The 120,343-nt window shown below is 40.7% G+C and overlaps 3 protein-coding genes and 1 non-coding gene across 24 annotated transcripts; 2 read left to right on the top strand and 2 right to left on the bottom strand.

The window, feature by feature from the left end:
* Positions 1 to 1,640: 1,640 nt before the first annotated feature.
* SUV39H2 (SUV39H2 histone lysine methyltransferase) lies at positions 1,641 to 24,778 on the bottom strand. Of its 4 annotated transcripts, none has more exons than XM_069547552.1 (6): positions 24,581 to 24,748; positions 21,748 to 21,893; positions 7,968 to 8,639; positions 5,937 to 6,083; positions 4,139 to 4,268; positions 1,641 to 3,309 (listed from the first exon to the last, which is right to left on the bottom strand). In XM_069547552.1, the coding sequence occupies exons 1-6, from the start codon at positions 24,609 to 24,611 to the stop codon at positions 3,203 to 3,205; spliced, it is 1,233 nt and encodes a 410-aa protein (XP_069403653.1). In that variant the 5' UTR covers positions 24,612 to 24,748; the 3' UTR covers positions 1,641 to 3,202. The 4 variants fall into 4 exon arrangements, with proteins under 4 accessions (XP_069403653.1, XP_069403652.1, XP_069403654.1 ...); XM_069547551.1 differs by having other exon boundaries at positions 24,194 to 24,697; XM_069547553.1 differs by lacking the exon at positions 21,748 to 21,893 and having other exon boundaries at positions 24,581 to 24,778.
* Positions 24,779 to 34,599: 9,821 nt separating this feature from the next.
* On the bottom strand, positions 34,600 to 60,885 carry LOC138417425 (heat shock 70 kDa protein 14). 18 transcript variants are annotated; one of them, XR_011248125.1, is made up of 17 exons: positions 60,367 to 60,575; positions 59,196 to 59,276; positions 59,041 to 59,123; positions 56,862 to 56,971; positions 56,247 to 56,732; positions 54,846 to 55,761; positions 50,561 to 50,609; positions 50,327 to 50,432; positions 49,311 to 49,401; positions 48,241 to 48,345; positions 47,034 to 47,195; positions 45,279 to 45,434; positions 43,378 to 43,480; positions 38,303 to 38,515; positions 37,727 to 37,900; positions 35,674 to 35,744; positions 34,600 to 34,814 (listed from the first exon to the last, which is right to left on the bottom strand). XR_011248125.1 is itself a non-coding variant. In XM_069547534.1 (17 exons), exons 5-17 carry the CDS (start codon positions 56,803 to 56,805, stop codon positions 34,736 to 34,738), a joined length of 2,367 nt encoding a protein of 788 aa, XP_069403635.1. In that variant the 5' UTR covers positions 56,806 to 57,046; positions 57,146 to 57,223; positions 59,041 to 59,123; positions 59,196 to 59,276; positions 60,367 to 60,823; the 3' UTR covers positions 34,600 to 34,735. The 18 variants fall into 18 exon arrangements, 15 of the variants coding, with proteins under 15 accessions (XP_069403635.1, XP_069403639.1, XP_069403640.1 ...); XM_069547534.1 differs by adding an exon at positions 57,146 to 57,223 and having other exon boundaries at positions 55,263 to 55,761; positions 56,247 to 57,046; positions 60,367 to 60,823; XM_069547538.1 differs by having other exon boundaries at positions 55,263 to 55,761.
* On the top strand, positions 37,276 to 37,399 carry LOC138417987 (small nucleolar RNA SNORD22). The gene has a single exon (XR_011248394.1). It is a non-coding gene; the product is annotated as a small nucleolar RNA SNORD22 (small nucleolar RNA).
* Positions 60,759 to 83,127, top strand: CDNF (cerebral dopamine neurotrophic factor). The gene is made up of 4 exons (XM_069547548.1): positions 60,759 to 61,003; positions 73,067 to 73,194; positions 74,281 to 74,422; positions 79,466 to 83,127. Exons 1-4 carry the CDS (start codon positions 60,889 to 60,891, stop codon positions 79,642 to 79,644), a joined length of 564 nt encoding a protein of 187 aa, XP_069403649.1. The 5' UTR covers positions 60,759 to 60,888; the 3' UTR covers positions 79,645 to 83,127.
* The last annotated feature ends 37,216 nt before the right edge of the window (positions 83,128 to 120,343 follow it).

Here is a 120,343-nt window from a genome sequence, read left to right as displayed (position 1 = left end):
TGATCAAAAACCTTGCAGTGATCACCGAATATTTTACAGTATAGAATAATTACAGCTAATACTGATAAATGGTACTTCCTCTGTAACAAGGCGTAATTCTTTCACATACTCTTTACTCCTCACAACCACCCTATGAGGTAGGCACACTTACCATCTGCATTCACAAAGGAGGAGGCTAAGGCAGAGGGGTTAGTTCATTAGTAAGACGTGAAGCCAGAACTCAAACAAGACACTCAGGCACCCCAGGCCATGCTCTTAACCACTGTGCACTAAAGCCTCTCAAAAGAGCATAAAAGTGGATAGGATTAATTACCTGGCTATTTGAGTTTTACTTCAAGAATTGTGATGTATAAGTGAAAAAAGTTTCAAAGTGCCAAGCTATATTATCACAAAAAAACCCCATGGCTAACCATATTTCCTTAGAGAGGAATCCAGGACTTTTCAGTTTTTTTAAACTAACAGTAGAAACTGATTTTTTAAAAAAAATCTGCCTGAAGTTGGTCAAATACGTTAAAAGCAGTCAAGTGTAGTTTCTGACTGTGGGGATGCTAATATTAACTGCGGCAGTCTAAGCCCATTTCTTCAGTGTGTTTAGGGAAGACAGCACCAACCTCCTCGACTCATGAGAAGCACAGGAGGACATACACAGGGCCTAAGACTTGCTCAAAGGTTATCAGCTCTAATTCTAAAATTCCTCTGCACTTCCAGGCAGAACTTAGCAAAACTGTTTAAGTACTTGTGACTAATGCTCAAAAAATTTAAGCATCCATCTACCTTATGCTAAGTAGAAAATGGTACTTTAATATTCAAATACATGAGCCATGACAATAATAAAACTTTCTTAAAAGTAATATTTAAAAGAATGGTATAAACCTTTGGTTAATCTCAGTAACAGGTAGTCAGGAATGCATCAATAATTTTCTGCCCCTTTAGCTTTACTGAAAATGACAGTAAAATATTCAGAAATGCAGCTAAGGCATAATAAAAGAAAACCAAATGCTAAACTAAGTTTATTTTGCTAAGAGAAACTGCTTAACTATAAGTAAGTGCAGTCTAGATTTTGCGCATATGTGGGGAAAAAACCCTGAGCTTACCGTGTGTCAGAATCCTTTTCTGTAGATACGGAAAACAGTGCTTGCTATCAATACAACTTGAACAGTGGATTAATTTACAGCTTTAACTTGATCTAAATATTGTAAACTTGATCTAAATATTTCCCTTGCATATTTGCTTGATATTGAGAGAACAAATTCTGACAACTTAGGAAACAAGAAGCTAGATGTTGACTTAAAATAGTTAAAGCTCCCAACAGCTTCATTTAGTTTCCATTATTTTACTGCTTAAGTTCAGCTTTTTTAACGACTCACGGTTAGTGCGGGTATTTAAAATGTCAGAAGCTCATTACATTTCTATTATAATAAGGACCAAGTGCGAGTTTACCGAAAATAGTTATTTTTCCCTTTGTTCTCCAGCTTTACATTTCTTTAACACAGAGTAGACAAGATCAAATAACTAGACAGTAAAACACTGACCATGTTACATCTTGAACCTGTGAGAATTATAATTCAAAGTAAGTCTGGCCCCTGGGAGCAGCTGTAAATTTGTGACTTAAAAAAAAAAAAAAAATCACTGACACCTTGTGACTTTTTTTTTTTTAATCAAGAACAAGAAATGGCACTAAAAAAATATTTTTTTTCTTTGGCGCCTCCAAATTTTGGTAAGCAGACCTACTCTGAGGCTCCAAACATGTAAACAATTCACCCTGTACTATGAAAAAGCAAAGTCCTGTGACAGCAATATTAACAAAGTGCAGCTTCTCCCAAGAAGAGAGGTTAAGGATTAAGATGTGAAATGCTGCATTCCTGAAGTCAGTTCAGTTTTACCCAAGGGTTCTGTGGGTCAGGAATAGCAAAAGCCAGACTTAGCTGCTGCTGCCACTGTCCTGTTGGACACCACGTCCCGGGATCTGAAGGAGATGAAAATAGTTTTTTCCCCAACTTAGGTTTCACTATGTAGGAAAAAAACAAAACAACCCTCTTGCCCCAAACAATATAGTCACTTCAGTCTTCAGAGTTCAAGTAATAAATGGTCTCATAATTCAGACACATACTTTGGCCAAGCCAATTTTAGCTTTATCACATTAAAAAAATTCACGTATAAAATAAGTATCTGTTCAAAATATAGATCACTTCTTAAGAAAGGCATGCAGGCCCTTTATTAATTATAAAAATAATTAAATTTAGTGGCAAGGAAATGTTAAAACTACTTGAAATTCAGAAGATGCAATGTTAATTATTGTGTGGAACACTATCATTACATACAGCTGTTCTAAAAGGATAATCTTTTTACTGTGGAGACCAGAGGTATTCAGCAGAGATCGCCTGATTCATATTATCAAGAGGGTCCCATAAAGTGCTCCATCTCCCCTGCTTGGCACTCCAAAAGACCCTCATGGCCCCATGCCCCGTCCTTTCTAAGAAGTGCATCAGCCAGCCATTCTAGAATTTTAGGGAAACTTCAGATACCTTTCTTCTATAAGATTAAAAAATCTTTTACTGGTTCAGATATCCACTCCTCCTACTGGTCTAGACTGCTTCAAAATATTAAATCAAGCTGTAATTAAATTTTTTTACATTTAATTTTAGACCTTAAATTTCTATATCATTAAGATACCAATGTTTTAATGAAAGTAGAAAATAGAGTATAATTCAGTATCACCTATTTGTCTCAAATACAAATACAAAGAATTGTAAGTAGGTAAACAGGAATGACAGTAACAAAAATAGAACTTGTGTATTTGTCCAATATGAACTAACTCTATTTCTCTAAATTCAAGGTGTATGGCAAATTGAATGTTCAATCTTAGCAACTGTTACATCATCAGTTTAACACTTAAACACTGAAGGAGGCGTTTCTCTATATTCACATAGACTTCCTCTTAAGTATATAGCTGTTGATTTACAAATAGTTTTCCTTTCATGTTTGGTATCTAACCACTAAATATGTATATTTAGAATTAGTCTATGTGACCCTATGTTCCTCTCTTCAAAAGTATCAGTAATGCATTTGGTCAATAGGCTGAAAGGTGAATTGTAAATCATCGTAGTGTATAATCTTGATAATATGAAGAGTCCAAAATACTTTTAAAATGTTAACATTAGAAAAAACACTATAATCGTCATAAGTTCTATTTCCTGAAAATTCAGTTGAGGTAACCTCTGCAAGTCACAGCTCCACATTTGCACACAGTTCTGGCCCTCTTTTTGGCTGGGCTGTGGTCAATAGAATCTGAAGATACATCTCCAGAACCTGGATACATAGAAAAAGAAATACAAGAGAAAGACTTAAGAATTCATAATGAGTTTCAAATTTTGTATCAGTTACAAGTATAAGTGTGAATATTCAGAGACAAATTAATATGAAATGTCATGAAAGGATGGTATAGGCTAGTCAGAGGTAAAGTGTTTGTTATTACCCGATATTTACGAGGATGGATTTGTGAAATGATGAAACTTACTAGTAAAATTCAATATACAAGCATTCATTTCATAAATTTCTTAAGAGCCATAAAGCAAGGTCAAATAGTCACAATATGTAAAGGGCATCATACTTAGAAAAACAGTATGTGTTTTCTTTCCTAAGCAGAGAAAATATAGTAAAGCACATAAAATTAAGTGTTCACAGTAAAGCAAAGAGAATTCAATGTTCTTTTTAAAAGCCAGATTCAAGTAGGAATGGAATAAGCTCATATATGATTTACATCATATTTTCAATCTTTTGAATATACATCTTAGTAAACATTCAGAAATGTAACGCTAAAATTTTTTAAATACAAGTAATACTGCAAAAAGATCTTATAATAAATAAGCTTCTATGTGGAAGTTCTGAAAAAAGCAGGCAGCAACGTGATGTAAAGAAACAGCATTACTCAGCCCCCAAGGTCAGGCAGACCTGAATTCTAGCACTAGCTCTATCAGATTAGCTTTGTGCCCTTGATTGAAAAGACAAACTCTTATAGCCTTTTTTGCCCCTTTCTATTTAGTTAGTATTTAGTTTGGTTCAGATGTTCTAAGGTCTTCTATTCTAATTAGATTTTTCACACTGAAGTTCCATCAAAGAAACTATTTGAAAATCATACCTTTCATTTGATAATCAAAAGTGAGCTCTTCTCCAGCATTGATAGTTCTCGTGGAAAATAATGCTATTCGGGGAAGACGGGTATCGAGGTTATCAATGAAAACATTGAACACCTGAAGGTTTGGGTCACACTAAAAAGGAACATGAGATCTCACTTAAGTAAAAATGACATGAATAAGCTCTTCTATATGCTATGTAAAATCATTAATTTCCCAGAGTATTAGTGTTAAATTCTATGAGAAATTAAGTGGCTTACTGTTTAGAGGGTTTTGAGGCATGCACACTGAAAAAGTGTTCCCGTACAGAAAATTTCAGACATAAACCTAGAGAAAGTAAGTTCACATACATCCACTATGCAGCTTCAAGGATGATTAACATTTCTGTCATTCTTGTTTCATCTAACCCCAACTTCTTAATTGTTTCTGGAGAATTTTAATACAAGTGTTAGATAATATCATTTCACCTGTAAATATTTTAGTAAGGCATATATATATTTTCTGCTTGTTTCTAAAATTTTTAATTTAATATTTTTGGAGAATGTTTGACAGCAGTAACTAAAATCATGGGAAGTGAAACTGCAGATAAGCAGGGACTACTGCATCAAAAGTTTATTGAAAAGCCTAGAAACAGTCAAAAAAGGCCCACGCAGAACATCCAGAAATAGAAATAGATTATTAAAAGTAAAAGATGGTCTAGTAAGGCTTAAAGAACTGCAGTAACTGTTCTTAAAAAATCATATCATGCAATTTCATATTGCATGAAGTTTCATTTCTTAAAACTTTTGATTGGAATTATTCATCATTTTGAGAACTCTACACTAAATTCTAGAATATGCAAGGAAGATCCAGTCAATCATACTAAGAAATAAAAATGACTGTTAAATTGTCCTTGAATAGAGTTATCTATTTTGAAAGCATTTTGATTTTATCATTAAGGAAAAATTAAATGTTTAAGTAAACCAGTAAACTAAGATGTCAGAAGGTCTCTGATATTTCATTACTCATCATAAACTAGTTTCTTGGTATAAAACCCATCAAAAGATTATCATGGGGCTACCTTCCTTCTGTGGCCAACTATAAGACTTACTCTGTGAGATACATTTTCCTTATATCTATAAAATGGAGACAATGTCAATCTCACAAGCCTAAAACTTTGTTATCCATTGAGCACTAAATAGGTGTCTAGTAACTCCTAACCTCCCTTATAGTTTTTATAGAGTGTAGCATTTTAGAGTGTAAGTTTCTGGAGTTAAGGTTCTAACTGTATTAAATTTGTTCTAAATTTAAACTGTTCTAAATTTGTTTCAAATAGGAATTAAGAATACTAATTCATAATTTGGAAAAGTAGCCCTAAATACTTCAGTACTCTAGAAATCCTAACATTTTAGAGAACACAGCAATCTTTCTTTAGTCATACATCCTAAATTTAGCTGTGTTAACTTCTGTAACCCATATAGCTGTGTTAATTTTTCAACATTTTACCTCTTAACTCCTCTGGTGATTAATTTCCTTCTCTATATGAGGATAATACCTATCTTATAAAGTTGTTGGAAAGTTTAAATGAAGTAATACATGTGAAGATTCTTAAAATGGATAGTATTTGGTAGACACCTTGATGAATTTTCCTAAAAGAACAGTAATACCAGGAATTAACAGAAAAGGCCCTTGTATTAAAATACTTTGGAAATAATGAAAAAGTATATAATTATCCCTCAAGTACAGAAAATCCTTTAAAACAGTACTAATTAGTCCTGTCTATCGTAAGTGGCCCTAGTCCTGTCTATAATAAGTATCTCTTACACTGTGATTCACAAAATGAGACACATTTCCATATCGAGCTGCATCCACTGTGAATTCGTCAGATTCATAGTCCAGATCAAAGAGATACGTGATTCCTTTGTTGTCATATAACTGCCCACGTCTCTCGGCTTCCTCACTGGTGATTACCTAAAAAGAAAAAACTATATTATATGGCTGTTGCTGAAGGAACATTCATCCATAAATCTATTAATATATTAATGGCCTTCAAGTGCATAAAAATAAATAAAAGTGCCATCAAAATAAACATTTACATAAACTATTCTAGAAAAACTAGATGAAAAGAGGTGGGGAAACGAGAGGAGAAAATGAGGGTGCTAAGTATGACTATTTAAATGAGAATTAGGATAACCCAACAATTATCAAGCTGAAATAGTATACTACTTTGGTTCTGATTTATTGATATGTTCAATATATTAATACAGGAGCTAAACGATAGCTCTCTGTAGAACACACCAGAATGTAAAGAACTAAGTTTACAAGTATCTGTGCTCTATAGCTAATTTTCCTATAATTAATCTGTCTGTAGTTACAAATGGAAATAAGTTGCAAATACAGGAGAGAACGTATGTTAAATCCACAGTTAACTGTATGGCAAGTTTAGTTTTGTAGAACAGGTGGTTTTCATGCAATTCTGCAACTCACGACCATCATCTATAGAGCTCCGCTCTGAAGAACACAGCTTCACCACATGCTCAGATTAAGAAACCAAAAATGTCTCAAGTGATTCATGGTGGCAACCAAATTCAGCGACATTTATTAAACTCAAAAAGAGAATGATTATATGAGATCCAGTCTCCTGAACAGTGATTTATAATAATCTGCCATTGTCTAAAAATTTAAGGATCAAAATAGGGATGCAATTTAACCTGAGAATTCTGGGTGAATGCAGATACTTAAAGGTGATCCAGTTCCAAACAACTTCTAAAATATCTGAGTTGACAACCCCAGATATGCAGTCACACTTGTATTTTTCTAGCCACAGCCTCTCCCACCATTCAGTCTGGGGAAGAATGGTGCAGGGGTCAAGATTCTAGAGCCTTGGTTTTGAATGTTGGTTCTTTGTTACTATTAAGTGTCCCTGGGTGAGTTGCTTTATTTTTCTCTGTGCCTCAGTTTCCTCCTGTATAATAACGGAGAGAATGCTACCATGTCATAGAGTTGCTGACAGAATTCATAAGTTAAAACACAAGGTGCTTAGAATAGTATGCAGTAAATACTATCTTCTGTAGATCTACACTGCATGTATAAAGACAATTTACTTAGTATTTGGTAATTTAGAGAACAGTCTTTGTAACCGAGTTACAAAGGATTTGGACATTCCTTGCTGGCGGATGCAATACCTGTTTTTATGTGTATTTTATAGTACTTGGTCATAAAACGTCCATTTACTCTACAGTCTTTCCTACTGGTACAAAACCGAGTTTTGCCGACTACACATAATCATATTTGGTCAAATGGAGGAAGTGAATTACAATTTAACAGTTTCCGGAGCCCAGCCTGGTACTCTGTGATGACCGAGAGGGGTGGGATGGGGGGAGGGAGCCCTAAGAGGGAGGGGGTAGGGATACATATATATATGACTGATTTTCGTTGTTGTACAGCAGAAACCAACACAACATGGTAAAGCAATTTTCCTCCAATTAAAAAGTAACCATCCCCCCCGCAAAGTTTCCAAGTCAGGATGTATTTATATCTGATTTTCAAAATTGTCTTAGGCCTCTTGTGTAAAAATAGTTGTCATATTTTCAAATTTACAAATGCCAGTTTCAGTGACTATGACTGGGTGTTTGTTGAAAGATGACTACTACATTTGTCATTAATTTTTTGATTCATATTCAAGTTTATATTTTTAATGATACCAGTGAACCCTTCTTTCAAACCTGAAATTTGTACATATTTGCAACAATTATCAAAACATACCAAATGTTTGTCACGGAGGTTAAAAAGGCAACTTTTCAAAAGCATAAACCTTCCTTGTACATTATCTGCTATGAGAGAAGGTGAACGTACCTCTCCAACATATTCCATGACAAAACTCATTCTTTTAATCTTCACAAGGGTTTTTACACCCCAGCCACAGCCATTGCTAGTTCGAAAGATGCACAGTGAATACTGTGTGCCTTTCTGTACGATCCTGTTGGGACAGTCGGGTCCACATTGACACCTTGAGTTGCACTCGTAAATGGGGGTACCAGGTGGGATTTTAATTTGTTGATTTTTATTATAAGCCAAAAGAACTCCAGCTTCAGCAGGACAACATTTTTCAAAGAAGCAATCTGTGCATGAACAACCAAAGGTAGCTTCATTTACTAAGCTGATTCCAGGAGCTGGTTTGTATTCATTAATGTAGTAGAAGTCTGAAGGTGGCCCCTCTAAGTCCACAGTATTTTCAACAAAAATCATTCCTTTGTGAGTCTTCCTTCTGTTGAGTTCATCCTGCCATCTCTGCAGGGCTATCCTTTGTTTAGCCTTCTTCACAATGTATTCAGCAACAGCAGGTTTCAAGGCTCTGTGATTTTCTTTTAGAGTTATTGCTTTGCCTTTCTTTACCTGAGATAAATAATTATGCTTGTCATTAGAGAACTGCTGAAGTAGTAATGGGCACTTCAGATTTTGCAAAGGTTCCCAAGTATTTGTAGAATCTGGCCATCCTTTCCATTTTACAAGATAATATTCCATATCCTTAAAATATAAAAGAAAATGCAAATCAGATTATGACATATCCATTTACCAAAAATAATTTAATATCTTGAAGGGTATTCATTATTATTTTTCTTAATAAAATTCATAATAGTTACAGGTTACTAGCAGATGAAATACAAATCATAAAATAAAGCTGTTTTTCTTTATATTACATAAAATATGTACAGAAAACTTAGATATAGCATAATGTTTGACCACAGGCAAGAGTCACACCTGGAGAAAGATAAAAGTAATGAAATTCATGAATATGTTACCAGTGATCAAGTTAAACAAAACAGTATTTATCTTTATATGGAAATAAGTTGTACCAAAACGAATTTATGACATAGGTCAGTGGCTTGCTTGGCCAGCACAGCCGGAGGCACCACCCTCTAAGGTCTGTAATAACCAATTCAATGGACATGAACTTGGGCGAATTCCAGGAGACAGTGAGGGACAGGGAGGCCTGCAGTGCTGCAGTCCATGGGATCACAAAGAGTTGGACACGACTTGGTGACTGAACAAGGTCTATAATTTAATATTTTACATTGGATATGAGGGTAGTTCCTTTTCATTAATGTCCAGGACACACACAGCTCCCTAGATTTCCCAGAGTGAACTGTCTCCGTCATTCCTGGCTGCATGTCGCTACTGAATGTGGCTGTTCCAAACTGAGATGTGCTCTATGTGTAACACACACTGCCCTTCGAAGACGCAGCACAAAAATAATGTATACTGTTTACTTTAAAAGCACTGATTACATGTGGAAATAATATTTGGGGTTAAATTAAACGTGTTATTAAAAGAAGTTTCACCTTGTTCTTTCCATTTTGTTTAACACAGTTATGAGAAAAATTTTTTTAAGATTATAGTTGTCCTTTGGTATTCACCAGAGGATTGGTTTCAGGACCCCCAAAATCCACTATGCTCAAGTCCCAAATGTAAAATGGCACAGTATTTGCATACAACCTACTTGTATACTTTAAATCATCTCTAGATCTAATATAATGTGAATGCTATATAAACAGTTGTCAGCGCATGGCAAATTCAAGTTTTGCTTTGCAACTTTCTGTTTTTCAGATATTTTCTCTCTCTGAGGTTAGTTGCATCCTATGGTGCAGAACCTGGGCATACAGAGGGCCGACTGTATACACCTGTAGTTTGTATCATATTTCTATTGAACAGCACAATTCCAGAGACACTTGCCTGTGGCTGGATTAGGTGACAGGCCCTCAAAGCACCAAAGATCAAATATTTTGATTTATCTTTCAGACTGCTGTTGGTCACCATGGTACCCAAAATCCTGCTCTCCCACCCCAGGAGTCAGGCTGTGTCTTCTCTCAGTGCTGTATTAAGTTTCTCTTTAAAAAGCTAGTCTAGCGCGCGTGCATGTGTGCTAAGTCGCTTCCACTGTGTCCGACTCTGCAACCGCATGGGCTGCACCCTGCCAGGCTCCTCTGTCCATGGGAGTCGCCAGGCAAGAATACTGGAGTCGGTTGCCATTTCCTCCTCCAGGGGATCTTCCCAACCCAGGGATCGAACCTGGGTCTCTTACATCTGCACTGGCAGGCAGAAGTCTAGTGTACACACTGTACGTAATAAATTGTTCAAGTCTCAATTTTCTTTGTTCTCTGGAATAGCAAACATATACCCATGAGTGCCAGGGTCAAATGTCTTCTGAAATATAAAGTAATTAAACTGCATTCTATGGTTTTTAGTTAGCATTTTAATTCATAGATATTGATAAAAAATTAACTGGGATACATTTGATTTCCCCTGAAATTTTAAATAGAGGTTTTATTATAAAATAAGGGTGTCATACTAGTTCTAGTTTATTATGACCTGGCAGGTCCAGAAAATGTACTGAGGCACAATGGGGTAAGGAGCATTAAGGCAACCTGGCTACTCAAGGAGCTTATCTCCATGTTTTATTATATTCTACTCAATACACAATAATACTTGTTAATGAAAAGAGCTCTGCTTCTCTGTGAAATTGGTAAAAATGTTTAGTCAAAAAAAAGTGATTAAATTATGGCATGAACATGTGCACAAAAACTGTACTTCTATGAAAATATATACCATGATTCCAGGGAAGAAAAAGCCTAGACATATATTGAAGTGTTAGTCAAACTGGCTCACTAAAACATAACATGGGTTTCTCCCTCCTGTCAGGTGACTACAATTTGCAACTGTTGTTAGCACATAAACGCTCAATTACAATGAGGATGGTTTGGCATTGTGTAACATTACCTATTCCCCTTAATTATAAATAAAAGTTACATTTTTCTGATTCCAAAATAAAACAGTGCAACCCTGGTCCTCTTTTTTTTTTCCTGCTACAATTTTTCCTACCATAGCCCTGAGTTATACACCAGAAGTTGCCAGCAAACAATGAAACACTAAAAACACTAAGCCACTGAAGTCAGCTTTCAAAATAATATATTGTTCAATGATGAGTCATTTGCATTTTTAGTGATTATTTTGTATGTTAATTACATTGTACCTACTTAACTTATGGATGGTAAAGGTGCTTCTAAAGTATGAGTGCAATGTAAATATTAGTAACATTTTATTTCTACTTTGTAGATTTCTTCCATTTTATAAGAATGAAAATTTTACTTTTCATATATATGCCTCATTTTACTTTTTATATAAAAAATTTCCCTTTTTAAAAAATAAGATAATTTTATACAGAAATCAGTTTGACTTAAATGCAATGACTTCAATACCCTAAACTCTCAAATAAAAGACAAAACTTTCTTAAGTCTCACAGGATGTCAATATCTTATTCAGACACGCAGTCAACTCTTGATTACCTATAAAAATGGAGTGGAGTCATAAAAATGATCCATTAATCACTCCTGTATAATCTGGAATGCATCATATGAAATTTTTTCTTCAAGACATTTTCCCCCACTATGTTTGGCTTAGGTTAAATTCATTCAAATATTTTAGTGTCTATAATGAGCATATGGAAGTTCAGTCACTAGGGGGCGGGATGAGATGTAAGATAATATTAGCCTTTAAGTGTAAAATCTCACTGGGAAAGGAAGGCAGTAGTATGTAAAATAAAGAGCAATGCAAGGTGGTACAACTTTAAAGGCCAAAAAAAGGAAGACAATAAATACCACTAAAACATAAGGAAATCAATATAGGTCAATGAGAAAAAGGTACAGAGGAAGCAGAACAAACTACGCTGTGAAAGACTGACAGCGTTTGTTGCGCAGGGCACAGGGCAGGCAGGATGAGAAACACAAGCGAAGCTTGGAGCTAAGATTTGCATGAAGTATCCAGAAAGCAGTGAAGAAACAGATTTAGCTAGCTTTGAGGTTGAGAACACTGAAGCAAGAGATTAAACTGCAACAGCAAGAGAAGAGCAAATTTGGGACAGCCTTGAAACCTGACTGCGGCATCTGAGCTTTGTTGTAGGCCAATGGTTTTAACAACTCTTAGAAACCATGGTGTTTCTGTAGGAAGTGTCATTCAAAATAAATACATTTAGTTTTATCTTGTCTATTAAAACATTTTACCAATCTTCCAACTGCCAAGCCAACTCAGTCCTCATCTGGCCATTCCTTAGGCTCTGGTATCATAGTTTTCTCTCCATTTTTGTTCCTTCTCTGCCTTCTTTGCTGAGATCTCTGCTCATCACTTAAAACAATGTAGTCACTCAGGATTCTGTCCTTGGTCCCTTTTCACACTAAACAAGTGTTTGTCTCTTTTGAGAATCTCCAGAGAGCTACAGACTTTCCCCTATCAAAAGTTACATGTATGATACAATGGGTACTTTCAGGATATTTGGATTCTAGCCTAAGAATTCTTCCTCTAAACGTTCTCTCTGCGCAACCTCATTACTCCAATGGTCTTAACTGTACGCTGACACTCCCAGAATTTTAGCGGCAACCCTATGGAGTCAGTGACCTACTGGATGTCCAGTAGGTTCTTAATCTGCCCACAGGGAACTCACCACTGTTCTAAGCAGTTTTCCTCTGTATTCTCATCAAAGCAGCCTTACCCCCATCTGCCTGGTCACACAAGCCGCAAATCAGGAGGTCAATCCCCCATCAGCGAACTTCCTTAGATCCTTTCATCCATCTCTATTAACATAATGCTATTTACTTGAAGCCTTCAGTCTTGCCCAGATTATGGCACTCATCTCCTACTGGTTTCCCTGCCTCTGGACTAACAACAATCCATCTATCCTTCTCTACTAAAGTATAGATTTTTAATAAAAACAAAAAGCAACCCCCCCAGCACACTACCAGTCATTCTGTTATTTTCTTGCTTAAAAATTTTAATGGTTCCCCCACTGCCTAAAGAATTAACTCCAACTTCCAATTATAACAAAGATTATTCTTGATTCGGTCTCTGACTCAGTGTTCCAATACGGCCCCATTCACACACCACCCTCCAGCCACACTGAACTGCTGTCTTCCTACCTTTATGTTGCTCTGCTCACACAGTTATTTCTAGTTAGAATGTCTGCTTCCATTTGTCTACTGAACACCTATTTCAGTCTCATCTTTTCTGTGCAGAAAAACACCCATTTTTAAAACTCAGCTCAAATGTCATCTCTCCTGTGGAGTCTTCCTTGCCACTCTTGACAGAGGAGGACTGATTATTGCCAACTTGTGTTCCCATTTCTAATAGAAACTATTGGGTTAGCCAAAAAGTTCGTTTGGGTTTTCTGTATGATCTGATGGAAGAACCCAAACAAATATTTTGGCCAACTCATTTGCAGGAGGGAAGCAATCTTATTCCTGGTAGCCCTAGCACCAAGCACAATTCCCCACTATATCCTAGGCACTTACTAAACGTTTCTGAATGTGTAACAAAAAATGTGACTACTAATATGTACGCAATATTAAAAAATCACAATAGTAACCATATGAATCCTTAAAAGAAATACAAGCTGTTCAACTTAACCTGAAGATAACAATTCATGGGTTTTTTAAAATATCTGTTAGTATGTGTTACCTCTTGCCTGTAGCCACTAAAGAGGTAGCAAGCACAAACTCTTTAAAATGCATGTATGTGGGAGCACAAAAAAGAAAAACAATTAAAATCTACCTCTCATTAGCTAATTTTCCCCTGCAAGTTTTGAGATCATAATATTCCATATTAATGGTAGAAGAGCATGAATCTGAATATGAAAATCACACTGTTACGTGGGAACACAGTTTGAGAATTATTCTGGTCAATGGAAAGTCACTGGGTTTTCACACCACTGATTGAGAGAGTGTACGTATTGTGAGGATTGGGTTAGAGGCCCAAAACTGACACAAATGAACAACATGATCCTGGAAAAGTCATGGAGCTCTGTTTTCCTGACCTCTAAAATTTAGGTTTTAGTCTAATGATTTCTATTATTCCATTTCTTAACAAACCACCCTAACTGCAGCTGTCTTTAAGGAATGACTATGGTGAAATGTGGATATTTTGTTAGTATGTGTCATTCAGTCTAGTGCTAGTCCTAGAGACAGAGAATGACCTGGAAACTTTAAGAAGTCAAACCTTTAGGTAATATTTATTTAATATTTGATTCCCAAGGACTTCTTCAGTGATGAGCTGAGTTTGTCAATAAAGAGCACTCACAGTTTTTTCACAAACTTTTCTGCATGAAGGGGCAACAATGCCAAACATGTGGCATTAAGGAAAAAAAAAAATCACACAGCACCGAGACTCCAATTCACATCCTTTGAATTCCACTGGACCCCAACAGAAGCCCATCATGGTAACCATCCCATTGTTCCCCCAGTTGGTATTCCTTCCCCATCCTGAGTTGGCTATTCCAGACCTTCTCCATTTTCTTCCAGATCCCTATCCTCTACCTCCCCTATTATTTTTGGGAGGTTATTATTTCTCTACACATAGCCCTGACTTTTGACTTTCCACCCTTCCATGGACGTGGAACTAGAGATGAAGGGGACTGTGGATACAGCAGGAGAGATGCCCTTCCTCCACCAATTCCCTCCCTCTCCTGTCTCTTCAGTTTCTTGCTCTCTCCTGATTTTCACTAGCATCTGACTCTCCCTTAATTTTTTAAAAGCAAAATTAAACTAAACCTCCTTTGAGATATAAATGCTTGAATAAAGAAGGGATCTCTAAAAGATATGATAAATTACTAAAAGTTTAGAGATCAGAGACTAAGGTCACGGGGTGGAAGATTTTTTTTTTTTTTTAGTATAAAATGCTTTATAACATTCAATTTTAAAAATCACATTATCTAGTCAGATATTTTTTTAAATTAAATTAGCAACACTCTTAGACCCTACACATCCCTTCTTGAAAGCAAGAGTTCTTGAAGAGTTGCCCACGCTACTTTACTTTCTCATTTCCAACTTACTCTTTAATTCATTCTATTTTGGCTTCTTCTATCCAAGCCACAGAACTGCTCTAAGGGCATCAGTGACCTGTCCCCTCCTCAGTCCAGAGGGGAGCACTCCACTTCTGCTTTGACCCCGCTCGTCATGACTCTGTCTTACTGACGAGAACCGCTCCTTGGGCTTCCATGGTTTACTCTTCTGATTCTCCTACCTTTCTTGCCAGTTTGTGTCTGTCCTTGGACAGCTCTTCCCTGTGAGCACCCCTTCCTGCTCCTTGATCTTGGCTCGTCTCCCCTTTTTTTGTGTGGATTATTGCAGTGGCCTCTTATCCTTCCAACCCACTCATGGTGCAAGAGCCCCCTTCCTGACCCCTCTCCCCCATGTCACTCCCCTGATCAGAACTTGAAAGTCAAGAGCTCCTCTCTCTGCCTACCAGAAGTGGCACTTTCTGGGCCCCGCCCCATCCTTCCAGCCTCATTCCAATTCTTCTGGCTTATTATGTTCCATCCAACATAATAATATTATGTTCGAAGTCTTTGCAGAAGTCAGGCTCTCTTCCGACTCAGGACCTTTCCCCATTATCTCTACACCCTTTAGTACTAAGTCTGAAATCAGTTCCTCATGGACAACTGCCTCTCTCTCCAGGATAGCTACAGCCTTCTGTTACACTAGCCTCATCTCAACTATTATTAAATTCTTGGTACAGTGATAATTAAGGTTTTTCTACACTCACCAAAAGGCAAATTCCATGACAGCAGGGACCATACTTCTGTGTCATTCACCGCTGAGATCGCTAGTGCCCAGGGTGTGACATGATAGGCAGTAGAAGACTGGAGAAATATCTGTGGGTTAATGAAGGGGTAAGTGTACCCAGTCCCGGCGCTTCAGTCCCCATTCTTCCACCAATCACTTCAAGGGCAATGTCACCAGTCAGTTCTCACTCTTGATTTAAAGCCACATTTCCAACCACCTGTCTTCCTCAAGTTGGCTTAGAGGGTCAAGAGTCTGCCTGCAATGTGGGATACCTGGGTTCGATCCCTGGGCTGGGAAGATCCCCTGGAGAAGGAAATGGCAACCCACTCCAGTACTCTTGCCTGGAAAATCCTGTGGTCGGAGGAGCCTGGTAGGCTACAGTCCATGGGGTCGCAGAGTTGGACACGACTGAGAGACTTCACTTCACTTCACTTCCAACCACCTACTGGTTCAGCTCACTTTTAAATGTTCTCAACCTTCTTCTCCAACCTCAATCTGGCCCCCTATCCTACTCCTCCTTATATTAAGCCTCATCTTCCTGTCTGGGTCTTGGTGAATAGGACTACCACCAACACCACTGCAAGCTTTCCAGTGCTGGATCCCCAACCAACTCCCTGACTGCTAAACTACAGACTGAAATTTTACATCCTTGATAATTAAGCAAATCATCTACTTCTTTTCATCTTGACTGTCACTACTTTAGTTCAGACACAATCACTTCTCGCCTACATTACAACAGCCTTTCAGAACATGTAGGCTGTACATGCGTCATTTTCCTTCCTGCTAATCCGCTCTCTCCCTCACTGAGAAGAGAAAACCCTCGGGATATAGTGTCACACTTTGTAGAACCAGATGATGCTCTCTGCAGTAGGACGGCTGGAGTTCCTTCACTTGTCTCTCACCATCTCCAAATCCCAGATCCTTCCCCTCCATTCTCTGTGCTAAAGCCTTAAGGTGAGACTCCATTCGTCTTATGAGGTCCCAGCTGGATATTATCTTTTCCAGGAAGCCTTCTCAGAGTCAGCCTAGGCCTTCCTCCCACCAATCATGTCAGATGTCTGTCCTAGCGCTTACTAGTCAATACCGCATTGGATGGTTTACTTATCAATCTTGTTCACTGGGCTGTGAGCTCCTTAAGGTTAGGGACCATTTCTCATTAATCTTTATGTTCCCGTTGCCTAATGTAGCACTTGATACAAAGAAGAATCTCAGGTGTTTACTGAGACTACAGAAAGATGAATCAGCAGACATCAGTCAGTAAATTGGTGCTGTCATTTAAGCATGATGCTATGACGACCTGGTCCAACGGTCATTGTGAGGACTGGAGAAACCATTGACATAAAAAACCAATTCATCAACCATGAACTAAATACCCACTGTACACTTCAGTTTATAGTAAGACATAGTCTTGGCCCTCAAATGGTGGATAGTTAAGCAGGGAAGGTATCAAACAAAGCCACAAAATGTGACAAGTTTTAGAATAATGACAAGAACAGTGCTTATCCTGAATATAAAGAAAGTAATTTTGCTGAGGTGAGCAAGGAAGGCGCCTCTGTGGTTGGTGTAACCTTTCAGCTGAACTTTGCAGGCATGCAGGATTTTGCAAAGGAGAGAAGAAAAACAATGTTTCAGAGAGAGAAATGGATGAGAAAAGTCAAAAGGCACGAAGGTGCATGATGTATTCAGGAATTAGAATATAAGCTCTGTCTGTTGTTAAGCTAAATTCTCAATGCTCAGAAGAGTGCTCAGCTCATACTACACATTCAGTAAGCCTTAGCTACATGGAAGAACTTTCTAGCATATCAGTGTGGTTGGGAAGTAGGATATGTTATAGGAGATGAAGCTGGGAAGGGGTTTTGAGGCCCAATGATAGAGAGCATCAGTCCAAAGGGACTCAGTTTAGATTGGCAGACACCAGGGAGCCACTGAAAGGGCTAAAGGAAGGTCCTAGTGCAATCAGAGCTGTGTTTCAGGAACTGTAATGACTCTGAAGAAGATGGTGCTGAGACAATCTCTTTTATGAGCTAAATGGAGGGGAATATGTAAGAAAAGGACAGGGTCATAAGATCTCTCACCTGCCCTGACTGTAAGACAGAGAGAGACAGACAGAAACGGTAGACATACACTGAAGTAATACTGGCTTACAGATTCAATAATCTGTGTTAGACAGGAGAAGTGAGGGATATAAGTGGGTTGTCAAGGACATACGTGCGGGAAGCGTGTTTATTCCAAAGTAAGAAACCAAAAGTAGAAGGCTGAAGGACAGCAAAAGTTACCCAAACTGAACTGTAAGACTAAGAATTCTGAATAAGAAAAAAGATTGGCAGCTCCTTCAATGTAAGCAGATTCCTTGGTAATTAACTCTCTATCAAAGTGGAACAGGAATTAACAGCAAAAGACAGAGGCATATGGTCTCCAAGAGGTAAGACCATATAATGAGATGACCTGTTAGCTTTAGACGGTAGGGAGGAAAGAAGAATTTATAAGGATAGGTCACTGTGAAGATTATAATTTGATGAAGCTAGATAGGGGACACTCAATCAGGATGCAGGTTTGATGGGGAAAATGGGTACAGTTTTTAACATGTTCAATGTGGTTACCCACAGGGTGCCCAGTTTGAAATGAAGCTCAGAAAGAAAACAATGCCTCACAGAGATCTGAGGGTCACTAGCCAAATCAACAGAGAAGGCAATGGCACCCCACTCCAGTACTCTTGCCTGGAGAATCCCATGGACGGAGGAGTCTGGTGGGCTGCAGTCCATGGGGTTGCACAGTCGGACACAACTGAAGCGACTTAGCAGCAGCAGCCAAATCAACGCAAGTAGAGACCACGGAGAAGAGGCCATCCACAGAGCAGCTTCCAGGTGAGAAGAGGGCCGAGAGCGCCTTGGCGAGTACGTATCGACATTTCAGAGGAAGGACAGGCAAGAGACAGCAAAGGAGCTTCCGAAAGAGCATTAAGAGAAACTGGTGGTGGAAAGAGTGGAGACTGAGGTGAGAAACAATGACAGCACATGCTGCTACCACATGACCACCACAGGCCAGTCTGCTAACAGAAACCCCATGAGGTGGTACTGTCCACTCATCTCAGGGAAGAAACTGAAGGAAAGAGAACCAGGTAATGTATTGAAGGTCTTGCAACTAGTACACAGTAGAGCCAGAATCTGAACCCAGGCAGTCTCTCCAGGACAAAAGGTTCAAGGAAGAAAGAGTAGCCAACAGGGTAGGATGTTGCAGAGAAGGAGAACAGATCTGAGGTCCTCAAATGTGGCAATTTAGGAAGTCACTTATAAGGGCATAAATCAAAATGGAGTGGGTTAAAAAGTAAGACGGGAAACTACAAGCAAGCTACAGCACAAACTTTTCTGCAATCTGTGTATCTGATAAGGGACTATCTAGAATATACAAAGAACTAGTACAACTCAGTAAGAAAAAGACAACCCAATTCAAAAAAATAGGTAGGGACTTCCCTGGTGGTACGGTGGTTAAGAATCAGCCTGCCAATGGAGGGAACACAGACTCCATCCCTGGTCCGAGAAGACCCTACATGCACGGGGCAACTAAGCCCGTGCACCGTTAACCCTGAACCTGTGCCCTAGAGCCTGGCTCCGCAACAAGAGAAGCCACCACAGTGAGAAGCCTGCGCGCCACAACTAGAGAAAGCCTACATAGCAATGAAGACTCAGTGCAGCCAAAAAGAAATAATAAATCTTTAAAAACTTTAAAAAATAGGTAAAGGATCTGCATAGATAGTTCTCTAAAGAAGATATACAAATGGCTATAAGCACTGGAGAAGATGTTCAGCATCATTAGCCATCAGGGAAATGCAAATCAAAAGAATGAGATGTTCCACACCCACTAGGACAGCTATAATCAAAAAGTCAGATAACAGTATTGGTGAAGATGTGGAGAAATCAAAACCTTCATACACTGGTGGTGGGAATGTAAAATGGTGACGTCACTTTGGAAAGCAGTTTGGCAGTTCCTCAGATGGTTAAACCACAGAGGTACCATGACCCAACAGCTCATCTCCTCGGTATATATCCAAGAGAAATGAAAACATGTCCATACCAAGACTTGCATGTGAATGTTCATAACATTATCTATAACAGCCCCCAGACAGAAACAACCCAAATGTCCATCAAGTAATGAACAGATGAATCAAATGTGCTATGTCCATATGATGACATTTTTGGCAATAAAAAAGGTACTGATATATGCTACAGTATGAATGAACCTTGAAAATATTATGCTAAGTGCAAGAAGCTAATCATAAAGGACCACATACATACTATATGATTCCATGTAGATGAAATGTCCAAATAGGGACATCTATTGAGACAGAAAGTAGATTAGTGGTTGCTGAAGATTAACGGGAAAAAGATCTGGAGAGGTTTGGGGGGTGATGGCTAAGCAGTATGGGGTTTCTTTTTAGGTTAATGAAAATGTGCAACCACTGCTACAACCAATTTTAGAATAATTCTGTGAGTGTGCAAAAAGCTTTGAATTGTACAGCTTCAATTGGTGAATTGTAGGGCATGTGAATCATGTGTCAATAAAGCTGTATTTAAAAGTTGATGGGAAATGAGGAAGAAGGAAAAGATAGGAAATGCTTGAGTGGGGATGCAAGATCAAAGAAAGATTAGGGAAAATCTGATTTACCAATTAAGATAAACCAGTGGAAAAATAGCACTTGATTAAAAAAAAAAAGACATCAAAGATTAAGCAAAGTTCTAAAGGGGATGGGCAGGGGAAAAAAAAGAAAAATAGGTGCAACCTCTGAACAAAGATACAGATAACTGGTGTGAAGTAAGTTGAGAGTTCATACTTGAAGAATCCAAAGAGGCAGAAGTCTGCAGCTGAGTATGAGAGGGTGAGGGACAGAGTAAGAAATCCAGAAAAGTTATAATTGGGAAAACTGGTGATAAGAATGGAAGAAGCAAGCAAAAGATAAAAAGCCTGTCCTGTGGAACTGAGCAGTGTGAGAATAGAAACAATATGTAATGGAGCCAAGAAGTGTGAGTCTATGACCCCTGCCGCTATACTAGCCAGGCAAGAGTTCATAAACTGAAACGGCAGATGACCGGGCTCTTTGGGGGCTGAAGACTGCAACCTTGAGTACAGAGAGTGCTGACAGTGTAGGTGAAATTTTGCTGCTGTTTAGTTGCTAGGCAGGTAAATGTTTCATCACAACATTCCACTGAGTGAGGAAGCCAGTGAGACCAAAAGAAGATGGATGTTTCAAAGGAAGAATCTGATTTAATGGCAGAATCCATGTGGAAGATGAAAGAGAAGGAAAACAAGGAAAACAGGATTTCTGATTGATTCACCCAGAAGAACTGACAGATGAACAACCAGAGTTCTTACAGAATAGGTAGGCAATGGAGAGATTAATTACTCAAAAGCATCTGGTAAAGTTTAGATTGTAAGAGCTTCTTGAAGAACAACCCTGCCATTTTCAAGAGAAACAGAAATACAGGGAGGCCCAGGGAAGTTAAATGACTTTTCTGGAGTCACAAGGTACTAGACAAAGGCTAGAAATGACTGAACTCCAGGCTGTTCTACTGCACAACAAAACCTCATTGCTATCTGGAGTGACAGGATGGCAGGAAATACAAATGGTGATGCTTCTTGAGATTTGGTAACATTAAAATTGGCTTGAATTTCTAGGTTCATCTCAGGTGACTGATAGTGGGGAAATATGATTCAGGAACAAAACGAATGACAGGAGAAGCCAATCTGAGCTAAAACATTTGCTCTGGTAATCCACATGGAGATAATCAAGAGTTGGATGTAGAATGACATAGGCACCTTGAAATATTTGAATGTAAGAACATTTTATGCTTCAAAATCCTTTCAATGTTAGTTGGCAAACAGATGACAGGACATATAAATTTATCATGGCTAAGAATTGTAACCATTAAGAAGAGCTTTGCTTACTTTTAGGGTTATTTTTATGTTACAGAAATATGAAATACTAAAGGGAGGTCTGATTAGGTCTTTTTTAAGGGTCTAGGTATTTGCCTTACCTTTACTACCTTGTAGTCACACAAGTATTCCACCTCATAATTGTTTAGATTCCTTTTGGTGATTCCAATCGATTTACATGTGAGCTTTTCTTTTCTACATAATTCCTGAAGAGTATCAAGTGAAACTAGGCAAGGCACACACCAAGCTACAATAAGAAAATAGAATTCTTTACTAATGAAATAGCTACTCCATTAAAATAAAATAAAACAAAAAATCTTGACTTCTATATCCCCACCCTTCAACTGGCAATTTTTTATAAGACTAAAAATTCAAGAAACCATTTACATGTCTAAGAAAATTTAACCACTGAAGAACTATTTTGGTAAATATTTCTTCCTGGATTTTCTCACGCGTCTCTGCCCTACTATATCAATTTCCACTAGGCCACCTGAACAAAATGTTTCATGTCTATAAGCTTTCATAAGATTACACACAGATAGGCTGAGATAGTATTTTTAACTTTTTCATTGTATTCTATATAGAATTGCTGTTTTAGTCAAATGTAGACATCAAGCACAAAATTATTAAAGATACATCTTAAATATATTTAAAAATAATCTTACATTGTTAAAAAGTAATTTTCCCTTTCTTTTTGTCCAGCAATAAGAACTGTAATCTAATTCTATAGTTATATATTGGTGACATCATATGATCCACTTTTCCTATTTGGGAAGGTTGTATGAAATTTTAACTTCAATTCTGCCCATGCAGCAATGTAGTTTAGCAAGGTAAATTAACCCAAGAGCTACAATAAAATAATGAAGAGTATACTGAGTTTTGTAATACTCACTTCCTGTATTGTTTTCAAAGCCAAGGATGACAATACAGAGTATTCAATTTACACCAAGCCTGAAGAAAATCAGATACACTCATCATCAACCTTCTAGAAGCCAGTAACAGTGCTGTGGAAGAGTCTACCCTCAAATTCCTGTTAAGAGTATGCCACCACACTGCATTAAAAATAGGTTAACACAGGGTGGTGATAACAGCAGCTAAGACACCAAGCTCCCAATACAGGGGCTCAGATTCAATCCTGGTCAGGGAACTAGATCCCATATGCAGCATCTAAGATAAAAGATATGGTGTACCTCCAACTAAGACCTGGCACAGCCAAATTAAGTAAATAAATATTTTTTTAAAATAGGTTAACACAAACTGACATTTAGAAACATAGAATAAACTTGGCTTTCCGGCTAGTGCCACGAGAAGCACCAGAGAGGATCAAGGGTCCTCTGTTCCAGGCCCCGCGAGGCCCCCTAGCTACATGACTGTAGGGAGGTTTCCATCTTTCTGGGTTTCAGCTTCACTGAAAAAAATGTGAGGGCTGGAGTAAACTGGGAGTAAACCAAACAAAACCCGTCAGTAAACGCACGCTTTACTTGGCAGCTCTCCAAGGTAGTTGTGATAACCTTTTGGGTTTGGAGGTAGTTTTCCAGAAAGAGAGAAGAGCTGTTCCTAGTATACTCGTTCCTCGCCCTCCCAAACTCACCCAGGGGTCTCATGGTCAGAAAACCTGAAATATGATTTCCAGCCGCTCCACCCCCAAAAAAAGAACTCAGTTCTAGATCAAGAAAGTGAAATGTATTTTCCCCTAAAAAATTTGAGGGGTGTTTTGGGGGTAGGGGAGTAGTGGAAATACAAACCACCCCTTATATCCATCCCTTCCATTTAAAAAGCCTCAGGATGTTTTGTGTAGAGTTAACCTCGTTATGCTCATCACCTGGACTTTCTACCGAAGGTGTATCTGTCTGCTGTTCCTACTAATTTCACTTAGTGCAAGTAACAGAAGAATTCAAGACGCAACCCTCCACGGAAATGCTAGTTTTGAGAGTAAAACTTGGAACACACGACACCGCAACCCCCCTGGTAACCAATCTGACTATCTCTAATAAAGTAGAAAGAGAATTCATTGGTAAGAATAAACATTTCATGACCACCACAAAAACTTGACACTAGTTCACACTAACCCCTAGCGGAGGAAAAGTTGGGCGATAATGAGTCCATAATCCATGCGGAGAGGCGCAGTGCTGGAAAACACCTTTCCGTTTCAGAAGGCATTGAAAGTTCCAGTCTTGGAGCGCACGCACAAACACACGTTCAGCACCGAATTCTTTGGCGACCACAGAAACAGCACGCAAGTTCCCTCCCGGCGGGGATGACGATTCCCGTGAGCCAGGGGCTAACGCCTCCAGTACCCACTTAGTGGGACTTCCTCCAAAGGCGAACCGGTCCTCCCCGTGCGTCCCAATCGGGGTACATCCTCACTCATCTATTTTCTTAGCCTTCACACCTCTCTCTTAGCCCCGACCTCTCTCTGCTCCTCCGACACTGAGGTCACACCCACACCACCGGGATCCTCCCGCTCCCAGTTCCAAAGCTAGCCCGACTGCAAACGTCCCGCTCAAACCATCACAAAGGAGTCGCGCCCCCCTCGTGTCCACGGACCTCGAGGCGCGCAAGGATCCGCCGTCGCCACCCGGGTGCCCCCAAACAGCGGTCGGGAGGGGTGGGGTTTCTGGGCCGGCCGGCGGCGGGGGCTGGGCCGCCGGGTCCGTGGGACGGCAGCGGAGGGCGCGGGCCGAGCCTCGCAAGGGCCGGGCGCGGGAAGCGACTGCGGGCAGCGGGCGGGCCGAGCCGCGAGGAGGGTCAGGGGCCGGGGGCAGGGAGGAGCCCGCGGCGCGCGTCTGGGGGCCGCAGTGTCAGTCGCGCGGAAGGCGATGTCTCGCCGCGTCGCTCTGCGGCCGGCCCGCGCGTTCCGGCCCGGCTTCCCGGGCTTCGGGAGTTTGCCCGGCGGACAGGGGACAGTGCGGGGCGCCGCTCTCCAGCCCTCACCTCCTGGCGCCTCGGCCCCGGCCGCCGCCATCTTGAGGAGCTTTCATTCAAACTGGCGCGGTCTGACGGGATAGCTCCGCTGGCCCAACGCCCCGCCTCCGCACAGCCCGCGCGGAACGCGGGAGCCCGGGCGGGGGCCTAGAACCCGCGAGGCGTCCTGACGTCAGCGGCGGCCGTCCCAGCCGCGGCGGCGAATGCGCCTGCGCCTGCGCCCCAAGTCTTTCGCGGGGACCGCGCGGACGGGGGCGGGGCAAGCGGTCGGAATCTGGGAGCGCTCGCTTAGGTGAGCGGCCACCAGCACTGGCTTGGCTGGCTGAGCGCTTAGTTCAGGGAACGGGCATCAGTCAGGCTTTCCTACAGTAATTATGTTTTATGCCTGGGTGCTGGGTGTGCAATGTGCAGAATTCCAAGCGCAGTGTATGTTCCCACCCCCCCTCCGTCATAATTGTTCCTCAGCCACCTGAGCCCGACAAACCCTTGTTTCCTTCTAGACTCTGCCTCTAGATCACACGTTCCCAAAATTGGCTGTACATTGGGACCCCTTGGAGGTTTTGTTTTTGTTTCACTCTCGGAGATTCAATAGGAATGGGGTGTAACGGAAACGTTGGAATTTTTAAAGCTCCCCAGGTGATTCTCAGTGTGCAATTTGAAACCACTGGTCTAGATCAGTGCTTCTCACATCTGAAAGGGCATAGGAGTCATCTGGACATCTTGTTAACATGCAGATTGGAATGGGGGTGGCGGTGCGGCGAGCTGGGCTGAGATCTGGAGTTCTGTGTTTCTGACTAGCTCCCGGACTACGCCCCCACGCCTGGGGGTGGAGCCGCATCCTTGTAGCCAGGCTGCAGGACGCCCAGGTCCTCATACCTGGACCACACAGGTCTCCACTCCCACCCCGTCCCCATCCATCCATCACACCGCATCCATGGTGACTGTTATAAACGATCTGAAGCAGAAATCTTCCAAGAGTAAATCGCAGAAGTTCGGTAGAAAGCCGTTTGACGTCTACCAAGGATTTTTAAAAGAAATTTATGTAAAATACAAAAAGATTTTAAAGCATCCTACGTAAGTTTGCGATGTTGGGAATAAACAGAACATTAAAGGAATTAATTTGTTTGATTACATTATGAAATACTGTCAAGCCATTAAAGACGTTTATGAAGCCTTTGGTGTCATGGAGAAGTGTTTAACAAAACTTCTTAAAATATAAAACAACCAAAAGCTGTAAAATAAAGTTTCAACTATGTTAGGAAATGTATAGGAAGATAGATATAAAGTCTCAGGGAAGTGGTTTCCTTTTTGACTTCTTGTTTTTACGAATTTTCTATAATGAGCATCTTGTAATGGTTTAGTCGCTAAGTTGTGTCCAGCTCTTGTGACCCCATGGACTCTAGCCAGCCAAGCTCTTTTGTCCATAGGATTTCCCAGGCAAAAATACTGGAGTGGCTTGCTATTTACTTCTCCAGGGGATATTCCCAACCCAGGAATTGAACCGGGGTCTCCTGCATTGCAGGTGGACTCTGCAGGCAGACTCCTCCTGCACTGAAGGTGTATACTTGACTGAGCTACAAGGTTATGAGCATCTTATTACCTTGATAATAAGGAATAGAAGGTCCTATCCAACCCTGCTACATGGAGGGCCCTTTGTGATATGGTGGTTCCTGCCCACTTCTCAAGCCTCACTGCTCATTTCCTTCTGTTCTAATTGTAACTTCCTCGAATATTCAATCTCCTGCTCCTTGTCTGCAGGATTTCTGTCAAACCTGTTCCCTCTGCCTAGAAAATGCCAACTCTCCCCCTGCCTATGCTAGGATGATTCCTACAGACCCTTTAAGACCTGGATAGCACCTCACCTACTTCCAAGGGCTACCCCCCTGGGAACCCCCCACCCCCGTATACTCTCTGCTTCTATGTTTTCAGATTACCTTCACTCAATAGCATCCAGCCTCACTCAACTGCCCTCTACTTCCCTCTTGGTTTCCCCCCACCTCACTGGCCACTGTTTAACTCCTATGTTGGCTCCCTTTCCTCTATCCAACCTAAATGCTGGGGTTCAAGATTTGGCCTTGGGGCATTTCTCTTATGCTCTTTTCCTAAGTGACTGCCTCAATTCCTATGGATTTAAATATCTTTTCCAGTTAAGATTCCCAACTTTCTGTCTCTAGTCCTGACCTCTATTCTCAATTCCAGACTTGAATATCCACAGTGCCTAGCTGACATATCCACTTAGGTGTTTAAACCAACATATCAGATTGTATATATCCCCTTATTCGCCTCGAGTATGTTCCAAAACTCCCAGTGGATGCCTGAGACCACAGATAGTACTGAACCCTATAAATACTATGGTTTTCCCTAAACATACTTCTATGATGAAGGTTTAATTTACAAATTAGGCACAGCACCATCACTTCATGGCAAATAGATGGAGAAGCAGTGGAAGCAGTGTCAGACTTTATTTTGGGGGGCTCCAAAATCACCGCAGATGGTGACTGCAGCCATGAAATTAAAAGAAGCTCACTCCTTGGAGGAAAAGTTATGACCAACCTAGACAGCATATTCAAAAGCAGAGACATTACTTTGCCAACAAAGGTCTGTCCAGTCAAAGCTATGATTTTTCCAGTAGTCATGTAAGGATGTGAGAGCTGGACTATAAAGAAAGCTGAGCGCCAAAGAATTGATGCTTTTGAACTGTGGTGTTGGAGAAGACTCTTGAGAGTCCCTTGGACTGCAAGGAGATCCAACCAGTCCATCCTAAATAAAATCAGTCCTGAATATTCATTGGAAAGACTGATTTTGAAGCTGAAACTCCAATACTTTGTCCCCCTGATGTGAAGAACTGACTCATTTGAAAAGACCTTAATGCTGGGACAGATTGAAGGCAGGAGAAGGGGACAGCAGAGGATGAGATGGTTGGATGGCATCACCTACTCAATGGACATAAGTTTGAGTTAACTCCAGGAGTTGGTGATGGACAGGGAGGCCTGGCGTGCTGCAATCCATGGGGTCGCAAAGAGTCAGATGCGACTGAGTGACTGAACTGAACTGAAGGGATTAACAAAAATAAATAATGATGGTTGGACAGTTATATAGTAATGAAAGTTATGTGACTGTGGTCTCTTTCAAAATACCGTGTAGAAATTGGATCTTTTCCATCTTAATGAAGCACTTAATACTTGCTGTGGTGGTAACTTTTTCAGTTTGAGGTGTCACAGCAAAACTTGCACGGATTTTTTTCCTTCTTCACAATTTTATAGAACATTCGTTTTTACCGAAGATCATGGGAATCTCAGCAAATGACTTTTCCCCTTTCCTTACTAAGTCAAGAACTTTCACTCTTTCACTTAAATGAAGTACTTTATGTCTTATCTTTGGCATATCTGAATTGCCACATCACTCCTTGTGTGCTGTGGGGTCATTATTAAGGCTGTTGTTGTTGTTCAGTCACTAAGTCATGTCTGACTGTTTGTGACCCCATGAACCATAGCACACCAGGCTTCCCTGTCCTTCACCATCTCCCTGAGTTTGCTCAAACTCATGTCCATTGAGTCAGTGATGCCATTCAACCATCTCATCTGCTGTCACCGCCTTCTCCTCTTACCCTCAGTCTTTCCCAGAATCAGGGTCTTTTCCAATGAATTGGCTCTTACCATCAGGTGGCCCAAGTATTTGAGCTTCAGCTTTACCATCAGTCTTTCCAATGAACATTCAGGGTTCATTTCCTTTAGGATTGACCAGTTTGATCTCTTTGCTGTCCAAGAGACTCTTAAAAGAGTCTTCTCCAACACCACAGTTTGAAAGCATCAATTCTTTGGTGCTCAGCCTTCTTTATGGCCCAACTCTCACATCTGTACATGAATACTGGAAAAACCATAGCTTTGACTATATGGACCTTTGTCAGCAAAGTAATATCTCTGCTTTTTAATATGCTGTCTAGATTTGTCATAGCTTTTCTTCCAAGGAGCAAGTGTCTTTTATTTTGGTGGCTGCAGTCACCATCTGCAGTGATTTTGGAGCCCCAGAAAATAAAATGTCACGGTTTCCACTTTTTCCTATTTGTCGTGAAGTGACAGAACTAGATACCATGATCTTCATTTTTTGAATGCTGAGTTTTAAGCCAGTTTTTACACTCTCCTCTTTCACCTTCATCAAGAGGTTCTTTAGTTCCTCTTCGCTTTCTGCCATTAAAGTGGTATTATCTGCATATGTGTGGTTGTTGGTATTTCTCCTGACAATCTTGATTCTAGCTTGTGCTTCGTCCAGCCTGGCATTTTGCATGATGTACTCCGCATATAAGTTAAATAAGCAGGGTGATAATATACAGCCTTTCCCAATTTTGAACCAGTCCCTTGTTCTATGTTGGGTTCTGTTACTTCTTGTCCTGCATAAAAGTTCCTCAGGAGGCAGGTAAGGTGGTCTGATATTCCCATCTCTTTAACAGTTTTCCAATTTGTTGTGATCCTGGACAGTCAAAGGCTTTCGCATAGCTGGGTCATAGAAGAAGCAAGGGAATTAAAAAAAAAAAAATCTCCTTTTGCTTCATTGGCTACGCTAAAGCCTTTGACTGTGTGGATCACAAGATAAGGGTGACCTGAACACAAGCACTGTGACACCACGACAGTCAATCTGATGATGACTACCACTAAGTGACTGAGGGGCGAGATAGATACAATGAACAAGGATGAGTCAAGTCCCAGGGCAGCCAAGATGCCACCACACTATGCTGAACAGTGTGCAATTTAAAGCTTATTGCTTATTTCTGGGATTTTCCATTTATGGAATTCAGTGTAGGTGACTGAAACTTTGGAAGGTGAAAGCTTGTGTAAGAGAGGACTGACTGTACTCAGAAAAGTACCCTTGATTTTTGCCTCCCAGCCTGGTCTTCTCCACTGCAGCCCCATGAACTGTCTCATCTCCATATGCTGGACCACCTGCTCAGGTATTTAAGAAGAAATCCCAGCATCATCTTGATTCACCCTATCCTTATTCTCCAAATTAACTCCATCCGCAAGTCATGTTAGTTATAGGTCTAAAATACACCTTGCTTCTGCCTCTCCTCTCCATCACTGTTGCTATTAGTCCAGGCCATCATTTCACAACCAGAGTCTTGCAAAAAGCCTACCTGATGTCACTCCACTATTGCTCCCCTCCAGTCCATCTTCCATACAGCTGAAAATGTGGACTCAAACCTAAGTGGAACGTGGCCTCCTTCTGCTTTAAACATCTCCCAATGTGCCTGGAATACAATCCCAACCTTCTAATAGCCCACACATCTTAGTGGGACTGGAAACCTCTCTTTTGAATATTTGTGTCTCTCTCCTTCTGCTCACTATTCTTTAGGACTTGTTTTACTCATTCAGAAACCTGTCATTATGGAACTCCATTGGTGGTCCAGTGGTTAGGACTCTATGCTTCCAATGTAAGGGGAACAGGTTTGATTCCCGGTCAGGGAACTAAGAGAGTTTTCCAGGTGGCTCAGTGGTAAAGAATCTGCTTGACAAGCAGGAGACGTGGGTTCCATCACTGGATCACGAAGATCCCCTGGAGAAGGAAATGGCAATCCACTCCAGTACTCTTGCCTGGGAAATCCCATGAACAGAGCAGGCTGGTGTGCTACAGGCCATGGGGTTTATAGACAGTCAGATAAGACTTAGCAACTAAATAACAACAGGGAACTGGGATCCCACATGCTGTGTGGTGCCGCCAAAAAAAAAAACCTGTCAATGTGCATATCCTACTTGGCAGGTTCTATATGAGGTGCTGGGAATGTAACAATGGACAAGAAAGAGAAAGACCCTGTCCTCCTTGTGGGAGGAGCAGATAATAAACAAGGAAATAATGTAAGGTAGCCCAAATTACTTCCTAGTGCAGAGGACATGGCCCTCCCACTCTTCACATTGCTGGGTCTCAGCTTAAATGTCACTTCTTCAGAGACCTCTCCTGGTCACCCTGTCTAAAATAGATTCTCTCTCCCTTGCACTCTTTAGTGTACTTACCAAACTGTTATCTTGTCTGTTTTGGGGCTCTTGATCAGTTTCAGTGGCATTTTAGAGAATGTATTGGACTCTTTCATAAATCGTTTCTTTTGTTCCTTTAGTCTTGCTGCTGCTGCTGCTAAGTCGCTTCAGTCGTGTCTGACTGTGTGTGACCCCATAGACGGCAGCCCACCAGGCTCCCCCGTCCCTGGGATTCTCCAGGCAAGAACATTGGAGTGGGTTGCCATTTCCTTCTCCAATGCATGAAAGTGAAAAGTGAAAGTGAAGTCGCTCAGTCATGTCTGAGTCTTAGCGACCCCATGGACCGCAGCCCACCAGGCTCCTCCGTCCATGGAGTTTCCAGGCAAGAGTACTGGAGTGGGGTGCCATTGCCTTCTCTTTAGTCTTGGATCCCATTAATTCCAGGGGACAGATTAGGCCTTTTGTCTTTAACACACATTACTGTGTCTACTGTCTAGAGCAGCAATTCTCAAAGTAAAGTAAAAGGACCTCAAGATCCTTCCAGGGGGTCATAATTTCAAACTACTTCATGATAATACCAAGATGTTATCTGCCTTCTTCACTTTCCTCTGATGAGTATATGACGAAGTTTTCCAGAGGTTACACAACTTGGACCCTGGAACAGACTGAATGAAGGAACAGATAATAAAATAGAGCTATCTTTTTCAGCCAGAAACTAAAAAGATTTCAAAAATATAAACAATACCACTCTTGCCACTAAATTTATTTTCAAAAATGTTACTTGTGCTAATGTTAACTTAATTTACAAATGAATGATTATTTTTAAAATATCTTGGCTTTAATTTCTATATAGTAAATAACACTGTGGAGGAAGTTTGTGTGGCTCAGTGTTAAAGAATTTGCCTGCTAATGCAATCCCTGAGTCGGGAAGATCTCCTAGAGAAGGAAATTGCAACCCACTTCAGTATTCTTGCCAGGATAATCCCATGGACAAAGGAGTCTGATGGGTTACAGTCCAGGGGATCGCAAAGAGTCAGACATGACTTAGCGACTGGCCAATAACAACAAATAACTAGATATATGTATAACAAGTACAAACAAAAGTTCCTTCGGTTTTCAATAATTTCAAAGAGTATAAAGCAATCATGAGACTAAACAGTTTGAGATGTTGGTAAATCCTGGCTGTAGATGAAGAGGGAAATAAAGTCACTAAACTTAGTGACTAAACAACAAACATACACCAGTGTCCTCAAGAAAAATAAATACAGAATTATGCCTCCACCTCCCAATTTTCCTTTATAAAAACCACAGAAAACATACTTTTGAAATCCATGGAATGTCTCCTTTTCCATTTACATAAATTTTCTTCTTTGAGACTTATAGAATATAGCAGAATGGACATCAGAAAATGTGAATTTAAATGAAAAAAAATGCATATAATGTGCTTAGCATAGTAGGCAATCAAGAAAAATTAAGTATACCAAAAAAGCACTTGAACATTAGTTCAAAACCCATTTATTTGCTCTGAGACCTTTGGAAATTATTTAACTTCTCTGAATCTATTTCCACATCTAGAACACAAAAATAATACATGCCATATTACTCTCTATATATTGCAGAGTACTCACATGGTGAGACCACAATTCAAAAAGGAAATAATGAATTAAAGCAAATAAAGAGCAATATTATTATAAATGTTACATGATCACCGTTATTTTAGAAATTCTGGCATTTCCCTCTAGTTTTGTGCTCTGAGACTGTTTTCTCAATTTTTAAAAACTGTGATGAAATAGTTTGTGACTGCCTAAGACCTTCACAGTATTATATATACTGTGAAGAAATATACAATAGTATATATACTGTGAGTGTATTATTAGGTATCATACTGTATACAGGCATTTCTTTTTGTATTTGGCACTGTCCTTTAGACAATGTAAATGTCAGCAGGCAAAATTATAATTTGACATAATCTTCTGCTGATAAAAGTACTCAAGTGTTTTAACATATATGAGACACTGCAAAAATGGTTGGTAAGTGAATGAAAAGATTATCAAGATGTTCGCCAAAAATAACTTAACATTTGTTACTCAAGGTGCTAGAACAGAGGATGTTTTGCTTCTTTAATTTTAATTTATGAGTGTCATTTTATAATCAGAAAAATGTTAAAGGTATTTTCACCTTGAAAAAGTAAAAGAAAAAAAACCCAAAAAACTATGAAGTTTGATTGGCAAATCTTCCAGTTGTGGATGTAAGAAAATTTGGGAGTACAGCAGACTCTTGAGAACATAGTTCAGGGGCTATTCTGGGGGTTGGGATACAATGGTGTCTTAGACTAAGAGTCTCTTGCCCTCACAATGCTTAATAATCCAGTGGGGAAAACAGTCAAATAAGTGAAGTGTTACCTGGATATGGAAGAAAAGTAAACTCTTGGATAAATGCTTATGATATTTTACTCTGTAAATTTCACTAATCTATTTCAGGGGTTGACAAACATTTTCTGTAAAGGGCTAGACAGTAAATATTTAAAGCTTTGTGGGTCATATAGTCCCTGCTATAACTACTCAACGCTCCCATTATAGTGAGAAACGGCCGCAGACAACACGTACACGATTGAGTGGGGCTATGTTCTAATAAAACTGTTATCGACAAAAACCGGTGTAGGGTAGGACAGACTCATTGCCAATAGTTTGCCAACCCCTGGTCTAAACAGCTAATTATAGCTACAAAATAAAATCCTACAGCACTTTTCCAAAGCATAACTGAAAGCAGATGTAGCAGCTGAACTAGTGTAGCTGTTATTTTCCTAAATTCTAGAAACACTTAATAGCTTATATATAATCATTTTATTTCAAAATCTTTTAAAAAGTTTTATTTATTTATTTATGGCTGCACTGAGTCCTCGCTGTTGCTCATGGACTCTAGACTGTGGGCTCACTAGTTGTGATGTATGGGATTAGTTGCTCTGTGGCATGTGGGATCTTCCCAGACCAAGGGTAGAACCCGTGTCCCCTGCATTGACAGGAGGATTCTTAATCCCTGGAAGATCAGGGAAGTCCTTATTTCAAAGTTTTTAAAACCGGGGACAAGATAATAAAAGATAACTAAGTACTTAGCCTTTAATCAAAGGACAGACCTTTGAGGCTGCCTCTTTGTGGACTTATTAGACTCATATCTCAATTTTCCTTGGTGCTTCTGTCTATAATTTGATGCAGAATAATAGATTTAAGTTTAGTTTCTCCATTTAAGAAATAGAAGATTACTGTCATCTGTCTCCATAAAAATCAATGGTAATAATAAATCACATTTCAAAGTCTTGAACAGGTGAAAAAATAGCAGAGTTTTAAAATTTTACTGGGTGAAGATATTTCCCCTTCTCAAGTCCACTGGGAACAAAGGAAAGAAACGAGTGGAAAATCCTCCCTTGGTAATGAATCTAGAGTGTGATGCACATGGCTCACCTTCAAGCTCTCTCTTCAACACAGGCAGATTAGTTGTCTTGTTTTACTAAGAGAAAAAGCTTCTTCCTTAGTATCTGCCAAAGTATTCTCAACACTAGTCAGCATTTTCTGGTGAATAGAAAGTGGCTAGGCTTTTCTTCAAAATCAAAAAAAAAAAACTTTCAACTTCAAATGGAAAACATGCTTGTCAGAGGGAAAAAAACCAACCTTAAGATAATTATGCAAGTGCACCCCATGTAGCTCCCTCCACTGTTAAGAGTCTGGCATTCAGTTGTCCATTCTTCTATCTACATGTGTCACATGTGGATTTATAAACAATTGTGTGTGTTTTTTTTAAGCAAAAATGGTATCTTACTTTGCACATGGCTCTATGGTTTCTTTCATTTAAAGACTTTTAAACTGTTCTTAGCTGATTAATAAGAATTTCTTAAAATTAGAAATTATAAAGACAAAAAACATTTTTAACTGCAACATTAAATTTCTGGTAAAGTTTCCTTCAAGCCACTTGATTTTATTCTAAGTAGGTTCATGATAGAGAAAGTTCCTTGTATTTCCCACTAATAATGGAAATCTTAAGTGGAAAACAACAAAAATAAGTTTGCAACAGTTACCAATATACTATAGTTTAATAGAAACATAGATCATACAGGTAATTTGAAAAGTATTTTAATATAAACATTCTTAAACAAAATGAAATAATGTTGACATTTTAGATTTAAAAAATTCATGGTTCCTCTAAAATACTAAGATGCTACCTCTATAGTAATTGCCTCACATTTTCCAGTTTCTTGATCTGTGCACGTCACGTGTAAAGATCCATCCCTATGCAAACAAAAAATAGTAACACTTCATAAGCTCAATTTATAAAAGCAGAAAGTTCGTAAGAAACTACTTGAGGACTCTGAGTAAATAAGAGATCATTTTACCTTTTGAAAGAAGAGTATTAAGAGATAAATAACTGAAACACAACTTCATGCCTTACATTTAGAATCATATGCCATACTTAGGTAGTTGTTCTTTAAAAATCTCCTTCTGTGTCACTGTGATGAAGGTTGTATTCCTTGAGAACTCATGATGATAAAGACCTTGAGTTAAAAACTTTATGCAAGTTCAAGATACAATGAGTTGTTTTCAGTCCCGGGCCATGATAGATCTACCCTAATGAATTCTACATTCTGGCTAAATATGATTTATGGAATAAACTAACCTTAATGTTGATTTGGAAATGATTTACTTGTAAGACACAGTATTACGGATGGACTATTGTTAAAGAAATGATAACAGCTGAATTTAATTTGTAGTATATGTCCTATAGATTTCCTGTTGAAATACTGAAATAAACTTACCCTTTCATAGGACAAAAATCAATTATGTAAACCTTAGGAAATCATATTTAAAGTCGATAAAAATTATGTCTCAAACTTGCATGGACCAATTTTTTAGGTTGACTACACCCATAATAATAAAAGAAGTCACAAAAAATTCAGAATGATAATGACTTGAGATATACTTTTCTTGGTAAATACAGTTAATTTTACAGGGAAAATCTAAGTTACTGATAAGATCTTTATAAGCTTTTAATAAATGATTTTCTCAAGGGTTACAACAGATGAATCAACTGAAAAAGCGGCAGAATCTCAAAGCAAATTTTCTTAACATCGGAAGTACATTAATTTTTTACCTTTTCATAGTAAGAACAGCTAATATATCACGTAATCCACTTTCTTTTTTATCTAAATCTTGGAGCACAACCTGTTTAGGCAAAAATAATACAAAGATGATTCAGTATTTTGACATTAATAAATTGATGTATCGATTATTCCAATGGACTAAATCTTATTCATTACTGAAAAAACCTTTTAAAACAGGGCTATTTTCAGTTCTTTTACCATTTATCATAATTCAGAGCATAGAATTAAGCTCTCTTAACTGACACATCTCCTCTAAAAGGAGGGCATGGAAGATAACTAATATTATTTGTCCCTCCTAAATGTCATGTCCTAGATTAAAATGATACTGTTTGTCTCAGAAAATAAAGACTGTTTTTCTTTTTGGTGATTACACTATTACAGTAATGCGTACATTACATTTTGGCAAGCCTTTTATATATACTTTAAAAAATTCAAATATTTTAAATGCACTTGAAAAAACCATTTAAAAGAAATACATGTCAAATTCTTTCGTACTACTACTACTATTTTGTACTACTACTATGATTACATTTGTAAGTAAGAATTATTAACGGATTTACTATAAAATTACTCGGTTTCCTAAAGAAAGGCATACCAACAGATCAAGTTTGAAAGTGACTTTTCAGATTTTGCCAACATGAAATTTTACGACCTTAGGTAAACACCAAGTTTACTCATTTGTAAACTGAGGTAGTTAGAAGAGATGGAATCTGTAGAAGATTCTCTTCCAAATTCAGTATTATGTGACTAGTTTTTTCCTTTCCAGCATCTGGTAGCTGCAGAGTCTCCGAGTAGTGTGTCCAGAGAAAATGTGAGAAATGCACTGATTCAAGAGATGAATACTAGACTTCCATCTGAGTTTAGAGCCTGGCGCACAGCAAAGTACTTTTACAGTGATAGACTGCAGAAGCATATGGAGGAGCTTTGAAACCTTTACTAGCTTGAAGGAGCCCAGGCAAGAATACTGGAGTAGGTTGCCATTTCCTACTCCAGGGGATCTTTCCAGGGATTGAACCCAGGTATCTTGTGTCTCTGGCACTGGCAGGCAGATTCTTTACCACTGTGCCACTTGGGAAGTCCATTATTTCTTGGGCATGTTTCTAAGCAAATTACATGGCTCCATATGATACATTTTAAAGGTTGTAGAGGACCATAGCATGTGATCTAAGCATGTGGTATTTGAAAAAGCAAACTTATCCTATGTCAGAGGCAGCATGGTGCAATGGCAAGAGCATGGGCTCAGGAGTAAAACCAACCTGAGGATAAATCTCAGCTCAGTCAAGCACAAGGTATTTACTATTATGAGCCTGTTTCTTAATCACCTATAAAATGCACACAACAATGTCTATCTCATAGCACTTGGGACTATGTTTGTAAATTGCCTGGTAGAGCACACTTGGCATTTAGCAAACAAATAAATGTCATTTCCCCTGCCACTGACCTGATTGTCAAGGAGGGTAGAGAGCACAAAGAGAAGCAGTAGAAACACAACTGTACTTCGTTTTCGTTTTCCTCTTTCAAACTGAAATAGCTTGTTTCTTCTCTTTCCAAAATGAATAAGTACAATTAATCCATTCATAACAATGTGTTAATCCCAGTGAAGAAACATTCATGTCTCATTCCCTGTCCTAGTCCCAAAGCCTGTAAAGGTGAACCCACTGGGGTTGGCTGGGGGAGAAGAGGAAAGCTCATTCCAGAAGCAACTGTCTGAGGGATCCTAAGAATTTCTAAACAAGGCAAAGAGGGGAATAAATGACTGGATGAAAAATAGACTGTATTTTTTTGGGGTCTAAAGAAAGAACAAAGCACACATGATGGAATCCAACATGAAGGAAATAAAAAATGAAAATTTTTTGTACAGATTACCTGTTCAAATTAGCATATAATCATTTCAGCCTGTCTAAATAAGTTTTGTTTTTTAAAAAAAAGTGTTAAATGTCCTATATGCACAGTTTATGAATTAATGTTAAACAGAGCCTAAACCAGAAGGAAAAGCTAAACGGTTTCATGTGATTAATTCATAGTATAATCTGATATATTCACCTGTGCAAACTTGTTTTCTACTTTTGCAGAGTTTTTCCCCTCAGACTCATAGAGTTCAAGACACACTGAGGATATACTTCCAGGAGCCTGTAATGTGTGTTGTCTTCGAGCTGGCAAAGGAGTCCCTGATGGAAACAGTACTTTGAAGCTGTTGGCTCCTGATTCATCAACTCCCTAATAAGCAGGAAAATAATATGCACATCCTTTGAAATCATTGCAATGAGAAAAAAATCACTCCTATTAGAAATGACGATATAGTCCTTGTTGATAATCTCAACACTATAAAGCAGCAAAGAGAAAAAAATGGAACTAATCCTTAATCCCAACCCACTTTAAAAATAAATTGAAACATACACTTCTCAACCTGTATTAGAAGCTTATGATTAAAACGATAATTAAGAAATTAACAGGTTAATATCAACTGAAAGAATATCAGAAACTCATTACAAGTAAAATTATAAACCTAAATTTAAAATTTTTACCAGTACAAGGTTTTATTTTAAAAACCATATGTATGTAAACCTGTGGCAATAACTTTATACTATGTATGGAAAAGTAAAGACAAGCTAAACATACCTTAACTAAAATATCCTTGGCTGAACACTCTATCTGAAGAGCATCTTCCACGGAAAGGCTTTCTTTCCCAATAAGGATTCCTGCTTCTATAGCTGCACCAATAGGGATGACCTCATCAGGAGGAATGGAATTGAGAAGCTCAACAGCAGGGAAAAGATCTCTAATCATTTGCTGTAGCCTTGGGATTCGAGAAGACCCTCCACAAAGGACAACCTAGAAAATAAAAACAATTTTCAGTTTTTTACTTTTAGAACAATAATTGTTTCTCAAAATTAGATGTAACAGGCCATCTTCATCACATGGTAAAATATAAGAAGCCCTATTTTAGCATATTATTTTAAACTTATCATATAAAATATACACATATAAACATGCATTTAGTACACTGTTAATATTTAACATATTCTTTACTTACAATGACAAAGTTTAAAATGACGGAAGAGTAAAGAAAGAGCCTTGGTTATGGAGGCTGAGTATCTGAGTTCCAATCCTGGCTCTATCACTTACATGCCAGCATTACTTGAGGGAAAGTCCTTACCCTCTCTGGAAACCTTTTATTGGGTTGGCCACAATGTTCGTTCGGGTTTTTCCATAACAGCTTATGAAAAGGAACTTCTTGGCCGACCCTACAGTTTCCTCATCTGTAAATGGAGAGCCAATTTCCTGATTTTGCCAGGATTAAATGTTTCAGTGAATATTGCCAGGATTAAATGTTTCAGTGAATATAAAGCCCATCATTTTCTCCCTCTAGCCCTGTAAGAGGATTATACATCCCAACCCACAGCCACTGCCCAGACACTGCAACCTCTCCCTTTTATTTCTCTGCTCCATACTCAGGACTGGCCATGGGTCTAGCTTTGGCCAGGTGAATGTGAATACACTGGAGTATAACATATCTAAGCAGAAGTTTTAAAAGCCCTGCATGTTCTGCCATCTCCTTTCCTCTTTCCCTTCCTCCACGAGAGCTGCTCCTTTAGCCTGGGTTGTGGAATGAGAAGCACACAGAAAAATGCCAAAGCAGTTGACACACGGCCACCTTCAGCTGCTCATGTGGAACACAAGCAAGAAAAAACTGTTCACTACAGAAAACCAGTGAGACTTGGCGGTTGTTCATTACTGTCATAAGGTCAACAAACTACAGAGACAAGACTATATTTTTAAATTCTCAAAAGCTTGTATTTCAGAAGTGTCTAGCGGGAAGCTGCTGCATAGCACAGGGAGCTCAGCTCAGTGCTCAGTCACGTCCTAAAGGGGTGGGGAGGCGATAAATACAGCTAATCCACTTTACTGTACAGCAGAACTAACACAACTTTGTAAAGCAATTATACACCAAAAAAAAAAAAAAAAAAATCCTTAATTCTAAGAATCTACTTGATCTTTAGTCAAGCAATTGAGGATTGTACCATTTGTGATATCTAATGTCAGGGTTGTACGACCAGTTAATGAAGGAAGAGAACTCACATGAACTGATCATCTATGGTACATCACACCCTGTGCCATACATGGTTTTCATTTAATCTTCACAACAACCCTATAAAATAAGTTATAATACTTACCTGAAAGTTAAATATTATCACCCTCCTAGTAAGAAGAGACAAGACAGTAAGGTTCAGGAAATTAAGTGATTGGTCTATTCTGGAACTATTAGTACTGTGAGCTTTCCAATTCAGCTGGATCTGTCTCCAAACTCATTCCCTTCCCACCACTGCCTTGTATCATTTATACCATGCGCTTTCATCTTTATAAGCCACACTTCTACTCACGTACCATAATGCATAGCATATGTATGCGAAAAAAAAAAAACCCAACTGAACTAAAACCTCTACAGACAAAAGAATGCAACTTTCATGTTACAACATACACAAAAATAGTGAAAATATAAAACTTTCAAACTACAGCAAATTAAAAGAAAACAGTAATAAATATTTGTCAAACACTTGAACAAAGATGGAATTGGTAAATTCAGAAGCAGGTGAAGAATTGAGAGTAACAGAACAACAGATTTAAATAGATCAAGAAATGAAACCTCAGTGTGTCAAACACCCATCCTCCCTAATAGAACCAAAATTCAATAGTAAACTGCATGCTTCAAAAGAAGGTTGCAGTAAATAGCAGTTAATTTTCTGATTATACAGAGCATTTACACAAATAAATTTTAAAAATCCATAAGATTTGACTAAACAGACAAAGAATATGAAATATTTACACATAAGGAAATACAAAATTAAACATTTACTAACATTGATAATTCCAATCCCAAAGAAAGGCAATGCAAAAGAATGCTCAAACTCCCACACAATTGCACTCATCTCACATGCTAGTAAAGTAATGCTCAAAATTCTCCAAGCCAGGCTTCAGCAATACGTGAACCGTGAACTTCCTGATGTTCAAGCTGGTTTTAGAAAAGGCAGAGGAACCAGAGATCAAATGGCCAACATCCGCTGGATCACGGAAAAAGCAAGAGAGTTCCAGAAAAACATCTATTTCTGCTTTATTGACTATGTCAAAGCCTTTGACTGTGTGGATCACAATAAACTGAAAAATTCTGAAAGAGATGGGAATACCAGACCTCCTGACCTGCGTCTTGAGAAATCTGTATGCAGGTCAGGAAGCAATAGTTAGAACTGGACATGGAACAACAGACTGGTTCCAAATAGGAAAAGGAGTACATCAAGGCTGTATATTGTCACCCTGCTTATTTAACTTATATGCAGAGTACATCATGAGAAACGCTGGACTGGAAGAAACACAAGCTGGAATCAAGATTGCTGGGAGAAATATCAATAACCTCAGATATGCAGATGACACCACCCTTATGGCAGAAAGTGAAGAGGAACTCAAAAGCCTCTTGCTGAAAGTGAAAGAAGAGAGTGAAAAAGTTGGCTTAAAGCTCAACATTCAGAAAACGAAGATCATAGCATCTGGTCCCATCACTTCATGGGAAATAGATGGGGAAACAGTGTCAGACTATTTTTTTGGGCTCCAAAATCACTGCAGATGGTGACTGCAGCCATGAAATTAAAAGAGGCTTACTCCTTGGAAGAAAAGTTATGACCAACCTAGATAGCATATTCAAAAGCAGAGACATTACTTTGCCGACTAAGGTCTGTCTAGTCAAGGCTATGGTTTTTCCTGTGGTCATGTATGGATGTGAGAGTTGGACTGTGAAGAAGGCTGAGCGCCAAAGAATTGATGCTTTTGAACTGTGGTGTTGGAGAAGACTCTTGAGAGTCCCTTGGACTGCAAGGAGATCCAACCAGTCCATTCTGAAGGAGATCAGCCCTGGGATTTCTTCTGGGATTTCTTTGGAAGGAATGATGCTAAAGCTGAAACTCCAGTACTTTGGCCACTTCATGCAAAGAGTTGACTCATTGGAAAAGACTCTGATGCTGGGAGGGATTGGGGGCAGGAGGAGAAGGGGACGACAGAGGATGAGATGGCTGGATGGCATCACTGACTCGATGGACATAAGTCTGGGTGAGCTCCAGGAGTTGGTGATGGACAGGGAGGCCTGGCGTGCTGAGATTCATGGGGTTGCAAAGAGTCAGACATGACTGAGCGACTGAACTGAACTGAACATTAATAATACGTTTTCAAAGAATCCTATAATAGTCAATAAAATACAGAATAAAAACATATCTCTCTTCAACTACTTAATGGAAAATTTATCTTTAAATGATAAAACTCAGTGTCAGCAATGTTATACTAAAATGTCTGTTCTCATACACTGCTGATGAAAGTATGAGTTAATTCAGCTCTTTTGAAAAGTAACTGAAGGTAAAAATAGGCTTCTGCTATTTATATTCTTTGACTCAATATTTTTATTATAGAAACCTATCCCAAAGAATAATCTTACATATAGGAAGAGATGGGCATCACTTTTCTGGCGAGGGGAAGACCCGATCTAGGAGTTCAAAAGAACAATGAAATAACCTATGGTGCTCTTCCTTTTCTAGGATATTAACAGCCTATTTAAAATTATTTCTTAAATTTTTATTTACTTATTTAGGCTGTGCTGCGTCTTTGCTGCTGCATGCACTTTCCTCTAGTTGCGGACAGCGGGGCTACTCTCTTGTTGTGGAGCACAGGCTCCAGGGTGCACTGGCTACACAGCTGTGATTCCAGGGCTCTAGAGCACAGGCTCAGTAGTTGCGGTGCGCAGGTGTACTTGCTCAGTGGCAGATGGGATCTTCCAACCCAAGGACTGAACACCTGTCTCCTGATTTGGCAGGCAAATTCTTTACCACTGAGCCACTGGGGAAGGCCAAGAGTCTATTTAAAATTGTGTTGATGAAGACTATATAGTAATATGGACAGAGAAATTGGTTATAATATTGTATAAGGAACATAAAATTCAAAATTGTGCAACAAATTTGACAAGTTTATTATAAAGTAAGACACTGGTCCTATTTTCTGAGTTTTCTTATATGAAAATTCCTTTATCAACAACAATGAAAAAATCTATATATATTGTAAAATAGTAGAAATAATCTTGGGAAAAAAACTACAAACCAGCTGGAATATTTCTGAAAGTCTCTAAATCTTTTCTTATGCAAGCAAATATGCAATATTTCTCAGCAAACAGAGAGGAGTCTGTTGTACTGGTTAAAAGCAGAATTGGGAACCACACTGAGTTAAATCCTGGTTCTACCACTAGCCACATGGTAACCATGAAGCTACTTATATCTCTGTACCTCTGTGCCTCCAATTATAAAATGGAGGTAAATAATATCACCTACTTCATAGAGGTCCTAGTTAAGATACAGCAAGTTAATTCATGTAAAACACTTAGAAATAGTGCCTGACACCTAAGAAACACTCTAATATTTCAGTTTTTGCTTATATGCAAAAAATACACTGAAAAGGAATTTTAATCTTTTTTGCTAATAAACACACAGAACTGTGAGTTCATTAGAACCATTAATCAAAATTTTATCAATTTCCTTATTTCCTAATGTAAGGTAAGAAAATATTTACATGTATAAAAATACTCTTTCAATACCAAGGGGCCATTTCTTACATTCCCAGTCAAAAACTATTCCTACCATAAATAAATAAAATACAAAAGTTATTACCTTGTTGATATCATCTGCTGTAAATCCACTTTGTTCTAAGACTTCTCTGATTGCTTCTATACATTTATTAAAAAGTGGAGAACACAGAAGTTCAAATCTTGCTCTGTAAAAACAAATAAACACAGAGGAGACAGCAGAAGTAAGTTAAGCAAGACATCTTTTTCTTGTAAAGGGTAATGTCAAAACCTACTGTGATAGGTCTCTTAAAAGTAGGTTTATGATCAGAACAGGATATTAAACACTCAGCAGAGCAATACCATGGGAGGAAAAAGTCTAGGTTATTCATCTACAAATGTATATAATATTAAATTCACATAGAAAAATTATACCCATAGCCTGCCTATTATAAGCTGTCAAGAAACCTAAAAATAAATTCTCAGTGTATGGGATTTCTACCAATAAATCTATTTTTATGTTTTAAAGTTTTAAAAAACTGTTTCTCACTACTTTTCTTTATGGTCTGAGCCTCTGCTGCATTTAAGTTTGGTTATTTTGCACCCCCTGAGAAGTCTGAATGCTAGCAAATAAAATGACAAATTCTATTTCCTTCTTAATAACTGATACGAATAAGCAAACATTTACTGAGTACTTGGACAAACTTAGCACTAAGTTAAATATTCTGGAAACAGAAAAAATATAAAGACTCTCTTGCCCACAAGAGATTAAAATTCAATGGAACAACTTTCTTTTAGGTTGTAGCTTGAAATCTCTTAAAATATCTAGAGAACTTTCTGGAGCCACTGGCCACTTGAGACTACTGAGCACTTAACTCCGGCTAATGCTACTGAGGAACTGAATTTTTAATGTTATTTACCTATTTAATTTACTAAAAATTTTAAATAGCCACTGGTGGCAGTGCTGACCTGAAATCGAGAAAAACCCAGGGAGAAAGAGGGAGCAAGCTACAAGGGCCAGACAAAGAGAGAATTTAACCAAACAGAGTGAGTAGAAAGCCTAAAAATAATGTAATACTGTATTCTGGATATTCACTATGCTTCTAAGTCACCTGTTAGCTTGTTGGGAGGTTTAAATAGTGCTAACTCATGGTAACTATTAGTATGGTGAGTAATACACAACACACAATGAGAGTACAGCGGCCTCCCCTACCCATTCCTGGGTGGACATGCAATCATTTGTAACCAATGTTTTGGATTATGGAAAAGATGAGCATTAAAAATAATTTTATGCACATTAAACCTGTGTTTACTAAATGTCACAAAAGCTACTAAAATTTAAAATGTTGCCAATGGATGACAAAGCAAATAAAACCAAGACAGAGATCAATCCTCAGAGTAAGGTGATAGGTAATTAGCATGAACTCGGGAGTCAAACTAGCTGGGTTTGCATCCCAGGTCTGTCACTTACTAGCTGGATAACCTTGGACAAGAAATGAAACCTCCTGTGTAAAGTAAGGAAAACAACAGCACTTACCTCATTAGGTTGTTATGAGAATTTGAGAGTTAATACATAAGAAAGAACTTAGAATACAGCCTGCCACACAGGCGTAACAATGCAATAGTAAACAACCACTGATGCACGTGGAAGCCCCACAAAGAACTAGGGACTATACAAGTGGGACTGCTAGTCCAGAAAGGAAACTTACAAATCTCAAACTTTTAAGTCTCCCCTCATCATTCTTTCAAAGGCCTGGGATGCTCCTGTCACACACTGCTCCTGGTAGGTTTAACATAACAGGGCAGTCATCACTGACATGATTGCTTTGGGAACAGTCATTTAGTCTGACAAGAGCTGCAAACCCTGGAAGTAGAGACAGAAAAGCTCTCCTTTTATAGTGGGCTAAAAACCTCAAGTGAGAAAATGAAAAATCTGAAGTGAGAAAATTACACCTAAATGTGAATACATTTGGAACTTTTTGAAGTTTTATCGAAATGCAGTTTTACCTGGACACGTTGCAGTCAAAATCCTGACCTTCATACAATGAGTCAAGGAAGCAATTGGCGCTTCCCAAGGTTGACAAAGAATGTTTTGCAGTGTCAGCACCGTTCATTAGCTTCATCATGGCGCGGGCATTTCCTCTCACATCATGTCTGAAGGATCTAAACAAGAAATACAGTCTTTGAAGTTTAAAAATTACTAGGTCATTTAGAATTTATTGTAACTAAAATCTGGATAATCCCCATTAGGATAATTGTAAGCTCATGAATCAGGGACTTCCCTGGCATCCAGTGGTTAAGACTCTGTGCTTCCACTGCAGGGGGTGCAGGTTCCATCCCTGGTCGGGAAGATCCTAGATGCTATGCCATATGGCCAGTAAAAAAATAAATAAATAAGCTCAAGAATCAATATTAACACCAGATTTTATTTTTTCAGAATATATAAGGAAAGAGAATTTGAAGAGGGGTCTCAGGAAAAATGAATAACCAATATCCTTAAGACTCTGAATTGCTGGATTGTTTAACCACAGTTATGGACTGCTTTGAAGAAGTACAGGAGCCATCATCTTTTTGCAGATGAGACAAAAGGACATTGAAGGAGATTCATGCAACTGGGTCCAGTCTCATACTTCACCCTTTACAACCGTAGCATGATTCTTGTTGAATGGCATAGAATTATCTGTCCAGCATTAAAAAAAAAAAACCAAAAACTAAAAGTGCTCCTTCAAAGAAATTTGAAACATATAAAATATGTAAAATTACAGTTCTTCTACCTCCAGGGTGAGTCAACTATTAAAACTGCTCGCTATGTGGTGACTGATGGCTCTGCTTTTAAACATGTTTAAAACCCATAATAAAATTAACAGTGCCCTTCCTTGAGTGGGAGGGGTTTCCCTTGAGGTTGAGCTGGTAAAGAGTCTGCCTGCAATGCAGCAGACCTGGGTTCGATCCCTGGGTTGGGAAGATCCCCTGGAGAAGTGAAAGGCTACCCACTCCAGTATTCAGGCCTGGAGAATTCCATGGACTGTATAATCCATGGGGTCGCAAAGACTCAAACATGACTGAATGACTTTTACTTTCTTTCACTTTCCTTGATAAAAAGGAAAGTGTTTCCTTTATAACAAAAAGCAGCATAGGTCGTTATTGAACAAATGAGAAATTACCACTTTTTCAGGACTTTTTTTTAACCCAATGTAGTCAAACTGATGAAAACACTACTTTTTAGAGCAGTGATATCCCAAATATAACCTTTATATAGTTGACTCATGATGTGTCAAACAGGATTAGAATTTTGAATGGAATAACTGCATCCAGCAACAAAACCAAAATATTCCTTGTGGTAATAGATACCCCATAAGACTGGTCCACTGAAATCTAACTACAACATAATCTTTTACACCTGTAAAAACTGTTCAGAAGGTAGTGAAGCCTTACTGCCTTTACCCTCCTTTACCCAAACATAAAAGCAACCACTGACAAATTAGGAAGTTGAACTTGAGATCCAAGTTCATGCAGTTCAGTGTCTGGTGGTCCCTTACACTGAGTGAAAACTCTGAGTATACTGCTCTAGGCAGCTGGGTCTCTGCTTTCGCCTGTTTGCCAGGACAGGTTTTATAATTTCAGACATGAACATATCCAGTTCCGTGGAAAAACCATGCCCTCCTTTGAAAGGACAATTTCAAATAAATTGGGTAAAAAAAATTAAACCTGAAGCTAAATTTCAGGTTTATCATCAAACATATCAAGTCCATTAATACTTACCTCTGAAACTCAGAGGCTAGGTACTGTGCTAAGGTTTCTGTGAAGTGGGTACCTCCAATGTTATTATCAGTGTTTGTTGAAAGAACACGATATATTCCACTGTTAACTTCCATGACACTGATAGATAAGGATGTTCCTCCAAGTTTGAACACCAAAATGTTGCTAAAAAAAACCACGAGTAAGTTATGAGAGAATCATAGTATTGTAAAGCCCATTTTGATTTCTTAAACTAAGAAGTCATTTAGTTTAACCCCTGTAAATCACAAATGAGGAAACTGAAGCTCTTATGGGAAAAATTGAGTTGTCCATGGTTACTGCTTAGGCATGAATCGAGTCTAGAAACCGGATCTTCTGATTTTAAGTCAAAGCCCATTTTTATTTAATCCTGCTGGTAAAATTATATTCTTTCTCACTAACTGGAGTTCAAGACACTAACTTTTCACAAAGTAAATAAAAAAGAGATTTGCAATTAAAGTCAGTCTAAGAGCATTAAATATAGAAACTTTGTTAATACTCTTAGTTACTACTGCAATGCCCATGTTCTACAAAAGTTAAAACATATGCAAAACTAGGCATTAATTTCCTATGAATCAAAATCCAAAATTTCTGATATTCTGTATTTTAGATTACTTAAATTCCTAGTGATTTATATTAGTTTCTTTGTGAGATATGAACGAAAAGATACAATTAGGGAAAATTAACACATCTGAATTGACATCCCTAAAGTTGCATAATGTGTCAGATCTATTAGGACCAGTTTCACAATTAAATTAGGAGTACATTTTACTATTTCATTATCAAATGAAATCTTAAATTCCCATGCTGGCTTTTCTGTTATCTCCTGCCATGAAAGTCCTCACTTTTTCTAAGCATGTTTAATATTCGAATTGGTAGTAAACTTAACAGTGCCCTAGAGCTTCAGTTGTAACTTGGCTGGCTTATAAACTGCAAATCTTCCTTCACTAAAGGGACAAAGTGTTAGATGATAAGAGAAGGGCAGAAGGGTGCAACGTTCCCTCCTGTTGTATCTGTTCTCTGCTTTCTAGGACATCTTTCTCATCTATTTGAAAAACTTTGGGTGAGAATTTTGATGTCTTTCCATCTATAAGAGCTTAGAATGACTGCATTATATAACAATCTCTATTCAAATAATTGCTATCATCTAAAATGTTTTCTGCACTGAAAAAGCTGAAAATATGGTTTTTACCTTTTTCCAGTGGGGGAGTCTTGTCCAATTCCATAAGCCAAAAGAGCTGCAGATGGTTCATGGATTAACCGCAAAACATTAAACCCAGCAGCTCGGGCTGCTTCCCTGTGGACAATGTGCTTTTAATAAATTTGGTATCACATGTTCAAGTCTACATTTTTAGAAATGCTCTGCTAAAGATTTTATGCAATAGCAAATAAGATTTCACAAGCAGAACATGAAGGGTAATGATCTTTTAGAAGCAAGATAACAAAACACAATAAATAGACCTAAGTCTTGAAGTGTAGAGATCAATTTCTCTTTAAAATAATAATGTTCAGCGTCTGTTTTCTTGACAAAGAAGATAACATGTGCCCATATTAAGGAAAAGAAAGCTCTCCAAATGCTTGAGCTTAGAAATCTCAGAAAGAGACTAGGACATATTTTATAATTCATTTCAGAGTTAATACAATACATATTTATAATGTAATACATTTCCAATTTCTTTACTTTAGGTTCACAGCTTTAACATTCCACAAGTACAAGTAAACAAAGCAATTCTGTGGCCCAGAAGCAACTCAGATGTTCAGCAAAGCCCTGCAGGGAACTCTATCCACAGAGCAAAAGACTGGGTGCTTGCCAATTACATCTGCATAACAACTTATGAAAACTAGATACAATTTTTTGTTTAGATGTTTATCTAGGTTAAAAAAAACACTCAAATATTTTCTAAAATTGCTTATTTTTATACAATTCCTACATAAGCCTTAATTACAATACACTAAGGCAAAGTGATTCACAAATGTCAACTTAATCTGGTCATCAAATGTTTCCAATCAAAATAGCAAGGAAGATATTAATACATGCAGTTTCAGGTTCTTTTGATACTTCATAAAATATAGAAAATATTAATGATTATTACCATGCTTTTACCACAGGATTTACATATATAAATATATACATGATTTACAAACACAACATTTTGTGTAAGGTATTTTCACATATAATTTTACCTTTTACTATACAGCAATGTTGTGAAATTTATATTTCCTTTAAGCAAGTTAAGAGAAACTTCTTCATATTATACTTACCCAAGAGCACTTTTTTGCTTTTCTCCAAAATCAAATGGAACAGTAATGACTACATCATTGGCATCTGAACCCAAGACAGAATGTGCCGTTTCTGTATATGAAAAAACATTTTTAAGTTCATGACACTTCATGTGGTAATCATGTCATGACATGCGTAAGTCAAATCATTACACTATACCCTAGTCACATAGTGCTGTACGTTAATTATAGCTCAATAAAACTAGAAGAAAAACATAAATTCTGACAATACACAAAAATGTCAAGTGATACTGAGGTTTATTCATTTGTGCCAAAGATCTTTTTATTATAAAGATTTTTCCAATTTGTGAGGCTGTCCCAGCCCACTGATCTCCTTCTCTTGTTCTCTTAAACTGTGCACTGCTTTCTATGGTTTTGGTATAGTTTGTGGACATGAGACTAGGTACTTTCTAAAGCGTGTAGTTCTCAGGCTTCCAAATTTCAACCACCTCCCAAATGAGATGGGCTCCACTGAGAATGGGCTTCTGATGCACAAAGGTGCAAACCAACTACCATAAAAAGCTGCCCTCCATCCCAATTACTTTCATCACAGATTCCAGAGCTGAAGTAAGCCTCATCAACAATCTACTCCAGAAGTCCTCAAGTTGTTGCACAGGAGGCTGCTCAGCTCCAAGCTTTTGCCTGAAGTGATAAAGCCAGACCTACCTAATCTGCTTAAACACTGTGGAGATTGTAGTATCTTGAGGGAGACATAATAATTCACTTTTCACCAGCTTACTGGCCACTTTGTCTTCAGAAGTTTTGAAAAATCTGATTTGGCCCCATCCACTTACATTTCTTCTGGGGAAACCACAGTCAAGGAAAAAAGTCATCTAATCAAGGCCACAGGGCCAGTTAGGAGGCCAGTCAGGTCTAGCATAATTTAGGCCTTCTCACTGCACATCTGCTCAATCACCCTGCTTCGCTCCAGATCAAAAAACACCTCCAGCTTTTTTAAAAGGTCAACTTTTAAAAAGATCTTTTCCTTTGCTCAATACCTTTCATTTTACTAAATATCAGTCTGGCAACATCTTCTGGGCTGACAAATTTCTTTTCTTCTCCAGTATCTATTTCATATCGTAACTTCCCATTTTTTTCAATGACCTATGAAAGAAGTGTGTTAAAATAAGAAATGATTTTAACAAAATACAAAGTTTCAAATCAATATATCTGGGTCACGACCTTGGCAATTACTCTGTGTAACAGGGAAGTAATAATAGAAGCATACTCACTAAACATTTACTTTCCGTGATGTATTTCTGAGACTGAGGATCGTCAGAGCTGTCCATAGAGACAAATATAAATATTTATATCATCATCATTGATATGTAAGTTTTAAAGATTATATTCTTCAAACCAAAAAATATAAAAATATAATTACAGTTAATTCCATGAAAGCATCTTCACATTTGAAAGTAAATAACTCTTACTTGTTCTGAACTTACTATCAATAGATGTTATACATTTGAGAATATTTTCATAGTATCAATTACTTTAAGTCCTATAGTATCATATCTTTGATCATATCTCAGAGCCAAACCACTGAGATTAAAAAGGACAAAAGGAGGTAAAACCTCAAACCAAAATACCTAACACCACCTTTGTTGCTTGGTTTCTGAACATCAATCAATGTCTGAAACCTGAAAGCACTGAGCAAAAGTAAGAATATTATTATATGTAAAAGGACAGAGTACTATAAGTAGATAGATACTGTCCTATACAAAGTAGGTACTCAAGAAATATGTATGGCAAGGAAAAAAACTAAGACAATGGGTGTTACGTTGCTCAAAATGGTAATATGAATGCAGACTATAAAATGTTTCCACTGGATCTTCCCAGCACTTAAGCAGGGTTAGTTTGGCAGGCAGTATTCAGAAGAAACAGATTTATAGACAGTCAACAACTTACAAGCTGATAAGGGGAAGAGTCAGTACTTGATCCCAGGTCTTCTCTACCAGGCTAGGTAGACTGCCTTGCAGTGAAGACAGTGAACAACTAAGGGACTTTTGCGCTGAGCAGGGATAAAAGTCTGATTCTTGGTTTAATTTCATCTAGAAATGAAGATAAGGCCAATCCTTCCACTTAACCCTTCTTGCAAGGGACTGCAGCTATTCTGTCCAGAGACCAGTCTTAAAACTGTTTAGTAGGAGGCGATGAAAATTAACAGTGGCTCTTCACTGAAGGGTTACCGAACATGAGGGCCCTAATCTGTGTAAACAAGGGGGAAATGAAAGGGGCTTAAAATGGGGTTAATTTGGCTTAGAACTTTGTTGGCAATACTTGTAGATTCCTCCTATCACCTCCACTATCACAGGTAAGCAGTTTGTCTGACGTCACCTGGCTAATAAATAGCACAACTGGCTGGAATCCAGATCTTTCATATAAAGTTTAGTATTCTCTCCACTAACTCCTCCCCTCTTGTCTAAACCCAGTATTTATACCGTATCCTAGACAAATATTTTAAGGATAAGAAAAAAAAGACTAAGTGTGCCTATGGTAACTTTTTTCCCCATCAATGCTGTAATGTTGGCCTGACATGTAGTGGTTCAGTTGCTTTTAGAACAGAATTTAAGTCAACCAGGATGATTTCTCTCAGTATGTTATCCATCACTCAGATAATTTGCCAGAAAAGGGTATTTTAATGGCTTTAAATGGAATTTAATGAACTCTTAGAAATGGCAGTTTTGGACCCGATAGGATTAACAGGATTTAAAGAACTTTTAGAAATGGAAAATTCTTTCTCAACTGAGGGTCTCGTTCATTTGAAGACAGAAAGCACATGTAGTTCTGAAGGTCTCAGAGAGGTAAGGTCCTGGAGATTAGCCAGTGGATAAGCAGAAAGCAGAGGATGGAGATGATGGACAAATGTTCACAGCAGCACCAGAAAGTAGTGGACTGACCCACATCTGTGTACAGATAGCAACTTTATTTGTCCACACCAGGATCAAGTCACTTCACAGAGAGACAGAGGATGGTGGAAGGCTGGTATACACAGCACCATTTACTTTGCAGGCTTCAGGAGGCAGAGCATCACTCCTACCAGGGTACCCTGGCCTTCTTCCTCCTCTTTCTTGAAGGGCCCCTTGTAATAGGCAGATCCTCGCCCCACACTAACATGCTACTGGGCTTGTTCCCCCCACCATCCCAGCAAAGAGCCTGTTACAGCCATCTGTCCACTGGGTCCTCATGCAGCTCCTATGAGGTAGCTGGGATGGCCTCCCACTGCAGCGGGGAGGGGCCTGAGGTACAGAACGGTGAAGTGACCTGCTTGTGGACGGATGGGGAGTCCCGGCTGGGCCTAGAGTTCAGGCACAATATCTGGGCCTGTTTTCCTCCAGTCTCCCCTTATTACAACTTCCTCCTCTTAACAGGCTTTGGCCTGTTATTCTGTTGACTTCTTTAAGATCGTTCCCTTCAGTTTTATTTCCACCTTCAAGTTACTTCACCATCAGGTCTGCACACTGCTGCCTCTAAAGTTCAACTTGACCTTCATGCTTTAGCACTTCTCTTATCTCCAATAAATCCCTGCTGGAGTACTTTGCTACCATTAAGTGATTAATAGAGTATGGGCCTAACTCTTTCAAGTACTTCCTTAATTTTTCAGAAAATCTAACTATCTATAGTAGTGTTATCCAGTTGCAACTGAAATGGATCCCTCTATATAAAGGCCTAAAACAACACGGAAGAAAAAAAAAATTATCTCCATTTCCAGGCCTTTTTAAAGCAAGGAATCTATGTCTGGGTGTGGAGTTAATAGAAGTCCACGAGAAGTCATAAAAATCAATACTGTAGAATCTTTCCTTAAAATATAACTGTTAGCAGTGTTTCAAACATACATTAATATGCTGCTGTGACTGGAAACATGACAATCAAAATTGCACTTTGTCTTCTGTTATGCTATTCATCTAATTTTCTGGAAGGTACAAGAAAAGCCATCTGGTACAAACTTCTCTTTAGAGTTGAAGAAACTGAGGCACAAAAAATGACAAGTGATTTGCTCAATGTAACAAAGCGTGACAGCATCAGAACCAGGAGTTCTAACTTGATTCCAGTGTAGTCTACCTCAGGCCTCCTCCATAATCACTCGTTCACCAGAGCAGCTTGCCTGCCTGCCATCTGTTCCTGGTTCCAGGGATGTTCCCACTGTGGTTTGGACCATTTCACCACCTAACAGTATTTCCAGCATTTAGGTAAACAACCGAGCTGCAAAATATAAAACAAAACCTCTCCCAACAGGCCTGTACTTTTTACTTCACTCTCTAGATTACAGGAGGGCTTCCATGGTGGTTCCAGCGATAAAGAAATCTGCCTGCAATGCAGGAGACACAGGTTTGATTCCTGGATCAGGAATATCATTGGAGAAGGAATGGCAACCCACTCCAGTATTCTTGCCTGGATAATCCCATGGAAAGAGGACCCTGGCGGGCTACAGTCCATGGGGTCACAAGAGTCAGACACAAGTCAAGAGACTAAACCACCACCACTAGATTATAGGAAAGCTTTTTAAATTCCAAGTATGCTTTTTCTATTTCCTGAAATAACTCATGTCTCTTACGTCTCCTGCATCAGCAGGCAGGTCCTTTACTACTGAGCCACCTGGGAAGCCCAAATAACCACAAAGAGCTTTAAGTCAGGTTAATGATGGTCAGTTATGGCTTCTCTTCTAAAATAAGTTGGAAGCCTGGCTCAATGCCATCTTATCTCCTCTAGGAAATGTGTGTGTTTCAGAGAGAAAAGAGGATGTACCTGTGAAGGGCTGGTGCTTTTAAAAAGAGCTATCTGTTGCAGGCTGTCCTTATTCCTACCACCCTCAATTGTTACCAAAGCTATTCTCTTCTAATATATGCCATTAACAAGGTGAACTTTTGTCTACACTTTGTGAGAAAAAGTGACTTTGGAGAGTTTCCTAGAAGAAACATTTTCTCAGTCTTGCCTTTTGCAACATTCTAGACAGAAAACAAAGACACAGAGAACAAAATTAGCTACAAGTATTTGGGAAGCTTATTATAATCCAAATTGTTTCCATGATGTCCAAATGACAAACCAAACCTAAATATATATAATTATGAATATAAGGAAACCTAAACATGGAATGCAAAGAATTTACTTATAGGGAGTATTTTATGATCGCCAATTTCTCATCAAAGATTATCAACATGAACCAAAACACACGATTGTGGCTTCCTACCAGTTCTGAATCATATCCATAGAGATAAGAGACTAAGGACAAGTAAAATGGAGGGAAAGATGGTTTGACTATCAAGTGCTTGCTAGTAGTTATGTCACAGACACAGCAAATATAAAAAGGGACCAATACATATTGTGTCTACATTAGCCTAATGAACTACAGAGAGGTTTTAAGAAATGAAGATTGTAAACTCCAGGAAGAAGTCAAGTTAAACTAGTAGAGATTTAAGCAATGAGGTCATGGTGTACAACCCTAATTCTGTATCTTGTCAACTACTGTGCCTCACCCCAGCCTTCTCTCAGCCAAGGTCATATGCTTTAATAACTTACATGTGTATAGTGCTTTAAACCCTTTCACATCTATTTCAGCCATCTGATCCTCACAACAACCCTGTGAGGTAGGCAGGTTTAGCAGCTGAGGAAGCTGGTGTAGAGAGGTAAACTAAAGTATCTCCCATCAGCGACGAAGTCAGGGCTAGCTAGCTCTGTGGACTTGGCTGCATCCTTTTTCTACTGGGCCACCCCTTGCATTTCTAAAGGGTCTTTCAACTAGCGGAGACACCTGGGAGCAGCCATGAGCACATATGTTCCTACCACTCCACATTAACTGTCCATCCACTCTTTTTTGTCTGAGGACATGGAAAAGGAGCCGGGGTATCAGGAGGCATCGGCTGGACCCAGGCTCTGCCAGTGTAGGAAATACACCCTTGCAGGATCGGCTCCTAACTTTTGGTGTTTGAAATTAACCTCTGAAGCAGCTTTTCAAGTCCTAGCTGGAAAGCCCCAGTTGCCTCTTCCACTGCCGTGGCCAAGCGTCTGACCGCGACCACCGCATCCCTGCGGAGCTCGTTGGCAGTGTCCTGCTGAGCGCTGGCCTCCTCGCCAATGGCAATCAGCCGATCCAGTTTTTCTTGCTCCCGCTTTGAAAGTTCTCGTGCCAACCTCCTGTTTTCTGCCAGCTCGGCTGCAATAGTCCTGGCCACTGACCGCCTTCTTCGCCGGGCCCACCTGGGAGGGGGCTCACTGGTCAAAGGTCTATCCCCACCAGAAACAAAAGGAGCCCTGGAGGAGGAGGCTGGAGGCCGCTGTGCGGAGGCCACCCCATGAGTGTTTCGGCTGGAGCTGGAGCAGGGGCTGGGCTCACCGGACACAGCCAGTCTGGTCATGGGGATGCTCTGACAGGGGGCAGCTGCACCTCTGAAAAGGTGATGGGAGCTGCTGTAGCTGGGGGTCCCTTGAGAGCACCCTGAAAAACAAAGCAACAATGTTGCAGAGAGGACATTCCTGCTATGGGAATGCTTGGAGCCAGCCGCAGAGTTGAGAGACAAGGACAAAACCAAGGCATCTCTCTGCAGGGGGTGGGAAAGAATTCATTTTCTCATGTGGATATTCTGGTCTGCTATAATAGTATGTCTAAAACTTCCCCCTCTGCCTTCCATGGTGCTATCCTACATGCTATTTCTACAGCCACAAGTTCCTAAGTCCCCATTATAAATAATGCCCAAACTAGTTTGGTTCTAAAGAGTACTTTGAGGTTTAAAAGAGTTCTAATATCATACATACCTAGGGTTACAGCTTTTAAAAATCTGGAGCCCCTTCTCTCATCATTAGGTTTAAACGAGAGGGCAGGGGCTGAAATAGCGACTATGCTGAAGAGGTCACCATCCAAACACACACTGATGAGAAGCAAGTGACTCTGGGACCCCGACCCTTCACACGCTTGGGGGTTACCTGCACCCGAGGATTCATCCCAGGAGTCCTCGAGGTCACTGGTTTCTGGCATCTGGTCACTGACCCTCAGCTGACAATCATCTGATTCCTTCACTGTTTTCAAAATAGGCTGATGCTCTGCTGCCTGAGTCCTTTTTGCTCCCAGAATGTTGGTCCCCTCCTCCCCTGGCGTGTCAGGGGCCGCTAAATTCAGGTCACTGTGCTTGGCCCAAGCAGCGTCCTCCATTAAGTTGTCTGCATCAGTCACTATCTGATTTCGGAGAAGCTGATCCAAAGTATCATAAAAGGGACAGTGTGGTGGGTCGCCCATACTTGTGGCGTGGGCCACATAGGCCTTTAAATATAATGCCTTCAGGACTTTGAACTTGGAGCGGCACTGACGCTCGGTGCGGCGGAAGCCTTCCTGCTGCATCCGCTTGGACACGGCCTGATAGACATCTGCGTTGTGATGCACGGTCTGCAGGCGCTGAATGTACTCTGCCTCGCCTAGTATGGAGAGAAGCGTTCGTGTCTCTTGTCTGGACCACCGGATGCCCGCACTGCTATTGGAAGTGGCCATGGCGGACTGGGAAAAAAGGCTAGCTGGAGGAGGCTCCTGGGCAGGAGGGTGCCGACCTGAAGGTGTGAGGAGTTTCTGTGTGCTCCAGTCTATCTCCAGGAGCCGGCCGCTTCTTCCCTCTCTGGGCTAATTGCTGAGAAGCCAGGTCGGAGGACCGCATTTCTGGCTGGAAGGCCACAGGGGAATCAAAGTTACAGGAACGGTGTAAGGATAATTGTGGCAGTAAGTTAAGCGGTGCTACCTGTAAGTAGGTTGCAAAGAGAAAGGATGCCAGGGTTGAGAAAAGCCCAACTCTGGGAGTTCGCTCAGGATGGGGACCAAGGGCTACCAAGGGCCTTACTGGCTTGGCAACAAGGGGACTGGCTTCTCCACAAAAGGCAGGATGCTTCCAAGGCTGAGACCTGGAACCACCGTGTATCTGTAAAAATCACCATTGTCTTGTAAGTAGATAGACCAACGGGGGCGGGGATGCCTGGATCCTGAGGCACATCACTCTGGAGAAGGGATAGCAGGACAGTAGTGCAGTACGTGTCTGCTGCGGCTCACTCCTCACTGACCTCGGCCTGGGTGGTACGCTATGCTATCTATGTATTACCCATCTGACTGTCACCACTGCACTCCTTTGTTAAAAGGTAACTTCCAGGGCCAGAAAAGCAGGCTAAAGTTGTTCTCACTAATACAAAGCTTTTTGCATAATATGGCAGAAGACATCCACATCTTTATTTCCACCTCCTGCCCCCAAATATCAAGAAAACCCAAAAAGGGCTCCCAAAGAGATGCACCTATAGAACTATTCTGAATTTTGACAGTGTCAATGCCAGTACCCTGGTTGTGATAGTGTAGTATAGTTTTTTCAAGATGTTTCCAGTTGGGAGAAAATGGTTAATCCAGAAATAGATTGATCTCTCTGTATTATTTCTTGCAACAATGTAAATCTATCATTATCTCAAAATAAAAAAGTTTAATTATAAAAAACATTATTGGCTGCTTACTTCCTGCCCTTTTTTTTTCAGTTTATAATTTGAAAAATTTTGACAGCAACTCAATTTATTTTCAATATGCTCAGTACTAAGTTTAGTCAACAGATAAATGGATATGGGAGTGTATGTATCTTCACAACAATTTGAATTCTCTCCAAAACACTATAGTTTTTTACTTAATCACAGATATTCTAAAGAAAAAAAAAGAGCATCAAGTTCAACTTATCTAAATATAGGTAAGAGATAGTAAAAAAACAAAAAAATTTGTATGTATAAAATATATATATATATATATAAAAATTTAATCCATGACTTCCCAAACCTAAAAACAACACAAGGAAATTTCTACTTAAATTCTCACCTGAATAAGGTAGAAAGGAAAGAACCTGAGGTTAAGAATTAGGTGTCCTGGACCACAGTCCTGTAGAGTTCACCCCACTAAACTAATTTAGGGACACTGTAACTTCTGCGTGCTTTGACTTTCTTATCCAGAAATGAGGAGGTATAAAATCTGCCCTACCAATCTTACAGGGATTTCTTTGGATTAAATAATAGATGTGAAAGCACTTTGAAAATTTAAAAACACTATATTACATATTAAAACTCCAATGAAAACAAAAACCCATAATTTATAATTTGAGGTAATCTATAATTTGAGGAGACAGAAGTCTGGGGAAGCAGGCCTCTTTTATCTTTTAATTAAAGTTATAGCAGATGATTAACCTGATTCTTAAGACATTAATTAAGCTGTTTTCCCTAATGATTAAATGTGTAAGCCAACTGGAAAAGTTAGTTCCTAGAAAGTGTCACAAAGAGATCTGAAGAAGAAAATCAATAGCTTCTACATAAATATTCACCAATTACAATTGACTTCACAAAATTCAACTATAGTGCAAAGAAATCTTCAAATTCCCACTCAATCTCCCAGTTTAAAAAGAGTACTGTAAAAACGTGTTAAGTTCAAACTGCCACCTCTGAATGACACAAATTATCAAAACTAAATGCACACTAGCATCTACCAATACTAACAGACCTGTAAGTGAGAAGCAAATGTCTCCATGAATTCCATCTTTCAGAAAATTCAGCACTAATATCAAAAGATAACAGCCTACTGGGGAATTCTGTGAAATGACTCAGTCATTAAAAACAGCGAAAAACACACTGGTGTTTCTAGTTTCATTTCAAATTATGCTTACATTCAAATTATAAACATGTTTTTTGTTACCATAGGTGAAAGTATTATTTTACTCCATACCTTCTGCCAAGGATCTGCTTGACTTTCATTACTGTGTTTGAAATATTCCTTATTCTACTTTGTTTTGCTGCCAATCCAACAACCTGAAAAAGAGCAATCTATTAAATATGTCATTTTATACTTATTTCAATGTACAAAAATGAGGAGAATGGTACCTCTTCATGTTTTGAGTAAGCAACAATGGCTGGAGTAACTCTGTCGCCTGCATCATTTGCAACCACATCAGCCCGGCCATCCTGGAGGTAAACACACAACTGTATTAGTTACTCTGAAATGAAATACATCGTCTCCTTAGATACATTCAGACATATGTGGAGCCCTGTGACTGACATATACATGGAAACAAAAACTGCTTAACTGTATTTCCTAGATCTTAAGAAGACCAGACTTCTACAACCAGCTGCCTCTTTTCAGTCTGTTCTGCATAGTTGATAACAGAAGAGACGTAATAATAACCTCGCTATATAAAATAACGTGTTAATACATTAACCTTTCTATCCCTTTTCCTTTTCCCTGTAAACGCTCATCCTTCTTCCCTCTTTTTACATATGATGAATTAGCAACAATCCTTCGGCCTTTCCCTACAAATCATTTGACGTTTAACCGTGAGACGAGTATCAGGGCTGTCCCTTATTATTGTTCCTTCCGCCTCCCCACAGACGAGAAGCAGCCCTAAACTCCTAGTCACACACTCATTTCCAGAAAGGACAAGTGAATAGAGCACACACCATCAACTGGCTTCCTACGCTTCTCGGGTCCAGTTCCAGATCGCGGCCACCTTGCTCCTTCTTGGCAAACGTCCAGAAACCTCCGGGTACCAGACGCTCGGGTCCCCCTCCCGGCCTCCTGCGTCCATGAGGTCCCCAGGTCCGCCTTCCTCCTCTAGGCTTCCAGAGCCCAGGACGTGGCCGGGTCCGTCCCCACCCCCGGGGGGGACTCCAGCTCCCAGCGTGTCCCTGGGTCCTCCCCCCAAACTCCCGGGGCCTCCAGCGCCCAGGACGTTCCCGGGTCCGCCCCCGCCCCGGGGCCTCCGGCGCCCAGAAAGTCCCTGGGTCCGCCCCTGGGCTCGGCGGCCTTCGGAACACAGGATGTCGTCGGGTCCTCCTGCGCCCAGGATGTGCTGGGTCCGCAGCTGCCTTTCCTGAGGGCCGCGGGGGAAGAGGCCGAGTCCGCCCAGCCCTTAGCCCCAAGACTTCCTCGCAGAATCGCCTCTTCGTGCGACGTCCCTAGGCCGGCGACACGCCGTTCACAACCCCGCAGACCAAAGGACTTGGCCTCGTACCCAAAGGACGCTGCACCCGCAACCCAGCTCCCCGAGTCCCTCACCTTATAGACGGCCACACAAGCTGATGTGCAGCCCAGGTGAACCCCGATGGCCGCCATGAGGCGGCAGAGACGCCGACAACACTAACGGGTGGTTTCCCAGCAGCAACAGCGCCGGACCGCAGCACAGCCCCATCAGGCACCGCGGAGACTTCACGTTCCCGTCCACCCACTGCGCCCCGGCCCTCGCCGAGGCCGCCCGCGTCGCCGCCAATCAGCGTGAAGGTCCCGCCTTTTCTGTCGCGCAGTCGGCGATTAGCTATTGTGAGTCTCTCCCCGCCGGGGCAGCACCGCTTGAGTGATATTGCGCACGCGCAGGTCGAGGATGGGTAACGAAACGGCTCCTTCGTCCCACCCCTTTTTCCTGAGAGCCAATGGAAACTCACGGTTGAGTTGCGTCATTTGTCCTAGCAACTTCGGATAGATTCATTGTATCCCAGGCTCTGCGCTGCTGCGTACTGCGGGCGGTACCCGCTCGGCTGTTCTTTTCGTAGGTGGCGAGGAGTTTGAAACTGCTGGCTCAGCATGTGGTGCGGCGGCGCAGCCGCAATGGTGGCCTTTTGCGCCGGACTTTGGGTCTCTAACCCGGGGCGGGCGCAGGGCCAGGAGGCCGGGGGAATCCCGGGCGCCGACTGTGAAGGTGAGCGGTGTGAGACCTGCTTGCATGGCGATGTCACCAGGTCACAGCGCAGCTGTTGTTAGCTTTGGCGTCTCCCAGCCTTGGCTATTAATAACATTGCACTCAGGAATACGAGCCCTGGCCCTGGTTTCTGATCGCCTTCGTCCAAGCCTAGGCAAAAGTTCGAGCTGGGCCCAGTGACACCTTCAGACTGCGTTCTTGGTCTTGCTCTATTAAACCGCCGCTGTCAAAGCTGGTGCGTTTAGATTTGGACTCAATTTTGTGCACACACGTCTAGCTGCAGAGGCACGTGCTGTCCTAACCGGCAACACTTGTAGTGCACAGAAGTCTTTCAAGTTCAAATTAGTTTGTAACTCCCAAAAAGACAAAACGTGACAAACTATCTGTAATTGAGGTGAAATGGCTTAAATCAGAGGACAGAATTAACATTTGTTAGGACTTCAAAGGGAAAAGGTGCTTTACAAAGGAGTACTTTAACTGGTTAGAAAAAGGAATACAGAAGAATGAGTCCTTTGCTGTTCACAGAATCTCCTCTGTGGACTTGGAGCTAGAATGTATGGGTCTATGTCCCACTCAGCCTTCTGCTCCAACTGGCACTGTAACTGGTTCTTGAAAAATCAACGTGATAATCCTATCTCAGAGGGCTGTTAACGGGATCAAAGAAGATAATCAGCTGTGCTAGCTCCTCCCTCTCTGGGTTTTCCTTGTGGCTCAGCTGGTAAAGAATCTGCCTGCAATCAGGGAGACCTGGGTTTGATCCCTGGATTGGGAAGATCCCCTGGAGAAGGGAAAGGCTACCCACTCCAGTATTCTCGCCAGGAGAATTCCATGGACTGTATCGTCTATGGGGTCGCAGAGTCGAACACGACTGAGCTACTTTGACTTTAAGCCCCTTCCTCCTGGGCTATTGGAGCACTTACCTCGTGTTTAATTCATTGAAATAATTACCTTAGATGTATATCCTTCACTCAGCCCTAAGCCTGAAAATCTATTCTCACATAACAGAAAATGGTAACCTCACAATACATGTTGAATGAATGGGTAACTACAGACTGTACCATATAAATGAATAAGTCTTCACTATTGGAGTCCAGTTTTCTGTCGGCCCTGCAATAATTAAGCTTTTCTCCAGAAATTTAAAATACCTACATGATGTTATTATCAAACTTTAGATACAGGCAGTTACTCAGCTAAATATCATAATTTTGTTTAAAGGTCCTGTATAACTTGGTCCTACACGTATAAAGCAGAACTTATAAGGGCATAAACAATTGATTGGATTAATCATCAGCAGTTTAGTTTCCAGAGTTTCTACTTACAAACATTTCAGAAGAGCCAGAACATATGGATTAATTAAATCTGAAGCTTCTAACTTGAATTTATTGCAGCATATTGTGATTATTAACCTGCATGTCTGACTAACCTGGGTGTGTTCCCCTTGGTTAACACTGTAGAATCATAGCAAAGGAAATACTGGTTTTAGAACAAAACGAAAAAGTCTAGATCTGGGTCTGTTTCTGCTTATGAGTCTTTATCATTAGCCAATTAACTTCCCATCGTAAGATTAAAATGCTATACTATACATAATGTAGAGCAAATTTCCATTCTTATCATGACTATTTTGTGGCATGGGACACCACTGATTTCTTTTATCAATAAAAAAACTGAAAAAACATCAAAATTAATTGGCTGTATTTTTAAATTGGGAGATGTCATATTTAAAAATTCAGATTCTGACTTATCTTGAAAACCAGGTTACCAGTCAAGACTAGCCCATCTGTCTAATTCCATATAGTGGGAATTAGCTGTGGCTGCTCTTTTCAGAAAGGACAGCCCATTGGTGCTTGGATTGGCTTACCCATTCATTTTATCTGCCTGAGTCCTGAGAATATTTAAGTTTCTGATTGTTTTAGGTCATGTGAAGCTTATTGAAAAAAAAAATATTTCTGAATCTCATTTAAAGGATAGTATTATGGGACTATTAAAATTCTTTTTTACTTTGATAATTATATATTCATATTCACTTAGGGGACTAATTTTAATAAATAAAACCCTACAGCATAAGTAAAAGGAGTATGGTTATCTGGTTAAATACATGCCAGAATCCTTAAACTAATTTGTTAGTTGATTTATAGTGATATTACTGTCTTCATGCAAGCCCAAGGAATCTTTTCCATTCTTACTGTGACTTCTCTTTGCCATGGGACACCACTGACTTTTTCAGAAATTTTCTTCTCTCCCTTTTGGCCATGCCAGGTGGCATGTGGATGTTAGTTCCTCTACCAGGGATGGAACCTGCACCCCCTGCAGTGGAATGGTAGAGTCTTAACCACTGATCACCAGGGAAGTCCTTAAAATTTCTTCTCTTCATGGCTATGATACTGCTTTACCCCTGCTTTTGCTTCCTGTCTCTGTGGTCATTTGTTTGACAGTATCTGAAAGTTTCTAATTCTCTAGACATGGCTTCAGTATAAGAATTTTCCAGAATTTGCCCTCTGCTCTCTTCTCTTCTCAGTCTACACACTCTTCTGTGCAATTGGAATTGACCTACCCATAGTCTGATTAATCCCAAATGTTTATACCCACCCCATCTCCTTTCTGGAGTCCCAGATCTTGCATCCAGTTGACAACTGAACACCTCTATTTAGATATCTTCTACTTCAAACTCAACAGAGTCACAAAGCAAAGTTATTTTCTCCTCTCCTTCTCAGTCCCCCAAGTCTGTTATGCTATGACACCAGTATATAACTATTCCACTAGACTAGACTTCTCTCCCTGATCCCCTAAATGCATCAAACACTGGGGCTATTGACTCTACCTTCTGATTGACTCTGCTCCTTTCTTCTGCCCAGCTCCAATGCCTTGTTACCAACCTTCACCATTTTCAGCTGCCACAATTGCATCCTTCCTCTAGTGTGGTGATCATGTAATTCCCATACATAGTATCTTTAACTGATCTTCCAACTTCCTCCAGGGAGGTGCCGCCCTTTTGCATCTAGTACCTGTCTCATAGTGTTGAGAAATCATTTTGGCTTCCTCCATGTGTGCCTTCCTTGACAGTCAAGACCTTTTCTCTTCCCACATCATCTCCAGCAGCTACCATGGTGCATAGTTCAATTCTGTTGAACATGCATTATATAGTGCTTCAATAACAGGTTATATAGCTTTTAGTGAGTCAAAAGTGTATCATTCAAAGTGTAAGTTAGAATTCCCAACTTCCATCATCTAGGTAATACATTGACAGAGCAACAGTTGAAGTGTGGATATCATCTGAAGGTGTATTTGAGAATAGAGAAGGAGCTTTTAGGCATCACAACACAGGGTTTCTTTTGCAGGAAGAGGGGAATCAGAGGTCACCAGGAAGCTTTAAAGATGGTTTCTGCATTGATCACTACAGCAGGTATCTCCTTTGCATACTTGGTCTATTTGCTAGTTAACCTTAGCAAAATGCATGTTTTCCACATTGTATCAGTAACATTCAACACAACTGATCAGTTAGTCCCTCCCTTTTAACGCTTTCTTCACTGTCTCCTGGGACACACTCATTCTTTGTTCTCATCCTTTGGCTTCTTATTTCAGTCTCTTCTGGTTCTTTACATCTTTTCAACTCCTACACAATGGAGTTAACATCACACTGAGACCTGGGATCTCTCCCTATCCTGTGGTCTCATCCTTTAACACCATTTTGTTCAGTTCAGGCGCTCAGTCGTGTCCAACTCTTTGTGACCCCATGGACTGCAGCACTCCAGGCCTCCCTGTCCATCACCAACTCCTGAAGTTTACTCAGACTCACATCCATTGAGTCAGTGATGCCATCCAACCATCTCATCCTCTGTCGTCCCCTTCTGCTGCCTTCAATCTTTCCCAGCATCAGGGTCTTTCCAGTGACTCAGTTCTTTGCATCAGGTGGCCAAAGTATTGGAGTTTCAGTTTCAGCTTCAGCATCAGTCCTTCCAATGAATATTCAAGACTGATTTCCTTTAGGATTGACCAGTTGGGTCTCCTTGCTGTCCAAAGGACTCTCAAGAGTCTTCTCTAACACCACTGTTCAAAAGCATCAATTCTTTGGCGCTCAGCTTTCTTTATAGTTCAACTCTCACATCCATACATGCCTGCTGAAAAAACCATAGCTTTGACTAGCCAGATCTTTGTTGGCAAAGTAATGTCTCTGCATTTTAATATGCTGTCAATGTTGGTCATAACTTTTCTTCCAAGGAGCATCTTTTAATTTCATGGCTGCAGTCACCATCTGCAGTGATTTTGGAGCCCCCGAAAATAAAGTCTGTCACTGTTTCCACTGTTTGCCCATCTATTTGCCATGAAGTAATAGGACCAGATGCCATGATCTTAGTTTTCTGAATGTTGAGTTTTAAGCCAACTTTTTCACTCTCCTCTTTCACTTTCATCAAGAGGCTCTTTAGTTCTTCGCTTTCTGCCATAAGGGTGATGTCATCTGCATATCTGAGGTTATTGATATTTCTCCTGGCAATCTTGATTCCAGCTTGTGCTTCATCCAGTCAAGTGTTTCTCATGATGTACTCAGCATATAAGTTAAACAAGCAGGGTGACAATATACAGCCTTGACGTACTCCTTTCCCAATTTGGAACCAGTCTGTTGTTCCATGTCCAGTTCTAACTCTTGCTTCTTGACCTGCCTACAGATTTCTCAGGAGGCTGGTAAAGTGGTCTGGTATTCCCATCTCTTTAAGAATTGTCCAGAGTTTGTTGTAATCCACACAGTCAAAGGCTTTGGCATAGTCAATAAAGCTGAAATAGATGTTTTTCTGGAACTCTCTTGCTTTTTCGATGATCCTTTCTGTCCTTTATTGTGCCCATCTTTGCATGAAAGTTTCCCTTGGTATCTCTAATTTTCTTGAAGAGATATCTAGTCTTTCCTATTCTATTGTTTTCCTCTATTTCTTTGCACTGATCACTGAGGAAGGCTTTCTCATCTCTCCTTGCTATTCTTTGGAACTCTGCATTCAAATGGGTATACCTTTCCTCTTCTCCTTTGCCTTTCACTTCTCTTCTTTTCATAGCTATTTGTAAGGGCTTTTTGCCTTTTCAGAAAACCATTTTTCCTTTTTGCATTTCTTTTTCTTTGGAATGGTCTTGCATCACTGCCTCCTGTACAGTGTCATGAACCTCCATCCATAGTTTTTCAGGCACTCTATCAGATCTAATCCCTTGAATCTATTTGTCACTTCCACTGTACAGTCATAAGGGATTTGATTTAGGTCATACCTGAATGGTCTAGTACTTCTCCCTACTTTCTTCAATTTAAGTCTGAATTTGGCAATAAGAAGTTCATGATCTGAGCCACAGTCAGCTCCCAATCTTGTTTTTGCTGACTGTATAGAACTTCTCCATCTTTGGCTGCAAAGAATATAATCATATAACTCCAGATGTACATACCTAGCTGCTCCTTACTGTTTGCGGTGTCAAATAGTGTATTAGTGTTCTCTAGAGAAACAGACCAAGAAGATAGATAGATACATACTTACAGATAGATTTATTATAAGGAATGGCTCTCCTGATTATGGAGACTGAGATATCTAAAGTATGTATTATGGGCCAACAGGCTGGGGGCCCAGAAGAGTTGATAGTGCATAAGGCAGTCTACTGGAGAAATCCCTCATGTTTGGGAAGAGGAATCAATTTTGTTCTATTCAGGCCTTCAGCTGATTGGAAGAGGCTTATCCACATCATGGAGGGCAATCCATTTACCTAGAGTTCATGGATCTAAATGTTAATCTCATTCAAAAACACTCTCCAAGTGGATGCATGTAACATTAATGTCACAGTTGTCTAGAAGTATCTCAAACTTCGCTGAAGTATGTCTAGACTTAATTCCTGGGACTTCCCTGGTGGGTCCAGTGGCTAAGACTCTGCGTTCCCCGTGCAGGAGGCCTAGGTTTGATCCCTGGTCGGGGAACTAGATCCCACATGCTGCAACTAAGCCCCAGTGCAGTCAAATAAATAAAAATACATTTAAAAAAAGACTGAATTCCTGCTGAGCTTCCCAGTTTAGCAAATGGTAAACTCCACTCTTACAGTATCTCAAGCCAAAATCCTTGAAGTCATTCTTGACTTCTGTCTCTGCCCACACCTCTGTGACTCTCTCATGCCACATCTAATCCATTAGTAAATTCTTTTGGCTTTGCCTTCAAAATATATCCAGCATCTCATCACCTCCAAGGCTCCCACCCTGGTCCAAGATAGGCAGCTATTCTAAGAACCTCCAAACTGTTCTGCCTCCTTTCCTCTTGCCCCCCTGCAGAGTATTCTCTGAAGAACCTCCAGAGGCATAATTTAAAAGTCATGTCAGACCACTGCACTCCTCTCAAAACCTATAATGGCATCCCTTGTCAAAGCAGGATTCAGAGTCCCTACCATGGCCCCAAGGCCCTAGGTAACCTGACATGCTGCTGTTTATTTGACCTCACTTTCTACTACCTTCCCTCTTCATCACTCTACTTCCCCAGTATCGGCTCCCTGACTGTTCCTGGTGCTGCCAAGCACACACCTGCCCTATTCTTCCCTCTGCCTGGAGAGTTTCTCCCCAGCAGTCCACTTAATCTGTTTTCCCATTTCCTTAGGTTTTCTGCTCAAACACAACTTTATCTGAGAGACCTTCCCTGACCACCCCATTTAGAATAATACTATTACCCTGTCACCCTCTATCCTCCTGACCAAGTTGATGTTCTTTCATAGCCACAGAGATTTTTATTTATTCACTAGCATGTAATCCTTGAGAGTAGGAACTTTGTTTTTCCAACAGCCTGTAGAATACTGTCAGGCACTTACTAATTGCTCAATAAATGTTTGTTAAAACCACAACATGGCTATTATATTTAGTGTTCTGTTTTTATTAACTAGCATAAAAATCATGTTCTAAAAATGGACATTTCCAGTCCTTCAGCTGAAAACAACTAAAAACACTGGATAAAATGAAAAATATGAAGTGTAAGTTAGGAAGGCCTTGTTGTTTGTGGTTTAGTTGCCAAGTCGCGTCTGACTGTTTTGCAACCCCATGGACTGTAGCCTGGTAGGCTCCTCTGACCATGGTATTTCCCAGGCGAGAATACTGGAATGGATTGCCCTGTCCTTCTCCAGAAGATCTTCCCTACCCGGGGATGGAACCTATGTCTCCTGCATTGACAGGTGAGCTCTTTACCACTAAGCCACCAGGGAAGCCCAGGAAGGCATACTCAGAGGCCAAAAACGATGTGAAAATGGGAACCAAAGGAGGTAAAGGGACCCCTGAGGCTGGGACTTTTCTTGAGAGTATTTGCCACCCAGGTGATTGGAAGTTAGATTTTTCATGGCTATAAAATAAAAAGAATGAATACAATAAAAAAGAAGGATAAAGATATAGTCCAGAACCTTCTCAAGTTAGGCACATAATACCTGGATCCTCCTCCAATTAGTTTGAAACCCTAGAGAGCTAGACCTTCATTATAAAAGGTGACCTGGAAATAACCACAACTCTACCACCATCTCTAGAGACTAAAGGGAATTGTAGTACTTGAAGTTTTTTACTGAATAAAAGGGAAAACAAAAAATACCTCCTAATCAGTCAGAGTCACAAGCTGCCACACATGTGCATTGAAGTCCAAATGTACACAGCCAACCTGGGTGATCCAAAGCATCTCAAACTGAGAATTTAGTTTAAAGGGGTTTCAAGTAGGTATGAGCAAATGTTAATCTCACTGATAGGAATCTACCTTCAACCCAGTCCCACAAAATTCTAATAATTCCAACAAAGTTCTCAGAAAGAAAGCTCACGATTGGAAAAGTCACAAACACATGGGAAGAAGAGCATCCTCAGTGGCAGCCAGTTGAGACAAGAGACAGAGGCAGCATACCTGGAAAGGCTTCAGGGATTAGAATTATCAGGCACAGAATATAAAATATGTTTATTATATGTAAAGAAATGAAGGGATTGAAAGGGCAGGAGACTATTAAAAATATTTCCAACATATGTGGAAAAGAACCAAATAAGCATGCACAAACAGAAATTAGTAGGATTAGGACTTCCCTGGTGGTTCAGTTTTGGAGAGTCCACTTGCCAAAGCAGGGGACATGGGTTTGATCCCCTGGTTTGGAAAGATTCCACTTGCCTCAGAGCAACTGAGCCCGTGTGCCACAACTACTAAGCCCACGAGTGCGACTACTGAGGCCTGGGTGCCTAGAGCCCATGCTCTGCAATAAGAGAAGCCACTGCAATGAGAAGCCTGTGCACTGAAACTAGAGAACACCCACTCGCAGCAGCGAAGACCCGGCTCAGCCAGACAAATACAAATAGATTAAGAAATAAGTGGGATTAATAGTGGGTTAGACAGAGCTGAGAAAAAGACTTAGAGAGTTGAAGACTGAAAAAACTGTCAAGAAGGAATCACTGAGTGATTCCGAGAATAAAAATACAAAACAGAGATAAAGGTACAATGTGGATCAAGAGAAAAATTTCCACGTATGTTAATTGGACTTCCAGAAGGAGAAGAGAGAGGTATGGATGGAGCAAAAGAGATGGTAACTCATTTTTCCAAACTGATGAAAATCACCCATCCACAGATTTTGAAGTCCAGCATATTCCAAACAGTATAAATAAAAATAACTCCACATCTAACCACATAAGAAGGAAACCGAAAAACACAAAAGGAAATCTTAAGCACAGAAAAAGACTGATAAAACTTCAAAGGAGTGGCAATTAGACTGTCAGATGATTCAACGTTGAAAGGCCTGAAGTCACAGCCAATAAATATTAAATAGTAAAGCCAGGATTTGGACCCAGAAAGTTTGGCTTCAGAGCCCAAGCACTGAGTCACTTCTAAATTGCCTCTGAGTATGGAGTTGGGAACTAATTTATTTAAGGCAACAGTAAAAATAAAATTGGAATGACGAAGTTTAGCCTACATTTATTCAAGAACTTCTGGTTATTCTTAAAGTCTCAACGCATTATAACATGTATCTTATTCCTAGGTAGCAATCCCCCCTGGTCCTGACACCAGCAAGACTAATCCGGTGTCTTTTTTACCATCCAAAATAAAGTGGAGCAGATAATGTGGGACCAACTTCAGTTCTAGAAGGTGTGGATGGAACTGCTGGAAACAATGTTTCTAGTTTATAGGTAGTTTAATAATTTCACTAACCTGATTTTAAACTTTATCTTAAAAAAAGTTGTAGCTCTTTTCCTGCAGGTGGCATTATTATATTTTTTAAGTACTAAGTTGTAAATACTCAAGTTAGGAGACAAATACTGTTGCTGTTGTTCAATTGCTAAGTGGTGTCCGACTTTTTTCGAACCCATGAACTGCAGCATGCGGGCTTCCCTGTCCTTACAAAGATTTTAAGGCTACATAAAAATATCCAACCAAACGCTTTTTACAGGAGATGGGTTTAGGCAAAAGAACTAAATCTTTCTTTTCTACAGAAAAACCTATAATAAATATTTAAAACTAAAAATAGGAGAGACTTGGAAACAAGTATAAAATTTATTTTAGAGTGATTTTCTTAAAGAGGAGTGGAGAAATGGGATGGTGTTTGTTGTTGGGGAGGGGTATTGAGGGAGATTTTGTTGCTTTTAAGATGTGAGAATTAACAGCATGTTCATGGGAACAATACAGGAGAGAGGGCAGAGGTGCAGGAGCAGGGAGCTGATAGGATCTACTTAGCAGGTGGAAGAGTTGTCACACTTCATTCATAGAATTAAAGTAGACTCTGTTGTGTAGTAGAGGCGGTGACAGAGGCAAATGAGAGTTCTCTTCTGTTGCTTTTTTTTTGCCCCTCGAAGAAATGGGAAGCAGGATCAACCATGATGATGGGGTGGAGGTGTTAGGCAAGGCTTGCTAGAGAGCTGCTGTGTAGTCATCCTTTTGGGAGTGGGATAGAGTGTGGGTGAGGTCCAAGCAGTGGGATTGTTGGAAGCACTGGGGGCTCATTGAAATCAGCAGTCATGAATTAACAGCGAGACCAGTGAGCCTGGTGGTGCAGTTTCCTCCTGCCATGTTAAGTGAGTGTAGGTGTCAAGTGGGTGGAAAGAGGTTTCAACCAGCGTTAAGATTTTGCTGGGTGAGTCCAACAAAGGAGAGCGATACAAGGGAGTTGAATTTGTGTGAAAAGGAGTGATTATAATGTTGAACCACAGAATGTAAGCTGGGTAAAGAAGCATGGTAGAGAGGTAGCAGAATCAATGTGACCTGGCGGGGTCAGAGAATCGTTAGTGCTGGGATGTTAGAGGATGTGAGCTGGGAAGATGGGAGGTGAAGATTGGACAACGAAATGTTTCCACTGAGAATACAGAGAAGTTACAGTCACTGGTAATGACTGGACCTAAGGGTATGACCACAGCAAAAATGTGTTTGGAATATTAATCCTTTGTCAGTTATATAAGTTGTAAAGACCTTCCTCCAGTTTGTGGCTTGTCTTATCATTTGCTTATGATTTATTTTGCATTTACAAAAGTGGTTAATTTTGATGTAATTAAATATACAGTCTCTGGTTTGGTATCTTCTTTAAGAAATTCTTCCTTATCCTAAAAAAGATGCTTTCCTCTAAAACGTGTTATGTGGCTTTTCTCTTATGTCTTTATTCTCCTGGGATTCACATTTGTGTAGTTTCTGATAAGGATCTAAGTTGAACTTTTCCCAAGGTACATGGTCCGAGTATCATTTACTGACTTGTGCATTTTTTCCCCCACTGATTTTTAACATTGCTTCCATCCTATACCAAGCTCCTCTAGATTTCTGAATTTGTTTCTAGTCTCACTTTTGTTCCAGCAGCTTTTTTTTTCTGCGCCAGTCCCACCATGTTTTAAATGATATAGCTTTAGAATGTCTTGATATCAGTAAGATCTGCTCCCCAAGTTCCTTCTTCAGAAATTTCTTGGCTTTCATTTGCTCTTGTTTTTTCATATGTATTTTTGGATCAGTTCGTCAAATCTGATTTGACAAAACTTTTGGAATTTTTAATGAGCCCTGATGGCTCAACAATAAAGCATCTGCCTGCAATGCAAGAGACGCAGGAGACATGGGTTTGATGGCTGGGTTGGGAAGATCCCTTAGAGAAGGTAATGGCAACCGACTCCAGTATTCTTGCCTGGGAAATCCCATGGAAAGAGGAGCCTGGTGGGCTACAGCTCATAGGGTTGCAAAGAGTTGGACACGACTAAGTGACTAAATAACAACCATAGAATTTGCTGCTCTTCCTTATGATATTCCCCTAGAATTCTCTTTCTAATATTAGGGCTGCTTCGTTCCATCATAAGCTCTGGTCTCCATCTCCCTCTCAGCTTGCTTGGACCACACACCTGCCCCTTTGAGCCAGCAACATGGGAAAGCAGCTCCTCCTGTTGCACAGTAACCTAGTGGATGAGGCTGTGCACCAGAGTGAGACCTCCTGGGATCCACCATTTACTGGGCAAGTTCACTGGCCTCTCTCTGACTCAGCCTCTTCATCTGCAAAATAGGGGTAGAAATGTATCTACATCAGAGCTCAGTTCTGAGACTGGAATGAGTTCATCCACACAAAGTACTCAGAATGGTGCCAACAGCCAGTAACTAGGGTTGTTCTTATTGCCTGTGCCTCTTCTGATCATCATCTCTTCATTGACTTTGGACCCTGGGACTGAATATGATTGTTTAGATAGGGGTTCAAACTGGAACAAAGACACAGAGGCCTACTACCAAGGAGCTTCATTCAAGACACATACTCTGGTTCTTCTCTGTGCTTTACCAAAGCTGTCCCTAGCATCATGTCCCAGAGGAGGCTGGCTATATGTTCCTATAGGGTTAGTGACATTCTCATATTAGGTGGGAAATTCTCATATTTGAGAGTGGAACTTGGTTTCACAGACTGGATTGATCCAACAAACTTATGTTATTCAAGGCCCAATACTAAGCGAATAGGTACAGACCCCAAACCATTCTTACTTATAATATGAATTTGTTGTCACGATGCGTTGAATCATACTTTTTTATTTGGTGGGAGGGACATGTACATAGGTGTGGTAGTGGTGACACTGTACATAAATACACAAATACATAATTTCTTTGTTCCTTATAGTATGTCAAGAATTCTTGAGTCGATTCTACAACTCCTTGATAGCCAGAGGAGTCAACTTTTCCCTGGACACCATAGAAAAGGAATTAATCAACTTTTGCTTGGATGTCAAAGGAAAAGAAAACCGCCTGGTATGGTAAATTTTCACCTTTCATTTCCCTCCTGTTCTGGGAGAAAACTGCTGTTTCATTTCTTATCTTGAGTTTAATGTTCTCCTGTTTGGATGCTTGCCCCAAGCATGTTCCCTGTAGAAGGCCAGCAAAAATTGATCTTTCAGGAAAATGGAGTCAATGTATTTTCACCTACAATATGTCTGGTTTCATCTGGCTTTTTGGAAAACACATAGGCAACCAATTCCATGATTTCTTAAATGAAATTATTTACTATACAATTGAATTCCTAATGAGAATTTATTTAGTGTCCTGAGTTAAGTGTGGGTAGACTTTACATTTCTAGTGAAAACAATTAGTGAAACCTATCAAAATATTTTTACATCATTATTTATGCATAATTAATGAAGTATTTTTATTATCTTGAAATGGTGTTTCCTGGGTAAACACAAATGACTTGTTCCAATATACTGTCTTTATAGCACTAAAGACAATCTTGGGCCAATTTGCTTTGCCTAAAATTGTTGTATTGAATTTGTCAGTTAAATTTGCCTTGTTAACTGCTTACCACTGACACACTATAAAAATCTCAGCATTTGTCTGCACCATTAAGGTTTATATTTTTAAATGTAAAATGTTTTTCAGGTAGCTTGAAAGGCAGTACAACAGGATGGAACAGGGCATGGACCCCAGAGCCAGAAAGCTAGATTTTTGAACTGATTTAGTCTCTTCTACTTGCCGGTTGGGTGACCTCCAGTTGGCTTGGGTGTGAAATAGGGGAAGTTCTAGTACTAATGTCACAGCCTTGGTATGAGAAATAAATACATCAATACCTTTAAAGCCCTGAGAGCAGCATCTGATACAGACAAAACATTTAGCAACTGTTATCTCTCATCATTGGTCTTTAAGTTTAATGTGAATTTCAGGGCTCTTCAAATTAGGCTGATCATGGGAATGGAGTCATTGTTTTCTCACGTCTTAGTGAGTAGGGGTTAAATTTAAGACCTGGCCCGGGAAAACTAGGTTAACCTCTTTCTCACTTCTGGAAATTATACTGCTTGCTTTTTCCAGTGTCTGGGACCCTAAATTCTCTTTGTTCCCCTTCAGTGCTACTATCTAGGAGCAACAAAAGATGCCGCTACTAAGATCCTAAGTGAGGTCACTCGCCCAATGAGTGTGCACATGCCTGCAGTGAAGATTTGTGAGAAGCTGAAGAAGATGGACAGTCAGATCTGTGAGCTGAAATATGGTATAATGGAGTTTAATATCCCCCCCCCCCCCCAATGTCCAATGTATTGCCAGTTCCCTAAGCATGGGGCCAGGTTTCTAAACAGTGTTAGAAGGAAAGGAATTCTACACTTGCTAATAGGATGCTGGGCTACTGGATGGTATCCTGTGTTGTCTGAGCTTCTTTCAGGAAAGAAAAATGAATTCTGGCACAATCAGCATTAGGTGAAACTGCCCACCCAAATGGCAAAATTTAAACTCTTAAATCACCAAGACATTTTCAACTACATATGTCAAGGAAAAGCTCAAAATATCAAGGGAGGGGCTTCTCTGGCGGTCCAATGGTTAAAACTCTGCCCTTTCAATGCAGGGGGCATGGGTTGAATCCCTGATCAGGAAACTAAGATCCCACATGCCATGTGGTATGGCCAATTAAAAAAAAAAAATTCAAGGGAGCAGCTATTCATGGTGAATTAGCTCTTGGTAACCTATTAAGCCCTGGAGAAGGAAATGGCAACCCACTCCAGTACTCTTGCCCAGAAAATTCTATGGATGGAGGAACCTGGTGGGCTACAGTCCATGGGGTCACAAAGAGTCAGACACGACTGAGCGACTTTACGAACCTATCAAGACCAAAGGTGCATCTACTCAAAGGTAATGTAAGGACCCTGAACTTTTAAATGGGGCTCTAACATTCTTCCTAAGTCTATCACTCTGCCAGGTTTAACTTTTAGGAAATAGGTTAATCACATTAAATCAGATTTTGGCTGATGAAATAGACTTATCAAGAGTGCCGAAAATAAACAGCCAGAAAAGGAAGATGTCCTATTTAAAACGTTATCCTTGGCCTTATAAATTTTACATACATATATCTATTCTCATACAGATAATTTGTATCTGGGCCAGCCTTTGGGGTAGATGGATAGGACTTATAGAAGGCTGGGGAATTCCGCCTTTAGCCCATCCTTTAACCCCTCCAGTTCCACCAGGAGAAGTCCATTTCTTTTGTTTATGTCATTGTTTTCACATTACATATGTGGCGTAGTATTTTAAACTACCTAAGTAATTAGTACCCAACTCTGAATCATTAATACTTTAGTCTTATTTTCCAACATAGCTGTGTAATATGCCTGTGCGCCATAGCTACACATCTGGCTTTAAAAAGGTTTAATGTCTGGAAGATATCAAAGACAACCTGTTTCTCAGCTGGGCAAGGGCAAGCCCTAACTTCCAGGGTGGTGATGATGGACTAGCATCTTTTTCTTAGCTTCCAAGTAATGAAGTAGAAGGAGGAATCACTGAGTCCGTAGGAAAATCAGTCCCCAAAGGGACAAAACTGTACTGATTCTTTTGTTTAGCACATTTCTTTGGAATAATTTCTGCTATGAGCAAGGTATCTTACTGGGCTCCTTGAATAATAGAAAAATTCATCAGATAGTATTGAGAAGGAATGAATACTTAACTAATGTTTCAGCAATGCTGGCCACTAGAGGCCCCTGGGGAGCCATGGACTGGATTTACTTTTGGTATCAACCTTTCCCCTGTAGCTTTAGGGTGCCATAGAGAATTTTCTTTTTAAATTGATATCAAATGATAAGTTCTCCAGAATAACCTGAAGAAACTACCAGCACCTAAAAGAAAGTAATTTTCTCCTTCCACTATTTATCTTGAATAGACCACTAGCTCTAAATTTTTCCCAGCTTCCTTTTGGTGAAAAAGTTGATATTGAACAAGGGCCTTTGAGCTGTGGAGTACTAAAATCTGGGCTATAAAAGGTTCTCTTAAAAGGTATTATTCTGTCATATCAACCATGAAATTAAAAAACAAGGTAAGTGTAGATTTGGAATATGTTTTCAATCAGGAAGGTGTTATTTGGTTTTGAACCTGAGAGGATGTTTCTGCTTTCTCTGTTTTTTAAAAGAATAGGAATCATTATTAAAAATTGTAAAGATTCTTGAATTTATGGTTACCAGTGGAGGAAGGGTGGTGGAAAAAGATAGTTAGGGAGGTTGTTATTGAGATTTACACACTGCTATATTTAAAATGGATAACCAACAGGGACCCACTGTATAGCACAGGGAACTCTGCTCAATGTCATGTGGCAGCCTGGATGGGAGGGGAATTTGGGGAGAAATGAATACATGTATATGTATGGCAGAGTCCCTCTCCTATGCACCTGACACTATCACAATATTGTTAATTGGCTACACACCAATTAAAATAAAAAGTTTAAATTCAAAATACACACACACACACGAATGGAAGAATTTTCTGCAGCACAGAGTGTAATGACCCTCCAAATAAAAAAGGCTCTATATACAATTTTGATTTATTTCCAGCTTTACTGAGATATAATTAACATATAAAAGTGTGTAAGTTTAAGGTATAAAATATGTTGATTTGATAAACTTATATAGTGTAATATGCTTACCATGTTAGCTAATATCTCCACCATTATCATGTAATTACCAATTGTGATGGTTAGCAAACAGCTCCATTATATCATCTAATTACCCTTCCTTTTTGTGATGAGACTATTTAAGCTCTACTCTGTTAGCAACTTTCAAATATACAATACAGCATTATTAACTGTCTTCACCATTTTGTTCTTTCTCAGGACTGCTTTGACTATTCGGGGTCCTTCGTGATTCCATACAAATTTTAGGACTTTTTTTTTTTTCTATCTCTGCAAAAGTGCCACTGGCATTTTAGTAGGGATTACATTGGTTTTATAGATAGTTTTGGATAGTATAGACATTTAGTTAAAAAAAAACTTCATGTTATTGATTTTGGGCTGTGCTGTGGGTCTTGCTGCTTTATTCGGACTTTTCTCTAGTTGTAGTGTGCAGGCTTCCCATTGCGGTGGCTTTTCTTGTTGCAGAGGGCTTCCCAGGTGGCGCAGTGGTAAAGAATCCAACTGCCAATGAAGGAGACGCAGGAAACCTGGTTCAGTCCCTGGGTGGGGAAGATCTCCTGGAGTAAGAAATGGCAACCCACTCCAGTATTCTTGCCTGGCAAATCCCGTGGACAGAGGAGCTTGGTGGGCTAGCCTATGGGGTCACAAAGGGTCAGACATGATTAAGCACGCCATACTCAAATGCTGAGCGCCTCCTGTTGCAGAACACAGGCTCCAGGCATGTGGACTTCAGTAATCGCAGTGCACAGGCTTGGTAGTTGCACTTGTGCTCTGGAGCAGAGGCTGAATGGTTGAGGCCCATGGGCTCAGCTGTTCTGTGGCCTGTGGAGTCTTCCTGGATTGAAACTGTGTCCCCTGCATTGGCAGGTGGATTCTTATCCATTGTACCACCAGGGAAGTCCAGTATGGACATTCTGAATTCTTCCAAACCATAAATATGGGATCTCTTTCCATTTGTTCGTGTATTCTTCAATTTCTATCATCCAAGTCTTGTCATTTTCTGTGTACAGATCTTTGACCGCCTTGATTAAGTTTTTTTTCCTAAGTCTAAAATTCAACTTTTAAATTAGGATACACTTATTGGAAAATTTTGATAAGTCACTTGACAGCTATGTTAGGTTATTAAAAGGCTTTTAAATGCCATGTTCTTTCATGTAGGTGTAAAAAGAAGTGCTTCAGAAGATGTCAAACCAAAAAAGTTCTAGGATGCCACTAATTTTTAAAAAATATTTTAGCTACACCATGCAGCATGTGGGATCTTAGTTCCCTGACCCAGGATCAAATCTATGCCTCTTGCAGTGATTAAGATTTTCCTTTCCAATGCAGAGGGTACAAGTTCAATCCTTGGTTGGGGAGCTAAGTGTGTAGTCTCAACCACTGGACAGCCAGAGAAGTCCCAGAACTAATAGTTGAATAAGTCAACTGAAGTGCTGTAGCTATAAGCAAGCATCCACCTAGTGGCTGGGGAGGTGGGGAGGGACACTTTGTTTTGAAAGAGAAAAACTGCCCCTTTCTGATACAGAAATCATAGTCATGAGTATATTATAGATGAGCTTAATTGTTTTTTTCTATTGTTGGGCTTGGCAATAGAGCAGTAGCTGAGTTCTCTGAAGATAATCTGTAAATAGGGAAACAGTAGTCTTGCTAGAGGAGTTAGATGCTGGTGACAGATACTATTGGCAAGAATGTTAGGAACCAGATTGGCTGGTACAGAAGCACCAGCATTAGAGAAGTTGGTATACCCCAAAGGACTATAAATCAACTCTGTGTGGCTTGGTGATCTCAGTAGGGGAGGGGAAATCAGGTGAGTTTAAGCTGAGATCCAGAATAGCTAAGGATTGGTGAGAATGCTCCTAATTTCATTCATGTGTTTGTGTTTCTTTAAATTTGTATTTTAAAACTAGCTTAAATTCTTTATATTGTATTTATATTCTTTAAATTTATATTTTAAAATTGTATTTAGATTCTTTAAATTTGTATAAAAACTAATTTGTATTAGTGCTTTGTGATTTATATGCTCACCCGTTTTACCTCAGACATATCTTTCTATAAAAACTGAACCATGGGATTTCCCTGGCAGCCTAGTGATTAAGATTTCACTTTCCAATGCAGAGGGTACAAGTTCAGTCCTTGGTTGGGGAGCTAAGATACCATATGCTTCACAGCCAAAAAAAAAAAAAAACATGAAACAAGCAATATTTTAACAAATTCAATAATGACTTTAAAAATGGTCCACATTTAAAAAAAAAAAAACTAAAAGAGAAAGTGAACCATACTTTCTAGTAAATTACAATCCATGCTTTCAGTTGGCCACACACAAGGCCATCCCAAGGCACCAGCCTCTTGATTCCCTTCTTTTTGCCTTAAAAGTAGCAATTAGGATGTGGTGCTATTCGTTTTAGGAACACTGCATAGGTCCCCATTTTGCAACAAGTATGATTCCATGGAGAGGAAATCTGATAGATCATGAGTTATCCTAAAATAGCTTTATATATGATACATTTTTCTTAGGTATGTCTTGGTTTCCATAGACCTTGGAATTCTTCCCCACTTTGGATCACAGGTAGACAATACCAAGATAAGTAACACCATTTGCTTTTCTTAGTTTTTTTTTTTTTTTAATGTATCCCTTTCCTTTTTGTCATGAAGAAAAGAAACTGGACTTGGCATCAGTGGACCTGTCCAAGTTGAGAGTAGCAGAGCTGAAGCAGATACTGCATGGCTGGGGAGAAGAGTGCCGGGCCTGTGCAGAAAAAACCGACTACGTGAATCTCATCAAAGAACTGGCACCCAAGTATGCAGCGACGCACCCCCAAACAGAGCTCTGATTCCTGGAAGCCAGCCCACCATTGGCTGTAATTAGAGACAAAATGCCTCTCTAGGATATGGATGCATTGGTTGAGAGGAACCAGGAATTTCAATATATGTGGTCTCAGACTTTTTGTTTGGATATGACACTTAAGAATTGGTTACCTGAGTTTATAAGTAGAACTGTTAGTATTAGTGGTTTCTTAAATCTGCAGTGTACCAAAACCTACAAGTGCCTTTCTCATAATTTTCTTATATGTCAATTACCACTGCCTATCTCTTTAAACTGGGAAAAGGGAACCACTGAAAAATCAGTGGAGTAAATTGATTCTAAGTAGGAAGAGAGTACTCAGAAGCTTTCTGTATGCTGCTGCTGCTGCTGCTAAGTTGCTTCAGTTGTGTCCGACTCTGTGCGACCCTATAGATGGCAGTCGACTAGGCTCCTCTGTCCCTGGGATTCTCCAGGCAAGAACACTGGAGTGGGTTGCCATTTCCTTCTCCGATGTACGAAAGTGGAAGGTGAAAGTGAAGTCGCTCAGTCGCGTCCGACTCTTGGTGACCCCATGGACTATACAGTCCTGAAATTTTCCAGGTCCCCCCCCGCCTTTTTTTTCAGTATTACACATATAAGCAATATTATATGACATTTATATATTGCTTATATGTGGATTATAAAAAAAGGGGCACAAATGAACTTATCTACAAAACAGAGTCACAGATGTAGAAAACAGTCTTATGGTTAGTTACTAAGGGTGGGGGGATGAAGAAGGGATAAACTGGGAGATTAGAATTGATACACACTCCTATATATAAAATAGGTAACTAAGAAGAGCATGCTGTGTAGCACAGGGAACTCTACTCAATTACTCTATAATGGGCTATATGAGAAAAGAATTTTTTAAAAAGTGGATGTATGTATGTGTATAACTAATTGACTTTGCTGTAATACCTGAAACTAACACAACATTGCAAAGCAACCATACTCCAATAAAAAAAAAAATGTTGGATTAGGACAAAAGAAAAGATGTTTAGCTTACCTAATTCCCAACTTCAACTCAAATGATGACCTGGTGAAATCAGAAGTTTTTTAAAAAATAAACTTTGTATTTAGCTGTAAATTACTTTACCATCTGGGGCTTCCCAGGTGACTCAGTGATAAAGAATCCACCTGCCAATACAGGAGACACAGAAGACACAGGTTTGATCCTCGGGTTGGGAAGATCCCCTGAAGTAGGAGATGGCAAACCACTCTAGTAGTCTTGCCTGGAGAATCCCATGGACAGTATTCTTGCTTGGAGAACCCCATGGACAGAGGAGCCTGGAGGGCTATAGTCCATGGGGTCGCAAAGAGTTGAACATGACACACACACACACATACATCTACACTCACACTGTTAATTGAGCTAAGCTCAAGGTCATTTGCCTTTCTTCCTATCACATATTAGAAAAACTTATTTATTTTGGCTGTGCTGGGTCTTCACTGAGGTGTGCAAGCTCTCTAGTTGTAGCATGCAGGCTTAGTTGCCCAGAGGCATGCAGGATCTTAGTTCCCTGACCAGGGATCAATCCCTTGTCCCCTGCATTCGAACATGGATTCTTAACTACTGGACCACCCGGAAAGTCTCTAGACAAGCTTTTGATAGAGGATAGAAGCTTATTAAGACCAGCTACAGGCAACATGGAGCTTTATGGGTCTTAGTGCTATTTTATCAGATTTAAATTGTAAAATCATCTTTGGTTCCATTTTCTGGTCACATAAGAATATAGTACCCATTGTAGATGCAGCTGGCTCTGTGTGGCAGGTGGAAGAGGGAAACGACTGCAGGGCAGTTAAATGGAATGTTCTGGGGTATGGAAATGTCCTATATCTTGATAAGGGTGATGGTTACATGGGTGAAGATGACTGTCCAGTTCATCCAGCAGTATAATTAAGATGTGGGCATTTTATTGTATGTAAATTACACCTAAAAATACTGCTATAGAAAAATTATTTGATGTCCTGGCTATTATAAACAGTGCTGCGATGAACATTGGGGTACATGTGTCTCTTTCAATTCTGGTTTCCTCGGTGTGTATGCCCAGAAGTGGGATTGCTGGGTCATAAGGTAGTTCTATTTGCAATTTTTTAAGGAATCTCCACACTGTTCTCCATAGTGGCTGTACTAGTTTGCATTCCCACCAACAGTGTAGGAGGGTTCCCTTTTCTCCACACCCTCTCCAGCATTTATTGCTTGCAGATTTTTGGATTGCAGCCATTCTGACTGGTGTGAAGTGGTACCTCATTGTGGTTTTGATTTGCATTTCTCTAATAATGAGTGATGTTGAGCATCTTTTCATGTGTTTGTTAGCCATCTGTATGTCTTCTTTGGAGAAATGTCTATTTAGTTCTTTGGCCCATTTTTTGATAGGGTCGTTTATTTTTCTGGAGTTGAGCTGCAGAAGTTGCTTGTATATTTTTGAGATTAGTTGTTTGTCAGTTGCTTCATTAGCTATTATTTTCTCCCATTCAGAAGGCTGTCTTTTCACCTTGCTTATATTTTCCTTTGTTGTGCAGAAGCTTTTAATTTTAATTAGATCCCATTTGTTTATTTTTGCTTTTATTTCCAGCATTCTGGAAGGTGGATCATAGAGGATCCTGCTGTGATTTATGTCTGAGAGTGTTTTGCCTATGTTCTCCTCTAGGAGTTTTATAGTTTCTGATCTTACATTTAGATCTTTAATCCATTTTGAGTTTATTTTTGTGTGCGGTGTTAGAAAGTGATCTAGTTTCATTCTTTTACAAGTGGTTGACCAGTTTTCCCAGCACCACTTGTTAAAGAGATTGTCTTTACTCCATTGTATATTCTTGCCTCCTTTGTCAAAGATAAGGTGTCCATATGTGTGTGGATTTATCTCTGGGCTTTCTATTTTGTTCCATTGATCTATATGTCTGTCATCGCAGCACTGTTTATAATAGCCAGGACATGGAAACAACCTAGATGTCCATCAGCAGATGAATGGATAAGAAAGCTGTGGTACATATACACAATGGAGTATTACTCAGCGGTTAAAAAGAATTCATTTGAATCAATTCTGATGAGATGGATGAAACTGGAGCCGATTATACAGAGTGAAGTAAGCCAGAAAGAAAAACACCAATACAGTATACTAACACATATATATGGAATTTAGGAAGATGGCAATGACGACCCTGTATGCAAGACAGGGAAAGAGACACAGATGTGTATAACGGACTTTTGGACTCAGAGGGAGAGGGAGAGGGTCGGATGATTTGGGAGAATGACATTCTAACATGTATACTATCATGTGAATTGAATCGCCAGTCTATGTCAGACGCAGGATGCAGCATGCTTGGGGCTGGTGCATGGGGATGACCCAGAAAGATGTTCTGGGGAGGGAGGTGGGAGGGGGGTTCATGTTTGGGAATGCATGTAAGAATTAAAGATTTTAAAATGTAAAAAATAAAAAACTAAAACTAAAAAAAAAAAAAAAGAAAAGAAAAATTATTTGAAAATTAATTAAAGTCAATTGATTCAAAACATCTTATTTGTTTAGGAATTGCATTTGCTTAAAGTTGCCAAATGATCCAGCAATCCCTCTCCTGGGCATATATCCAGACAAAACTGTAATTTGAAAAGATACATGTACCCGTGTGTTCATAGTAGCACCACTTGCAAAAGCCAAGACGTGGAGACAACCTAAATGTCAACTGACAGATGACTGAATAAAGAAGTCTGGTATGTATATACAATGGGCTGAATAGCATTCAGCCCTAAAAAAAGAATGACATTCTTTGCCATTAGTAACCACATGGGTATTATGCTCAGTGAAAATGCCAGAGAAAGACCAATACTGTATGCTGTCACTTGTATGTGTAATCTAAGAAATTAAAAAACAACTAGTGAATATAACAAAAAAGAAGCAGACGCACAGATACAAAGAACAAACTAGTAGTTATCATTATTAGCCATGAAAAAGAAAGAAGTAATACCAGGTAAAGCAACATGGATGGACCTAGAGATTATGATACTCAGTAATGTAAGTCAGAAAGAGAAAGACAGGTATCATATGATATTGCTTATACATTGACTCTAAAATATGACACAAATGAACTTATCGAAAAAACAGAAATAGACTCACAGACATAGTAGGCAGACTTGTGGTTGCCAAGGGGGAAGGAGGTTGGTGAAGGAAGGAATGGGAGTTTGGGATTAGCAGATGCAAAGTATTATATATAGAATGGATAAATAAGGTCCTACTGTATAGCACAAGAAACTATATTCAATATCTTGTGACAAACAGTAATGGAAAATAATATGGAAAAGAATATATATATATATTTATGTACAACTGAGTCACAATAGAATGGGAAACACTAGAGATTTCTTCAAGAAAATTAGACATACCAAGGGAACATTTCATGCAAAGATGGGCTCGATAAGGGACAGAAGTGGTAGGGACCTAACAGAAGCAGAAAATATTAAGAAGAGGTGGCAAGAATACACAGAAGAACTGTACAAAAAAGATCTTCACGACCCAGATAATCCCGATGGTGTGATCACTCACCTAGAGCCAGACATCCTGGAATATGAAGTCAAGTGGGTCTTAGGAAGCATCACTACAAACAAAGCTAGTGGAGGTGATGGAATTCCAGTTGAGCTGTTTCAAATCCTGAAAGATGATGCTGTGAAAGTGCTGCACTCAATAGGCCAGCAAATTTGGAAAACTCAGCAGTGGCCACAGGACTGGAAAAAGTCAGTTTTCATTCCAATCCCAAAGAAAGGCAATGGCATAGAATGCTCAAACTACTGCACAATTGCACTCATCTCACATGCTAGTAAAGTAATGCCTAAAATTCTCCAAGCCAGGCTTCAGCAATACATGAACCGTGAACTTTCAGATGTTCAAGCTGGTTTTAGAAAAGGCAGAGGAACCAGAGGTCAAAATGCCAACATCTGCTGGATCATGGAAAAAGCAAGAGAGTTCCAGAAAAACATCTATTTCTGCTTTATTGACTGTGCCAAAGCCTTTGACTCTGTGGTGCACAATAAACTGTGGAAAATTCTGAAAGAGATGGGCATACCAGACCACCTGACCTGCTTCTTGAGAAACTTATATGCAGGTCAAGAAGCAACAGTTAGAACTGAACAAGGAACAACAGACTGGTTCCAAATAGGGAAAAGAGTACGTCAAGGCTGTATATTGTCACCCTGCTTATTTAACTTCTACGCAGAGTACATCATGAGAAATGCTGGGCTAGAGGAAGCACAAGCTGGAATCAAGATTGCTGGGAGAAATCTCAATAACCTCAGATATGCAGATGACACCACCCTTGTGGCAGAAACTGAAGCAGAACTAAAGAGCCTCTTGATGAAAGTGAAAGAGGAGAGTGAAAAAGTTGGCTTAAAGCTCAACATTCAGAAAACTAAGATCATGGCATCTGGTCCCATCACTTCATGGCAGATGGATGGGGAGACAGTGTCAGACTTTATTTTGGGGGGCTCCAAAATCACTGCAGATGGTGATTGCAGCCATGAAATTAAAAGACACTTACTCCTTGGAAGAAAAATTATGACCAACCTAGATAGCATATTGAAAAGCAGAGACATTACTTTGCCAACAAATGTCCCTCTGGTCAATGGTTTTTCCAGTGGTCATGTATGGATGTGAGAGTTGGACTGTGAAGAAAGCTGAGTGCTAAAGAATTGATGCTTTTGAACTGTGGTGTTGGAGAAGACTCTTGAGAGTCCCTTGGACTGCAAGGAGATCCAACCAGTCCATCCTAAAGGAGATCAGTCCTGGGTGTTCATTGGAAGGACTAATGTTGAGGCTGAAACTCCAATACTTTGGCCACCTGATGTGAAGAATTGACTCATTGGAAAAGACCCTGATGCTGGGAAAGATTGAGGGCAGGAGGAGTAGGGGACAACAAAGGATGAGATGGTTGGATGGCATCATCAACTCGATGGACATGGGTTTGGGTAGTCTCCAGGAGTTGGTGATGGCAGGGAGGCCTGGAGTGCTGCAGTCCATGGGGTGGCAAAGAGTTGGACATGACTGAGCAACTGAACTGAACTGAACTGAACTGAGTCACTTTGCTGTACAGAAGAAATTCACACAACAATGTAAATCAACTAAACTTCAATAAAATAAAAATTTAAAAAATGAATTGCATTTACTTACTAGGAGTTCTTTTGTGGAGTGGAGTGAAATTTTCCAGACTGTAAGAATACATTGGAATATAATTTACACTTTTAAATCCTGCACAGGTGAAAGTGTTTTCAGCTTGGCAGTTAGGATACAAATGAACTTGTCGGGGATTAGCGGCTAGTAACTTTAAAATGAGAATAAAAAAGCTTTTGTGTGATAAATAGCCAAAATGGTCACTGTTTCTGGATTTTTGTCATTATGTGTAAAGTTCCCTACTTTATTTTTAATTATAAAAGCCTAATTTTAGGCTTTTTACAACCTTCATGTTTGTTTTTCTTTAGTGCATTTTGAACCTTTTGAGAAACTAATCATTTGAAGATAATCTGATCTTAAAATTGGGTCATATATCTGTCTCATTTTTTTAGGATATACATCTAGGTAATATGAGCATTGTGCAGCAGGTCCTTCAGATCAAAATCTGGTATTTTGAGGGGCATTTACTCTCAGGCAGTGCCACTCAAACTTCTCCAGGTGTGTATACAGGTCACCCGGAAAGTGAAAGTGAAAGTCGCTCAGTGGTGTCTGACTCTTTGTGAGCCCATGGACAGTATAGCCCATGGAATTCTCTAGGCCAGAATACTGGAGTGAGTAGCCTTTCCCTTCTCCAGGGGATCTTCCCAACCCAGGGACCAAATTCAGGTCTCCCATATTGCAGGCAGTTCTTTACCAGCTGAGACACAAGGGACGCCCACAGGTCACCCGAGGATCTTGTTAAAATGTGGATTCTGACTCAGTAGGACTGGGTGGGACCTGGGACTCTGCATTTCTAACAAGCCCCCGAGTGATGCCCAGGCTGCTCTACTAGGGACAACACTTTGAGTGGCAAGGGCCTAAGTCATGGGTCCCGAGTTTGACTGATCTGTTTCCTTCTGCAAAACCCACTGAGGTTTTCGATAGAGAGAGCTGAATATAATAATAACAATAAGACAAACAACAAAGGCACAAGAGTTGCTTCTCTCACAGAAACGAGGTCCAGATGGAGCCAGTTCAGAGTAAATACAGCCGTTCCACGAAGTTGTTAGCGACTCAGCTCTTAACTTGCTACTTCATTTCCTAGCGGTGGGTTCTTTTTTAACCCACAGTCCAAGCTGGCGGCTGGAACTCCTGCTGGAACTCTTCTCCAGGAGTGAGAAGGTAGAAAAGATCTGTAAGCTGAGCCAGCTCTTGTTTTGGGGTATAATTGCTTTACAATGTTGTGTTTATTTCTGCTGTTCAATGAGGTGAATCAGCTATATGTGTACATGTATGGCCTCCCTCTTGAGCCCCGCTTCTACCCCCATGCCATATCCCACCCCCCTAGGTCATCACAGAGCACCAAGCTGAGCTCCTTGTGCTGTGGGCTCCTTGTGCTTCCCACTAGCTGTCTGTTTTACACATGGCAGTGTATCTACGTCAGCAATAATCTTCCAGTTCGTCTTACCCTCCCCTTTCCCCCTTGTCCACGTATGTGTTCTCTACGTCTGCATCTCTGTTCCTGCCCTCGAAATAGGTCCAGCAGTACCATTTGTCTAGATTCTAAACATATGTGTTAGTATACGATATTTGTTTTTTTCCGTCTGACTTAACTTTATTCTGTATGACAGATTTCAGATTCATCCACATCACTACAAATGACCCAATTTCATTCCTTTTTATTTAGCCAGGTTCTTTAGGGCAGCCTTTCCCTTCCCTCTGCCTTCACTCCCAGTCCCCAAGTTCCATGTCCCACTCAATACTCTGCTTATGTGTCACTGACGAGAACTTAATCACATGCTGAGCCCTGCTGCAAGGGAGTTTGGGAAATAACAGCTTTTAATTGAGTTTATTGCTGCCCAAATAAAACCAGGACTTTTTTTTTCTAACTGAGGAGGAAGGGAGAGGAAGAGGTTTGTGACCACAAGCCATCTCTGCCACAGAGCACACATTTTTCTTCCTGTGAATCTTAGTTATAATTCCTGGTTGTTGTGTTGTTGTTTAGTTTCTAAGTCGTGTCTGACTTTTTTGCAAGCCCATGAACTGTAGCTTGCCAGGGTCCTCTGTTCAAGGGATTTCCCAGGCAAGAAAACTGGAGTGGGTTGCCATTTCCTTCTCCAGGGGCTCTTCCCAACCCAAGGATCGAACCTGCCTCTCCTGCATTGGCAGGTGGATTCTTTACCCCTGGAGCCACCAGTGAAGACCAAATATAATTGTTGTATCAGATCATAAATACTTCTCCCTCCTTGCTATTTGATTCCATTGTAAATGTACCTGGCTCAATCTTTCTTTTTTGTTTGACAAGAAGTGGCTACTGTTTTTCTATTTTATTTTAATTTAAAATGGCTTTCTCTCTCTTCCTCCCTCTTTTTCTTGTGTGTGTGTGTGTGTGCATTTTTGGGGTATGTTTTTACCCCAAATCCATAAGCACACATGTTAGAAGTCAGACAATCTGACTTCAAAGAGTAACACAACTCTGAGCTAAAAACTCTCATCTAATCAGTGGCGGTCGAGGGCAGACATTACCCCTAATCTACTCTAGATTTCAGAAATTCCAAGCAAATGACCCTTTAATTTGGTTCCTAAATACACACAAGAGACTAGATAAAGTACAACTTAAAAGTTGTAGTTCTTCATTTGAGTGTAGATATGTATAATCTACATCTCACTAAAAAATGCTAAATACAGAATGAGTTACCTTGCCACATAGGACAAGAAAATATTTGATTATTAGATCCCTAAAAAGCAGCAGAGAGCATTTTGTGACCCAGAAGCCCTACTTGTGGTTTTGAGCAGTGCTCAGGTTGGTAAGAGTCTTTTTAAAGGAGATATCTCAGTTTTTATCCTCTGAGTCTCAACCAGAAGAAATGCCCATCAGGTGCCCATTCTTACACAGTGTGTTTGAAAGAAAAACAATTCCACCAAAGGAGAAGCAGAAAAGGGTGTGCGTGTTACTAAGTTTGTATTTGGTATGCTTTTCAGTGGCAAAAAATTTTGAGAATCTGGGATTATGTGGGCACATCTGGTGGTGAATTTCTAAGGTTCATTGGGATTAAAATTAAAATTTTAATGTGTGAGGTGGATAAATTAAAATTTTAAATGTGATCGTTGAGAGAAGGAAGATCATTAGATATCAGTGAAGTGGATCAATTTTAAGGTAGTGTTTTCTTTTTAACTAGGGTGTAGTTGCTTTACAATGTCGTGTTAGTTTCTGCTATACAATAGCGTGAATCAACCATCTGTACACGTATATATCCCCTCCCTCATGGGTCTCCCTCCCTCCCCTGTCCCACTTCTCTAGGTCATCACAGAGCACAGAGCTAGATCCTTGTGCTATACAGCAGCTTCCCACTGGCCATCTATCTTACACATGGGAGCACTCCCCTTCCCCTGCTTCCTCGCCCCCACTCCCCATGTTCGCAAGTCCATTCTCTGCATTTGTGTCTCTGTTCTTGCCCTGCAAATAGGACCATCTGTACCATTTTTCCAGATTCCACATTACATGTGTTAATATACGATATTTGTTTTTCTCTTCCTGACTTACAGTACTTTTTACAGCTTCTCAGGTGATTTCCCTGGGAGGCTGTCTTAGGTTTTCTGCACACCATTCTGATAGCTGCCTCCCTGTGGTGGTAGCTCCTTGGTGTCGGAAATGACCTTTACATTTGTCTCTTTCTAGTCTGCTGGTAGACTCTGCAAGCCAATATATATAATGTGACAAGCTGTGCATTTTCTATGAACGTATACCTGCTTATGAAGACACCTAGTCAATTATACTGTGTTAGAGATGAATTAACCTACACTTAGAAAAGAAATGGCAACCCACTCCAGTATTCTTCCCTGGAAAATCCCATGGACAGAGGGACCTGGGGCCTACAGTCCATAGGGTCGCAAAGAGTTGGACACGACTGAAGCGACTTGGCACTGCGCAGAATAAAACAAAAAGGAAAAAAGAAATCATAAAGCTACATAATACAGGCGCACAATCCATCATGAAACTACTTGGAGCTGGGTATGCTTAGAATTCATAATTTTTCAGAAGAAAAGAAAAGATAGCATGATTCATATACTATATATGTCATAATTTCCTCTGGGCTTGTGGCCACACCCTCCCATAAATCTAGGTCAGGTTTTGTCATCAGAAGAAATCCGGCCAGGTTTTGCCTGTCAGATGAGTTACAAAAAGAATTTTGTATTTTCAAAGCTTTTTGGATTTCTGGATCTTGGCTGAGAAATTGTGGCTCTGTGGTGACTCCAATTGAGGGTTTATCAATCATTAATGAAGACTTTGGGCCTTCTTTGATAAAGCCTCTACAGCCCATAGACCAGTGTCCCATAGACAGAACTTCTTTCTTCTATAAAGGAGCTGAAAACACCTGGGGGCCTCACGAAATTAGGACTCCTGGGGCCTTGTTTCTTTCTTTTCTGGCCCCGGGCCTTCCAGGAGCATGGGGCATGGTAAGCACCGAACACCTGCTCAGGGAGCCCGTGCTCACCAGCTGTCTTCCTTCCCAACAGGTAGGTCAGTAGTGGTTTCTCCTCTTCAGGTCATTGTAGCCAAGAAGCTGAAAGGAGTATCTTCCTCCTTTCTACAGCCCCCCGCTTGCTCTCCCCCAAGCCTCCTCTCTCATCAGACTGAAAGTTTGCTCAGACTCTGCAATCCACTGCCCTTTCTGACAATCAGCTGCAGAAGACGTTGTTTGCAGGGCTCTTGCCTTTTTTCCTTTTGAATTTTTTAAAACCTATTTTGGAAAGGCCAGATCAAATGTTGGCGCCTTCTTGATAGGGCAGCTATAAATACATTCTGAGGGACTTTGGGCCATGCAATTTCTAGCAGGCAGCAAACTTGCTGGCTCGCTCAATATGACCTAAGAATGTGTGTACCTGGTCCAGGAATTTATTTCTCCTCATTTCTGAGTCTTCCACTGACAGCCAGATATTTACTTTTCATATATCTCTATTCTTCCTGAATTCTAAATGAGTAAATTCCTTGTTTCTTTCAAAAAAGAAATCAGAGTTTTTTCCTCTCAAGTTATATTTGTATGTTTTTGCCTCCCTGGAAAGTTTAGGGTCATAGCACCTTGTCCCTCGGTGGCATGTGCTCAAAAGCTTGGTTCAGACCCAGAATCTGCAAATGACCTTTAGTTTCCTTTGTTTTCTCTAACGTAGTTTATTGGTGGTTCCCCCAAATTTCATTCTGTTGGAAAATCTTATTAATAGCATCTTGACTGTAAGACAGAAATAATAAGATGGAAAGAGTACTGAATTGGATTTTGAATTCTAAGTTTGCCTATGGTTGATTGTGCCTCTGTTTTTCATCTTAGAATGCACCAGTTCTACTTAATTGCATTATTAGGAGGGTTACATGGACAAATATAGGTAAGATATGTAATAGAGTGCCTAGGTCATGGTGGACACCTCAGCAGATATTAGTTGAATCTGAATTGCACTTTTCTGTTAAAGATTTCATTTATTGTCACACTGATGTACATGAACACATTTAAAAAAATTTTCTGGGTACAATGCCAAAAGACTACATTGCAGCACGTGGGATCCTTATAGCTCAGTTGGTAAAGAATCTATTTGCAATACAGGGACCCTGGTTCAATTCCTGGGTCAGGAAGATCCCCTGGAGCAGGGATAGGCTACCCACTCTAGTATTCTTGGGCTTCCCTTGTGGCTCAGCTGGTAAAGAATCCGCCTGCAATGCAGAAGACCTGGGTTCAATCCTGGGGTTGGGAAGATCCCCTGGAAAAGGGAAAGGCTACCCACTGCAGTATTCTGGCCTAGAGAATTCCACTGACTGTGTAGTCCATGGGATTACAAAGAGCCAGACATGACTGAGTGACTTTCACTTTCACTTTTCATGCGGGATCCTAGTTCCCTGACCAGGGATCAAACCCCAGCATTGGCATCATAGAGTTTCAACCACTGGACCATCAGGGAACTCCCATGAAGACATTTGAGAGATGAGGAAGTGAGGCAAAGGAGACACTTAGCAAGTTGTTTCCTGAGGCCAGGAAATGAATTCAGTCACCTGACTTCTGGACTGGATGTAACCATCAGGCTGAGAAATTCAGGAATGAGAGAGTTTGATCATTTGGAAACCTGGGCCTTAATCATTGGAAAGTAGGAATACTCACACTGCATCCTCAGGGTCCTTAAAGGATATGGCAAGTAAATAATGAACATAGTGCATTCGAGAATGGCACCTGTGATAAGCAGTGGGTTGTCTCTCTTATTTGAGGTGACTTGATGTTTCTGGAGCAGCCTTTAATGTTACACTCCTCCATGATGCTATTGCATCTTGAGGGATGCAGGAGAATATAGGTCAGCTGTCTTGAGTCAACCCTCTGCTCCAAAGAAGTATGAGTATGTTCATGGATCTTTTTATTGCAGCCACATCTACCAATTCTCTGGAAACACCTGGAAAATTTACTCATTAGCATGTCTCTAGAAAGCCCATAAAAACTACTGAAACTCAGCAATCTCAAATGAAGCACTTTGTGAGCTGTGGTTGATTTGAACAATTTTAACTATTAGTAACTTTCCCACCTGTCTTCCTTTTTCCACTAGGCAAAATAGATTATATACTGTAATGTGATAACTTATTGTTCTAATTAGAAAAGTTGCTTTTCACTTGTTGAAATTGTTAGAAATGTAAGGGTTGATATTCTTTTCCTATTTTCCAAGTGGTATCAACTATTTTCATCTAGCCTATACGTATTGGAACACACTCTAAAGTATAATCTCTCTCTTCTAGAGGAAGGGGAAAGTGTGTAATATAGTCCTTGAGAAAATAAATCAATAAGCTTTGGTTAAAAGCCTACTTATACCTTAATTTTAAACCAAAGACTTCTATGAGTAAATAATATATGTTTAAAAGTTCATTTAAATGCTTCCACTAATCATTGCATAACTGAGATGAAATTTCCACCCCCTGTAGGAATGATGATGAATTGATAACTTAATATTTTGCAAGTGACTCAGAAGCATATGGAGAAGGCAATGGCACCCCACTCCAGTACTCTTGCCTGGAAAATCCCCTGGACGGAGAAGCCTGGTAGGCTGCAGTCCATGGGGTCGCTAAGAGTTGGACACGACTGAGCGACTTCACTTTCACTTTTCACTTTCATGCATTGGAGAAGGAAATGGCTTTCCCGGAGGATTCTTGCCTGGAGAATCCCAGGGACGGGGGAGCCTGGTGGGCTGCCATCTCTGGGGTTGCACAGAGTCAGACGTGACTGAAGTGACTTAGCAGCAGCAGTAGCAGTAGCATATATTTTTGGGGATAGGTTTTGTTTTGAAATAATTTTTAACAGAAAAAATTTCAGTTTCCAGAATAGCACACAGAAGTCCTGAATATTCTCCCCTAGATTCACCAATTGTTAACATTCCACCATATTTTCCATCTCTCTCTCTCTCTACAAATACATATATTATTTTCTCTCAACCCTTCGAAATTAAGTTGTAAAAGGCATGATGCCTTGTTACCTCTAAATAAGTCAATGTGTATTTCTTTAAAACAAGAAGATTCCTGACATAGCCACAGGACACCCATTCAAATCAGGAAATTAACATTGATTGGTATTGTACAATCTTTGGTTGACAGGTCCCCACTCAAATTTCATTGATCATCCCAATGATGTCCTTATATGTCCAGAAGCATGCATTGTAGGAAGCTGGCATGTCTCTTTCAGTTCACTTCAGTTCACTTCGGTAGTGTCCAACTCTTTGTGACCCCATGAATCGCAACACGCCAGGCCTCCCTGTCCATTACCAACTCCCAGAATTCACCCAGACTCATGTCCATCGAGTCAGTGATGCCATCCAGCTGTCTCATCCTCTGTCGTCCCCTTCTCCTCCTGCCCCCAATCCCTCCCAGCATCAGAGTCTTCCAATGAGTCAACTCTTCACATGAGGTGGCCAAAGTACTGGAGTTTCAGCTTTAGCATCATTCCTTCCAAAGAAATCCCAGGGCTGATCTCCTTCAGAATGGACTGGTTGGATCTCCTTGCAGTCCAAGGGACTCTCAAGAGTCTTCTCCAACAACACAGTTCAAAAGCATTAGAGTATAGTTGATTTTAAATGTTGTGTTAGTTTCCACAGTAAAGTTACTAAGTAATTTCTCGTGGGATATTAATAAATATTGATAAGTATTCATTACAATGTTAATGAGCATTTTGCCAGGATATAGTTTAAGACCATATAAATATCAAATCCCTCATTAAACCTTTATCCATTAATTGTGGCATCTACAAGTGCTTCTTACCTGACCCATTTATTATTTAGGAGGCTGAAAATTAATTTTTATTAATTATATATCTACCATTCCTTCCATACACATTTGTTGGCATCCTACTATTAATATAAGGCAGAGTTTTCTCTTATTTATCTATGTCAGTATGGCTTCATGGATTCCTATTTTATCAAATGAGTTATCATCCTCTACTGGTATTATTTATTATGATGCTTAAGCTGGCCCAGATTTGGCCAGTGAGAGCCTTTTCAAGGTCCTGTGACCTTTGACAGTCCCCATCATTCTTGGAGAACTTCTTATCCCTCACAGAAGAAATTCAAGCATGTCTGATACTTTTGCTGCCTCAGCCTTGGAGTCATCCAATTCTGTAAGAAGCCCTAGTTAATTTTTAGCTGAGAATGGTACTTAGAAATCAAGATTTAGACATTGAACATGTTCATTGCTACCACAGTGTCATCAATTCCATGTCTTCTCTATGGGTAGAGCTATATACACACATACACATTATCTATGGGCCTCCCAGGTCGTGCAAGTGGTAAAGAACCCACCTTCCGGTGTCAATCCCAGGGTTGGGGAGATCCCCTGGAGGAGGACATGGCAACCCACTACAGTATTCTTAATTGAAGAATCCCATGGACAGAGGAGCCTTGCAGGCTCCAATCCACTGGATCATGAAGAGTCAGACATGACTGAAGCGACTTAGCATGCACATAAATGATCCTTATCTATGTATTCTGGAAATCTTGTGTTCATGTCAATGGCTTCAGTTATAATCCAACATCACTTGAGTTATTCTAGTCTTCCCTTTTTCCAGGTTTCCCCTCTCTAACAGTGGGAAACCTGGCTCCCATCATCCTCAGTGTATCTGATTGATTCTTTCAGACGTAACCCATCTCCTGTTCTTCCTGGCTGTCTTCTCATCTCCAGTGCTTCTGATTCACATGGACCAGTGCAGGTCAAGGTCTAAGAGGTTTCCCGAGCTCTGGTGGTATGCTGGCTAGGAGTGCTTCCCCTGTATTGTTTTGAATGAATCTATGAGGGGCTATCATCTAGTGGCTGAGTGGGAGATCTCTACAGTCGGAATGTTAGGTGTATATAACAGCTTTGCCACTTGCTAGCTGTGTGATCCTGGGCAAACTAGTCAACTTCTTCTAGTCTCTAAGATTTCTTTCTTCAAAGAGAAGCCATAGCTGGAGACATCAGGCTCCTCTGCTACTTCTTGCTGCCTTGGGGACAGATCTTGAGTCTCAGAATAAAGCTTCTGTCTTCTCTGCTCTAGTAGCCACTGACTGAACAGTGAGCAGCAGCCTTCAGCAGGCTGAAAAAGGTGGAGCATGGGAGATGGCTTCAGAGGCGTGGGTGGCCATACTAGCCAGGTGTGGGGCAGCAGGGCGCAGGGTATCATAAAGGGGGCTTGCCTATGACACCCGTCTCCTTGGGATAACTATAACCCAGAGCAGAATGATGTAAGTCAGGCCCTCAGTTTCTTTATCTGCAAAAAAGAAGATAAACATGGGCTTTCCCATCTTAGAAACCTGTTGTGTGAGGATCAAATGAGCTAATGTTCCCCAGTGCAGGACATGGGAGACGTTTAAAGGACATTTCCCACCTCCTACCCCTAAAAGCAAAATATATTCACTGTAGAAAATTTAGACAACCAATATAAGCAAAAGCAAGGTGTTAGCTATCACAGGTAACCCCAATCAGGCAAAGATAACCATTTACATTTAATTAGAGGTCCTTCCAGTCTTATATCTGGACACATCAGCATAAGATACTAAGATTATGGAGTTCCTGCTCCCTTCTCTTCTCCCTGTACAGGGGAGGAACAGAATCCTCTTGGGGACTACTCCCCTATCGCCCTGAGCCTCTTACTGGCTGGACCCAGCAGCACAACATCCCCACAAAGCAGGCAGCAGGCAGGCCGGGCAGGGTCTGCACAAGTGGCCAGGGGACCTCACACCCTGCTCTTCTCCTGGGGGGTGCATCTTCCTTCCCAGGGACAGGAGGCCAGGAAACAGGTTTCCTCCCTCTTTGATCAGAATGAATCGTCTGCTGCGGAAGCTGGCTGCGGCCCAGATTCAGGGGGAAACAGCAGTGCAAGGCTTTTCTATTCGAGTGCTGCCCTGTGGTGCTTCTCTGGGCTGAGTGCTTGGGAAAGCAAACGTGGCTCTAGAATAGAATCAGAGGACGTTGGGGGCTGTGCTGAGGGATGTGCGCATACTGATTCCTGGGCTTCCCATCCCTCCTGTCCTTCCTCTGATGTCAATGTCAGCTTGTCTGGCTTCTCTACTTGGATATACTGGGTCATTTTGTAAATATATTCCCGTGCTGTGCTAAGCCGCTTCAGTCATGTCCAACTGTTCACTACCCCCATGGACTGTAGCCCACCGGGCTCCTCTGTCTACGAGATTCTCCAGGCAAGAATACTGGAGTGGGTTGTCATTGCCTCCTCCAGGGGATCTTCCCAACCCAGGAATCAAACCTACATCTCTTAAGTCTCCTGCATCAGCAAGCAGGTTCTTTTTCACTAGCACCACCCAGGAAGCCCAAATATTTTCTTAAGGATTACCTAACACTGTATTGGTGCCTGGGGAGAAAAGAGGGGAGAAGAATGTGTAAAAGTGAGAGCTTTATTTCCTCAGAATTTTCACCATGTGACTAATGAAGAGATTTCAGTTCAAGTTCAAGATGACTTTGCAGAACCTTCAAATAGCTGCTCTAAGGACTCACTGATCCACCCAGCTCTTATGTCCATCAAAAGTTACCAATCCAGGCCCTGCTCTGACACTGACATCTTATGTTTTGGTTCATTTAATAAACATACTCATTCATCCTCACTATCTATTAGTGGTTTGAGACTTTTGTGTCTGGAAGATTTTATTGACCAAAAAGCAAGTGTCTTATTAAAATCCATAACCCTTGAGCTTTTCAGTGAATGGGCTGCTGTGTGTCAGTTGACATGAGCTCTGTTTAGAGGTTAGATGGGGGGAGGAACACACCAAGGGAGGTGGTGACGGGGACCCTGGAGGAACTTAGGCCAAGCATCTCGTGGTGTCATCATTTAGCCAGCATTTTGATGTAGCACATCACTTTATTTAAATCCGTCACACCTCTACCCTGTGTGTCTTTATTTCCCTTCTCCCTGAGCTTAGCAGTGTTATAATCCCTGCTTTCGCCCAGGGCTCTTGTGGCCAACCCTGATGAAATCTCTGTCCCTGCATCTGAGCAGCTAAATATGGGTGCAGAGAAGTTCCCAACCCAGAGAACTGTTTCACACCAGCTCCACGACTGTCAGTCTTAGGGAGCTCTGGGCACAGCTGGCAGCCCCACCTCATTCCCCTGGTCAGTGAGCTCTCCTCTTCTCAGAGAGGACCGCTTCATGGCTTCTGTCCTTTCCTGAAATTCTAGCACCTCCTCATGAGTCCTCCCTATTAACTGTTGGCCTTGATTCCAGTTAATAAAACAGATGTGATCCCAGAGAACAGCCTGGATTTTCCTCCACCAAATCTTACCTTAGGACTCAGATGCTTTGTTTCCTTTCTAGTTATACAAAACCAGATCGATATCAGTCCATGCTCATTTCTGTGTGTGTTTTTAAAATGCAGTTTGCATTTGCTAACTAAACACATATATTACTTTTATTAAAATATGTCAACAAGAGGGACTTCCCTGGTGGTCCAGTGGTTAAGAATCTGCCTTGTAATGCAGGGGACGTGGGTTCGATCCCTGGTTGGGGAACTAAGATCCCACATGCCACGGAGCAACTAAACCTGCAAGCTGTAACTACGGAGCTCATGAGCCACAACTAGAGTCTATGCGCCGGAAATAAAGTCCCGCATGATGCAACAAAGATCCCATGTGCCACAACTAAAACTCAGTGCAGCCAGAGACACACAAAAATGTCAACAAAAGTAAACCAAGCAGGTCAATTGTGGTCTAATCTTGCTTACTTGTTTTCCCTTAATATTTCTCTGAACTAAAAAAGAAACTAAACCAAAAAACCTTAATATCAGTCTCCCAAGGCAATCAAAAGATAGATGAAACTAAACAAATGAGACCTAATCAAACTTACAAGCTTTTGCACAGCAAAGGAAGTCATAAGCAAAACAAAAAGACAACCTATGGACTGGGAGAAAATTTGCAAATGATAAGAGTAACAAGGGCTTAGTATCCAAAATATATACACAGCTCATACCATTCAACAATGAAAAACCAAATAATCCAATCAAAAAATGGGCAAAAAAAGCTTAACAGACATTTCTCTAAAGAAGACAGTGCTGTTGTTTAGTGGCTAAGTTGTGTCTGACTCTTGCAACTCCATGGACTGTAGCCCACCAGACTCCTCTGTGCAAGGAATTTCCTAGGCCAGAATACTGGACTGGGTTGCTCTTTCCTTCTCTAGGGGATTTTCCTGACCCAGGGATCAAATCTGCATCTCCTGCATTGGCAAGCAGATTCTTTACCCCTGAGCCACCAGGGAAATCCTAAGAAGACACACAGATGGTCAGAAGGCACACGGAGAGATACTCAACATCACTGATCATCAGAGAAATGCAAATCAAAGCTACAAGGAGTAGCTCATGTCAATCTGAACGGCTATCAATAAGAAGTCTACAAATAACAAATGCTGGAAAGGGGGAGGAAAAAAGGGAACCCTCTCATCCTGTTGGTAGGAATGTAAGTTGGTGCAGCCACTCTGAAAAACAATATGAAGTTTCCTCAGAAAACTAAAAACAGAATTATCATGTGACTCAGCAATCCCACTCCTGATCATATATCCAGGCAAAGCTGTAATTAAAAGATACATGCACCCCGGTATTCATAGCGGCACTATTTATGATAACCAAGACATGGAAAGAACCTACATGTCCATCAACAGGTAAATGGATAAAGATGTGGTATATATATACAATCGAACACTACACAGCCATGAGAAAGAACCATTTGCAACAACGTGGACGGACCTAGAGATTATCATACAAAGTGAAGTAAGACAGAAAGAGAAAGACAAATCCCATAGACATCACTTACATGAAAATACTGATGCCAAGACTTTGTAGAAGTATGAAATATATGCTATAACGAGTAAAAAAAAATAGGATTACAAAATTGTATATTCTCTATGATTTGGAAGAAATTATTCAAATAAAACAACTAGAAATTATATTAGTTGTAGGGCGGTGAAATTAAAGATGGCTTTGAATATCTGTTTTCCTAGATTGTATAACATAAATATATAATAAATAATTTAAAAATTCACTAGAAATATCTAATGTTTAATAAAGTAGGCAGCTCTAAGAAGCAAAGGTGCTTTTATAAATTATATAGGAACTTCACAGAAATAAGTTGCTACTGTATTCAGGTAGGAGGTATTTATGGCATTGTTCGGAGTGATCCTGTTAACATCTTAAGCAACACAACATCACAAAGGAATGGGAACAGTTTAAGGGAATTTGGTGATTTTTTTCTATATCTGATGTTTTGGTCTCATGTATTCCAGAATTTTCTCTATCCCTGCATGTAAAAATGTAAATATATATATGTATGCACACATGTATTTAAAACTTTAAAATACATATTGAAAATTAGGTTAGAATTTCAGAATCAGAGAATAAAATGAATATATACTGCTTCTTATTTACATTCTCTGCCATGGAGCTTATTGAGCTTTTTTGGTAACTTGAGTATAATTTCTAAGCATGGATGAGAATTAAGCTAGGAGGTGCTAGCCTTCCTTTGATTATATTTTTCTTTCCTCTTGTAATCGTATTAGTTTTAGGTACACAGGATTCTTTATAGTTTTGGTCACAAAGGGTAATGTCTGGAACTATCCATTAATACATAAGCAAAGAGAAATTACTCTAAAAAGCTGAACAAGATCTATCTAAAAAGCTAAACCAGAGAAATGCTCTATAAGTAACTCTCAGACACAAAGTATATTTAGATCCTGGATACTCAAGACAAGTTTAGAAAAGGGCGCATTACTACCAAGAACCTAGAAGGGCTATATTTTTTAGTTCATTACTTTATAGGAATGACTTGAGAACTTTCAAGTGGTGGCTGGAAATGGCTGGAGGAGAGGAGAGGATGTGTATTCCTGTGTGTAACCTTGTCCAAACCCAGTCGTCCATTCTCCTATGTGAGCCAACTAATCTTTCTGCTGCTGTGACCATTTTCTCTTGAGTTGTCTTACTCTTGCTGCCCAAACCATTATACCTGATGGTTATGAAAATGGATACAATGATCTTCCAATGTACAAGAGAGACAGTTTTACAAAAGAAATGGAGAGAGGGGACTTTGAAGTACAGCAGTGTGAGAGGAAATCTAATAGACGCTGGGTGCACCCATGGGTCTCATCTTAGCAAGCTTCAGCCTGCTTGAGAACCTGAAGGCCCCCCTCATATGCTTCTGGTTACAGAATTAATTCTGGTACAGTTAATTCAGGTAGAAGAAAAGAAAGTCAAGGATCAGTTCAGTTCAGTCACTCAGTCCTGTCCGACTCTTTGCGACCCCATGAATCGCGGCACGCCAGGCCTCCCTGTCCATCACCAACTCCCGGAGTTCACTCAAACTCATGTCCGTCAAGTCGGTGATGCCATCCAGCCATCTCATTCTCTAGCGTCCCCTTCTCCTCCTGCCTCCAGGCCCTCCCAGCATCAGGCTCTTTTCCAGTGAGTCAGTTCTTCGCATCAGGTGGCCAAAGTACTGGAGTTTCAGCTTTAGCATCAATCCTTCCAATGAACACCCAGAACTGATCTCCTTTAGGATGGACTAGTTGGATAACCTTACAGTCCAAGGGACTCTCAAGAGTCTTCTCCAACACCACAGTTCAAAAGCATCAATTCTTTTTATTTAAGTAAATTAATTTTAATGATTAATTGAACAGAAAATACTCTAAATATTGCTATTTGAACATTTCAGCAGGTCATCAATATAAAGACAGATGAAAGATATTTTACGTTTAAAGGCAGACCTCTTCTAAAAGCATCAATTCTTTGGTGCTCAGCTTTCTTCACAGTCCAACTCTCACATCCATACATGACCACGGGAAAAACCATAACCTTGACTAGACAGACCTTTGTTGGCAAAGTAATGTCTCTGCTTTTGAATACGCTCTCTAGGTTGGTCATAACTTTCCTTCCAAGGAATGAGCGTCTTTTAATTTCATGGCTGCAATCACCATCTGCAGTGATTTTGAAGCCCCCAGAAATAAAGTCTGACACTGTTTCCACTGTTTCCCCATCTATTTCCCATGAAGTGATGGGACCGGATGCCATGATCTTTGTTTTCTGAATGTTGAGCTTTAAGCCAACTTTTTCACTCTCCACTTTCACTTTCAGCAAGAGGCTTTTTAGTTCTTCTTCACATTTTGCCATAAGGGTGGTGTCATCTGCATATCTGAGGTTATTGATATTTCTCCCGGCAATCTTGATTCCAGCTTGTGCCTCTTCCAGCCCAGCGTTTCTCATGATGTTCTCTGCATAGAAGTTAAATAAGCAGGGTGACAATATACAGCCTTGACACACTCCTTTTCCTATTTGGAACCAGTCTGTTGTTCCATGTCCAGTTCTAACTGTTGCTTCCTGACCTGCATACACATTTCTCAAGAGGCAGGACAGGTGCTCTGGTATTCCCATCTCTTTCAGAATCTTCCACATTTTATTGTGATCCACACAGTCAAAGGCTTTGGCGTAGTCAATAAAGCAGAAATAGATGTTTTTCTGGAACTCTCCTGCTTTTTTGGTGATCCATTGGATGTTGGCCATTTGATCTCTGGTTCCTCTGCCTTTTCTAATACCAGCTTGAACATCTGAAAGTTCACGGTTCACATATTGCTGAAGCCTGGCTTGGAGAATTTTGAGCATTACTTTACTAGTGTGTGAGATGACTGCAATTGTGCGGTAGTTTGCGCATTCTTTGGCATTGCCTTTCTTTGGTATTGGAATGAAAACTAACCTTTTCCAGTCCTGTGGCCACTGCTGAGTTTTCCAAATTGCTGGCATACTGAGTGCAGCACTTTCACAGCATCATCTTTCAGGATTTGAAAGAGCTCCACTGGAATTCGATCACCTCCACTAGCTTTGTTCGTAGTGATGCTTTCTAAGGCCCACTTGACTTCGCATTCCAGGATGTCTGGCTCTAGGTGAGTGATCACACCATCATGATTATCTGGGTTGTGAAACTCTTTTTTGTATAGTTCTCCTGTGTATTCTTGCTACCTCTTCTTAATATCTTCTGCTTCTGTTAGGTCCATACCATTTCTGTGCTTTATTGTGCCCATCTTGGCATGAAATGTTCCCTTGGTATCTCTAATTTTCTTGAAGAGATGTCTAGTCTTTTCCATTCTATTGTTTTCCTCTATTTCTTTGCATTGATCACTGAGGAAGGTTTTCTTATCTCTCCTTGCTATTCTTTGGAAGTCTGCATTCAGATGGGTATATCTTTCCTTTTCTCCTTTGCTTTTCACTTCTCTTCTTTTCACAGCTATTTGTAAGGCCTACCCAGATAGCCATTTTGCTTTTTTGCCTTTCTTTTCCATGAGGATGGTCTTGATCTCTGTCTTCTGTACAGTGTCACAAACCTCATTCCATGGTTCAGCAGGCACTCTGTCTATCAGATCTAGTCCCTTAAATCTATTTCTCACTTCCACTGTATAATCAGAAGGGATTCAATTTAGGTCATACCTGAATGGTCTAGTGGTTTTCCCTACTTTCTTCAATTTGAGTCTGAATTTGGCAATAAGGAGTTCATGATCTGAGCCACAGTCAGCTCCTGGTCTTGTTTTTGTTGACTGTATAGAGCTTCTCCATCTTTGGCTGCAAAGAATATAATCAATCTGATTTTGGTGTTGACCATCTGGTGATGTCCATGTGTAGAGTCTTCTTTTGTGTTGCTGGAAGAGGGTGTTTGCTATGACCAGTGTGTTCTCTTGGCAAAACTCTATTAGCCTTTGCCCTGCTTCATTTCATACTCCAAAGCCAAATTTGCCTGTTACCTCAGATGTTTCTTGACTTCCTACTTTTGCATTCCAGTCCCCTATAATGAAAAGGACATCTTTGGGGGGTGTTAGTTCTAGAAGGTCTAGAAGGTCTTGTAGGTCTTCATAGAACCGTTCAACTTCAGCTTCTTCAGTGTTACTAGTTGGGGCATAGGCTTGGATTACCGTGATACTGTAAATGGTTTGCCTTGGAAACGAACAGAGATCATTCTGTCGTTTTTGAGATTGCATCCAAGTACTGCATTTCGGACTCTTTTGTTGACCATGATGGCTACTCCATTTCTTCTAAGGGATTCCTGCCCACAGTAGTAGATATAATGGTCATCTGAGTTAAATTCACCCATTCCAGTCCATTGTAGTTCGCTGATTCCTAGAATGTCAACGTTCACTCTTGCCATCTCCTGTTTGACCACTTCCAATTTGCCTTGATTCATGGACCTGATATTCCAGGCTCCTATGCAATATTGCTCTTTACAGCATCGGACCTTGCTTCTATCACCAGTCACATTCACAGCTGGGTATTGTTTTTGCTTTGGTTTCATCCCTTCATTCTTTCTGGAGTTATTTCTCCACTGATCTCCAGTAGCACATTGGGCACCTACCGACCCGGGGAGTTCCGCTTTCAATATCCTATCATTTTGCCTTTTCATACTATTCATGCGGTTCTCAAGGCAAGAATACTGAAGTGGTTTGCCATTCCCTTCTCCGGTGGACCACATTCTGTCAGACTTTTCCACCATGACCCGCCTGTCTTGGGTGGCCCCACACTGCATGGCTTAGTTTCATTGAGTTAGACAAGGCTGTGGTCCGTGTGAGCAGATTGGCTAGTTTTCTGTGATTATGGTTTCAGTCTGTCTGCCCTCTGATGCCCTCTCGCAACACTTACCTTCTTACTTGCATTTCTCTTACCTCGGGCATGGGGTATCTCTTCACAGCTGCTCCAGCAAAGCACAGCCGCTGCTCCTTACCTTGGACGAGGGGTATCTCCTCACCGCCGCCCCTCCTGACCTTGAACATGGAGTAGCTTCTCTCAGCTCTCCTGTGCCTGTGTAGCCACAGTCAAGGATATGGAGACTCAAAACAAAACAAAACAAGAGTGCTTCTGTTATTGTGTAAGGTCTTTAAAAGATAGTATGAAAGTGGTCTTAGAAAAGCAGGCTAACCACATCTTGTTACTAAAGGCAGGGGAACTAGGAACCCCAGGTAGAGGAGCTCCCAGACAAACTCGTAGCTGTCCCTACCAAGGTGATCTCAGAGACCCTACGCTCAGAGTACTGCCTGTTGGTCAGTCTGAACCATTCCTTAAGCATCTGAAAATCCGCATACATCCGAATTCCCTGATCTTCTCATGTATCACAACAGTTGAGGGATGGTGGTGTATTTACAGATCAGAGACTTAGATATGATCTGGCAATAATGGGCCTTAACTCATGGGTCTCTGAGAGAAACACTCCCAGAATGGTCCCAGAGCAGAAGTAGCCCTAGAGCTTTAGTTTCCACCTGGAGAAATGAAAGCCAAGAGAGACTTCATATTTGTCCACGGTCACGGAGCTCTACAGAGAAAGGATTGGGACTTCAGCCCACTACTGTTTCAAGTGCATCACCATGGCCCCACCATGCTTGTCTTATTGCTCTCTGAGTATGAGAAACAAGTTTATACAGAGATGTGACCTTAAAACCAGCAGGTGGCAATCTACTGAGAAATCTCAAAGACATACGTGGTCCAGCTCTAGATATATAGTTTGTCCCCTCCCTGCTCATGCTCAGTTTTGTTTGACTCTTTTGTGACCTCAGGGACTTGTACCCTGCCAGGTTCCTCTGTCCATGGAATTTCCCAGGCAAGAATACTGAGGTGGGTTGCCATTTCCTCCTCCAGGGGATCTTCCAGACCCGGGGATTCAACCCACGTCTCCTGCATTGCAGGCAGATTCTTTACTTGCTGAGCCATTGGGAAGCCTCCCTGATTATTCCCTGTGGATAGTGGGTGCAGCTTGTGGTTGCCCCAGACCTCTCTCCAGCTATGCTGTCAGATATAAGATTCTTGGGACAGTAAAAGTTACATCTCATCAAATAAAGAGTGAGGAGGATTGTGAGTGGAGAGTGAAAAAGTTGGCTTAAAGCTCAACATTCAGAAAACTAAGATCATGGCATCTGGTCCCATCATTTCATGGGAAATAGATGGGGAAGCAGTGAAAACAGTGTCAGACTTAATTTTGGGGGGCTCCAAAATCACTGCAGATGGTGAGTGCAGCCATGAAATTAAAAGACGCTTACTCCTTGGAAGAAAAGTTATGATCAACCTAGATAGCATATTGAAAAGCAGAGACATTACGTTGCCAACTAAGGTCCGTCTAATCAAGGCTATGGTTTTTCCTGTGGTCATGTATGGATGTGAGAGTTGGACTGTGAGGAAAGCTGAGCACCGAAGAATTGATGCTTTTGAACTGTGGTGTTGGAGAAGACTCTTGAGAGTCCCTTGGACTGCAAGGAGATCCAACCAGTCCATTCTGAAGGAGATCAGCCCTGGGATTTCTTTGGAAGGAATGATGCTAAAGCTGAAGCTCCAGTACTTTGGCCACCTCATGCGAAGAGTTGACTCATTGGAAAAAGACTCTGATGCTGGGAGGTATTGGGGGCAGGAGGAGAAGGGGACGACCGAGGATGAGATGGCTGGATGGCATCACTGACTCGATGGACGTGAGTCTGAGTGAACTCCGGGAGTTGGTGATGGACAGGGAGGCCTGGAGTGCTGCGATTCATGGGGTCGCAAAGAGTTGGACACGAGTGAGTGACTGAACTGAACTGAACTGAACAGTTACTAACTTCATGGGAAATTGTTTTAAAATATAAAATTTTCTAGTTAATTGTGAGTAAGCATAAAAAGGTGTTCTATCCTGATCTTAGGCTTCTCTGGTGGCTCAGATGGTAAAGAATTCACCTGTAATGCAGGAAACCTGGGTTTGATTCCTGCGTCGGGAAGATCCCCTGGCGAAGGGAATGGCAACCCACTGCAGTATTCTTGGCCTTCCCCGGTGGCTCAGATGGTAAAGAATCTACCTGCAATGAAGGAGACCTGGGTTCTATCCCTGGGTTGGGAAGATCCTCTATAAAAGGGTATGGCAACCTACTCCAGTATCCTTGTCTGGAGAATCCTCATGGACAGAGGAGCCTGGTGGGCTGTAGTCCATGGGGTCACAAAGAGTCGGACATGACTGAGCAACTAAGCACTAAGCATATCCTGAACTTAGGTTTTTTTGTTTTTTTTTTTGTTTGTTTGTTTGTTTTTCTCTCTACACCATTTATTGGACACATATTTTGGTCCCAGCACCATTCTTGGGGTCTTCTGTATAGTAGTAAAGAACTTGCCTGCCAATGCAGGAGACAAGAGAACTGGGTTCAGTCCCTCGGTTGGGAAGATCCCCCGCAGGAGGGCATGGCAACCCATTCCACTATTCTTGCCTGGAGAATCCCATGGATAGAGGAGCCTGGTGGGCTATGGCCCAAAGAGTCACAAAGAGTCAGACATGACTGAAGTGACAGCATAGCACAGCACCCTGCTTGGGCTGAAGGTGCAAAGATAATTGAAGAAGGATTCCTGATTGTGAAAAATGTATCATCTTTGGGAGAAACAGACATGAAAACAAATAACTCTAACACAGGTACTAAAACCTGCATAGAGGTTAAGAACAGAGTGCTAAGGAAACATGACATCAAATGGGTTTATATGACTCAATGTTACAAACATGCATGCAAAGGTGATAACTTTCTTGCTATAAGACACCAGGTAAGACTATCCAACTGATCTTAGTTGTTGGTGGTGTAGATGTGTTTTCCAGTTCATTTCCTGCACAAGTAAATGCTGTGTACAAAGTGTAATTTGCTCTTTGAAGCAAAGGCTTCCCTAACAGTCTATGTCAATACCAGTTCTCATTGTACAATACTGATGACGGACATGCAAAGCCTATATGATAATATGTTTTCTTTTTTTTTTTTTTTGAACACATTTCAAAGATTTTAACTCATTAATTGAGGACACCAGAAAGATATTACAATAGGTTAAAAGGTGAATTTGAAGAACCAAACATAAATGAGTAATGGGGAATGATGAATTGAGTTTATAGATAGCTATAAAAGGATCTATCAAGAAGCCAATAATCAATTACTCTTCCCCAGGACACAATTCATTTGCATTTGTATGGCTAAAACATCATTAGCATTGTTATCAGTTTTCAATAATTTATGGTGTGGGTAAGTAGTTTATTTATTTATTTTTTATTTATTTTTATTTTTTAATTTTTTTGTTTTGTTTTTTAAAATTTTATTTATTTTTTATTTTTTTTCATTTTATTTATTTTTATTTTTTTATTTTATTTTATCATTATTTTTTACTTTATTTTACTTTACAATACTGTATTGGTTTTGCCATACATTGACATGAATCCACCACGGGTGTACATGCGTTCCCGAACATGAACCCCCCTCCCACCTCCCTCTCCATAACATCTCTCTGGGTCATCACTGTGCACCAGCCCCAAGCATGCTATATCCTGCGTCAGACATTTTTCAAAATACACTGTTGAAGTCTTGAAATTGTTTATTTTTTTCAAATGCTGCTGTCCCAAGACTGAAATAGAAAGACTATCAGGAAAATTGTTGCACTATATCGAAAGTTTTCTATGTGACAGAAATTAAAACTCATGATTTTCTTCTTGATTCGTGTGAACACACCGTATGTTTCCCAGGGCTGTTGTCTCAAAGTACTATCAACTGGGTAAATAAAGACAACAAATAAACTGGGTAAATAAAAACAAATAAATGTAACTTGGTAAGTAAATACAACAGAAACGTATTTCCTCACAGTCCTGGAAAGTGCAAGTCCCACATCAAGGTGTTGGCTGTGCTCCCTCTGAAAACTTTTGGGGAGAACCCTTCCTTGGTTCTCACATAGGGGCTGCAGCAGCAACACCTTGATATATATCTCCACTCTTTTTAAAAGTCTATTCCCGTATAGGTCGTTACAGAGTAATGAGAAGAGTCCTCTGTGCTATAAAGCAGGTTTTACTAGTTATTTATTTTTTATATAGTAGTGTGTATATGTCAATCCCAATCTACAGATGTAGAAAACAAACATGGTTGCTCAAGGGTAAGGGGGGTGCCCAGAAACTTCCTGATTCGGTGAATAACAGTCTAGTTTTCTGTGGAGGGAGCAGTATCTTGGCTGCATGGACTAAAGAAAGGACATGGCATCTGAGTGCTCTTTCAAGAATTTTCAAACGATCTCCCACTCCTCCAAACCCCCAAATGACCTGGTGCCTCCAATTTCTAAACCTTTGGATAGAGTGGTAAGACAAGTGCATGGAGAAGATTAGCTTGCTTATCATCTCACATCCTTTTCAGACACATGGGTTTCATTCAGCTAAGACAGTTCTCACTCTCCTCCAGTTTCCTTTTATATCTCTTGTCTTCTATTGCCTCTTCTTCTGTCCTCTTGTCCTTATGAATTTAAACCCCTTAAATTATTGGTATAGACAGAATGTTCATGACCTCTCAAAATCCACATGTTGAAGCCCTAAACCACGATGTGATGGGATCTGGGGGATGGTGGGTTTTGGGAGGTATTTAGGTTCAAGATGGGGTCATGAGGGTGAGGCCCTCATGATGGTATTAGTGACCTTCTAAGAACAGGAAGAGTCACCAGGGCTCTCTCTCTGACACAGCTGCAAGCCAGGAAGGGGGCACTCATCTGGAATGGAATTGCCTGGCACTTGGATCTTAGACTTCCCAATCAGGAACTGTGAGAAATAAATGTCTGCTGTTGAAGCCACCCAGTCTATGGTATTTTGTTATAGCAGCCAGAGCTAAGACATTATTTACTGTTATTTTAGTTAGATTCTTTCACTGGGGCTTCCCACATAGCTTAGTTGGTAAAGAATCCGCCTGCAATGCAGGAGACCCTGGTTCAATTCCTGGGTTAGGACGATCCCCTGGAGAAGGGATATTCTACCCACTCCAGTATTCTTGGGTTTCCCTTGTGGCTCAGCTGGTAAAGAATCACCTGCAATGTGGGAGACCTGGGTTCGATCCCTGGGTTGGGAAGATCCCCTGGAGAAGGGGAAGGCTACCCACTCCAGTATTCTGGCCTGGAGAATTCCATGGACTGTAGAGTCCATGAGGTTGCAAAGAGTTGGACATGACTGAGCGGCTTTCACTGTTATTTTACTACTCTTTAGTCACTTAGGACTTGCACAAAACCTTTGAACCATATCAAGACACATACTCACATTTTATTCAAAACTCAGTTTCTTTCCTTTTAACCAATGAGATCATATATGATGCTTTAGAATCCTTTTTCTTATTTCCTTACTACAGTATAAAGATTTCTAATTTGTGGCCAACTGGCAGGGGACCTGCCCTCCTCGTTCCTTCATCACCACCAGTAGAGCAGGAAAACAAACATAGTTACTACACCTGCCCCTGGGAGGATGGAGACTGCAAGGCTCTGCAAGTCCTAAGTAAGGTGACATGTGAATACAGGATGAACCGCTGCCCAGGGGCAGCTGTTGGGGAAGGGCATGACGTATGTGGTTTAGGGCAGATGCCTTTTTACTCTGAAACTACTACAGCAAAACCTTATACACATCCAGAGACTATCTATGGATAAGATATCATAGTAGGGTTTCCCTGGTGGCTCAGTGGTAAAGAATCCACCTGCCAATGCAGGAGACATGGGTTCCATCCCTGGTCTGAGAAAATCCCACATGCCTTGGAGCAACTAAGTCTGTGTGCCATAACTATTGAGGCTGTGCTCTAGAGCCTGGGAACTGCAGCTACTGAGCCCACGTGCCACAACTACTAACGCCCTTGCTCCCTAGAGCCCATGCTCCACAACAAAAGAAGCCACTGCAATGAGAAGCCCGCACACTGCAACTAGAGAGTAGCCCCCCAGCCACTTGCCACAACTAGAAAAAGCCTGCCCAGAGCAATGAAGACCCAGCACAAAAATAAATAAAGAAAACTACTTTTTAAAAAAGACATCATAGTAACTGTGTGATGAGATAGACTAGCCACTGTCCTAAGGATATATTCTATCTGTGAACTCATCAGCGCTGCTCCCAACAGCCACTGCTTGTTTTATAGTCACCCCTGGGGGCTGAATACACCCCTTGGTGGCAGGCTGTGGACCAAGAAGAATGGTGGAAGGATCTGGGAAATGGGTACATCTGGGGAATATGACTCTACTTGAGATCAAGGGCCCCACTGAAAGAGACTAATTAGGAACCTGACAGATCAGTATTTCCCAGAAGTATTTGTTGAAGCTGTAATGATGGAAATATAATCCTGAAGCTTGGAGATTAGCTGAGCATCAGAGAGGTTTGACTTTTTTCAGCCTACCTGATCTGTCAGACCTTTTAATTTCAGCTGTGCTTTTGGGTGGAAAGCAAAGAAGCTTTTGCTTTTACTCCCCCCAAAAGATTTATGTTGTAGTCAGCTGGGATTTCTGTGTGAGGATTAAAAATAGGGGTAAAGAGAATTCTGGAAATGTGAGGAAAGGACAGTTTTCATCTGAGGCATATATAGTCCAATCTCATTTTGCAAAAAAATAATAAGGGCATTTTCAATAGTCTCAGAAGTGTTTGAGAAATTTTTACCAAAAAAAAGGAAGCATATTTTTATTTATCTTTTGTTTTACTTTGTTTTCTTTTAAAACTTATTTTTAATTCACTTTGATTTTAAAATAAATATGAGGAGGGGGAGAGGATGTGGGCTCACACAATGACACTGTTATCGGCCTGGACTAGGAGCACAGCTGTGTTTCTGGGTCTGACAGCTGAGGGACCTGCTTCCTGCCTTTCCCCTGCTATTCCTCTCTCCTATAGGTGACCTTCCTTCCTCCGTGTTTAGGAAGAAGCTGGTCCTTCCTGCTGCTTTCAGGGACTGGTGAGGGTCCCCTGAGTTCTGGGGTGATTGTTTGTCTCACTAGGAGGTGGGCTAAGGCCTGGAGGCTAAGGCGCGTCTTCTGTTAGGACAGGGGATGTTCCCAGAGTCAATCACTCTCTGGCAGGAAACATCCAGCAAGGCGACCCTCGGGAGGAAGGGGTTCCCCTTCCTCTCTCGGGGCCTTGTCTCTTGCCGAGTCTCTAAGGAGTCTAGACAGGGTAAGACTAGGATACTAGAGAGGAAGGAGGAAGTCGGAAGCCCTTGGGACACTGAAGGGCTCTCCTGGGGCTCTGGGACACAGACAGTGATGTTACCTAGTAGCTGGTGAAAAAAAAAAAAAAAGAACAGGGTTTTGAGAGCTGTGATTCCCTTTTGTAATCAGTAGAGTCTGCTTCCATACCACTATGTATTTAGTCAGGACTCATCAGATAAACAGAACCAATGGACACATAGATATTTAGATACCTAGGTAGGAAGATGTAAGAGGAGATTTATTATAGAAATTGGCTCACATGGTTATGGAGGCCAGGCAGTATCATGACCTGCTGTCTGTGAGCTGGAGAATCAGGCAAGCTGCTGTGAATCAGTCCAAGTCCAGAGGCCTGAGAATCAGACAGCTGATGGTGCAAACCCCTATCTGAATCCCAAAGTCAGAACCAGGAGCGCTGATGCCCGAAGGCAGTGAAGATGGATGTCTCATCCCGAGAGAGAGAGAGAATGAAGTCACTCTTCCTCCACTTTCTGTGCTCTTGGCTTCTCAGTGACCTGGCAGGCACTCACCCACACTGGAGAGGGGCATCTACGCCCTCAACTGCTCCTCTCTCCTGCAGGCACCCTCAAGGACACACCTGGAAATCATGTCTTAGCAGCAATCTGGGCATCCTTAGCTCGATCAAGTTGTCACCTAAAATCAACCATCACAACCATAGGCTAGTATTAGCTGAGCCGTGGAGGAGAAGGGACAGGTGTGGTTTTCTTGGGCTGGATTTGTGAAGGGGAGGGCAGGGCCTCTGCCCCTCTACCAGGCCCAGGTTGTGTGGTAGGGCAGTGATGAGTGGGATCTTCAAGGAGAAAGTGAATGTCTGCAGACCTGTATGTGGGTCAGTCGTCCTTCCCTGCACATCCCATTTTGTTTCCGGGAGCCAGCGGGCTTCCCTTACCACTTGACACACTCTCTCACATGCCCCACTGGCCTGGGAGCCCCAGGAAAGCAAGGATCCTGTCTTGTTTGGCTCATGCTCACGACAACACCACACTCAGAATCTGACACACAATGGCTTCTCAATATATTAACATCATTTAAGTAAATATGTCCCCCCCACCCCCCCTTAGTGTTTCACCTCGGAGTTCTGTACGGAAAATGATTCACATCCTTAAGGCATTCTGATGATGGCACAGAATGCCTTCATTCACTCTTAGGCGACTGATATCAGCCCTGTCAGTCTTCTCTTTGGAGACGTCATTTCAGCTAAGTTGTCAACTTTTATCTGAGACTCTGCCTAGAAATAATTATGTTGGTGCCGTGTTACTTTGGAATGCTTCTAAGCTAGTTTTTTTTTTTAATTGAAAAATATTTGCATAAAGTTAAAAAATTCAACCAACAGGGTAAACCATGAAAAGTGTCTCCTTACCAGGCCAGACATTTACCGAGACGCCCTCTCTCCAGAGACAGATACTAACTTTATAGGGTATACTTCTGCGAATTTTCTACATAAATGTAAACACACTCATGTATATATCTATATAAGGGTATATATAGATATATACATGAGTTTAATACAATTGGGAACGTATTATATATAACTTGTTTCCAACTTGCTTTGTCATTCAAAACGTATCTTGAGGATTTCCCATATTGTGACATATAAATTGACTCTATTCCTTTAAAAAATGAATTAAAATAAAACTTGCACATGATTTTAGCATGAACCATACATAAGGGTTCATAAAAAAAGTGAACTGTCTGTCTCATCTCCTTGGAGCAAGGCAAGAGGAGAACCTCTTGCCTTGCTCCAAGGCAACTTTTTATCTGTCTTTTAGTTTTTCTGATAAACAGCACTGTACTGTAAGTGAAAGGTTTATATTCCTTAATTTATTGACTTAAAATATTATCTATTGACAGTCTGCTCTGATGGATGATGAACCATCCCACTAACTAACATGCTTATGTCTCTATTTATCAGTGCTAGACATTATCCATTACTTTTCTAATAAGATAGGTGAGCATTTAGCACTTACTCCACACCATCTCTTTCCAATATTGCTCCATCTCTATTTACAATCCTCCCTTTGGTGACCTCGGCAGCCTTCAACATCACACCTAACTCTATTTCTCTTTGTATCCACCATAGAAAGCATTTCCTGACTTTGAAATATAAGAACATGAACAAACCTAACCCTTCTCTCTACTTATATCATCTTCTCTGCAACTTTCCCCTTTAGTAGAGTCACTCAGCTCCCTCTTTATCTTGCCATTGCCAATGCGGATTATGTCCTCATTCTGTTCTGTAACCATAATGAAGTCTTCTCCTGTGATTTGCTGGTACACGTGGACCATATAGTTCATGGAGTTCTCCAGGTCAGAATACTGGAGTGTGTAGCCGTTCCCTTCTCCAGAGGATCTTCCCAACCCAGGGATTGAACCCAGGTCTCCTGCATTGCAAGTGAATTCTTTACCAGGTGAGCCACCAGGGAAGCCCTGTAGGTCATATATTGATTTGAACTCTTTCAGTAGGGAGTGACAGAAAGCTCAGATGAAAAAGGAAAAGGAAAGGAAATTTGCTCACATAACAGCAAAGCATTGGGGGAAAATGCAGCCTGATGCAAAGCTTCATTTAAAGGTGTTGTCAGGACTTAGCTTCTTTCTTTCTAGTCAAGGAGGCAAGATATTGGCACCTGCTCCAGATTTTCACTTTCTCAAGCTCAAATCCAATAAATTCAGTGGAAAGAGAGAAAGTTTCTTTCCAGTCAAACTTCAGGATTCTTTAGGATTGGAACACTGTGTTCTCAGGCTCATCTCTGAACCCATTGCTGGAACTGAGGACCCTGGGTATGCTGATTATCTAATCACCACCTCTGGAACCAGGTCTGGAGCTCCACCCAAGGCACAGAAGGGGTTCCTCCAAAGGAAATCAAAAGAAAGAGGGAAAGGATGCTGCACATCAAAAATAACAAATACCTACCCTGGGCCATAAACTCTGCAGGGTTCTGTTTACATAAACTTGTGAACTGAGTGAAGGAAACAGAGTGGTAGTTTCTGCTATCTAACAGAGGTGCAATAAAAATTTTAAAATGTCATCAGCTATACAAAACACCTCTGGAGGCCTAATTTTGCTTGAGAGCCACCAGTTTGCCACTACTGGCCTGTATACTAATTCTGAGAGTTCAAGAAGTGTGAATCGTGTTTACATTATTATAGCTATGTAAGCAGTTTTAAGAGCAGAGTGAATGAACGTGTTCAGATTCTCTAGGCTTTCTGTCATGACTCCTGCAGACTCAGAGAATGTTCTTGGTTTCAAGCTGCAAAGATTCTCCCCTTTTATCCTCCCCCCTCACTCAGAATCTAGCTGCAGTGTCGTTTGCTGCAAACTTGCCCATAACTTTGAATGGCAGATGTGGTTGCCAACTCTCCTGACATTCCCTTGTCCTTGCCAGTTTGGATCTTTTTCTTGATTGCTGTCATTGATGTTGCAGCTCTTCTCACATGTCTGGTGATGTCTTATGATTTGTATTTTTACCTAAGAGAGGAGTTTGAAGTTGACAGGGAGCTCTGTGAATGTTGGTGTGATTTATCAACTGACCTGTGTACTTTTAGTGAACTGGCAGGAAGCTTTCTGCTATGATGTGGCATCTAAATAAAGAACTAGAGGGGCTTTATTCTTGGATATTGACATCCACTCTAGTTATCCTGACTAGTTCATTACACAATTCAATCAATAGTTTAGACAAGCAACTTATGCAGCTCAACTCCAGAAAAATAAATGACCCTATCAAAAAATGGGCCAAAGAACTAAATAGACATTTCTCCAAAGAAGACATACGGATGGCTAACAAACACATGAAAAGATGCTCAACATCACTCATCATTAGAGAAATGCAAATCAAAACCACAATGAGGTACCACTTCACACCAGTCAGAATGGCTGCGATCCAAAAATCTGCAAGCAATAAATGCTGGAGAGGGTGTGGAGAAAAGGGAACCCTCCTACACTGTTGGTGGGAATGCAAACTAGTACAGCCACTATGGAGAACAGTGTGGAGATTCCTTAAAAAATTGCAAATAGAACTGCCTTATGACCCAGCAATCCCACTGCTGGGCATACACACCGAGGAAACCAGAATTGAAAGAGATACATGTACCCCAATGTTCATCGCAGCACTGTTTATAATAGCCAGGACATGGAAACAACCTAGATGTCCATCAGCAGATGAATGGATAAGAAAGCTGTGGTACATATACACAATGGAGTATTACTCAGCCGTTAAAAAGAATTCATTTGAATCAGTTCTGATGAGATGGATGAAACTGGAGCCAATTATACAGAGTGAAGTAAGCCAGAAAGAAAAACACCAATACAGTATACTAACACATATATATGGAATTTAGGAAGATGGCAATGACGACCCTGTATGCAAGACAGGAAAAAAGACACAGATGTGTATAACGGACTTTTGGACTCAGAGGGAGAGGGAGAGGGTGGGATGATTTGGGAGAATGGGAATTCTAACATGCATACTATCATGTAAGAATTGAATCGCCAGTCCATGTCTGACGTAGGGTGCAGCATGCTTGGGGCTGGTGCATGGGGATGACCCAGAGAGATGTTGTGGGGAGGGAGGTTGGAGGGGGGGTCATGTTTGGGAACGCATGTAAGAATTAAAGATTTTAAAATTAAAAAAAAAAAAAAGAACTGATTACACAGTTCATTGAATAATTTAGATGTTTAAATAAGACCCTGACTCCTACCATAATTTTTGTTGTATTTATTCATCTGTTTATTTATTTGAGCATTCATTCATTCATTCTTTTATTTATTTGTTTAATAGTCTTCCCACAGGTAGAGGAGGGATAGGAACTTTTGATTTCCATATCCAGACCCACATTTTCAGACCTACTCTTAAGTTCCATGGGCTTCCCTGATAGCTCAGTTGGTAAAGAATCTGCCTGCAATGCAGGAGACCCTGGTTTGATTCCTGGGTCAGGAAGATCTGCTGGAGAAGGGAATAGCTACCCACTCCAGTATTCTGGCCTGGAGAATTCCACAGACTGAATAGTCCATGAGGTCTCAAAGAGTCAGACATGACCGAGCAACTTTCACTCACTTCAGTTCTACTATCCAAGCCAAGAGCTTCCATGAGGTACCACTCAGTATGCTGGCTTTCTGCTTTATTTTAAAAATTAATTAGTACTGTTAGGGGAAGCACACTGATTGAAACCGCCCACCCTGGCCAGGCACCATGGTAACCACTTGCATGAGTTGTTTTATGACAGGAGATCCTGATAAGGAATATGGAACTAATAAGCCACCACCAATCGGTAGAGTTCGGGAAAGGTCGAAAGGAGACACCGTGTGTCTGTCCGCTTCCCAGAATCCTTCTCGCTAGCATCCATCTTGGCTGAGCGATGTGTGCGCCACCAGGAAAGACTCTGAATTAGAATGATTGGCCAAAGACCACCCGGAAACTAATCCCATCACCATAAAACCCGAGACTGCGAGCCATGCTGCAGAGCAGTACTCCTGGGTTTCCTTACCCTACTGCTCTCCACCCGGGGGCCCTTACCCAATAAAATCTCTTGCTTTGCCAGCACATGTGTCTCCTCGGACAATTCATTTTCGAATGTTAGACAAGAGCCGGGTTTCAGGCCCTGGAAGGGGTCCGCCTTCGTGCAACAGTACTGTTTCATCTGCTTTTTGTTATACAGAAACTTGTTGAGTTTTCTTGTATATTAGTGGCCTCCTTTCTACTCTCTTTAGTGTTGTGAACTTCAGCTTTTAAAAAGATTCCATTACTATTATCCTAATGCTTTCTTAGAAAGGCAATGATATAAATACAGGTGCTCCATCAGTACATCTTGTTAAACCAGAAGACTCTACATTTTTCTCTTTAATAGCTGCATTGTATTCAATCATATGGCTTTTTTCTTATAAGTTAACTTGTCTTCTACTGATTAACAATTACCTTTTCGATTACAAACACTGCTGCCATAAACATTCTTGGAGACACTTCTATGCACATGTGTATTTGTACTAATAGAATAAATTCCTAGAGGTAGAGTGTTGGATTGAAGGTTATTAGGAAGTTCCTCTTTGGAGTGTGTGTGTGTTTGGAAAGTGATAGTGTACAGTAATTAAAAGCATGAACTCTGGGGCCAAGCTTCTTGGGTTCATAATCCTGCTTCTCTTCCTTGGCAATGCTGTGACCTTGGGCAAGTTACTTATGTTTCTGTGTCTCATTTTTCTAATGGGTAAAAATGAGAATTAATAATATCACCTTTCTCTTAGGGTCGTGAGGATTAAATGAGTTAATCTGCTAAAGTTCATGTCTGATAAAAAAAACACTGAATTATCATTATCTGTTAAATGTTGTTATTCTAGGTCGGACTTCACAACAACACTAATAAAAATGAGCCACTATTCTCAGGGGCTAGAGCTGCCCCCTGGCTTGTGCTCCTAAGCATGCTCCTTGTTGGGTGTGTGTGTGGGGTACCACCCAGGGTATGGTGTCCCCACAGCAGGGCTGCAAGTTCAGAGCAGAGAAGAATAAGACAGGAGACCTCAGGGAGGGGCTTGAAGCTTTCTTACCCACTAGTCTACAGAATATAGCCATGGGAAAGCTGCTGTTCTAGAAGGTGCTCAGCACGTAGTTGAATGAGTAGATGAACGGGTGAAAACCAGGTTTAAGAATGAATTTTTTTTCTTCTCTTGAATTCCTTCCTGTCACCTCGGGTCCTCAGTAAAGTCTTGTTAACCACCAGCCTCCCTTTGTTGTGAGCCATTTGGGGGAAGGGTCCTGAGGAGGGGGAGCACAGGAGGGAGGGTCACCGGGTCACCCTGCCTGAGGGCATGGTAGCAAACACTGCAGAAGAGACAGAAGACGCAGGTCCCAAGGCAGCTCAGGAATACCTGGTGGGGGAGCCTGCTAAAAGCCTGGACTTCCTGCTTCCATGAAAAGGGGTTTGTACTGCTTGTACTGGGGCATTAAAAGGTGAATGATCTCCTCAGACTGGGAAGTCTGGTATACCTGGGTTAGTAGAGAGACTGTTACACAGTAATCTTTAAGTAAATGGTAGCTTTTTAGATTTTATTTACAAAATTTGGCCAAGACTAAAATTAAAGTCCACATGTGATGTTGCATGTACTCTCCCTCCCACCATATCTGACCTCTGTGTTATGAATATGGCTGCCTGCTTGGGACAATATTCCCAACGCATGCTCAGTTGCGTCCAACTCTATTGCAACATCATGGACTGTAACCCACCAGGCTCTCTGTCCATGGGACTTTTCTAGGCAAGAATAATGGAGTGGGTTGCCGTTTCCTCCTCAAGGGGATCTTCCCAACCCAGGGGTCAAACCCATGCCTTCTGTGTCTCCTACATTGACAGGTGGATTCTTTACCACTGAGCCACCTGGGAAGCCTGTTATTTCAGTGAGAGGCTTGTCAGGTCCAGTGGGGCTCAGAAACCAGATAGAATAGCAGGGGTCTTGAGCTTTCAACCGGCCTTTCTCAACAACCTAATCTTCTGTTAGAATCTTGAAATTTCAATGAATCAGTTTTAGTCTCCACAAAATGGGAATTCATGATATAAGCTCTACCACCTGTTTGAGCTTAAAAGCACATCTTGACATTATATTAAAAGAGAGAGCAAAACAATAAGTTAGAATTGCCAATATACCCTGAAATCTTGACCTGAAAGTCACTATTCATGGGAAAACCATTACAGTATTATATTTCTCTAACATTCTTAGCAGATGCTTGGCTAAGGAAAAACAAATCTCAGTTTTTTTGAGCATTATCTTGGAATGTGGTTATAATTTATTATTTTTTACCACTCACATATTAATGTGCTGAAAAATAGAAGATCTGTGCTCAAAAGGGCATTATTTTCCAAAATTAAATAATATACATAGTAGATGGACAGAACACACATTCACACATACATAATATTTGTGTCAGCTGCTCTGCTGCTGCTGCTCAGATGCTTCAGTCGTGTCCGACTCTGTGCGACCCCATAGACAGCAGCCCACCAGGCTCCCCCGTCCCTGGGATTCCCCAGGCAAGAACACTGGAGTGGGTTGCCATTTCCTACTCCAGGAATAAAACAAATTAGCAAAGTCTTATTTAGAGTTAGAAGAGACACAATATGGATCCTGAATACTGGAAGCCTGTTTGGGAGAAGATTCAGAAAAGATCGAGAAAAGTCCTGGAGACATCAGACACTACATGGACCTCTCCAGACAAAAGGTGCAAGTCTACCTCCTGTTTTAATAATGAAGCAGCTACCAGGGTCGAGGACCCACTTGGGGGGTCTTCATTCATGATGGGTAACTGGGTGGTTTTGTTTTGTTGGGGGGAATAAATATTTGAAGGGGGTAACTGAAGAAGGTTATGTGGCTGCTGTGATGTTATTGATACGTGGGCTGACGCTATTATGGCGGATGCTATCAGCTACATTATCTTTATGCCTCCAAGGTAATCTGAAGCAGCTGTCCGCTGACTTGGCACTACCTTACACTGAAGCGACTGCCCTGCCCAGGGACTGTAACTCAAGCCAACCACACGCCTCACAGCTTTCTTTAGCCACTGAGGGCATCAAGGAAGGAAGAGCGTGAAATCGCCAGGGATGGACGTGTCCGAAGCAGGGGGTTGGCTGCTGAGTGATTCTCCGGCGGGTGGCCTGGCCATTTCCTAACCTTCTATTAGGGTGCAACCGCTAAAAGTCTTCAGGCAAGGAAACGGTTGCTATAAGGAAACGAGGTGATCCGAATCCCTACACAGTTTCCTTTCCCCCTGTGAACTCTGCAATGTTCCACTGCAGATCATGTCCACGTGGAAGGCAAGGCTGGCTGAAAGACTGAAGTCTCCGTCTGCAAGGATGCATCCGTTCCCATGCTCGGCTCTGCTTGCTTGTTTTGGGAGCACAAGGGAGACTGCTCCCTTAGATCAGGCCAGCGCAGCTGATACCTGTTCCACCATCCATGTTCAGCCCAAGGCCAAAGCGGGCCGACACCCAAGTCACCCGCGAGGTGAAGAAGGCACCTCAGAGAAAAGGCGAGATTCAGGTGCCCATTCAGAGACAAATGGCAGCACAAACCGGAATTCAAGCAACCACTCTGCCGTCCAGCCCGCTGACACCCCT

This window comes from Ovis canadensis, chromosome 13, assembly GCF_042477335.2.
Source record: "Ovis canadensis isolate MfBH-ARS-UI-01 breed Bighorn chromosome 13, ARS-UI_OviCan_v2, whole genome shotgun sequence".
NCBI lineage: Eukaryota > Metazoa > Chordata > Mammalia > Artiodactyla > Bovidae > Ovis > Ovis canadensis.
Note: the sequence above shows the minus strand (reverse complement) of the source record. Positions and strands in the feature narration are given on the sequence as shown.

Excerpts from the sequence above, each read along its gene's own strand:
- SUV39H2 (XM_069547551.1), bottom strand. The coding sequence starts at position 24,611 with ATGGCGGCGGCCGGGGCCGAGGCGCCAGGAGGTGAGGGCTGGAGAGCG. Across the intron at positions 21,894-24,193 it reads GGATCCTTGCGCGCCTCGAG|CTTGGTGTGTGCCTTGCCTA; the intron begins GTCCGTGGACAC and ends TTCTTATTGTAG. Across the intron at positions 3,310-4,138 it reads TTTTGATTATCAAATGAAAG|GTTCTGGAGATGTATCTTCA; the intron begins GTATGATTTTCA and ends CTATGTATCCAG.
- LOC138417425 (XM_069547529.1), bottom strand. The coding sequence starts at position 56,805 with ATGGCCACTTCCAATAGCAGTGCGGGCATCCGGTGGTCCAGACAAGAG. Across the intron at positions 48,346-49,310 it reads AAGCAAAAAAGTGCTCTTGG|GGAAGCAGCCCGAGCTGCTG; the intron begins GTAAGTATAATA and ends CATTGTCCACAG. Across the intron at positions 47,196-48,240 it reads GACTCCCCCACTGGAAAAAG|CAACATTTTGGTGTTCAAAC; the intron begins GTAAAAACCATA and ends GGTTTTTTTTAG.
- CDNF (XM_069547548.1), top strand. The coding sequence starts at position 60,889 with ATGTGGTGCGGCGGCGCAGCCGCAATGGTGGCCTTTTGCGCCGGACTT. Across the intron at positions 73,195-74,280 it reads AAGGAAAAGAAAACCGCCTG|TGCTACTATCTAGGAGCAAC; the intron begins GTATGGTAAATT and ends GTTCCCCTTCAG. Across the intron at positions 74,423-79,465 it reads GATCTGTGAGCTGAAATATG|AAAAGAAACTGGACTTGGCA; the intron begins GTATAATGGAGT and ends TTTGTCATGAAG.